Source organism: Capricornis sumatraensis, chromosome X (genome assembly GCF_032405125.1).
Source record: "Capricornis sumatraensis isolate serow.1 chromosome X, serow.2, whole genome shotgun sequence".
Classification (NCBI taxonomy): Eukaryota; Metazoa; Chordata; class Mammalia; order Artiodactyla; family Bovidae; genus Capricornis; species Capricornis sumatraensis.
In genome coordinates, this window is record NC_091092.1 from 29200767 (window position 1) to 29344945 (window position 144179).

The 144179-nt window shown below is 38.6% G+C and overlaps 1 protein-coding gene and 2 non-coding genes across 6 annotated transcripts; 1 reads left to right on the forward strand and 2 right to left on the reverse strand.

The window, feature by feature from the left end:
* Positions 1–16005: 16005 nt before the first annotated feature.
* Positions 16006–84572, forward strand: SMARCA1 (SNF2 related chromatin remodeling ATPase 1). 4 transcript variants are annotated; one of them, XM_068962170.1, is made up of 26 exons: positions 16006–16018; positions 16553–16816; positions 21448–21534; positions 23310–23476; positions 23776–23876; positions 23986–24086; positions 26960–27139; positions 32843–32998; positions 34261–34392; positions 35835–35903; positions 39461–39570; positions 40907–41133; positions 42267–42388; positions 44917–44952; positions 45872–46024; positions 47955–48087; positions 48856–49004; positions 50449–50568; positions 56205–56315; positions 56573–56686; positions 65204–65326; positions 67999–68131; positions 70760–70878; positions 71003–71215; positions 82674–82784; positions 83887–84572. In XM_068962170.1, the coding sequence occupies exons 2-26, from the start codon at positions 16634–16636 to the stop codon at positions 83956–83958; spliced, it is 3222 nt and encodes a 1073-aa protein (XP_068818271.1). In that variant the 5' UTR covers positions 16006–16018; positions 16553–16633; the 3' UTR covers positions 83959–84572. The 4 variants fall into 4 exon arrangements, with proteins under 4 accessions (XP_068818271.1, XP_068818272.1, XP_068818273.1 ...); XM_068962171.1 differs by lacking the exon at positions 16006–16018 and having other exon boundaries at positions 16538–16816; positions 82674–82815; positions 83818–84572; XM_068962172.1 differs by lacking the exon at positions 16006–16018 and having other exon boundaries at positions 16538–16816; positions 82674–82815.
* LOC138072103 (small nucleolar RNA SNORD112) lies at positions 21264–21334 on the reverse strand. The gene has a single exon (XR_011144251.1). It is a non-coding gene; the product is annotated as a small nucleolar RNA SNORD112 (small nucleolar RNA).
* TRNAG-UCC (transfer RNA glycine (anticodon UCC)) lies at positions 63790–63862 on the reverse strand. Its single transcript has one exon. It is a non-coding gene; the product is annotated as a tRNA-Gly (tRNA).
* Positions 84573–144179: the final 59607 nt, after the last annotated feature.

Here is a 144179-nt window from a genome sequence, read left to right on the forward strand (position 1 = left end):
TTGCAAAGGGTCAGACACGACTGAACAGCTAACACTTTCAGAGAGATTTACCTGCACTCTTAACTTCTTCAGGTCTTTGCTCAAAAGTCACTTTCTAAGAGAGGTCTTCCTAGACAACTTTACTTGAAACTGCAGTTCAGGGGCTTTCCTGGTGGCTCAATGGTGAAGAGTCTGCCTGCCAATGCAGGAGACATGGGTTCGATCCCTGGTCTGGGAAGATTCCACATGCCAAGAAGCAACTAAGCTCCTGTGCCACAACTTTCGAGCCTGTGTTCTAGAACCTGGAAGCCGCAACTACTGAGACTTTGTACTACAACTACTGAAGCCTGCATGCCCTAGAGCCCACGCTCTACAACAGGAGAGTAGCCCCCACTCATTGCAACTGGAGAAAAACCCATGCAGCAACGAAGGCCCAGCACAGCCAAAAATACATAAATAAATACATTTTTAAAAAAAATAAAAATCATTGTGTGAAATTTTATAAAGGTTTTTTAAAAATTGCCGTTCAACAATTTCCTTTCCCACTTCCACACACACATACCCCCTATCTCTCTTCCCTGTTTATTTTTTTCTCCTGAAGATTTTTCACTATTCATTAATTTATTTTACTTATCAATTGCATTTATTGTTTACATTCCCCTATCAGAATGTGAGTTCTGGAAGGGCAGGAGTTCTTATATTCTTGCATTCCCAGCACCTAGAACCATTTCTAGAACAAAGTAGATGCTAGAAAAATATTGATTAAATGAATAAATGAATTTGTATCTTGAATGTATAAGAACCTCTACAAATCAGTGAGGAAAAAAGAAAGAAACCTTGTAGAAAAACTGACAGGGACTTCCCTGGAGAGCCAATAGTTGACACTCCACGCTTTCAGTGCAGAGGGCATGGGTTTGATCCCTGGCTGGGGAACTAAGATCACACATGCCTTGCATGGCGCATTCCTTTCCCCAGAAAAATAAGAAAAAGAAAAACTGACAAAATATATGAATAAAGGGGCTTCCCTGGTGGTTCAGTGGTAAAGAATCCACTTGCCAAGCTAGAGACTCGGGTTCGATCCTCGGTCAAAGAAGATTCCACATGCTGTGGAGCAACTAAGTCTGTGTGCCACACTTACTGAGCCTGTGATCTAGAGCCCAGGGGCTGCAACTACTGAAGCCCTTGTGCCCTAAAACCCATGCTCTGAGACAAGAGAAGCCACCTCAATGAGAAGCCTGCACACTGCCACTGGAGTGTAGCCCTAACTTGCCACAGTTAGAGAAAAGCTCATGCAGCAACGAAGACCCGACACAGCCCAAAATAAATAGATGAATAAATAACTAAGCAATTCATAGTCAAGGATATCCAAAGGACATGAAAGGACAAAAGGACGTGAAAGGATGATTCACCTCATTACTACTCAGGGAAATTAAAAATTCAAGCCATTAGCACAACATGGATGGACCTAGAGATTCTCATAGCAAGTGAGTGAGTCAGACAGAGAAAGGCAAGTATCGCATGATATCGCTTATATGTGGAATCCAGAAGAAAGCTACAAATGAAGTTACCTACGAAACCAAAATAGAGTTACAGATATAGAAAGTAAACTTATTGTTACAGGGGGGCCAGTAAGCATAAATCGGAAGATTGGGATTGATACATACACACTACTATACATAATACAGATAACTAATAAGGACCTACTGTATAGCACAGGGAACTCTACTCAATACTCTGTAATGGCTTATATTGGAAAAGAATCTAAAAAAGAGTGGATATATGTATTTGTATAACAGATTCACGTCACTGTACACCTGAAAGTAACACAATATTGTAAATCAATTATACCCCAATAATTTTTTTTTTAATTTCAAGCTATGAGATACTATTACACAATCATTGACAATAATGTAAAAATTCAGACAACACCAAGTGTTGTTGAGAATGTAGAACAGATAGAACTCTGATCACTGCTATAAGGAGTGTAGGTTGATAGAACTGCTATGAAGAGCCATTTGACATTGCATAATACCCTTCAACCCAGAAATTCTATTTCTAGCTATAGACCTGGGCAAAATTCTAACCTTTGTGCATAAGGATACATGTAAAAGAATGCTCATTGCAGCATGATTGGTAATCTCAAAAAAAAGGAAACAAATTAAATGTCCATCAGGAGCTGAATGAAAAAATGAACCTTGGTATTCATGAAACTGAATATTATTTTGGAATTAAAATGAATAACTCAAGCAACATGTATAAACAGAGTTAAATTTCAAAAATATGATCTTGGGCATAAAGAAAAAATAACAAAACACATACAGTATACCATTTATATAAAGCTTGAAAAGATTATATATTGCTTATGGCTACATGCATGTAATAGTAATAAGATATAAACATGAAAGAGCATGATCATTGTTAAATTCAAGAAAGGGAGAGGGTTGAGACTGGGGAAGGGCATAAAAGAAATATCAACTATAATCTGAAATATTTATTTTTTCAAACACAATCTGAAAGTTGATCTGGCCAGATTTGATAGAACTAAATGGAGGTGAGGTGAGGTGAAGTCGCTCAGTCGTGTCCGACTCTTTGTGACCCGTGGACTGTAGCCCACCAGGCTCCTCCATCCATGTGATTCTCCAGGCAAGAATATTGGAGTGGGTTGCCATTTCCTTCTCCAGGGGATCTTCCTGACTCAGGGATCAAACCCAGGTCTCCCGCATTGCAGGCAGACGTTTTAACCTCTGAGCCACTAGGGAAGCCCATAGAACTAAATGGAGGATACATATATTGGTTATGTTATTCCATGTACTTTTCTACATTTGAAAATGTATGCAATCAATGAAGATGAAAAATAAAGAAATAAAATGGAGTTTAGAGTTTTCATTGTCAAACACTGAAAACAGAACAAAGAAAATGAGAATTGAGAGAGTCTCTTTGGATATGTCAAGGAGTTCACTGGAGACCATGAAATAAGTAGTTTCAATAAGCGGTCAATAAGAGGGTAGCAGGCTTCCCTGGTGGCTAAGTGATAAAGAAGCTGCCTTCAATGCAGGAGCCACAGGACGCTCAGGTTTGATCCCTGGGTCGGGAAGATCCCCTGGAGAAGGAAATGGCAAACCACTCCAGTATTCTTGCCTGAAGAATCCCATGGACACAGGAGCCCGGCGGGCTACAGTCTATGGTGTTGCCAAGAGTCAGACATGACTGAAGCAACTGAACATGCAGCACGCACGAGAGGGTAGCAACAAGTTTACAGGAAATTGAGGAGAGACTGTATTCAGAGAAAATGGAGGCAAGAGACTATGTATTGAGGGAGTTTGGAAATAAAAAGGAACGAAATATAATTTTAGTATAATTAGTTTGAAGGGTTGAACAAAAATTCTTGCCAAAATGTGAAGCCTCCTTAAAGCAAAGGAGGAGTCATCGAAGAAGGGGACACAAGTTCAGTCACCGGTAAGGTAACTAGGATCCCACAAGCCTAGAGGTGGCAAAAAAAAAAAAAAGAATAAGAGGTTGTGAAGAAATGGAAATATACTGAGGTGATGACACTAAAAACTGTGGTCTCTTACAAGGGAGATGATGATTTTTTTTTAAGTAATAAGTGGATGTTTTAATAGAAATAACAAAATAATAATCCTGGTGGCTTAACACTGAATTCCTATGACAGGCATTCTTTACATGGCTTCACATACATACTTTCATTTAATTCTCAGGAAATCCCTTTAAAGTAGTAATATTATGCTACTTTGTATAATATTATATTGCATATTATGCAATTTTGTATAGTATTTTATTATGCTATAGTATAATATTATATTACTTTGTATAATATTTTATATTATAGTATAATATTACATTATACTACTTTGGATAATACTTTGGATACCTCATGTGAAGAGTTGACTCATTGGAAAAGACTCTGATGCTGGGAGGGATTGGGGGCAGGAGGAGAAGGGGATGACAGAGGATGAGATGGCTGGATGGCATCACGGACTTGATGGACGTGAATCTGAGTGAACTCCGGGAGATGGTGATGGACAGGGAGGCCTGGTGTGCTGTGATTCATGGGGTCGCAAAGAGTCGGACACGACTGAGCGACTGAACTGAACTGAACTGAATACTAAATATTGTTTCCATCTTCAAGATGAGAAAACTGAAAGTCAGAGAGGTTTAGCAACTTGCTCATTAGCTAGCTGATGGGAGAATCAGGATTCAAACTTAAGCGTTTTATTTAGAAACTTCTATGTGTCAGGCACTATGGTAACTGCTCTACCTGAATGATCACGTTTCATCTGATGGAATTTCTGAAAAATTGAAGTTGAGAGTAGAGGTTTAGGAACATGACCAAGGTAGAGGAGGGAACAGTTAGTGGTAGAGAGTGATAGTGAATCCAGAAAAGTTAATGAAGGTTTTAGAGCGACAGAAAGAGCCCAGTTGGAGGCAGATGGCATGGACTATCATAGTGGTCCAAAGCAGCATGAGTCTTTAACTGTCTCTTACAATGCTTGGCAGATGGAAAGCAGGAGTAGGGAAAATATCCCAAGATGGCGCATTAGGCTTGGGAATTAGTATAGTAGGCAGAGGTCATGGGGTGAGGGAGTCGGAAGTGGTGTTTAGGATGTATTCAAAGTTGGGTAAAAATTTGTATCTACTCAGCCTAGGGCCAGCAGAGGGGGATGAAGGCAAGCTGGACTCATTTTTTTTTTATCATTTCTCTAGGCCTACTACTGCAGCAAAGTATTGTACATCTTTTTTTTAGGATAACTTCAAGTACCCCACTTAGTTATAGGATTCTGTATGTGTTAAGCATTTCTGTAAGATGGTCAAAGTCATTATATTATCAATAAGTGCCTTCTGACTTACTTATGGTAGTTAATGATACTACTATTTATCTAGTCGCCAAGTTTGAAACCAGATTTATCCTGAACCCTGCATCTCCTTCATCTCTGATAGCTAATAATTCAAGTTTTGTCAATTCTGTAGTACATTCCTTAATATGTATAGCTCTGATCATTCTCATCTATCATCAGATGGCATTTTGCCTAACTGAATAAAGGTCTTATATCCTATACTTGTATTTACATACAAGAGGCATCCAATGCAAAGAATCAAATGGTCATTGAACAAAATTCAAAGAAATGAAACTCTGGCTTCAAGTCTCACATTCACTGTCACCATAACCATCCCCTCAACACACATACACATGAATAAATGTGTGTTCAGTGCCTGCCTTTATCCATCAAACAACTATAACTAAGTGCTTAGGACTTCTGGGCTTTCTCAAAATAAAAAAGTGAGATCTTTAAAATAGATTGTAAAATACTTTTAAAAAACTCAAAAATAATTTCAATTAAAAGGACACAAAATATAACATTCTATCAAGTTCATTAATTATTTAATTTTACATTTATTAAAAAAATTTATTGTCTTTGAAAACAATTTTTAGGTTAGATCTTCTGACTTCCCAAGAATTTCCAAGTATGCACAATGATTATGGAGAAATCACAGCCATTATAAATTAAATTAGTTATGCACAGACACATAATTTCAAGAGCAAAATTACAAAAGCCCTTTCAAAAATTTATAGCAAAAATATAAATTTTTAATGCAGGATGGGGACACATTTTAATATGTTTAATATGATGCTGGCTGAAGCCTTCACTAGAAAGAGTGTGTAGGGCCTGCAAAGGCAAAAACAAGCCTGCCTAACATAGATGAGGCTGGGGAAGAAGATTCTTGTAGGTGAGTCAGCAGCCAGAGGCTGGAAGACAGACTGAGCAGAGGCATAAATGATTCATTGATTTTTAAATCATCACTACTTGAAAAGCCTCGATTTTCTAATACACAAATCCAACATAGATATTGTGCTCCATGCAGAGCAGCATAACAAAGAGCTCATTTTTATTTATGTATCTCCATTTACACTTTCCATTCCTTATAGAATTTGGGGTGAGAAAGACTCATGTGAAGGGACGAGGCACAGCTAGTCTCTGACGCACGAGGCCCTGAAAAGTCTCCTCCAACTCTCTACAGCTCACCTTCCCTTTGCTACTCTATTCCTGCCCTGTTTGGGCTTCCCTTGTGGCTAAGCTGGTAAAGAATACGCCTGCAATGTGGGAGACCTGGGTTCAATCCCTGGGTTGGGAAGATCCCCTGGAGAAGGGAAAGGCTCAGTTCAGTTCAGTCGCTCAGTCATGTCTGAATCTTTGCAACCTCAAGGACTGCAGCACGCCAGGCCTCTCTGTCCATCACCAACTCCCAGAGTTTACCCAAACTCATCTCCATTGAGCCAGTGATGCCATCCAACCATCTCATCCTCAGTCATCCCCTTCTCCTCCCACCTTCAATCTTTCCCAGCATCAGGGTCTTTTCCAATCAGTCAGTTCTTCGTGACACGTAGCCAAAGTATTGGAGTTTCGGCTTCAGCATCCAATGAACACTCAGGACTGATCTCCTTTAGGATGGTCTGGTTGGATCTTCTTGCAGTCTGAGGGACTCTCAAAAGTCTTGTCCAACACCACAGTTCAAAAGCATCAATTCTTCGGTGCTCAGCTTTCTTTATAATCCAACTCTCACATCCATACATGACCACTGGAAAAACCATAGCCTTGGCTAGACAGACCTTTGTTGGCAAAGTAATGTCTCTGCTTTTTAATATGCTGTCTAGGTTGGTCATAACTTTCCTTCCAAGGAGTAAGCGTCTTTTAATTTCATGGCTGCAATCACCATCCGCAGTGATTTTGGAAAGGCTACCCACTCTAGTATTCTGGTCTGGAGAATTCCATGGACTATATAGTCCATGGGGTCGCAAAGAGTTGGACACGACTGAGCCACTTTCACTTCGCTTCACTTCACTTCACTTCCTGCCCTGTTTAGTTTCTTTTATCTTTCTTTCTTTCTTTTTTTTTTTTTTAATCATGCATCTCAGTTCCCGGACTGTGCGTGCAGTTCTCAGTGCATTGGATTTAACCCAGGCCATGGCAGTGAAAGCCTGGAATCCTAACCACTAGGCAACCAGGGATTTCCCATGCCTTAGTTAGTTTCTTAATTCCCTTCATTCATCCTCCTCCCCTATTTTGCTTTGCTTGACTAGGATCTCCTTTCTGCTTCACAAATCCCATAGCCAGGTCTGACATCGCCCAGCCTCCTTTCTCTCAGAAATTGGAGTTAAAAATTATCAGAAAGGATTCTATCCTGAACACATCTTTCCAGAGTTACCTCCCAAATCCACTTTTTACAAATGTTGTGCTCTACCCAGTATTTCCCTTAGGAACTGAACAAATGCAGTGGTTAGTGGCAGTCAGATGGGTGTGTTCATGATTCAGGTGCTCCTTTGATCATCCAGCTGAATACTTCTAACTTGCCATCTTGGTCTTGACCTTTTTAAAGTATTAATTTTTTTTTTTTTTTACTGGCTCTAACCTGTTTAACACATATCTGCAACAAATCAAAAGGATGCTGATGTTGAAATACAGACTGTGAAAATGATTAAAATTCTACAAATTCTTAAGGTAATACTCATCAGACTCTTAGGCTCCATTTATCTGATCAAAATTCTTACATGGCACCTAAAGATTTCTCTAGTAATTTGAAAACCCTAAAAGAAAAAAATAGAGTTATGGCTGAATTCAACTCAGTTTTTTGCTTATCAGAAATAAAAATATCTACATCTGCCAAGTAGAACCATCTTTCCAATGTCATCATTCAAAGATTAAACACAAAAATTACTAAAAGCAATAAGTAAGCTGATATTTTTTTAAAGCACAAAATTCAAGGATTCCAATCAGGTTTTGAAACTGGTTTTTTTCTATTTGTGGCATTTAATCTATACTATGATGGATCCAATAGGATGATCTCTAAAGATTACCCAAGCCCTCTTCTAACCTCAACCCTGTGACCTTTTTTAAATTAAAACCCACTATTTATTTATTAGGGTGCACTGGGTCTCAGTTGCAGCACACAGGATCTTCAAACTTCATTGTGGCACATGAGATCTAGTTTCCTGATCAGGGATTGAACCTGGGCCTGTTGCATTGGGAGCATAGAGTCTTAGCTACTGGGCCACCAGGGAAGTCCCAACCCTGTGACCTTTTTAGGCAGGAAGTGACACATGAAGATGGTTTCCATTCCAAGGCAGATGTCACAAAAGAAGGACAGAACATACTCCTTGTTTTTAGATTGTTCTATGTCTCAGTCCAAGATATAAGACATAAAGATTTGGAAAGAATCCTTGCTGGGAAAGACGTGTTATGTTACTCACTCCATCCATCCTTCCATCCTAAGATGAGAGCCCCAGAACTGAGAAGAAGGCGAGTAGGAAAAGAAAACAGAAGCTGGAGTCTTTGGTTATGACCAGGGGAAGCAGTGTTGGGTGGTTGTAGAGACTGGGGTCATTAGAAGCCTGATGGGGAGTTGGCCACCTTCAGAGATGGCAGAAGGAATGGATGACAGGGTGACTGTACATCTCAGGGAAGGCCAGTGCAGAATATATCAAGAGCCCAAGAAGTGCACGTGCCTCCTCACCACTGCTATTTTAGTCTTACATAAACTCTAGAGTTCAAAATCAACTTGAAGGTCCTGAAGGAGGGAGGGAGGCTACACTTAAATCTGACTGAGTTCAAACATGGAGTGACACACACACACACACAGAAACACACACACACACGAAACATTGAATTTACATGGATAAGTCTAGATCGTTTTCTGCTCTCAGGAAGAATAGTGCCTGTAGAAAGAAATTAAGTCCTGATATAGTCAGTGTAAACTCCATGACTGTGTCTGTCTTGTGTTGGCTGTATATCTAGCACCTAGCACAGTAGTTATTCAGTATAGGTATCTCTTGCAAAAAATAATGTGTGACTTAGAATTTTTTACATTTTGTAACATCTAAGAATATTAAACATCAAAACAAGTTGGGAAATGCTGCTCTCATCAGTCTAATTTCTTAATCACATCTTCCATCTCATGAAAGCTGCCTTTCCCCCCAACCTCCCTTGCAGCTGTACCTGCTGGAATCGTCACTACTCTTCAATGCTCACCTCAAATAGTCCTTCTTTGAGCTTTCCTCCTGTTACCTCTCAGCTGGAAAAGAATATTGCTTGTTCTGAACAACAATGTTTCTCTCTGTGTACCTCTTATAGACCATATTGGAATTTCTCAAGGTCTGCTTTGTATCATATTGTTACAGAACAAATAAGCACACAACGAAGTAACAAAGCACGAGCTCTCATCATTCTTATCTTAACTCCCCGCACCCTCTCCTCAGTGCTTTACAGGAGGTTTGTTTTATTTTTTTATTAAAAAATTGTTTAAATAATATTGTGTTGGTTTCTTCCATACATCAATGCAAATCATCCATATTATACTTTTAAAAGTAAACATTTATAAAGCATTCATACTTTCCTATAAAAGTATGTCTATTTTTTCTGCTTTTAATGTGTGTATACAATTTAATAAATTACTACCAAGTGAATGCCCATGTAACCTCTAGCCAGGTCAAGAAACCAAGCACTGCTAGCATTTTGGAAGGCACCTCCAAACCAAGTGCCTCTCTCTCTGACCACCTCTTCTTTCTCCACCTAGAATTAAACCAATGTTAGCACTGAGCCTGCATACTCTCATGAGATATAAAAGCATCTATCCATTAGGGTTTGAATCATAACAATCATTAAAAATTTTGAAGATCATTCCTGGATATTACTACTATCTTTATTTTCATGCTAATCATTTTATTTGCTTTTCTTTATAGTTGTCACTTATGAATGTAACCATAAATACTTTCACTTATTTGTGAACTTTGAGTGCTTTGTTACTTCATTGTGTGCTTATATGCATGGCATCATACAGTATGCATGCTTTTATAACTTGCTTACTTCACTCAATATTGTGTCATGCATGTAGATGTATATAGCTGCCATTTTCATTAGTATAATATTCCATCAATGAATACATCACATACATTCCCCTGTTGATGGGCATTTGCATGGTCTCCAATATTTGGCTCTCATAAACAAAAGTTGCTATGAATATTCCTGTACACAGATTTTGATGATTACATAAGAACGGTATTTTATAGGATATATTATCATAGTGAAATTTCTAGGTCCAAGGTGTCATAGGTTGGGCTATCCAGAAGCAAAAGCTGAGATGGGGTGTTGAATGCAAGATGTTTATTAGGACCAGCACCTGTGAAAGGAAGGCAGAGGAAGGAGGATTGGGCCGAGGGGGAACGTGACCTGTGACACAAGTCTGACAAAGCTTGAGCCAACCTGGTGTGGAGCTGTGGAACAAGTAGTGCCCATCAGCGTGCTCTGCATCTGGCCTGGCTCATTGACACTCTGACCTTGTTCATTCATCTTAGGAAGAGCCTGACCCTGGGGCAAAGCAACTCTCTGCAGCTAAAGTAGACCTTCAAGGAGTTGGCAGCTGGAGGCTATCTGTTGATGGCATTCCTAATATCTGCATAGAATGTCCTTCCTTGGAGGAGGATCTGGGTGGCACATCTCTTTCTCTATCATGCAAGGGTACATGTGCGTTCAGAGCTGGTAAATAATGCCAAACTGGTTTCCAAAGTGGTTGCACAAAGTACACACTCAACCCATACTACATGAGGGTTCCCATTGCTTCTCATCCTCACCAACTCTTGGTATTGTTAATCTTTAAAAATTGTTAGCCATTCTATTGGATGTATAGTAGTATCTCATTGCTGTTTTAATCTGCATTTCCCTGGTTACTATCAAGGTTAAACACCTACTTACATGTTTATTGCTTTGTTATGCCTCTTTTCCCCACTTGTCCGCTTGTGTTTGCTTTATCTTCCTCAGACAATGAGTCTTTTTCAGGTAGGGGTCAGCAAACACAGCCAGATGCCCATTTTTATATGATCCTCGACCTAAGGACCGGTAGCTCAGCTGGTAAAGAATCCGTTTGCAATGCAGGAGACCCCAGTTTGATTCCTGGGTTGGGAAGATCCTCTGGAGAAGATAGGCTACCCACTCCAGTATTCTTGGGCTTCCCTGGTGGCTGGTTGGTAAAGAATCCACCTGCAATGTGGGAGACTTGGGTTCAATCCCTGGGTTGGGAAGATCCCCTGGAGAAGGGAAAGGGGATATGTAACATATCATATTGTAACAATATGATACAATATGTAACCTCTAGTGTGTAACTCCAGTATTCTGGCCTGGAGAATTCCATGGGCTGTATAGTCCATGGGGTCACAAATGAACGACTTTAACTTACTTGACCTAAGAATGGTTTTTATGTTTTTTAATTGTTGAGAAATTATAAAAAGGAATAATATGTCATCACATGAAATTCAAATTTCAGTGTCCATAAGTAAAGATTTTTTGGACCCTCACGATTATCCTGTTGTCTATATCTGCTTTCATGCTATACCCCAGAGTTTAGTGTTTACGACAAAGACCTTTTGGCCCAGAAAGCCTGAAATATTCATAATCTAGTCCTTCACAGAAAGAGTTTGCTGAGTTCTGTTCTAGGTCGCTGGCTCTAAAGTGTGGTCCCTGGACCAGCAGCATCAGCATCACCTGGGAACTTGCCAGAAAGGCAAATTCCTAGCCACACCCCAAGCTTATCAATTCTGAAAGTCTGGGAGTGGGTCCAGCCATCTGTGTTCAACAAGCCCTCCAATTAATGCTGGCATGTGAAATTTTGAAACCACTGGTCCAGGCTCTGGGAAAGGACATAATCCATTTTCTATGCCAGTCATCATAATCCTTGACATACTGTTCCACACAGAGTGGGTAAGCTGTAAAAAGAGCCTTGAAAAGTGTTCTATAAATACATTATTATGCATATAAAATCTGTCCAAAATGGACACTAAGGACAATATTAAAAGAGGAAAAGTGGGAGAAATCACAGAGGGCAACATAACACCTGAAGGGTATGTGTGGAGCGGGGAAACCACTGGGGAGCCAGCCCCTGGGCCCCCTTCCCTCCACTTCATTTCAAGTAGACTTTTATTATATCCATTTTACAGCTGCAAATTGGAGGCTTAGAGAGGTTATTATTATTTGGTAGAATTCGAACTACAAGTCTTTTCGACTATAGAGACCAAGCTGGTAATAACCGTGCTATTCTGCCTCTAACATTCACCATTTGTTTTTTAGCAAACCCAATTCAGATTACTTAGCCTGTGTTTCGTGTTTTAGATGTGTAGAATTTCAGGTTGGGAAGTATTTAAAAAATCTGGCTATATTTTTTCCTGAGCTAGGTTTTGCGTGATAACTTTTAGAAGTAAAAATATTCTTTCACTATTTAAAAAATCTGGCTATATTTTTTCCTGAGCTAGGTTTTGCGTGATAACTTTTAGAAGTAAAACAATTCTTTTATATGCAACTTAAAATATTGTCAACAAAAACCAGTTCTTTAACCAGGTAGCATTACTGTAAACAGCATAGTAATTTATATTTCTTTTGTTATATTACACATGAAATAACCGCATTGTCTCTTCAGTGTGAAATTGTTCTGTTTTTTTACTTACCCTGTCTACTACTTCCTACTCCTTCTATTAGGGATAATTTCAACCTGCCCAGGTTTCAGCAATACTTTTTGATTCACCTGAGAAAAATGTTTTTTTTATTTTCAGTATTTTTTTTCCTGAAGTATAGTTGATTTACAATATTGTGTTAGTTTCAGGTGTACAGTAAAGTGATTTATACATATGATGTTATTTATTATATAAGTATGAATACCTTCATGGAGGAAAATTAGATTAGAAAAGCAAAAATAAGAAAAAGTCACACTTAATCCCACCATCTTGCTGTAACTACTGTTAACATTTAGCGTGGTACCTTTCAGACCTTTCTTTTGTGCAAATCTATTTATGTAAATAATTTCTTTCTCTCTTTTCGAAAAAATGGGTCACTTTGTTTTCCTGCTCGCCTTTTTTCACTCAGCAATACATTAGAAGCATATTCCCATGTCATCAGATATATATTTACATAATCATTCAAAATAACCATTTAGTATTCCATTTATGAATATACTATATGATATTTTGCCAAACGCTTCTTCTCAGACATCTAAGTTGTTAGATTTCCCCCTGTCCCTGAATTCCAACTGTCCTGAGTCCATTACTGTTCCAAGAATTTAATTTGGATACAAGAAGAATGTGAAATTATTCTTTAACTTCCACCTTAAAACAACTTCTATGTGTAGCTAAAGAAATTATCTGGGTTGATATAATACCAAAGTCTTAAAAGTGACAGTTTCTTCTAATAAACAGAGAGTGAACACCATGAAGACAATTGCCAGAAATATTTTTCAGTTATTTCTCAACATAATTTCTACTGTCAACAAGGAAGCCTTGTGAAAAACAGAGAACTTAGTAAAGGTGAAGTGGAAAAATGAGGTTTGGAGCCAGACAGTCTGGCTTTGAATCTGGTTTCTGTCAATCACTATCTGGGGGACCTTAGAGGAGCTGTTTAGCCTCTTTGTTTTCTGATATGTAAAACCGGGATAAAATACTTATTTCATAAATTACCAGGAGGATTAGCAATATCACACATAAAGAGCCTAACACAGTGCCTGATACAAGAGTATACAATAGACATACTAGCTATTTTACCTTTTCCTTAATGTACCAAAGAAACTGGATATTTTTAAAAAATGTCGCTAGCTTAAATGTCTTTGATAAGAATCGTGAAGTAGCTTGCTGATAAGAACAGAATGATCACTAGAGTGGTAAGCAAGATACTGTTACCAGAAGTGTTTGTTCCAGCTTCTGAAGAACACTGAGCAATGTGATCACAATGTGGTTCTTGGCATACTGGGGTTTCAGCGATGAATTTCAGATATAGGATAGAGAAGGAGCACCAAGCCCTTGACCTTGCCTTTATGAACTTTATGAAAGTATTTAAAAGCACCACTGGACACGCTTTGGTTATGTGAAAATGACTATTGGATAACTTCTACCATGTTCACAGTTGGCCAAAAAGGACATATTGTCCTGTCCTATGGACTAGGATTCATTTTGAGGTTCTCAAAGATGACTCCATGGTTCTCTATAAAAACTTTCCTTGCTCTACAGCCTCCACAGGGAAGAACAATTCAAGACCATTTCAAACGAAAAGACATAATAGGAGAAAGTAGAAACAGATAGGGCAAGGTGCTGAGTAGGATCAGAAACAAGGTGACTCGAGAACAAAGTCTACAGATAATGAATTTTAGGCAGATTTGCAAATAAGGATAGTACATGCTCTGTAAATAGCAGTTGTTGCCACAAGCCAAAGGGCAATATTTACATGAATCCGGTGGCAAGGTCTGTGGACCAAGCCTTGACCTTTCCAGCCAAACTTATACTTGGTAGCGCTTTCAGCCACGTCATCTTGCAAAGGAAGGATCACATAATACATACATGGAAAATTGCCAGATACAAATATACTTTGTTCCCCCAAATTAATTTCTAAATTCTTTTTTCTCGGAACTGGGAATACATGTTCCTACAGAAAAGGTGTTATGAAAGTATGTGAGTTTCCCACATCGCCTCACAAAAGTGCATTTAGACTAGTTTAACTGAAATACCATACACTGGAAATGAGAAAATCAATCTAATAAAGTACCCTTGCAAGCAGGAACACATCAATACACAAGGAATATTTCTTGACTTTTTTTGTGGATGCACCAGGCAATGAAAAGGGGAATTCTATCCTCCCATAGCTGCAATTTGGTGATAAAGAACTCTTCCATTGCCCTTGTCTGGAAGGGTCCTTCTCAAGTCAGGTGGATGCACGTACTATAGCATTATTCTCTTTCAGTGCTTCTTGAACTTTCCCACCAGACAACTCTTAGTGACTGAAGAGACTGAACAGCTAGTGGGGAAGCGGTAGGATATTCAATTAGAAGTTTCAAGCTATCATTTGGAGACACTTCAAATTCTGCAGTTCATTCTTTAATACATTTGCACATTTTAATTTTAAAAAGTCGTAGTTAGAATGACCTGTCAAGTAAATTAATTCCATCCCACTTTTAGATTGCAGTTGATGCTTCAAAAATAGGAATGATTTTTTAATATTGAGACTCCATATACCTGTTGGATAGTACACATGTGTACTTCAGGGTGAGAAATGTAGGCACTGGGGGCAAAATCTAAAGTAAATGAGAAGAACATAATGAAAGTAAAATCAGAGAAAAGCTAGCACCACCAGCCTCTCCTTTCTTTTCAGTGGCTCACTCCTTCCATCTTCTGTGTTTTGCTCTTTGCTCTTTCCTTTTCTCTGTTCAAACCCAGTCCCAGGACAGGATCTCACACTCATTCACACTAAGGTGTAATAGCCGAAATGTCACATGATCTTTGGACATTAACGAGTCACAGCTTTAAAACAAAAAATGAATTTAGGGTACTATCCTAAGGAAAAAGGGATGTATTTAAGGGACAATTGTGTGCTTACCCTCTTTTTGCGGAAATCACACTTGACTTCAGGTTCGTAATTTAGGAAGGTGTGTTGAGGGAAATTAATCATGACTTCTTTCCACTTTGGAAAATACTTGCTTCTTTTTGGAAATTTTAGGTTTGTGATTGTTGCTTGGTATACTGTGTTCTATATGTTTTGCTATCTTTTTTTTCCTTAATGACTGAATTTTAAGACTAAGATGTAAATCTTCCTATTATTGATCAAAATAAATGCGTGGGGAGAAACAGAAACAATAACATTTAATAACGATATTTGCATACCCTTTACAAAATTCCTTTGTATCCACAATCATGCATATGATTGGTGTTGACTTACTACTCAATAACAACAGGGGTATGAATAAAACAAAAAAACCACAATAACTCAATCTAATTATTAATATTAGGCACCTAACATGAATTGCCCCAGGTTCTGTGTGGACCTTGACCTTGCCCCCCAGGACTTTTAAAATTCAGGGGTGAACGCAAAAGAAGGGCTTCTGTACACTGGCCATCTGAGAGATAGCAGAGTTGAAAACAGACCGAGTCATGCTTTGCCTTGAAAGTGAACGTCTGCAGCTGCAATCAAGAGATTCAAGGAATGCTTCTTTTGCAGAATTTACGAAGGTGGGAAAGGCACCACCAGTCCCTCTTTGGGGACCTCGGAAAGGGCAGTCCCCTGAGGGGTTCTGGGCTTGCAAGTGGTGAGACAGACCTTCTACAGTACAGTTATAAGCAGAGGAAAAGTTCTTTGTGCAAGAAGGGGAGAGCGCCCCGAGGTACAAAGAGCAGATTTAAGGGGAAGAGAAGAGGATTCCTTCTGCACACATCTGCGAGGGGAGCTCGGACTGACTGTTGGGGGCGTGTGGGGAACGAGATTTTCAGGGGGCTGCAGGCTGTGGGTTCCCGCCTCCACCCCTGTCCGCGCCCCACGCTCAGGCAACAGTTGGTTGTGCGAGGCCGCCCGGGCTCCGAGTGGGGAGGGGGAGTCTCGCGATCGTTGGGGGGGGGGTGTGGAGGAAGGGGGGAGGGTGACGGGGGGGGGAGGCCATGACGTAGGGTGGGTGGACGGAAGTGGGGCAGGGTTGAGGGTTATTTAAAGAAGGGGGGCCCGAGCGAAGGGGTTGGAAGCGAGTGATTCCCCACCCCTGCTCCATCCAGCTCGTTCCAGTGCAGACACTGCCGCCGCCCCGGAGCCCTCGTCCCCTTGCTCGTCCCCCTCCTCGTTCCCGCTCCAACGCCATGGAGCCGGACACCGCCGCAGTGGCAGGCACCGTGGCAGCCTCTGATGCTACCGCCGCGATCGTGCTCGTAGAGGACGATCAGCCGGGGCCGTCCACCTCTAAGGAGGAGGGAGCGGCCGCCGCGGCCACCGCGGCCACCGAAGCCACCGTGGCCACGGAGAAGGGCGAGAAGAAGAAGGAGGTAAATAGGAAGGGGGTGTGTATGCGGTGGACAAATCCTGCCCCGGGCCCCTCCGAGGGGCCCAAACCTTGACCTTTGGGCGCCGACAGGTACCGCAGAGCTCGGCGGGGCTGGGGGCGGCGGGCGCGCGGGGTGGGGGCGGCGGAACAGTCTCGGCTTAGCTCCCCTCCCCCTTCCCTTCTCGCCGCCGGGAGGGCGGGGGCGGGGCGCGGGTGCGGCGCGGGGTGACTGGTTCCCGTTATCCCGGGGCTGGGGGGCTGGGGAGCCCCCCGACAGCCCCCGGCCCCCTTCGCGTTCCCGGAACTGGGGTAACGGGGTGGGGGATGGGGCCGTGCAGGAAAAAGCCTCCGCCTCTCCCTCTCCTCTCGCTCTCTCTCCCCCCCTTCCCGTCGGCCTCTGCCTGGGAAATCTGGGCCCTTCAATCCCACACTCGCGCAAAAGGGGGTTTGCTGGAGGCTTATTTTTTTAAAATTTGAATTTCCAGGTGCCGGTGGTGGGGAGGCGGAGGACGAGAGGAGAGACTTTTACATCTTTGATTGGCAGTGTCGGCCCCTTGGGTGGCAGGGGAAAAAAAGAAAAAAAATCATCTCTTGTTCGTTTGGTCCCCGCCTGCTGAGTGAGGCGGGGGTGTCAGCCCGAGAAAATGAGCTCTCGGCGTTGTACCCCCCGCCCCCTTCCAATCCAAACCCCAAACTGAGGCACCGTGGACGCTGACTTAGGAAAATTTCCAACGTGTGCACCCTCACCCTCTCCTGCCCCGCCCCCGACGGTATAGTGTTTCACTCCAGGGCCACCCAAATGGTCCCCCAATCCGGCCCCAAGCCTTCCAGGCTTCCGCCTCTCTTTCCTAGTGGGCGCTGCTGGCTCCTGGACACACGCAGGTTTTTAAAAAAAAAAATTTTTTTTTTTAAACCCAGCGTCGCCAGGACGAACTGCTGCTACTGTACATAAGGGGACCGCTCTGACACCTATTGAAGCCAGATCCAGAAAAATATGTATTATCTCCATAAGGCATATGTCGTATGGGCCGAGACGTGCAAATAAAAACTAGGAAACTCGCTGAAAAATTAAGATAAAGAACAGGATGGGGCATAAGGATTTTTCATGTATAATAAAATTGTTTATGGCTGGATTTTTTTTCCATTTACGAGTAGACATATCGCAATTTTTTTAAAAAAGGTAGGTAATTATAATTATGCTTTAGCGATCTCCAGTGGCTTTGTCTGAATCATTATATGATACCATACGACCAAATGAAAAGCTTTTGAGAGAAATTGACACCTTTCGCCCTGAATTAGAGTAATTTTAAATTCAGCAGTTGCTTAAGTGACATATTTTACTATTACAAGGTTGACTAAACAGAAAGACAGTTGTAGTGCTAAGTGAAAACCATAGAAAACACGCATTTTAAGATCTATGTGGTACTTGGATCGGTAAGACAATATCAGTGATTAAAGCTGGGCCAAATACCAAGCATCAATATAAATCAATGTTGGGAAATTCAGCAGTGTGTCTAGGTGTCTTATTCCCTAGACTGGACGAATGTAAGTGCTCACCCGTCTTTTGTATGGCAATCAAGGTTGTCGAATTTCCAGGGTGTATTAAATTTTTTGGATTGTGAAGAGATTGGGAATCAATAGAAAACTTGTATAATCACTGAGTTGAGGCATAGATATTGCTATAACTCTGTGGCCTCATCAGAAATTTCCCTAATAGTACCTCATCTCTCCGTTCAGCACAGGGAAATGAGATGCTGCCTGGAACTTACTTCCTGGATATCTGAAGTTTACTACTTTAGTCACTGCTTCTTTTTTATTTTTAATTTTTCCTTGAAAATCTGAAAAGCTAAAACATCTGCTTAAGTGCTTTCATTTGTACCATTCCTTCAAATAAAGTAATCTGGTACCTCCCCCCACTCTAAATATTTACACGCTGCCTTGACACTTTAACTGGTGTCCTAAAAGTGCAGACTAAATGCCTTTTTCTTACGTGTGTCAGTTATTGTATTCTGACAGTGATACAAAGGCATTTAAGACCTAGGAGGTTGTTGCCCCTCAATTAAGTAACCATCTCCCAGACACTTCAATATTGTGTTGATTTTTTTTTCATAATTTTTCAATCTCCTCCCTCAGTTGTCAGACTGGTGTCTAGTCGCTCAGTGGTGTCCAACTCTTTGCGACCCCATGGACTTCAGCATGCCAGACTTCCCTGTCTTTCACCATCTCCCAGAGTTTGCTCAAACTCATGTCCATTGAGTTGGTGATGCCATCCAACCATCTCATCCTCTGTTATGATAAAGGACATAGATGTAACAAAACATTTCAAATAAAACAAATGTAACATACAAAATTACAAGTGATCCAAAAGGGAGAGGGAAATCACCTGAACAATCTGGGCTATTCCTGCAGTGGAACTGAAGTTTCAGTCCTGGGCTTTGGCCATTCCTCTTGCTGTTGCCAGGGTGTCTTCTTCAAATGGTGGTTCCCAAGTCATTTGCGGCTGCTTTTACTCTCTGTAGAATGGGAAGCCAGATTATCAATCATGCTGGAATTGTGTATATATTAAATAAAAGAAAATAGGCTCTGAATGAGAGGATTTTCGTGATGCATAAAGTATATGAGAGTGGATTGTCTTCTGACATTTAGCTAAGAAGGGTATTTTTGCTTACCTTCTGGTTCTTCTTTTTTTTTTTAACCTTCTGGTTCTTGAACTTCTTTTTTCTAAGTGTCAGTTGGATAACCCAGTACCATGACAATTGGAGTTGGTATTTTTGGTAATGAAAATGTCAAGAAAAAGGTCATGGTCTTTAAACAGGACATCTTGGTGACCTTGTGCTGCATTCTTATAGCATCTAGACTACCAGATGAGAAAACCCATAAGGAATTCATTAGAATATCTTAGTCACCTTTTATATTTTCTGGGATGAGAGGTATATTTGCAAAAACATACACATACAAAAATGTGAAGGTTTTAAAGGTAGGTATTTTAAGATCTGTTGTGAAAGATAGTGCCAATTAAGTAATTACCTACTGCTTTAAATGGCAATGCTCGCAATTAGGAATTTTAATTATCATAGAATTAAAATTTTATGATATTCTACAAGGTAAGGAAAAAAGTAACAAGTGTTTTTCTAATATTAAAGCTTTAGTTTTCTGTAAGTGAAATTTGCATTCCGCATTATTAGATATATACTTGTGTATTTGAGGAGAGGTAATTTTTGAAACTTGTAGATTCATTTAGCTTTTCAAGGAATGATAAAGGATTTTCTTATCCAATTTTTTTTTTTTTTTACTTTTTGCTTTGAAAATAAAAGAGAGTTTCTAGCATATGTGACAGTTTGAAAGTGTGGTATTGAGGGCATTTTAGTAGTTTCTATTCTCATCCATCCAGAATTACATTCAAAACATCCCGCATATATACATATGAGATGCTGTAAATCAAGACGGCTGTTATTTGGGCTAAGAATAACTGGACGGTATCTAATCAGTGCTCCAAAGGAGAACCCTGATCAGGGTCAAATTCCATAATCTTAGTTTGGATTTCCTCAAAATAGAAATTTTAATAAATGTTGGAAAACATTTATTAACTATCGGAGCCAGATTTTTCTTGTTTAAGATCACATTCTTCTATTGATTTATGACCCAAGCTTTCAGGAACATGCTGTTCCTGAAAAAAAAAAAAAAAAGTAATGCTCAAATGGACATAATTTCTTTAGTTTTCACAGATTTGTATTTTGACTTTGCAGTCTGTGTTAAAACTTGAATGGTCTCCACTTTGGTACTAATGGGTAGATTTATATTTGTATTATTTTATTTCTTGATTTCTTACAGGGATGGAGGTATATTCTACATATCTGTTTATAAGTACAAGCTTGTCTTTAAAAAGGATAGAGTGACATGACATAACCCCCTAGATAATTTCAGCATTTTAAAGTAGCTGATTTATGTTGCTATTCACTAAATTACAGTGTTTTAAATATCAAAGGTTAATAGCCATGAGAAACTGCTTTACAAGATACTCATATATATACTTTTAAAAGGTTTTCTGTCCAGTTGGAGAAAATTAACATAAACCAGAAGTTTGAAACTACTGTTTCATTGTTTCAAGTATAAATGATTACACTGCAGTACATAAAAGTTTTAATGTTCTAATTAAAATATAAAAACAATATTGAAAAATTACATCTTTTCAGGAGCAGAAACCACAGTCTTTTCTCATGAAAGTTTGGCTTGTTTCCATTACATAAAGAAGTACCTCTGAGAATTAATATTTACTTTCCTTGAATTCTTTGGTTTATGGTTGAAAATATCCTAGATTTTGAATCTCCTCTTGAGTGGTTATGCACTTCTTTCACTTTACACAATAGGTGCAAAGGCTCATTTCCCACCTTTTGGTTTTTAATTAGTATTATTTCTCTGGCTTTACGATTCTTTGGATTTTTTTTTTAATTGGACCTCAGGTGCACAGAACTGGATTAATCATAAGCCCTGTTCATGACATGCTCTCATCATTGGTCCATGCATGGCCCGTGTGGATTTATTTATTTAGTATTTAATTACTTTTTATTTTCTTCAAATGAGAATGCTGACCTTGCTTTGCAATTTGATGATTTATTTTCTTTGAAATTCTAGAAAAACGTTTCTCCATTTCAACTCAAACTTGCTGTTAAAACTTCTAAATCTGAAAAGGAAATGGATCCAGAATATGAAGAGAAAATGGTAAATATGTTCTTGGGTAGAAGAGTGAATACAGTAGTTGATTTTTATAGAGGAGATGTGAAAAATTAGAAAATACATGTCTGTATATGATGAATACAGAATCATAGGCTTTAGAATTGAAAAGTAATTTAAATATAGAATCCATCATAATAGATTTTTGTTGGATAAATGAATCTCCTAATTTTCAGATGAGGAAATAGAGTATTGGAGAAATGATACGGAATAGTTGAGACCAGAAGCCACATCTCTTCATTTTTGTTTAGCCCTCTTTACCCCATAATAGGATATTTTATGCTAGAAATATTTTATCCACAAAGTGAAAATATAAGTGGCAATATCAGTATGGCTGAGAGAAAGCAGGTCACAAAACCAGCCTGGTATTTCTTTTCCTCTCTCTCTCTTTGCTTTGGATATGTGAATGAATGCTTCATATTATGAAACATGTAATATATGTTTTTGAGGGAAGGCTATTTGCCCAGTGTATGAAAATATTACACATTTAAGCAACAGAACTTTAGATACACCTACCTAGCGCTTTGCTGTACATTTCATTATTTAAGTTTTACTCACCAAAACCCATATTTTAGCTTTAATTTTAACTGGACTTTCATGCCTTGGGATCTTTCAAAACCAGTGAACTTGGTTAACTGAAAAGAGAAATAAATGGGTAGTTGGAACTGAATATTTTTTTTTTTTTTGTCAAGGGGTTGTTTTTGAAAGTAAGTAGAGATAAAGTACATTTTTTGGTCATTTGTAGTGATTTTACAGAACTCAGTGCCTTAACGCTTAAGGCCACATCTAACATGGACAAGTTAATGTTTTAACAACTCTAGAAACAACATTCCAGTGAGGATAACATAAAATGGAAAGATTTTGGCCTCCTTCCAGCTACTGGTCTGAATGTATTTGTCTAATTCTTATATTTATGGTAATGAATTCTTGGAAGATTTTTATGTTATTAATTATGCATCCTTCATTGGTAATCAAATATTGTCTACCCTGTGGTTAGAAAGTGACTGGGAATTAAAAAATCACCTTTGTTTTTTTCTTTTATCTAGAATGATAGTATTTTGATCTTTTAAGATGTTTTTAGTGAAAAAATTTTATTGCATTTATTTTTATAAGCTATATGACCTTTTAAAATTTATTTAGAATTTATAACATACACTTCTGAATTGCTAATGTGTATTAACTGTTTCACTTATATGTGTGTGTTAGTGTGTATTTTTTCTCTAAATCCTCACTTTCGGGAGAAACTTTATATACTCTTAACATAAACCACAATTCCGCAGATCACTATACTTGAACAGAGAAATGTATTGTACCAAAGCATTGAAAATATTTTGAGAGAAGATGACACTGTATTCTGAGTTTTAAATTATTTCTAGATGAAAATTCTTGGCTTTCCAAACCATTCAGAATTTGCCTTTTGCCCCAATACTTTTAGCAGAATACTTATTGAGGCATTTATTAAGCCTATCAGATCACTTGGCTTCTATTCAAACAATCTGAAAATACCATTTCCAAATTCTCCTTATTAGCTGTGGGAGCTTGGGCAAGTTACTTATCCTCTGTGTGCCTCAGTTTTATTTTTATCATCAGTAAAATGGGGATAATACTAGTTCCTACCTCATAGATTTATTAAAAGAATTAAATGAGTTAGTATGTTTAAAGTACTTAGAGTGTAGTACAAATTAAGTGCAATGTGTGTATTTGTTAAATTTTGAAAGAACAGAAAAGGAAATCATTACTTTTTCTTTTGTCTTGTAAATTAGAAAGCAGATCGAGCAAAGAGATTTGAATTTTTACTGAAGCAGACAGAGCTTTTTGCACATTTCATTCAACCTTCAGCGCAGAAATCTCCAACATCTCCTCTGAACATGAAATTGGGACGCCCTCGAATAAAGAAAGATGACAAGCAGAGCTTAATTTCTGTTGGAGAGTATGTTGACATCTCTCTAACTTTCTTCCCTCCTTTCCTCCTGCCCTTCATACTTGCCTTCCTTCATGTATTTAGTGTGATTTTATATCTAAAAAGCAAGGTTATCACCTGTATAAATATGTTTTAGAGACAATATTTTTTTTCTCAATAGAAGTCAACCAATAAAAATGTCAGCTGGTTTTATCAACTTTTATGCAAGACTCTAGATAACTTTTTTTCATAAAAGATATTAATATACTGACTTAATTGACAACTTCGCATTTGAATTGAATATGAAGATATTTCTTTTTCTGTTTCAGCTACCGTCACAGGCGCACAGAACAAGAAGAAGATGAAGAGCTCCTCTCAGAGAGTCGGAAAACATCTAATGTATGTGTTAGATTTGAAGTGTCACCTTCTTGTAAGTACCTCACCATGTTGGTGTTTTTTGTTTTCAGTTTAGTTTTAGAAAAATTTTACTTGGTTGTACTAATGAAAGTATGTGAGCCTTGATTTTTTTTTTTTTTCAGATGTGAAAGGAGGACCACTGAGAGATTATCAGATTCGAGGACTGAACTGGTTGATCTCTTTGTATGAAAATGGAGTCAATGGTATTTTGGCTGATGAAATGGTAAGGAGTTGGTAGCTAAAAACACATTCTCACTTATCAATAATTTTATGTAAATTTGAAATACCTGAGCTGAAATTCCCACCCGCCCCGGAGTTTGGAGGCTAGATGTTTTATTTAGCTGTAACATACAAGGTATTTGTAAAGTCTAGAATTGTTTAACCTCTGGAACATATGCTTTTACAGGCCCCTAAATTTGTTATTGAAATTTCCTCAAATGGTATTAAAAAAAAAAACTCCTTGTACTTTTGTTGATATTTGCACTTTGGCTTCCAAGGAGCTCAGAGCTATAGTGAACGCCAAAATGGAACATCTGTGTAACTTTAAATGGTCTGTCCATTGTGTCCTTTGTGCCTTTTCCTATTCTTTACCTTTTACTTTCCTTGGCCCTCTTTATTTCTCTTTGACCATTAATTTATGTTCCATGTTTTCATTGTAGGCTACCTGAAATCCTTTTGGGACTGAGGTGGGGCTAAAAGCCAAATGCTAAATGAATGAATGCATGCATGAGTGAATGTAAATGCCTCTGTGTGTGATCAAACAAACTGTGAATAGATGGAATAAAGAACAAGAAAGTGAGGAGCAGTATTGAGTCTTGATAGTAGAGTGCCAGCTGGGTCAGGAAATGAGCTGAGGATTGATGGGAGGTATAGTTGTCCCTCCATATACGGGGGAGATTGGTTCAGGGACTCCCCGTGGATACCAAAATCTGTGGAAGCTCAAGTCCTCATGTAGAATGGCATAGCACAGTTGGGCCCTCTGCGAATTTTGATCTGCGGTAGGTTGAATACCTGGATGTGAAAGCTGTGGATTCTGAGGGCGCACTGTGTTAAAAAAAAAAAAAAATGACCAAAGAGAAAAAGTAAGGCCATGTAAGATGCTAATTCAGCAAGTCAGAGGAGTATATGAAGACTTGGTTTGACATTTTAAGACCAAATGTATATGGTAGGGGTTAAGAAAAGGCAGTGATACTCCAAAAATGACTCCGGAGCCATATTTGCAATCACTTGTCCATATGGGCCACATGACTAATTATGCTCCATAGCTTGTAGTGTAGTAGTTCGTTCCATAAGTACTCATCCCTGGCTAAGCAACTGGTAGGTGTGTAGCAGGTCCTTGAAAACTGCAGTCAGCTCAGGCAGGAAGGAGTTTAGTTAATTGTTTGCAACCCCATGGATTGTAGCCCCCCAGGCTCCTCTGTCCATGGGATTTCCCAAGCAAGTATACCTGAGGGGGGTGCCATTTCCTTCTCCAGGACAACGGAAAGACTAGGATTATTTGCCCCAAGCTCCTCTTGGCTGCAGCCTGTCTAAACAGGAATTAACTAAAGATATTTCATGTTGAATTTATGCTGATACCAGTTATGTTTTAATTATTAAAAAGGAGAAAGTTTAATGATGCTAGAAAATCTGGGAAAAAAATCAGGAAAAAATTTAAAGTAAGTTTTTTTTATTACCTGGAAACAACAATACGTAACAGTTTGCATATTTCTTTTTAGTCTTTTTCCTCTGGTTTTATTTATTTTTCATTTTTGAGGTCATATTGTATATTTGATTTGGTATTCTGATTTCTTCACATTCATACATGTTTTCCACATAATTAAAACATTTTGGTAAAAATAATTGTTAATTACTGCATAATAATTAATTATAGGGAGGTAACATAACTTTATTCATTTCGTATGGATTGGTTGATGTATAATATATATATAGTATACATAATATATGTATATAGTATATATTGGTTGATATATATGTATCTACTTGATGTCTAATAATACTATTATGAGAACCCTTGTAATTCAGTTTTCTGCACCCCTCAGATTATTTCCATAGTATTTCTAGAAGTGGAATTACTTGGTTAAGGAGTATAAACATTTTAAGTTTTTTTTTTCATTTTAAGATTTTAATGCATAGCATCCATAAAATCCATCTAAGTGAAATGTCAGGCAGGATAAAGCCTATAAAAATAGCTTTTAGCTTAGGTTTATAAAAGAAATATATACCTTGACTAGCGACAAAGTCAGAAAGTGTTTTAAAAGGTCATGTGACACAGGACATAGTTCCTTTTCCCGTAGGTTAGGTAGTGGATTCATGGGTGTTCAGTATATTATTATTGTTTTTTTAAAGTCACCTGGACTAGGTTCCTTTCTGGCTGCAAAGTTCTTTTATGTTTTGTTCTCTTATGATTCCTTAGGTCTTCAAGGGTATGAGATGTGAGTATAGAGCTATAGACCTCTTGAGATGCAGAGTCTGAATATTTCAAACCTGGGCTGTAATAATGTTGAGGGCAATGGGAAAGAAAGAGTGGTATCTAAGCAGGCTGACTGGGCTTCCCTGGTGGCTTAGTCTGTAAAGAATTAGCCGGCAGTGCAGGAGACCTAGGAGATGCGGGTTTGATCCTTGGGTTGGAAAGATCCCCTGGAGAAGGAAATGGCAACCCACCCCAGTATTCTTGCCTGGGAAATCCCATGGACAGAGGAGCCTGGAGGGCTACGTGTGTCCAACATTTTGTGACTAAACCACCACCACTAACACCAAGCAGGCTGATAAAGGAAATGTGTCTTTGTGAAATACACACAGTTCCTAATTTTGCAAACTAGTAGAAAAAATGATAGGGGTTGCTCACTCCTTTAGGAGTAAAAGTCTAAATAGAAAAATGCTTTGTTGAGCAACTTTCTAACTGCAAGTTCTTGGCTTCTTTTTGTGTGCAGCCTAAGTATTGAATTGGAATGGTTATTCACTTAAAAAAAATTCTTTTAACTTTTCCCAATGTGAGATACTTGGCAGATATCTTTTGTAATGTTGCTACTAACAAATGTTTCATTAAATAAAACATGATTATGGATTTTTTTTTTCTCTGTGATGATAATGCAGGGTCTTGGTAAGACTTTACAAACGATTGCTTTGCTTGGTTACCTGAAACATTACCGAAACATTCCTGGACCTCACATGGTTTTAGTTCCAAAGTCGACTTTACACAACTGGATGAACGAGTTTAAGCGATGGGTCCCATCTCTTCGTGTTATTTGTTTCGTTGGAGACAAGGATGCGAGAGTAAGTGAGAAACAGGTTTTAAAAGGCAATCAAGAATAACAACATTTCTGGGGTTAAATTTTGTTGCTATAAAAGACATTTGAGTTGACTACTGTTACTGAATAACACTTAAGTTGTGCTTACTCTGTGTTAGATTCTTTTGTAAGTGCTTTTCTAAAATACCACATTTATTTCTTGTTATTGACTTTTGTGTTTATCTCTGTCAATGTATTTATACATTTTTAAAAAATTGGAATATAGTTGCTTCACAGTGTTGTGTTTCTGCTGTACAGCAGAGTGAATCGGTTATATGTATACATATACCCCCTCTCTTTGTTTAAAATTTCCTTCCCATTTAGGTCACCACACAGCACTGAGTAGAGTTCCCTGTGCTATATAGTAGGTTCTCATCTGTTATCTATTTTGTACATAGAGGTGTATATATGTCAATCCCAATATCCCAACTCACCCCACCCCCACTTCCCTCCTTGGTATCCATATGTTTGTTCTCTACATTTCTGTCTCAATTTCTGCTTTCAGATAAGTTCATCTGTACCAGGTAAGTGCTTTTAATATATTAATTGAGCTAATTCTCACAACACTCTTCTGAGGTAGATGTATTACCTATTCATAACAGAAAATCCATTATTATGCTTACTTGCATTTACTTTAAACTAGCTCATTAATCTAAGCACTTTTGAGTTGCACTGAGTGACTTTTTGTTTTAAAAAATCTTATTTTATTGACCATCTATCTTAGTGATTCTATCATTTGTGCTCTTTTGATGCCAAAAGTGTATAAATTTGCATTTCAGTTTGTTTATTTTTTTTACTTTTGACTTTGACTTGTTTACATGCACACATGCACATGCAGACACACATGAATGGAACCTTTTTCCTTGTACAGAGAACCTTGTGTTTTGTGTTTATGCATAGACACAGCTTTCAATTTTGATCTTTGAATAGAAGAATAGGTGTCTGCATACATTCTTAGATAATATTAGAAATTAAGGGTTCTTGTTTAAATTAACTATTCGTCAGTCTAGTAGGCTACAGTTATTTTAGGACTGTTGAATTAATCTAAAAATAATGAATTATGCAAAAATATCAAAATGAATAATCAGCTTAGAAAGCATATTATTAAACTTGGTCTTTATTTGCCTCCAGAGAACATAGTTTGGAGTAAAGATTTATTCTATTTTACATATTTAGATAGGTTATCAAAAGATATTCTCAAAAGAGTGGTAACATAATGAATTATGTAATTTTATTCTTATCATTTTGCTTGAAGAAAAATTACTTAAATTTATTTAAATTTAACTTATAAATAATTTAAATATTGAAATACTGAGCTCATAAATTTAGAATTACAGGCTTGATTCTTCCCTATGCCTCATATTTCCCAGTAGCAAATTAGTCACTTAGAACTCTTTCTGATTGCTGCTATTATTTAAATGTAATACCATTCCTTATAAAAATTTTGTATTTCCAAATTGCTGATTTGTTTTGCTGTAATTTTCTTGAAGATCATAGATATTGAGAAATATCTGGGCTGTGTTTTCATTATGTCTTCAATCAGTTCAGTTGCTCAGTTGTATCTGACTATTTGTGACCCCATGGACTGCAGCACACCAGGCTTTCCTGTCCATCACCAACATGTATGCCAGTGGTTTTCGATTTTACTATATGAAATCCATGGGCTCCATGAAGTGTCTGTGGGAGTTTTCAAGAAAGAGTGGATTTAATTGGCTACTGCCCTCTTTTTTTTTCTTTTTTTTAAAATATGAATTTATTTATTTTAATTGGAAGCTAATTACTTTACAGTATTGTAGTGGTTTTGCCATACATTGACACGAATCCGTCATGGGTGTACATGTGTTGTTCCCCATCCTGAACCCCCCTCCCACCTCCCTCCCCATCCCATCCTTCTGGGTCATTCCAGTGTACCAGCCCTAAGCACCCTCTCTCATGCATTGAAACTGGACTGGTGATTCGTTTCATATATGATAATATACATGTTTCAGTGCCATTCTCCCAAATCATCCCACCCTCACCCTCTCTCACAGAGTCCAAAAGGCTGTTCTGTACATCTGTGTCTCTTTTGCTGTCTCGCATACAGGATTATCATTACCATCTTTCTAAATTCCATATATATGTGTTAGTATACTGTATTGGTGTTTTTCTTTCTGGCTTACTTCACTCTGTATAATAGGCTCCAGTTCCATCCACCTCATTAGAACTGATTCAAATGTATTCTTTTTCATGGCTGAGTAATATTCCATTGTGTATATGTACCACAGCTTTCTTATCTGTTCATCTGCTGATGGACATCTAGGTTGCTTCCGTGTCCTGGCTATTATAAACAGTGCTGCGATGAACATTGGGGTACATGTGTCTCTTTCAGTTCTGGTTTCCTCAGTGTGTATGCCCAGCAGTGGGATTGCTGGGTCGTATGGCAATTCTATTTCTAGTTTTTTAAGGAATCTCCACACCGTTCCCCATAGTGGCTCTACTAGTTTGCATTCCCACCAACAGTGTAAGAGGGGTCCCTTTTCTCCACACCCTCTCCAGCATTTATTGCTTGTAGACTTTTGGATCGCAGCCATTCTGACTGGCGTGTAATGGTACCTCATTGTGGTTTTGATTTGCATTTCTCTGATAATGAGTGATGTTGAGCATCTTTTCATGTGTTTGTTAGCCATCTGTATGTCTTCTTCGGAGAAATGTCTGTTTAGTTCTTTGGCCCATGTTTTGATTGGGTCATTTGTTTTTCTGGAATTGAGCTGTAGGAGTTGCTTGTATATTTTTGACATTAATTCTTTGTCAGTTGCTTCATTTGCTATTATTTTCTCCGATTCTGAAGGCTGTCTTTTCACCTTGCTTATAGTTTCCTGTGTTGTGCAAAAGCTTTTAATTTTAATTAGGTCCCATTTGTTTATTTTTGCTTTTATTTCCAATACTCTGGGAGCTGGGTCATAGAGGATCCTGCTGTGATTTATGTCGGAGAGTGTGCCCTATCTCTTTATCACTCCTGGACTTCCCAGGTGGCGCTAGTGGTAAAGAATGCAGCATGATGCAAGAGATTAAGAGACAGAAATTTGATCCCTGGGTTGGGAAGACCCCCTGGAGTAGGGCATGAGAGTCTACTCCAGTATTCTTGCTTGGAGAATCCCACAGACAGAGGAGCCTAGCAGGCTACAGCCCATAGCGTTGCATAGAGTTGGAAATGACCAAAGAGACTTAGCACGCCCTACCTCTAACCCATGGGAGGTTGAAATTCTTCTAGAGACTTCAAAAACTTCTTAATCATGAAAACTAACCTTCAAAGTTGGTGTTTTGCAAGTTACCACTCGTTAATGTGTTGGGATTCAGCTTTGTGAGTGGTGACAACAATTTTTTGAAACACTGAGATAGGATAGAATAGAAAATAGGAGTGAGAATATGTAATATGTATTGTTTCTTTCTAAAAACATGTCCTCAAACACATATGTATACTGAATTACAACCTAAAACACAATTTTACTGTGGGCCATGGTCAAAGAGTTTGAGAACCAGTAATTGTTAATTACATAAATAATTAATGTGCCATATGCAACACTTAAAGTTTGATGTCGTTATGTATAGAGAAAATCTGGAACATTGCTTATAGACAGATTTGAACGTTTGTACTGCATGGGGTAGATATATTGGATCTTTTTACTTTTCTGGCCTCCTATAAACATTTTATGAGGTCAATTTGGTAACAAAATATTTGATGTAGCCTACAGTAAGTATTTAATTGAGGTAGGAAATTATTTGAGAAAACCATGATCCTATTTGAAGCTAATGTAGTTCTGAAGTGGTATGATTCCTAAATGTGATTCTTTTCTTTAAAAACGTTTTATTTATTTGGTTGCACTGGGTCTTAGCTGTGGCAAGCAGGCTCTTAGGCGCAGGCATGTGGGATCTTTAGTAGCAGGCATATGGAATCTAGTTCCTTGACCAGGGATTGAACCTGGACCTTCTGTGGTGGGAGCTTAGAGTCTTAGCCACTGGACCACCAGGAAAGTCCTCCAAACATAGTTTTTGATGCCTTCCTGTTCTACTCTAGAGGCATCAAAGGTCATGGACATGGAAACAGATCTGGTTTTAGTTCTAGTTTTGCTACTGACTGTGATGTTGAATGAATCTCAAAGGGCCTTAATTTTTGTCACCTATGAGAACTTTTGGATTATGTGATATTGAATGTTCTGTCGATATTTAACTCTGAAACTATCAAATAGTTACACAAGTTACAAAGCAGAGCTAATTTAAATTAAAATATGTGTATGTTCTGTGAAACTGTAGGAGGAACCATTAAACTGAGTATTTCACAGACTCTAATAAGGATAAAGTATTTGCAGGACCAGATGGGGTCTGGTGCTCTGGTTCTTTTTATTTTGCCTCTAACTCCCTAATGTCTTAATTAACTTTTTGACTATGACCACTTCCCAGGGTGAGGCTGAGATCTACAGAAGACTTTTTTCCTGTCCTCTCCCTCAGTCCAGGCAGTCCTTTTATACATAGTGGGCACTCGTTGAATATTTGTTAAGAGTGTCCCTGGTGTGTTTGGTGCACGACTGAATTTATGAAATAACGACTTTGAGATGAACAGTCAGTTATGTTTGAGCACTGTCATTTCAGATTTACAGTACTAATCAGCCCCTTCTCAGTGTAGATTTTGCTGCTCCTTGTTAGCCTTTTTGGTTTTGTTTTAACCCATAATAGAGATGATCTAGATTCAGTTAATACACATTAGAAGTGCTTTCAGTCACATTGCACATTGACCACATGAAGATTTAAAAATAGTTTTAAGCAGTCTCACTTTTTTTAAAAAAAATAGATTCTTGTAGTAGATAGAGCAAGCTTCCTTTATAAAATCACATTTGTAGCCTCATAACATCAGGATTTTCACAAAAACACTAATGGGCTTTCATGACCCTTTAACAGAGTTTATGACTCATCCCTGCTAGAAAGTGAAAGAAACATAGGAGAGATCTCAGAAGGTTGGAATCACTCATGTATATTGAGCTTTTTTCATTTATCAAATGGAGAAGGCGATGGCACCCCACTCCAGTACTGTTGCCTGGAAAATCCCATGGACGGAGGAGCCTGGTAGGCTGCAGTCCACGAGGTCGGAAGATTCTGAAATGACTGAGCGACTTCACTTTCACTTTTCACTTTCATGCATTGGAGAAGGAAATGGCAACCCACTCCAGTGTTCTTGCCTGGAGAATCCCAGGGACAGCGGAGCCTGGTGGGCTGCCGTCTATGGGGTCGCACAGAGTTGGACACGGCTGAAGTGACTTAGCAGCAGCAGCAGCAGAAGCAGCAGCATTTATCAAAATGATATCATGTTGGTTAGTGCTTGGATCTTGGTAAGAGTATGGTATTCAGAAAGTAGTTCCTTTTGCCCATGTCCTTTTGTTCCCTTGTGGTATGAAGAATAATTGTCATCTTTTGGTGATATAAACTTCTCCAGTTCACTGAATATACTGTACTTGTTTAATGGAAACCTTTGCTTCTCTTTCGTTAATGGAAGTATTAGCATGTCATCCAGATAATTGATCATAAAGTACCTTTGGGCTTTAGCATTCCTATCTCTAAAATGAATGAGACCAAATGATTCTAGAATAGTCTCTTGATGCTTTAATTCTGTGACATCTTGTCAGCATATTCTAATATAAGGAACTTTGTTTTGCATCAGGCTGCTTTTATTCGTGATGAAATGATGCCAGGAGAGTGGGATGTTTGTGTTACTTCTTATGAGATGGTAATTAAAGAAAAATCTGTATTCAAAAAGTTTCACTGGCGATACCTTGTCATTGATGAGGCTCACAGAATAAAGAATGAAAAATCTAAGGTAAGCTAGTTCTGAATATCTGTATTAAAGTTTCTTTTAACTACCACATCTATTGGTTTACTTCTCTGTATTCAGAATTTAAAAAGTGATAGATAGTGATTTTATTCACAGAATGTGAATGAAAATCAGTTTTAAAAATGATTTTGGAGTTTAAATAATCGATTACAAGATAAATGAAAATTGAACCCAGTTTTTAAGGTAAAGAAAATTCATTTACTATACCTGTTGCAGTCTAAATAACTCTGTTATGCTGCAGTGTTTTAATATTTTTGCAATATTTGGTGTACAAATGTCATTTGCTTTGGTTTATTTTTTATTGAGGAGCTACCTTATGCATATTCATATGGATTAGAAAAAAAACTCATTTTCTAGAATCACTTGACTTGTGTGAATTAGAGTGTGGTGTTAACACCGAAAAATACCAATATTTCTTGCCATTACACTCCATCAGCAGTAGAAAAAGCATCAGTTATGATGATGAACCTCTCTTTGGGTCATTGGTCTGCTTTGGGAGAACCAGAGACAGAACTGAAGCAAAATCACCAGGTGGTGCTTTTTGTAGTTAATACTCGATAAGAGGATACATGTTAGAGAATAATTGTTAATTTAAGAGCAATATAAAATGAGCCTTTTATTGATAAGATTACTGTGATTTCTTGGAGAAGGAAGTGGCAACCCACTCCAGTACTCTTGCCTAGAAAATTCCATGGATGGAGGAGCCTGATGGGCTACAGTCCATGGGGTCACAAAGATTCGGACACGACTGAGCAACTTCACGACTGAGCGACTGTGATTTCTACTTTTTGTGCTTTAATTTTTGTGGTTTTATATTTAGAAAGTTAACATAAGATATTCGGGGAAGACGGGCTCAGGTGTGGTGCTTAAAAATTGTGACCAGGCCAAGTTAGAAGTTGGTGAGATGTGGTGGATGAACATGATTGGCATGGCGAAGGTGATTCTATGCTGTAAAGTGACCAGCCTGGATTCCATAGAGTTCTGACTGTTTCTGTGGACCGAAAATAGAAGAAAATAAAATTTTTAAAGTGGGGGAAGGGTCTCAGATGTGACTGTGATCTGCATTCTTGTAAGTGTAGAAATCCCTATAATATTTTGTTTAGCTGTGCTTCACTGTGGCAATGTCACGTGAACTAGGATTAATAGTTATTTCAACTTTTATTCAAAAGATGTTTTGCGTCGGATGAAGAACTGAATGTTGAACATTCTAATAAATAAAACAATGTTAACATAACTTATTTTTCTAGCTCTCAGAGATTGTTCGTGACTTCAAGTCAACTAACCGCTTGCTCCTGACTGGAACACCTTTGCAGAATAACCTGCATGAACTCTGGGCACTACTCAACTTTTTATTGCCTGATGTCTTTAATTCTGCAGAAGTAAGTTTAAGTCGTGCATTTGAAGTATACTTTTCTTATGTTCACAGACATCTGTTTTCAAAACACAAAATGTATGCCTGCGTGCTAAGTCGCTTCAGTTGTGTCCGAAACACAAAATGTATGCCTGCGTGCTAAGTCGCTTCAGTTGTGTCCGAAACACAAAATGTATGCCTGCGTGCTAAGTCGCTTCAGTTGTGTCCGACTCTTTGTGACCTTTTGGACCATAGCCCACCAGGCTCCTCGGTCCATGGGATTCTCTAGGCAAGAATAATGGAGTGGGTTGCCATAGATGGAAATTGATAGTTCTTTTTTTTATTTGTGATTCTTTGTGGTTTAGCTCTTGAATAGAAATTTTTTCAAATGGGGATATTTAGAAATGTTTTTTTGCTTTGAGATTATCCTGTTAAAGTTTGCCTGTATCACATTGCTACCACAACTTATGACATGAGGTAGGCTGAGTTCAGAATAATGCTTTCTACATTTTCTTTTAATTAAATTGGAAGGGTTTCTGCATACTAGTTTAGCAAGTAGAGTCATTGAAATAATCTTGAATTATTGCAGGTATTAACATTTGGTGAGTACTAAAGAGCTTATAATATGTGATTTGAAAAGTAACATATTTTATAAATATGATTTATACTGTTTTTATCATTGACACAAGGTTATGCCAGTGCAGCCAACAGAATTGAATGATTTAAGGACTTTGGAGCTTGATTTTCCTTGTTACTAATATTAATTGATAATAAAAGTATCAAGTTCAGCTACTTATTTGTATACCTTACCTTGCTTTTGTTCATTTTTATTGTTTGATTAACATTTTCATTAGCATGTCTTCCATTTTATATTCTTATTCCTACTCCTCTTAACTGGTTATAATTCTGCTGTGGTATGCTGCTGCTGCTACTGCTAAGTCGCTTCAGTCGTGTCCAACTCTGTGCGACCCCATAGATGGCAGCCCACCAGGCTCCCCTGTCCCTGGGATTCTCCAGGCAAGAACACTGGAGTGGGTTGCCATTTCCTTCTCCAATGCATGAAAGTGAAAAGTGAAAGTGAAGTCGCTCAGTCGTGTCTGACTCCTAGGGACCCCATGGACTGCAGCCCACCAGGCTTCTCCATCCATGGGATTTTCCAGGCAAGAGTACTGGAGTGGGCCGCCATTGCCTTCTCCACTATGGTATGGGGAAGCCTAATAAAAGCCTTTTTTAAAAAAAAAAAAAAGAAAAACTGCTGATGGAGTACCTGTATAATGGTGTTCAAATTTTGTTAACTGCTCCAGTATTTATTTTCAGAAGTAAATAATATTGGCCATAACAGTTAACATATTTTTGACAGTGCTTTTAAAATGAATTATTGCTATATGAGTTATATAAGAATTTATAGAATGTTACATTTATTAAAAAAAAAAACTATGCACTTACTGCAGAATTTTCACCCCTCCACAGGACTTTGATTCTTGGTTTGACACTAAAAATTGTCTTGGTGATCAAAAACTTGTGGAAAGACTTCACGCAGTAAGTAATAGCAGACAGGAAAATTTAGTAATTACCTGTGTGTAACCGAGCTGGAAAACATACTGAATCTGTTGGAACATGTGGATGTGCCTCTGAGCTCAGTCTCAGTGTTTTTCTCTCTCAACCTTTCTGACAGCCTCTTTGGGAGGCGTGCTCCCACTGTATCCTCAGCCTCTCTGTGGAACAGCTCTTTTGCTTTGGCACTGTCCCATAGACAGTGTTGACCTCTCCCGTAGAGGCTGTTCACTCTCCCCTACTCCATGGATCCTTGAGATCGCATTCTTTGAATACCAGTTTTCCCTTCTTGTATCCTTTCACTCATGTTACTCCTTTTGTACTTGTCCTGTTATTTCGCAAGGACATCCAGTGCCTGGACCTCTGCTTTACCCCCATCCCTCAGCCTATTTCTGTTGTTACATTTTCTGTATCCAGCAAGGAGCAGGTTCTCTATCACTTGAACCACTTTTTTGGGGGCCAATATCTCAAACTCTCTTGCTCTCTTGATCTGCCATTTCTGCCCTAAAAGCCCTAAACCAATTATGTAACTGTGTCTCTATCGTCTGGGTTTGAATTCAGCTTCTACCACTAGCAGTTGACCTGCTCTGTACTCAGGCTGCTCAATACTGACTGATAAAGAAGATGACACCCACTGTACAGGTTGGAACCACTACATTTTCATGTTTGCTGACATGATTTGATTTCCTTTAATACCTTTCCCTTAATACCTTCCCCTTCTGGGATTTGACGATGTTGGTGATCCTTCTTCGTAGCTTTCTTTAGCATTCTCTCTCACTTCCTGTAAGAGCTATTTCAGACTTTCCCCAGTCTTCCCGAGACCTCTAACGCATGTGTTCCCTGTCCTCCTTTCTCAGCAAGTAACGTCATTCCTTTCTCAAAGAGGAAATAAAAGTCATTAGGCAGGAACTCTTGAAGGATATCCATCTTCCAAGAATATCTGCATCTGTATTACCTTCTGTTTGAGTGGAAGAGGTTTTCTTTCTCTTGGTGGTGGTGGTTCAGTCACAAGTTGTGTCTAACTCTTTACAACCCCATGGACTGCTGCATGCCAGACTCTTCTGCCCTCCACCATCTCCCAGAATTTGCTCAGATTCATGAGCAGTGGCTAATTCTTCCAACATGAACCCTGGATCTCATCTTTTCCTGTTTCCTTAGGGACTTTTCTCCTTAATTTTTCCTTTTTATTGGCTGAATTTTCTACCTCTCTCTCCATGTTGGCTCTTCTCCCTCAACATGTAAACATGCTCAAGTATCTCCCTCATTAAACCCTAACCCACACGTAGACTCTCCTCCCTACATCCACAGAACAGTACTCCCTCAACACTCTGTTCCTCTCGAGCTATGATTCTGGTTTATTCCCTTGATGGCTAAGCTATTTGAAAGTTTAGTTTCTCCCCTCTTCATCCACCACCAAATCGTCTATTCACTCTTCTTTTTTATTGGCTGTGACGCCTGTGGCATGTGGGAATCTTAGTTCCCCGGCTGACCGGGCATCGAAACTGCACCCCCTAAATTGGAAATGTCGAGTCTTAACAACTGGACTATCAGAGAAGTCAGTATTCACTCTTTTTAAAAATGTACAACTAAATTTTGATTGACTCAGTGGAGTTTTGTGAGATGGTATAGATGTGTTTTGCCTTTTTTTTTTTTTTTGGTCTGCTGTTTTTACTGAGAATCTCAGTCTTTGTTTATAAATTAAAAAAAAAAAAACAACATGTATTGCTCATCTCTCCTTCTCTCCCCCTCCCCCAGAAAAATGTACACTTAATGTGGCAGGGATCCTGTCTGTTTTCCACCACATTGTGCCCCGTGTGCCTGGTCCAGAGTAACTGCTCATTAAATTTATTTATTGACTTGAAGCCCCACCAGTTATCATGTGTTATGTAAATATTTATTTAGAGTTAAACAGAACAAGTCAGAAACCAGTGAGCTTATGTAATAGGGAACTTATTGTAAGAATGCAGAGGCGTAGAAGACAAATCTTGGAAGAATCCTGTCATACAAGTTGCAGCACAGCTGGGCCTCTCATAGCAGGAACCTGGTCAGCTCTGAGGAATGGCTACTCTGTCTCTGATGGGTCCTATTCATTTCTGAATCCACTGACCATTAAAATACAACTGAAACTTAACCTCACAAGTATTTGTGATTTTTCGTTATACCTTTTGGTCAGTGCCCTGACTTCTCTGTAATACTTAGTACCTCTAACCATGCCTGCTTGAAGTGCTTTCCTCCTTAGTGTCTGGGGATGGGATACATTTTGTCTTATCTCTGGCGGCTCTTTTCTGTCTCCATCATGGGCTTTTCTTTCTTTGTTCCTGAAAGTTTAGTGTTGCAGGGCTTTGTCTTTGATTTCCTTTTTCAAATGTGCTCTCCTGGAGGATCACTCCCATAGTTTCAGCTATACCTCTATACTTATAACTCCCAAATTTCTCTCTCCTTATCTCTCTCCTAAGCTCAAGACTTACATATCCCACTGCCATGTGCGTGTTCTGCCTGAATGTCTCACAGACAGTTTAAACTCTTAAAAATGCAACTTAGACAAATTTAAGAGGCCCAAACAGGAAACCAGAAGTCTTCTTTGACACTTCCCTTTTCCTTACCTCCCATGGATCTCTAGTAATAATAGCTACAGTTTACTGATGTCCGTTGTGGTTAAACTCTACTTATGTGCTACCACAGATTGTCACAGCAGCCTTGGAAATAGGTATCTTTTTCCCCATTTGAAATGCTTAGCATAGGTATAGACCATAAATCTATATGTTTTGGATAAACGAATGAGGAAACAGGCTTGGAAAAGTTAAAGAACTTGCCCAGTTTACAACTGCTAATCAGGGACTGAGCTAAATGTAAATCAGCCTGATGTGGGTTTGATTACTGTTTCTACCGTTTACTAGCAGAGTGACTTTGGTGATGTTACTAAAATTGAAATAAATGTCTTTCCATCAAAGACTTATTGTAAGGATTTAATACTGTATCTAAAGTTCATGGTACATTGTCTGGCACATTCAGGTGCCCTACAGATGTTTTTTTCTTGTAGTAGAATCGGCCTTGTAGGTATACATGGATAATTTCATGTTTTTTTCTTTTTGTTCTGATCTTCTTTTTCATTGAACCATTTTCTTCTCATTCATATATTTAAAGCCATTTTTAAATGGCTTGAATTTTTATTTCATTTTTAGAGACACTCTGACTCATACTCTGATTTCAGATTTCCTCTCAGGTTTACAAATATTATATGACAGCAGATTATTTTAAAAAGGTTTTTTTTTTGGTACTTTTTCAATAGTCAGTAATCTTGTTGTCTTAATTTTTATTGTCTTTTGTGCCATCAAATCATGGATGTCTAATTTAGGCCCCCTATTCTGATTTGCTAATGGGCCATTACTTGGTTCTTTTTTACCAAGAAAAGTAGCAACTGGTGTTGGTAGTGTTTTTCAGATTATACAGTGAGAAGTAAATTTCACCTCAGAGTGTTATCAATGAAATAAATGGTTTATAATATTGAATGTTTTATAAACATAAAAACTCTCACTTTTTAGGTTTTAAAACCATTTTTGTTACGTCGAATAAAAACTGATGTGGAGAAGAGTCTGCCTCCTAAAAAGGAAATCAAGATTTACTTGGGACTGAGTAAAATGCAGCGGGAATGGTGAGTTATTTTATTTCTGCTAGAATTTATGTATAAAGATTTATTAAAAATTAGCTTTGTAGTGTTTCAGTTGTGACTTTAGTTCAGAAAGTACATTTTAGGTTTAAGTGCCAAGTTAAGTAGTTCAAATATTTTAATATAAAGTTGATGAGTATTTTATTTAACCTTTAGGATAGAGTATGGGGAGTCTGTAGACCTGTGTTTGAGTCCATGCTTTGCCTCTTAATGACTGTTTAGCTTGGACAAATTATGTAACCTCAATTTCCCTTCTGTAAAATGGCGATAATAATACTTAAAAGAAGGATGTCAGAGTTAAAGGGGATAATATCACTGGCACAGTTGTTAGTTATTCTTGCTTTTTCCATCAATGAAAATAGTAATAACCATAATAATGAGTGAAAATATCAGTGATTGTAGATATTATAAAAATAGAAGCTGGATTGGTTTGATAAATACAAGCAAAACAGGAAATTGACAAGAGGAGTCACACAGAATCATAAATTTGATATAAATTGAACATGTTAATAATGTAATAATGCTATAAGAGAAGCAAAATGTTGCTTATATAAATGAAATTAGGTAACTTATACTATATAGACAGTTCTTTATTATTGAAGCCAGTATAGGGTAGTGATAAAGAGCATATTTCTCTAGACTCAGAAGTAAGATCAAACCCTTGCTTTGTCCCTTTCTGTGGCTCTGAAAAAATTGTTTCACTTCTTTTAGCTGCCTGAATTTCCATCAGTAAAGTGGTGGTGACCCTAGTACATATCTCAGAGTTGTGAAGATTTAACAAGATGATTCATATGCCTGGCACTTGCACTCAGTACAAGTTGGGTATTGTTAGAATTAAATATTACTACTCCCCAGGTGCATACATACATGTGTTTTTTTTCCTGGGGGAAGGTCTGGAAAAAGGCAGTAAAAATGTTTATAGTGTCAGAAAAAATGACCTATGAAGACAGGTATAAGAAATTGCAACTGCTTTTAGCTCAAACAAGTAAAAGCTGGATGCCAACTTTGAGCAAATATTGTAGTTATTAAATAATTATTGTACACAGTTGTCTGAATTGTTATCAACTGATGGCAATTTTTAGCAATGGATAAAGCAGGAGGAAATCGGTTTATAGGCAGCACACAAGTTAAAATACTCAAATCCTCGCTAGTTTTTTGTTTTTTTCTCATCAGATTTAGTCTCCAATCAGATCTTTTTGTGTTTCTTTAAATAAGAATCTAAGCAGATTATCAAAAGGACATTTTTCTTTCCAAAGGGACATTTCTTGATGGTGTTAAGCCTGTATAATAGTTGATGATTAATTATAGTTTAATTTTTTAGGTATACAAAAATCCTGATGAAAGATATTGATGTTTTAAACTCTGCTGGCAAAATGGACAAGATGCGACTCTTAAACATTCTGATGCAGCTTCGAAAGTGTTGTAATCATCCTTACCTGTTTGATGGTGCTGAACCTGGTCCCCCCTACACCACTGATGAGCACATTGTTAGCAACAGTGGTAAAATGGTAGTCCTTGATAAACTATTGGCCAAACTCAAAGAACAGGGTAAGTTACAGATCTTCAAAGTAATGTGAAATAACTTAATATTGTATATGAATAACATTTTGCTTAGTCATTCATCATTCATTCATTCACTTATTCAGCACACATTGTTGAGTACTTACTCTTTGGTTAGGAGTTGTCCTGTGGGCTGTATATGTTGTTGTTTAGTTGATAAGTTGTGACTGACTCTTTTGCGCCCCTGTGGACTGTAGCCCATCAGGCTTCTCTGTCCATGGGATTTCCCAGGCAGGAAGACTGGAATGGGTTGCCATTTCCTCCTTCAGGGGATCTTCCCAACCCAGGAATAGAATCCCTGTCTCCTGCGGCTCCTGCATTGGCAGGTGAATTCTTTACCACTGTGCCACCTGGGAAGCCCCTATGGGCTGGGTATACAAAGATGCATAAGACAACAGTCCTTGCCTTGTAGATGCTCACAGTGCAGTGAGGAGGCATAATTGCAAGTCATTTTGATAAGTGCTCTGATATGCCAAGATATTAGGGGTTGAGGGAGTCTTCACAAAGATGACATTTGGGGTGAGCACTGCAGAATGTGTAGGAGTAAACAGTGGAAAAAAAGGAGGGCAAGGGTTTTTCATCTCTGCAATGAAGCAGAGGTGTGAAAGAAGGGACTGTGGAGCATATGGTATCTGGATAGAGTGGCAGTGGATGAGTCTAGGAAGATGAATTGGGGCTATTACAAAAGGCCATTTAAACTATACTTTATGGGTTTCGGGCTATTTTGAAGCTGGTGTGGGTGATTGCACAAGATTTGGCCGTGGAGAATGATACAATCAGACTCGTATGTTAGGAAGAGAAGCTTGAAAGCAATGTGGGGTGTACCTCCTGAGCCTGAGAGACCAGAAACATCCTCAGGACAAAGTAAAGGCAGACTTTAAATCATCTCAATATGTATGGGGGATTTTGAAGATCTTAAAAATGTATAACTCAACAAATATATACTTCTGTACAGTATCCATTGAAGAGATGTGTGTAGGGGGCTTAGTATTCGTTAGTGGTATGAGTGTTCATGTGTTAAATATTTATATCGCATATGATGCTTGCTTTTATTTTTGTAACTTTCAAGTTAGTTTTACATAAGTTGAATAACTTGCCTTTTTTTTGGTGAAATGTTTTAGGTTCAAGGGTTCTCATTTTTAGCCAGATGACACGCTTGCTGGACATTTTGGAGGATTATTGTATGTGGCGTGGTTACGAGTATTGTCGACTGGATGGACAAACCCCCCATGAAGAACGAGAGGTGAGGAAGAGAAAATAAAACAAGACTTGAAAAATCAGAGTTCAGTTACGCCATGTTTTTCATCATTAGGTAGTTTTGAATTTTGGCCTTTTCTTTAGCTAGTTGCATTGAATTGCTCACTACCATCTTTTGGTCCTTGAGATCTTCAGCTGGACTTTCATTACACTGGCTCTTTACAAATCACTCTTTCCAAGGTTTTCAAAGACATCCTCGCTTATCAAAAGGACACTGCACCATCACATCCTTACCTCCTCTAACCACTGCTATCCCTGGCCTTTTGACTTGCTGTTTCTCAGCTTCCTCTTTGACCCTTGATTCTACGTCATTTTCTTTGTCTGATTTGCCTCCTACATTAGACCCTCGCCATTCATGGAGTTGAACAGTTGAGACTTTTTCAGTTTATGAGCAACTGTAAGGACTCATGAGACAATAATTTGTAAAGGAAATGATCTCAATAGACACTTTGTAAAACTGAAATTGAATGACATAGGTACAGGTGCTTATCATTCAGTTGGATCTTGGAAGACTAAAAGGTTGGTGTGCAGGAATGAGTCACTTAGCTAATGAGGAAGCCTGTCTAGCACCCAGTATCTTTTAACTTGGAAATTCTTAAAGATTTTAAGATTATTTCTCATGAATATCAGGGGTCTAATGTATATAAAACCCTTTAAAGCACTTTTTCTGAGGGAGGGCTTTGCTAATTTATCTTCTTTTTTCTGTGATCCTTCAGGGCTCTGTCTTTGGCCTCTGTTTTAAGTCTATACTCATGCTGTGGGCAGAGACCGTGATTTCATGGTATAGTGGAAAATGCATTGAACTTGGTTTCTGAAGACTTGAATTTAACATCAACTCCACCATTATGTGTGCAAGCTATTTAATCCTCTGAGCCTCAGTATCTTTAACTGTATATATTATAAGGGTACTATTAATGCCTAGGCTTTTGTTTTCCTGACAGTGTTGTGAGGATCACTGGATAGAATAGGTATGAACATAGTTTTTGTACCGTGCAGTGTAGTATAGATCACAGGTCATGAAAGTGCACACAGGCCTTTTCACTTCTCAGCTCTTGGACCCCTTCTCAGGCCACAGAGACTCTCAGCCTATGTCCTTGTCCTTCCATCGCTGCAGTGGGCACTCTGTCCTTTGTGTGCCTCCTATAGCAGAAGCATAGGCCCTTTTCACATTAAGCATTTCCCTGCTACCCACTATGGGGAAACAGTTGTGGTAATATTTATAAATAAGGATATTTCAAAGCTTACACTGTTCCCTGCTCTATAGTCTGACTCTCTTGGAAATGGTAACTCAAAACTTTATTGGGCTTTTGCTGATTTATTCCTATCCACATGAAGCATAGGCCATATAGTAGCATTCAAGATGGCCCTTCTTCCTGGAATGAAGATGATATTAAAGCAGAAGAGTAGGTGCTTTCTGATCTCAAATAGCCAATTTGCATTTCTGACTAATCTCTCTGCTCATGAATAATATGGACTTTACCTAATTATGCCCCAATTATCTGGTCTCTTAAAATGCTAAATAACTTCAGAGAGTTGGAATCACATGTTTTGACTTTAGATGCAGCACAGTGAGAGCTGTTCATTTTATTTTGGAAACATCCTGTCTCCCCATCATGTCATCGTTCAGATAAGCATTTCATCTATTTTCCCAATAAGAAGTGGAAATCCACCTTGGATTCCTTACTCAAATTGTTCACGAGCTGTTCATAAGCAGTTCTTTCTCAATAGCACTCAGATTTGCCATAGGTATAGCTAAATTCAGCTAGCTTCTGTAACCTTGACTTATCTTAACTTTAACCTCACTTTTATAGGGAAAGGAGCTAACATTTATCAAGCAACAGCTACAAGCTAGGCAACTTTATAGTTCCAGTTGAATTCTCCTAGCAGCCCAGTGAAGTAATTTGCTCCACTTGAAACTGTGTCCCAGAGAGGTTAAATGCTTGCTGAGAACCACATGTGTAATAAATGGTAGAGTTATGACTCACACCCAGGTTTTTGCTATTTCCTCTACACCAAATTGCCTCTCACTACACCATGCTGCTTTCTGTACTGCCCCTCTACATGCTGTATGGACTGCAGCAGAGTCGCCTTCTCTGCCTGCAGCTTTTGACCATGCCATTCCATTCCTTAAAAATAGAACTTCCTGTATTTCATGATTATAAAAGTGATATATGATTGCCAAGGAAATTTGGAAAATAAAAGTAGTTCTGGCTGATCTTTCTATGCATATATAATATATAAGTAATTAATTTTATACTGTATATGCTACATATAAAGTTCAGTATCCTGATACATTTTACTCACCATTGTGTTGTATTTCCCCATATTAGTAAAAAAAAAATCAGCGTAAAAATAATTTCAGTGTACTGTTTCATCCTGTGGACATACAGTAAATAATTTATCCCCCTGTTGTTGATCATTTAGGTTGTTTCCAATTTTTCACTATTATAAATAATGCTTAAGTAAAAGTCCTTCTACATAAATCTTTGTGCCCATCTCTGATTATTTCCTTAGGATAAATTCCTAGAAGTGGAATTACTGGGTCAAAGGGTATGAACACATTTAAGACTCTTGATGCATGTTGCCAAATTGCTTTCCAGAAAGGTTGTACCAATTTACACTCCCAGCAGCAATGTATGAGAGTGCCCGTCTCATCGCCCCCTCGTCAACATTGAGTATTATCATTCTTTTAATCTTCAAAAAATGGTATTATGTTTTTTTATTTGCATTTACTTGATGACTAGTGAGACTGAACATTATTCTTGTGTTTATTAGCCATTTGTATTTGTTCTTCTGTGTACTGTCCTTTTTTTTTTTTTTCCTCATTTTTCTATTGGGGTCTTAGTGTTTTTTTTTCTAATTAATTGAGATCTTTATATAGTAAGGATATTAATGTCCTATTAATTTTTAAGACTCTTTACTAAATATCCATGGATTACCTTCCTGATTTTCCTCATTACTTCCCTGTTTGCTCCTTTTCACCGTATGGTAGTAAATCTACCTACCTCCCCTTCATCTGTTGCTCTCATTCCCATCTCTAAAACTTTTTTTTTTTCTCTCTTGGTTGGTCTTCTAAACTATATCTTCTTTATTAATCCTTCATAAATTAATGGGAATGAAGTTGAGATATCTGACATTTTACCCCCTAAATAAATTTTAGCTCTCAATTAAAACATTTTCACTATTTTTATTTTAAAACAATTTATCACTTGCTTAGTTAAATTTGTCTTTGTGATTGTTTGTCTTTACTGGTATAAGTGTCTAAAGATTAGTTACGTTATTTAATATACTTTTTTACTGTATACACAGTGCAGTTTATGGATAGATGCTTAAATATTTTTGAAGGTGGAAGAATATTACAAAGTGGGGGTTTGAGCATGCATGTTAAAATGTTTATTTCTTAAGAACTCTGGTAATATAATTTTATTTTTCTCCCTTTTTCTTCCATCTCCTATCAATTAAAAAAAAGGAAGCAATAGAGGCCTTTAATATTCCTAATAGTAGCAAATTCATCTTCATGCTGAGTACCAGGGCTGGAGGTCTCGGAATTAACTTGGCAAGTGCTGATGTGGTTATACTGTATGACTCAGACTGGAATCCACAGGTGGATCTGCAAGCTATGGTTAGTTATCTTTAATGATAACAGAAATTTATCTTAGTTAAGAAAACTATTGCTATTTATACAGCATGAAGGTAATTTATGATGAAAGGGTAATAGCAATCTTTGGGAGGTTTGATAGATGTTAAAATAGATTTTTTTTGGAAAAAAACAAGTTGCTATGCTAATTGCAAAAACGAAATGAAAACAGATAGATGCCAAATCCAACTGTAGCATTTCTGTGTTGATTTTGGCTTTTATCATGAAACACAAATGTAATTTTTCCCCATTCCTAAATATTGAAGAGGGTACTTTCATGTTTGAATGATAAGGGATTAAAAATTAGTCTCTTAAGTATTATTCTGCTCAACAACTAAATATATTAAAATCCTTAGCACTAAAATTGGGAGAGATAGGATTTTAACTTCTGTAATAAAACAACTGGAGCAAGAAGGTGAAAATGTAACAAAGGAATATATTCCAGGAAAACATTTGCTACCTAGAGACACTATCAGAAACTATTCCACCCTAAAAAATTCAAAGAGCTTCTCTTACTTTTAATCGTGGTATCATTTATTGAACTAGAGCTACAACTTCAGTCACTGTGACTCAAATTTTAAGGTGAATTTAATTTCAGAAGTAAAAAGATACAAAATAGCTATGCATTCAAAATCCCCAGAATTTTGGGGACAATTGACTGTCTTTGGAAACAAAATCATATGCCAATGAGGCAGAGCTTAGAAGTCCTCCCTTTTCTTTTGTAATAGAGAATTGAAAATACTTACATTAGGACATTTTAAAATCCACATGCTTTGGCATGCTGCTGCTGGTGCTAAGTTGCTTCAGTTGGACTCTGATTCTGTGACCCTGGACTGTAGCCCACCAGGCTCCTCTGTCCATGGGATACTCCAGGCAAGAATAATGGAATGGCTTGCTATGCTCTCCTCTAGGGGATCTTCCCAACCTAGGGATCTAATCTGCGTCTCTTATGTCTACTGCATTGGCAGGCAGGTTCTTTACCACTAGCACCAATTACTACTACTTTAGCGTGTTTGATCTGACTCGGTAGGAGTAAGTCCCGCTAAATTAGTGTTAGTGAACTGGAAAACCTGTTGACAACACTTCATTTCCTTAAAAGTGTTAGAGTATAGCTGATCTTTCACAATTTACTGATTTGAGTTTGAAATGTAAATGTGTGTAGGGGTATTGCATTCTCTTTCAGCGTGCTGTGTTGAAACTGTTACTGGTGCTGGTGTTTTTATATTTAGTACAGGGATGTTTGAAACTTGTTTCTTTGCTTTTTTTTTTTTTTTTCCTTTTGCTCAGCTACCCTTCTCCCTTCACATATTTGCTGAGAGCTTCTGGGGTTTTTAAAAATACTCCCCCTAGCTGTTTATCTGTTATCTGAACTTGCCACCTGTCAACTTTACCAACTGTAAACCACAGGACTAAATTCTAGACCATACAGTAAGGGTATTAATCTCCCATTAATGTTTATGACCCTTTACTGCAGATCGCTGAATTGCCTCAGTAAGCAGAAAGAACTGCTTGCTGATGAGAGAAAGCTGACTTTTGCCACCATGGCAACCCTTGTTAACTACTTTGCCCCTCACTTAAAAAACTCCTTGCTAGGGTGGAAGATATTTTTATTTAATGGCTTAAAGTTACTCAGTAACTCAGTCCAGAAGCTTTCAGCTCTTTTTAGACCTTATCAAGGGCTTTTGTCTTTTGTCCTTCTGGAAATTTCCATTAATAATACAGTAGAATATTTGTGGATTTCTTTGTTCCCAGGGTTCTCTAGATAGTCTTAATATTTATTATCCTTCTTTCAAAAGTGGCCAGTCTAGAGAGATCAGGAACTAATTTTATTTTCAGAATTTTATAGCATAAGCTAGCTACACCATACATTTTATCCAGAATACCCAGTGTCTTATATTAGGATTTTTTCTACTAGGATCGGGCACATCGTATTGGTCAGAAGAAGCCAGTACGTGTGTTTCGTCTCATCACCGACAACACTGTTGAAGAAAGGATTGTTGAAAGAGCTGAGATAAAACTGAGACTGGATTCAATTGTCATACAACAAGGTATTTATATGTATAAACTTACTTAGATGTTTCTTTGGAAAAACACATGCAGTTTTCTTCAAAGGGGATTAGTTTTAATGATAGTTGACCAAAATCTGCAATCTTAGAGAAGAAAGTCAAATTAAAAAAAAAATCCCCATTTTGAAACCTAGTGTTCAGTATATGGGGTAGGTAGTTTAACCTCACTAGCTTATAGTTGAATGTCAGTGGCATGTCTTTTGAAGTACTTGATATTATGTAGCAGATAAAAGTTTGGCTTAAAAATTTTAAATATGTATTAGAGGGTGCCTTTTCATTCAGAGAAATTTGATCTGAGAAACGAAGTTTGAAGATGAAAAAATGTTTTTGTCCTCCTGTGTTTTAAGTGAATTTTATAAAAGGAAATTCATATTGAAATGGAAGGTATGGTAGAAGAAAAACTTGCAGGGTTATTCATTTAAAAAACTACTTCAAAGTTCACTAATTTTCTGCTGTAAAGCTTTACTTATGGTTAAATGTGTGCTTAGTCACTCAGTTGTGTCCGACTCTTGTGACCCCATAGACTGTAGCCTGCCGGCTTCCTCTGTCCTTGGGATTCTCCAGGCAAGAATGCTAGAGTGGGTTGCCATTTCCTTCTCCAGGAGATCTTTCTGACCCAGGAATTGAACCCAGGTCTCCTGCATTGCAGGCAGACTCATGGTTAAATGTAGTAGTGTCTGATTAGAACTATTATGCTATGCTTTCTCTGAAATATAATTGAATATATACAATTTTTATTTTTATTATTAGGAAGACTCATTGACCAACAGTCTAACAAGATGGCAAAAGAGGAAATGTTGCAAATGATACGTCATGGAGCCACCCATGTTTTTGCTTCTAAAGAAAGTGAGCTGACAGATGAAGACATTACAACTCTTCTGGAAAGAGGGGAAAAGAAGGTAGGTTAAAATGGCTTTTTTTCCTGATCAATTGCTTTAAAATCAACACACTTCAGCATAATTATTGTATTGCATTGTTTCAAATAATACATGTTCTCTGTAAGAATTTGTAGATTTATATCTAGGGATAATTTAGTATTTTTTATTTTTTCAGTTTAATTTTTGGTGAGAAAGACTAAGGGCCAGAGTTTAAAATCAAGTGACCTTATACCTCATACTTATAATATTGGTATTTACTGTACTTAAAAGCCAAGTAAATTTTTTGTTTAATCACTTGTATCAGGACTGCATTTTACGACCTTTCTTTTTGCATGGGATTAGAAATTATCTTGGAGAAGGAAATGGCAACCCACTCCAGTATTGTTGCCTAGAGAATTCCGTGGTCAGAGGATCCTGGTGGGCTGCTGTCCATAGGGTCGCAGAGTCGGACACGACTGAAACAGCAACCCTATGGACAGCAGCCCACCAGGATCCTCTGTCCACGGAATTCTCTAGGCAAGAATACTGGAGTGGGTCGCCATATCCTTCTCCATTCTTTTCCTGACTTATTTCATTTAGCATAATAGCCTCAAGGTCCATCCAACCTGTCTCAAATGGCAGGATTTCCTTCTCTTTAATGGCTGAATAATATTCCATTGTATCCATATACACCACATTTTCTTTATCCATTCATCCATTGATGGACGCTTAGGTTGTATTCCTGTCTTGGCTATTGTAAATAGTGCTGCAACAAACTTGGGGGTGAAGGTATCTTTTCGAATTAATGAGTTCATTTCCTTCAAATAAATACCCTGAAGTGGAATTTAGAATTGCTGGATCATATGGTAGCTCTATTTTTAATTTTTAGAGCAACCTTCATACTGTTTTCCATGGTGGCTGTACCTTACCAGTAGTGCACAAGGGTTCCTCTTTTTTCACATCCTCACCAACACTTGCTATTTCTTGTCTTTTTGATAATAGCCATTCTAACAGGTGTGAGATGATATCTCACTGTGGCTTTGACTTGCATTTCCCCGACAGTTAGTGATATTGAGCACCTTTTCAGGTATCTGAGGTTATATGTTGGGTTTTGAGCAATCTTGTATTACTGTGTTTCATATTAGTGTGCAGATGTGTTGTTTAGTCCAAGTTTGCCTTTGTTTTAGCATTACCATGTGTCCCATTAAAATCATGCAGCAGAAATTATAATAGGGCTACATTTTTAATGATGAAAGATTTTAGAGAAAGCCTTAGTGAGAGCACTTAAGAAGAACCATTGAAATATTTAAAATACTTGGGCTAAATTAAATTTATATTCAAGTTTGATGTTAGCATTGCATTATTACCTTATAAATGAACAGATTGTATATTTCATATCAATAATTGCCTTTAAAAGACAGAGAATTCACAGATTTTTATAAGTAATTCAGTGATAATTTTCTAATTTCATTGCATTCAACTTTAGACCGCAGAGATGAATGAACGCTTGCAGAAAATGGGAGAGTCTTCTCTGAGAAATTTTAGAATGGACATTGAACAAAGTTTGTACAAGTTTGAAGGAGAAGATTATAGAGAAAAACAGAAGGTAACTTTTTACTGTCAACCGTTAGATTCTCAGATTAGCATTTCTTCCTATAGCAATTAAATATTTAACAAAACATGGGCATTTACCTGTTACAGTACTCTACTATAGAGTGAAAGTGATGTAGGTCAAAATCATCTTATCCACGGGATACCTTTAATATATTTTGCTGGTTGTTTATTGTTATTATTATTACCACTATCATCATTATCATTTTTGTTGTTGCTGCTATTACTGTACCACTACTTTGGTTTTTGAGAAGTAGTATAGGATTGTGGTTGAGTTGCTGGATTCTGAAGCTAAAATCATAACTCTGTTACTAATTATGTGACTTTAAAATCTTTTTTAGTTGAAGTATAGTTGATTTAGTGTTGTGTTAGTTTTAGGTATACAGCAAAGCAATTCAGTTATATGTACACATATATTTTTTTCCAGATTCCTTTCCCTTATAGGTCATTACAAAATATTGAGTATAGTTCCCTGTGCTGTACAGTAGGCCCTTGTTGGTTATCTATTTTATATATAGAAGTGTGTATATGTGAATCCTAAACTCCTGATTTATCCCTCCTCCCCTTTCCCCTTGGTAACCATAATCAAGTGACTTTAGATAATCAGTGTTTTCACCAATCAAATGGAAGTTGTCATAATTACATTTTAGAGCAATTAGAACAAAATGTGCAGTATTTAGTAATAATTACATTAGTAATAATATTACTGTTGACATATATGTTAAATGCTGGAAGGACTTTGTTACAGGTGGTCTCATAAAATAATGCCTTGTAATATACTTCATGGGCCACAAAGTTCCCTTGAAAAAAATGGAAATTTTGTTTATTTTCTCTGTTTAAACTGAAATTATGGCTGTAATTTTTGAAACTTTTAATTTTGAAATAGCTTTAGACTTTATTGCAAAAAAATAGTATGGAGTTCACATATATCCTTTACTCAGCTTTCATTGTAATGTTAACAATTTACCTAATCATATTACAGTGATCAAGTGTAGAAAGTTAACCTTTTCCCCCAGTACCCTAGTATCCTTTCCCTGTTCCAGGGTTTACAATCCAAGATCCCACTTTTCAGTTTCTAAAACCAGTTTTATTTTTAAGAGCAGTTTTAGGTTCATAGCAAAAAGCAGTAGTAAATACAAAGAGTTCCCATATTCTATCTGCGCCACCCCCCAACAGCTTCCCACACTATCAACATCTCATATCTGTTGAACCTACATTGACATATCATTATCATACAAAGGCCATCATTTACATTAGGGTTCACTTTTGGAATTGTACAGTCTGTGGGTTTCGATAAATTTATAAATGATTGATATCCACCATTATAATATCATCCAGGATAGTTTCATTGCCCTAAAACTCCTCCGTGTGCTGCCTAGTAATCCCACCCTCCTCTCAGCCCCTGACAACAATTGATCTTTGTACTATTGCCATAGTTTTTCCCTTTTCAGAATATTACATTGTTGGAATCATACAGTATGTAGCCTTTCCTGCTTGGCTTCTTTGACTTAGTAATATGCATTTAAAGTTGCTTGGTATGTTTTCATGACTTGATGGCTCATTTCTTTGTAGTGCTAAGATCCATTTCTGATGTACTACAGTTTATGCATTTATCTACTGAAGGACATCTTGATTGCTTCCAAGTTTTGGTATTATGAATAAAAGCTGCCATAAACATTCATGTGCAGGTTTTTGTGGTGATATAGATTTTCAACTCTTTTGGGTAAATCCCAAGGAGCACGATTATTGGATTGTATTGTGGTGGTGGTCTAGTTGCTAAGTCAAATCTGACTCTTGCGACCCCATGGACTGTAGCCCACCAGGCTTTTCTGCCCATGGGATTTCCCAGGCAAGAATACTGGAGCGGGTTGCCATTTCCTTTTCCAGGGGATCTTCTTGACCCAGGGATAGAACCCAGGTCTCCTGCATTGCAGGTAGTTTCTTTACCAAGTGAGCCACCAGGGAAGCCCTGATTGTATGGTAAGAATGTTTAATTTTGTAAGAAACTGACAACCTGTCTTCCAAAATGGCCATACTGTTTACATTCTCATGGGCAGTGAATGGGGCTTCCCCGGTGGCACAGTGGTAAAGAATCTGCCTGCCAGTGCAGGAGATGTGGGTTCGATAGCTGGGACATGACTGAGCAAGCATGCAGTGTAGTAGTATGTCTTTGTTTTAATTTGTATTTCACTGATGGATGATGTGGAGCATATTTTCACTTGCTTATTTGCCATCTGTATATTTCATTAGGGAGGTGTCTATTCAAATCTTTTGCCCATTTAAAAATCCGATCAATTGTTTTCTTATTATTGAGTTTTAAGAGTTCTTTGTATATTTTGGATAACAGTCTTTTATCAGCTGTCTTTTTTTTTTAAATAAGACAAGATTTGTTTCTTCTGAGAGTTTACATGAAACATTGGTTTCTCTCAGTCTGTGGCTTGTTTTCTCATTGTCTTCACATTGCATTTCATTGCTGTGTCTCCTTGGTCTCTTCTAATCTGTGATAGTTCTCAGTCTTTCTTTGTTTTTCATGAGATTGACACTTTTGAACAGTATTTTTCTGCTGTCTTGTAGTTTGTCTTTCAGTTTGGGTTTTTGTGTTTTTTTTTCATGATTTGATTGAGATTATGCATTTTTGGCAAGAATGCCTTGGAAGGGATGTTACGTTTCTCAGTACTTCATACCAGGGAACATGATGTCACTATGTTGTGTTACTGGGAACTTTAATCTTAGTCACTTTGTTGAGGTGGCGCCTGCTGGATTTTTCCACTGTAGCGTTACCGAATTTCTCTTCGTAATTGATAGATATCTTGGTGGCGGGAGCTACTCCTCAAACTTTTCCACACTGATTTTGGCATCTCTTGGTGGAGTTTGCTTACAATAGTTATTGTGGTGTTCACCTAACGGTAATTTTGTATTTCCTTTATTCCATCTATATTTATTAATTGGGATTTTTCTGTAAGGAAAAGTTGTCCCTTCTCCTCATTTATTTATATACTCATTTATTTATATCAGCATGGACTTAAGAGTATTTATTTTTTTAGTTATAATACAATTCTGTCATTTTTATTTTGTTACTGAAATTGCTCTATAAAGCTGCTATATTTTTAAACTGACAGAATGAATTTTTTATAATAAAAAAACTTATTCTTGGATATTGATTTTATTGAAAAATGAGAGGTGAGTCATTTTAATTTGCATTGCAACTAATACAGTAATAGCGCTTTGTTGCTACCATTATTCCTGGTTAGTTTTTAGTATCTTGACCAAAATCTATCTAGTTATTCCATCTCTAATCTTAATTGAGACCATTTATGGTTTGCTCTGATGAGATGGAGGTGATAGCCTGCATGCACAGTGTAGAAACTGCCTTCCTAATATGCTTTTTAGATCTCATTATGTGACTTTTTAAAAATTAATTTTGCAGTTATTCCTGTGGGCTTATTGGTTTTAAGAGTGTTTTTTGAAGTAGAAAATATTAAACAGTGAAGAGTCTAACCATCACTGGTGCATCTTATCTACATTCTTAGGGGAAAATTAGGCTTAATAAAATATTTGTCCTTTCTAATATAACATATTTTCCTGTGCTTCTGAGAAAATAATGATGTGCAGATACAAAAAATTTTAATAACAATTATGATGACATACTTTTATAATTGAATGATTAAATCAGAATTTTTCTGAATATTCTGAGTTGAGATTATAATGTGTTTCGTCATTTTTTAGATAGGTTCTTAAAATAGGTTCATACTACCCTTTGAAAAGAATTGAAAACCTGCAAAAATGTTCATACATATCATGGAAATTGCACAGTAAGGGAGATTTTCATATAAGATTTGTTGAACTAGTTGCATTAGTTCATAACCATACTTGATGAATTAAGTCACAGTGGCTGACATTGATTCTGAATAAATTGACCTAAATAAGTTTGTATTAATGTACTCTTATCTAAAACTAATTTAGCATATTTGTTTTGTTTTTGAAAGTACAGGAATTGCCCTTTAATACTTGTTTCAAATTTGAATACCTAAACTTTCACACAAGTAAAGGTTAAATGGCCAGATACATTACTTTAAGAAAGGCATTATTATTGATTTATTTTAACCCCAATTGAGACAAATAAAATATTGGTTATTGAAAAATGTCTTTTCCATTACTGTCATCTCACATTAGCCCATCTGAGGGGAAAAACAAAACACAGCTCATTTCACTGTTGTGAGTATTTCTCATTTTACATAAACTCACATTATACTATCCATCTCTTACGAACTTACAGAGTTAAAAGAGACATTTAGTCTAACAAAGAAGTGTTTTTTTCTGTCTCACAGACGTTTCCATATGTGGATACTGCCATTTTATTTGACTTTAGCCTTTACTTCTTTAGACACTGAGAATATGTAGATTTCTAACCATTCTAGTCATCTTAGTTTATTATCCACTCTTAAAATGTACCTTAAAATGTATTATCTTTTATTTTAAAATTATTATTTTTAAGCCAATTTTAAGCTAAACTAAAAAAATTATTTTTAAGCTAATAAATATATTAGCTTAAAAAATACTTAAAATGTATTATCCACTCTTAAAACTCAGCCTGTAGATGTGGTCAAATAGAGTGGGACCATTAATTGTAGATTAGTGGCCAGTTTTATGTAAAGGCACTAGGCTAGTTACTGTGAAATCAAGAAAAATATCTGAGCTAGAAAACCATACCTCAGACTCCAGAACTTCATTTTGTCACATTTGTATATTAACTTTTAAATAACTTTTTCTAGCTGATATCAGGATTAAGTTTTGTAATGCTACCAAATCATTGTCTAACAAATGCTACTAAATCACCCCACTTTGGATGTTTAATAGCTTACATTTAGCTCTTGACAGTCTACCTAATGCTTTCAGATATATGGTCACATGTAATCCTCAGGTAGGTATTATTATTATTCCCATTTTACAGATGGAAAAAATAATTTCTTCAAAGTTATACAGTTGATAAAGTGGCAGAACCTGTTTCAAATTCAAGTCTTTCTGATTCCACTGGCTTGTCCCACAACTACCTTACCAAGAGGTCTTATTTTAAAATTTCTCTTGATTTGAAGGGATATATGGCTGTCATGTTGATATTCAGTATTTTATGCTTTTCAACTGTTTTCTAATTCATACACTTAACAGAGTTACCAGAACCAATGTTAGTCTTCCTCCAGTATTAAGTCACTATTTATTTTGACATAAAATATTAACCAGATCGTACAAATTCTTCTCAATTACTAATAAGGAAGAGCTAAGCTTAAAACATACTTAAAAAAAAAAAAAAAAAAAACCATCTTTGCACCTAAACTTGCTATATAGAATGAGGTTTCGGAATTTGGGATGTATAGCTGTGACTTAAAAACACTTTTTGTTTTGAATATAGTTGATTTACAATATCGTGTTAGTTTCAAGTGTACAGCATAGTAATTTAGTTATTTTTTCAGATTCTTTTGGGGTGCATGTGTCTCTTCCAGTGAGAGTTTTACAAAGCAAGTTTTGATTCTTCCTAATGCTTTGATTTCCTCACACTTCTACAGCCTTGATGTACTGGATATTCATAAAACAATTTGGAGTAATTAAACTCTGCATTCTTGTTTTTGTGTACAGCTTGGAATGGTGGAATGGATTGAACCTCCCAAACGAGAACGCAAAGCAAACTATGCTGTGGATGCCTACTTCAGAGAGGCTTTACGTGTTAGTGAGCCGAAGGTTCCAAAGGTAAAGCAGTATGAGGCCAGGTTTCATGTCCTGTAGCAGAATTCTCTTGTAGCATGGTCTCTGATTCAGATTTACTTATATTAGTGCTAAATCTTAGTCTCTAAAATATAACAATACAGAAAAGTACTCGATATGCCCTAGCCTTATGAATGGATTCCATTGTATTTATTTTTCTATATATAAAAGAAATAATAAAAGATAAGTTCACTTCATGAACTGAAAACAAATATGTGTGTAATGCATTTTTTCCCCCACAGGCTCCACGACCTCCAAAACAGCCAAATGTTCAGGATTTTCAATTTTTCCCACCACGTTTATTTGAGCTCCTTGAAAAGGAAATTCTTTATTATAGGAAGACAATAGGCTATAAGGTAATTTTTCAGTTTTTTAGATTAGCATAATATAATCTTTTAAGCTAATGTAATGTATTAAGCTAGACTAGAAAGTGTTTCATTTTAATGTGAGAGAACCTAAGAGTAAATAAAAATAGTGGTGTTTTTAAAACCAAAGAGAAGGTTTTTACTAGAAGTAAAGTATCAAACTACCCAGTCACCAGTGATATCATCACTAAGTGAGATTAATGGAGAATTATCTAATATTTTAAAAATATTTAAAAATATTAAAAATTCATTTTATTTTAATAATGCTAGTGTTCAAGTGCTCAAAGAATATGTAGAATAAGTAATAGGTATATATTTAGATATAAGTGAATGTATGGTAGATGATAAGAAATCTTTGATTATTTTCCTCAAAATGACCAAGAAATAGTATTTTTATGTTGATTGCTCATAGACTGATAGAAGCCCGGTTGGTGGTTAGTAGATTCTGTTCACTTAGGTGTTAAAATAATGATAAATATGATAGTGAATTGTGGAATTTTAAAATGATCTTTTAGAATTCAAATTTCATATTTATATAGGTAGATAGGAACCTATTTACAGTGAGTGAAATTTAAAGTTTGTGATCCTAAAGCTATCACACTGAGAGATTAAGCATTCCAGGCTATTTCTATATGTTGAAATTGGCTTCCTAGTGAATGGGAAGAGATGACCAAAGGTATAATAACCAATAGAATGAACAAAATGATGCAGATATTAACACTAATATAATTTTATGAAGATTTTTGTTTTATGAATTGGAAGCTGTGTTTTAAAATGTATTGTGAATCTTTACCATAAATGGAACTATGACCAATCATTTTGATTAGTAGCTGTCATGTGCCCAGAAGAGCTCCGTATATATATAAGATATTTATAAGTTAGTTCATGTTTTGGAACTGAATGACTCTCTGGAATGTTTCTACTATTTGTTCAGAGTTAGAGCACTATCTTTTGAAATAGAACAAAAAAGTTTTGTTTGCTGTTTGTGTATCAAAGTTTAGATATATTTAAATAGGGATAAGAAACTTAAGGTGAATCTAAGTGGAAATGTATATATAAATAGGAACAAGAAAGTTAGGGTGAATATAAATGTAAACATTTATAAATAAAGTGGTTAGTTATAATCTGGTTAGGGCAATGTGATTAAATTTGAATGTATTTAACCAACAGGACTGGATAAAATCCTTCTTAGGAAGTTGTAGAAGAGTAAAGTACTCGCGGTTGAACATCAGATCAGGTATAAAACCAGCTTCAAAGAAAGGAAAACAGCGATACGTTTGAAGAAACAGGCAAATTATAGGTTCAAAATGTAAAATAAAAATAGTAAAATTAATAAAGTAGTGAATAATATTTCATGAGGTAAGCATAATATACATGACCCCACTAGGGATTATTAAACATTTTAGATGATTATTTTCTGTTACTTTTATTGACTGTTATTAGTAAGACTTGAGAGGAGAATCAAATTGAAATGTTAGACCTCAGTTAGTAATCAACCAAATATCTGTGTAGAACATCTTATAATTGAATAATACTTTACCACTTCATTTGATTTCTAAGAAATGCTATGAGATAGGTGTTGTTATCACCTCTATATAATAGGTGAGGAAACAAGTTTTGGAGAGGTTAAATGACTTGTTCAAGGTCAGGTGGCTAACAGAGTTGCCAAACGTGCTGGTCTCAAACACAGGTTCTAAGCATTCAAATGCTATGCTCTTACCACTCAGACATTCGGGGCTATTTCTGCATGTGACATAACTCTGCTTCTTTCTGCAGCCCTAAATAAGGACTGTGTTTGCAGTGGTTTGACATGTTGTTTGGGAGGTGAGCCAAGTGGTAGTCAAGTAGCAGCAATAAAAAAATCACCTCTGTTAATATAATTGTTTATACTCCTTCTTTGGAGATACTGAAGTTCTGTTCCCTGTGATAATATAGTGCCCACCACATTCTCACCACAGCTCTGGTTTTAATGTAAACAGTGCCTGTCATTACAGGCAATTCTGGTTAGGGGTTGGGGGTCTTACATGAACAGTTGGGCAGTGGCCAGCTGGAAGGAGATGGAGGAGAGAGGAAACTTTAGAAGAGAGAGGAATGAAAGTACAACTTTTAAAGGGTGATAGGGAGGAAGATGCGAGAAGAGAGGAAAAGGATGAGTGATGAGAGGGAAGATGGCATGGAATCCATGCTATGGCACCTTCCTGTGATCTGTTCCTCATCTCCTGGAGAGAAGTGACAAGACAGGGAGTGTGAGTGAAAGGAGGGCTGTTTTTCATTTAAGACATATTCATTGAGTGCTCCCCTGTGCCAGATTCTATGCCAGACTCTGAGGATAAACTGGTGAATAAGACAAGGGGGTTCCTCACACATGGTACTTATATTTTAATGGGAGACACAGACATTACGCTGAAAGCACAGAGTAGTGACCTTATTTGGTTTCAGTGCTTATAAAGGGTGCTACGAAGGAGCATAACGTGGGTATCTAATGTGGACTGGGAGGTCAGAGAGGTGGTCTCTAAGGATCAGTATTTAAGCTGAGATCAGAGAGATGCATAGGAATTAGCCAAGTGAAGTGTGGAAGAGAAGCGCTAGGTTGGGGAGCCACAGGTACAGAGGTGTTGTAGGAAGGAAGAGTGCCCCTTTAGAAACTGAAAGAAGGCCAGTGTTGCTGGGGAGTGGTGAGAAGGAAAATGACGAGTGGATTGAGTTGGATCATGTGGAGCATTGAACATTAATTATAGGTCATATTAATTCGGTGGAACTTTAGAGCAAAAGAAAGCCTTTTAAGGCAGAGGGGTAGGTGGGTGATGGAATAATAACAGCAGATGCTTATTTAGTCCTTATTTGTGTTGCTTACTCTCCTCAGTTGTTTAAAATGATTAGCTCATCCTTCTCAGAAGAGCCCTGGAAGTACATACCTATTTTACAGATGGGGAAACTGAGGCATAGAGAGGTTGAGTAATTTGCCCTGAGTAATTTGCTCAAGGTCAAACCACTTATAAGAGGTAGAGTATGATCAGCTTTACATTTTTAAAAACCACTCTGGCTGCAACACAGAGAATGGTGAGTTTCTCCAGGGAAACCAGCCAGGAAGCTGCCACAATGTGAAGATGAAAAGATGGAGGTGGCTGGGAGTGTGGTGGTGGGTGGAGGTGGAAGGAGAATGATCCCCTGGCATTCCACTCCTAGTCCCAAACTCTCCTCAGCCCCATCCCGGATTACCTTTGTGTTGTTTTAAGACTTCCCTTGGTCCTCCATATGCATACTTAGCTGAGGATTAACAAGACAAAGAAGAAAATATTCTGGATGTTGGTTCTTTCTGAACCTTGTCTCTTCCATTCTTTACCAGGGGCTACAGACCTGAGCTAAGGTGGGTGCTTTAATTGGGTGGATCTTGTGTTTGAGTACAGTTGTCCCTCAGTATCTGCGGGGCATCGGTTCCAGAAGCCCCCACAGGTACCACAATCCGTGGATGCTCAAGTCTCTTATATAAAATGGTGTAGGATTTGCATGTAAGCTATGCAAATGTGACCATATATTTTATTTACATCATGTCTGTATTACTTACAATACCTAATCCAATGTAATTGCTATGTAAATAGGTATAAATACAATGTGAATGCTATGTAAATAGTTACCTGCATGCAGCCAAAGCCAATTCACATTTTGCTCTTTGGAACTTTCTGGAATTTTTTTTCCCGAATATTTTTTGATCTGAGGTTGCTTGAATCCACGGATGCAGAACCCACAGATACAGAGGGCCGACTGTATGGACAGATGAGCATGGCATGTTAATCATCTGCAAAAGCTTCCTGTTAAGGACGATGTGGTATTGATAAGTGTTGGGCATATCTTCTCAAGGACATATAGCATTGATTTTTTTCCCCCTACTAAACCTCCAGAAAACTCAACCCGAGCCACAAAAGTGAATGGAGCAATAGTTTGTTCTCAGATAAACGGGACCATTGTAGTGGAGTTTCCTGATATTCTGTACATAGTTAAGCTCTCAAAAAGGGACTCCTCTCTCCTAAATGATTGTTAGCCCAGGGATTAGAGGTTCTGTGTGAAGCTGGGGGCACTGTGGTGCATGGTTCCATTTTGCCCATTTTGAGTCCCCACAGTCATGTTCTGTAGTGACTTGGGGTGGAGCTAGTGAGGGACTCAGTAGATTTGAAGCAGTTGATAAATTGCATTTTTCTCCAGGGCCTGCTTATTTGCATTTTTATTTCCTATTGTGTTTTATCCGCTCCATACTCAGCATGACAAAGTCACAGTAGTATTGTTGATAATAAGATCTGGAATTGAAGAGTTTTGTTTTATTTGAAGCTGAGAGGAGTAGTTGTTTTACTCTCACCACTTGGCGGAGAGCTGTGTATTATGTGCCCGTTTTCCCTGCTGTCTAAGTTTTGACCTTGTTGCAAGTTAGTCATACTCAGAAGCTTCATTGCTCTTGTGACTTAAAGGAGTTACCCTAATACTTTTAATTACTTCTTCACTGAAATCTTTCTGTCGGAAGAAGGTGACTGAATTGAAATTTCAATTGCAGAATTTTAAAAATCCAGAGTATCCAGAAGTCCCAGGGAGTCTAAAGACCTGCAGAAAGAGTTTTGCCGTAGTAGAAGCTGAAGAAGGCTGTAGAACATTCTAACATATATCTTCAGTAAAAAAAATTCTTTAGAAGTGGATATAAACATTTGACAAATGCAGGAAGTTCTGTGATCTTTGTGAGTTTTGGTAATGTGTCATTGTGGGCCACCTGTTTTGCTGTGGTAGAACTAAAATACGTGAGTTGATTTCAGGTTACTACTTTCATTTTGTGTGTTGTCACATTTAATTCTGTACTCCATGTTTCTATGAAGTGCTTGCTGAAACTCCTAAGAAACATGACCCTCCAAAAAGTTCTTCACTTTTCCGTGGAACATAGCTCTTAATCACAAATTCCTTACAATCTGACTAGAAATCTAAATAATAATTGAGCTGTTTTCTTGAAAGATAACTTCTTGTATGTTAAGAACTTCTTGTATGCTGGAGACCATCAGTGAGATATATACAATGTGAGTACTTGAGATACTATCTAGGTATCTGTTTAGTCTTTTGGCCTATAATTTGTCTATTTAATTCTTTCATAGCACTTTGAGATCGAGGGAAGCTTAATGCTCATAAAACCTCATGAGGTGAAAAATGAATACCTTTTAAAAACAATAAATATTAAGAAGTAGATTATTTGTAGGAGATACAGGAACCTAGGAATTTTGAGTCATTTCTAATTAAAAAATTCTAGCGGCTATTTTTGAGTAATTTTTAGAATTAAAATAGTAAATGTAAAATTAAATCTCATTCTCAAGTTTTGCTATATTAAAAATATGAGCAGTGGATTCTAAAATCTAATGGATATAATGTAATATTCTGATTTTGCCTTTATTAGAATTCAAGGGATGAATTTTTAGTATTGGGAATATCTACATAGGAATAAGCAGGTTATTTTGTATGGGTATATTATCCATTTTCTATCATAAAAATGAGGTATTTGTGAAATTTTTTGTTAAAGTAAGGGTTTTTGGGTATGCCAAGTTTGAAGCTATTTGGTAGAGCAATATCTTAAGATTAAATAGGTTTTCCGCAATTAAAATTAAAATTTGAGGCCAAAGTAACTTCACCAGCAATTTAAGGGGTCTGTTAAACTTTTAAAGCTGTGTCTGTAATTTTTTCAACATTTTATTATGAAAAAATTTCAAATATAGAAAAATGTTGAAATGATAATACAGTGAACACCACATATATTCTCCAATTTATGTCTTACTGTATTTGCTTTATCACCTATTTAGCCATTTCTCCAGCTTTCTATCAAATGAATATCCTTATTTTTTTATGCATTTCTAAGTTGCAGATATAAAGTACTTCAATATGCATATCATTAGTCAGAATTCAATATTTATTTGATTTTTAAGGTAAAATTTATATACATTGAAATATATAAATCTTCTGTATCATTTGATGAATTTTGACAAATGTTATGCCCAGATAACTGAAGTCCCTACAAAAATATAGAACATTACTGTCCCCTAGAAAGTGCATCTTTCCAGTCAACTCCCAAACCCACTCCCTAGACAAACTCGCTGTTCTGATATTATTTTCCTCTTCAGATCAGGTTTTTTGTTCTAGAGTTTCACAGAAATGGAATCGTATAATATTTGTAAGGCTTTAATGTTTTTGAGATTCATACATGTTGTCTCATTATCAATGGTTCATTCCTTTTTATTGCCGAGTACTATTCCATTGTAAGGAAATAGCAGTTTGCTTATTTAGTCTTTTGTTGTCAGACATCTGGACTGTTTTCTGGATTTTGGCTTTTGTAAGTAAAGCTGTTGTAAGCATTCTCCTAAAAGTCTTTGTAATAGTTCAGAGTGAAATTGCTGGTGTGCTGGTAATCTAACAGTGGAATTTAGCTATTGAAAAAAGTTATGTTAAACCATGCATATCGCTGAACTACACTTCATTTTTAATTTACAGCTTCCTTTTCATTTCCACTTGCTATCATCCTAGGCCAGGTAATCATACCTCATTTCTAGATTAGTTTAGCTGGTTCTCTTGCCTCTAGTTGCTTCCCTACTTAAGTCCATCCAGCACAAGGTTTACAGGTGATATAACACTACTCCCTTGTAATCTCCAGTGGCTTGCTGTTGCCTACTGTGTGGTTTGAGAAGGCCTTCTAATTCTGTCTCCACCTGGCCTTGTTTCTTATCGCTTCTCAACATAAACTCCATATATGCTCCTTCTGGTTTTTACCGTCACTGTTTTTGCTTTACTGCTCCAGCCTAGAATATCCTTTCTCTCTTTTCCATCCCCCCAGATCTTTAGAATTCTTAGAGTACAGCTCAGAGTTCCACAACTAGGTTGTGAGCTCCTTGTAGGCAAGGACCATGTTGGCTACTTTTTATATTCCAGTGAACACCTGTCATAGTGCTATGGATAAAATAGATATTTAGTCAGTACTTACTAATTTGATTGTCTCGTACTGATGATTACAAATGAATCTGTTTTTTCAGTATTTCTTTAAAAAATTTTCTTTTGGCCACACCATGCATGTGGGATCTTGGTTCCCTGACCAGGGATCAAACTTGTGCCCTCTGCATTGGAAGCACAGAGTCTTAACCACTGGACCATCAGGGAAGTCCTTCAGTATTTCTTTTTAATGCCCAGTTAGTAGGTTTCATATTTAAACAACTACTGGATATAATAGTTTTTTAAAACATTTAAGTTACAACCCTGTGGTTGAAATGCTATGAAATATGCATAATGATTAGAGAGATATACCCTAATATGCATTTAAAATTATATCACAGTAAAACCGTGAGTATCTGATAGCCCTGAAGGATGAGTCATTTATGTTAGGTGTGCATTCCAAACAGTGGAAGGCTTCCCATCAATCCTGTTCTTGCCATATTTAATGAAATGCTATAAAGAATGTACTATATATGTTATATACCTGCCCTCCTAAATCAATGTGCTGCATTGTCACTGCAGATGCACTTAAAAATGATGTGAGGCTTTGCGCTGAGTAACTTAGTTTATCACTCCATACAGTGAATGCTGCTCCATACTGCTGAACTATACGAGTTGTCTGTGTTCATGGGGCCACACTGAGGCCCCTGGGGCTAGTTTTGACATACAGATGACTGGCTGACTGCTTGCTTCCTTGTAGAGCTGAGCTTCTGTCCTCAGTCTTTTGAACTTGAGCTCTCTTCTTCTCAGTTGTCAGTGTATTGCAGTTCTCTATACTATGCAGAGATGTATAGTATACACTACACTTTCTGTTGGTCACGGCTGCTGTAGTCTTTTTCCCTTGACTGCAGGTACCATCGCAGCTGTTTGTGTGCTTTGCTTATCCCTTCCCTCTTATATATATATATAGTCTCTTTCTTTCTCTCTCTCTCTCTCTCTTTTTTTTTTTTTTTGCTTCTTCTTTATTCTGTCAGTTCTTTCAGTCTTTGCATTTTATGTGAAGATGGTCTCTCTTTCCATACCCTGGCAGGCAGTAAAAGCACTCTTTTCTTTTTGCACGCTGAACTGATCAGAGCATTGGATGCAATCTTCAGGTGCCTTGCCACTTCTATACCCTGGTCTATATTGCCAGGTGAATATGGACTCTTTCCGTACTACCAAACTTTTGTTTCTGGGCTTGAGGTTTTATTGTATAATGTTGGTGCTGGGGATAATGATATTATTACCATGTATTAACGATATCATAGGGATTTTTTTCATTCCACAGTATGATTAAATCTAGAATATAATGTGGCATTTAGCAATGGGTTTTTAACTATACAATACCACATGGCACATTTAAGAACAATTTTTACTTTGGTAATATCGTGGTAGTAGAAATGTGGAGAGGATCGTGTGTCATGGTATGATAATTTACTGTTGAAATAACTCTACATATTGATACAAGTATGTATACCCTTAATTAATTTCTCTCAACAGTTTACTCATAACACGTCTCTCGATCTTTAGGTCCCAAGGAATCCTGATATCCCAAATCCAGCTGTTGCTCAAAGAGAGGAACAAAAAAAGATTGATGGAGCTGAACCTCTTACACCAGAAGAGACTGAAGAAAAAGAAAAACTTCTCACACAAGTAAAATATTTTAAGTGATTGAAATACTTCTAGTCAACCAGTAGAAGAAAAGAAAATATAGATCACACTTATTTTTTATTGTATGGGCCTGGTACCCTGATCAGACACACCAGCAAAGCACAGGGCCATAGTGTAGACATACATTTAGATCAACGATCCCTATTTTTTAATCCCTTATATAAAACAGTATTGGAAATACTAAAAGATACATAAATGAAAAATATGTGTCAATTATTAGAAATAAGACATGCATTTTATCAATTATACTAAAGTCACTTAACCGGCATATGAATCCTGATAGACAATAATTACTAGCATATCTTAAAAGATTTATTTTATTGATTATGAGTTCTCCTCTGAAATTATACTCTACCAATCTTTTATTTATGAAATGACTTCATAATTCTCAAAATGCCTCATATCTTTTCTTGAAAAGAATTTTAATACAGTGGTGAGAAATTTCTGAAACTTTTAAGATACTCATTGTATAGTTAAAAGTTAATAGTTATTAAATGTTTAAATAATATTTATATTTACTAATAATTAAATATAAACATTTTCATTTGAACAATATATTAATGCTTTCTGGTTATTGTTGCTCTAATGAGTTTTATGAGTGACATACTTCCAAAATAATCTGTAGAAGATAAAAAGAATTACAGTGCAAAAGGTACTTGCAAAATAATAAATAAAAATGTTTTCTACCTTAGTATAGAAAATAGCCAGCAAGATTTATTATTCAACAAATTTTTTTGAGCAATATGCAAAGCACAGTGCTAGGAAATTTTCAATATTAATTATTGAAAGTTCATTTTTATATTTATATCTTATTTATTATATAGGTCTTTTCTTTGTTATAACATGTAATTTTATTGAATGGATTTTTACAAATTACATTCATAAGTTTTTGAGCCAAATGCCTGGAAGTCATAAAGTTCAGCTGGAAAATGTAATTGCAACTGGCTAAATATTAGGACTTCAGTTCAGTTCAGTTCAGTTGCTCAGTCATGTCCGACTCTTTGTGACCCCATGAACCACAGCATGCCAGGTCTCCCTGTCCATCACCAATTCCCAGAGTTTACTCAAACTCATGTCCATCAAGTCAGTGATGCCATCCAGCCATCTCATCCTCTGTCATCCCCCTCTCCTCCTGCCCCCAATCCCTCCCAGCATCAGAGTCTTTTCCAATGAGTCAACTCTTCGCATGACATGGCCAAAGTATTGAAGTTTCAGCTTCAGCATCAGTCCTTCCAATGAACACCCAGGACTGATCTCCTTTAGAATGGACTGGTTGGATCTCTTTGCAGTCCAAGGGACTCTCAAGAGTCTTCTCCAACACCACAGTTCAAAAGCATCAATTCTTCGGTGCTCAGCTTTCTTCACAGTCCAACTCTCACATCCATACATGACTACTGGAAAAACCATAGGCTTGACTACACGGACCTTTGTTGGCAAAGTAATCTCTGCTTTTGAATGTGCTATCTAGATTGGTCTAGATTGGTCCCTTCCAAGGAGTAAGCGTCTTTTAATTTCATGGCTGCAGTCACAATCTGCAGTGATTTTGGAGCCCAAAAGAATAAAGTCTGACACTGTTTCCACTGTTTCTCCATCATATTAGGACTTACCATAGAATAAAATAAAATATTTAAATATTCATGTTTTATTTTCAAAATTTATTTCCTGAACACAAAAATAAAGTTATGATCTTAGAATGTTCCTTCGCTTGCAGTATATTGTAAATGTACAACATATTGTGAATATACAGTCTCAGTTGAGAAATTGCTTTTGTTTGTAATTAGAAACAAAATCAAGTTTTTGCCTCTCTTAGTACTTGAAGTCATCTTTAGTCATTTTTCTCTACGGCTCTAAATAAGTAAGCTTTCCAAAAATCACAGGAGTACAAAGGAACAAAATGTGGCAGAAAACTTTATCAACTAGAGGTTAGGGATAGAGTTTTGCTATGCTGAGGGTATCACATTTATGTGGGTTGGGACATGAGGAATGGAAGACAGAAATTTAGTCTTGTGACTTCAGAGACATGCTAATAAATACCAAAGAGACTGAAAACATTGATTGGTCAAACTGTTCCCTTTTAGAAAAGAAATTGAGTGGGCCCAGTAACACCGTTTATAGAAATCTTATTTATGAATATAATTTTGAACAGAAATTATTTATTCACAGTAGTTTGGAATGATGTAAAGAGTTATAAAAAATTTTCTTCAGTCTTTTTTTCTTCATGTATTTTTTTAATTTAAAGCATCCACATTTTTTTTCTTAATTTACATGGGAACACGTCTGTGAAAAAAATGAAGTACTGGAATATCCAGGACTTCAGCATTTATATTAGCATTTTTATTTTATGCATTTGTATTTTAATGTAGTAGGCATCTATAAAATATGGAGTTAAAAACTATATAATATCTTAGAACTATAAATCAGTTTTTAGTACTTAGAGGGAAATATATTCTCTTTATGATAGAAAAGCAGTTATTTTTGCAATAACATTAACTCAACTTTTGATTCCAACATAAAAAAAACCTAGGATTTTATAAGAAGAAAAATTTTAAGTCTTTTGAACTGTTTTTAATGTATTGTTGTATAGAACTAAATAGAACAATATTTGGATTTGTTAATTTAACCTCTATTGATGATGCTTGCTTTTTTGTTCACAGGGATTCACAAACTGGACTAAGCGAGATTTCAATCAGTTCATTAAAGCTAATGAGAAATATGGAAGAGATGACATTGATAATATAGCTCGAGAGGTGGAGGGCAAATCCCCTGAGGAGGTCATGGAATATTCAGGTTTGTATATATAACTTCAAAAATGGTGTTTTACTTGTAACCTTATGCATTTCTTTGTGTCAGTTTAATTATACCTTTGTTCAGAGACCTTTAGACTTTTATGAATAAACTGTAGGTGAAAGTATAAAATATAATTGTATTTCTATGAAAAGATTATAAGACGTACAAAAACAAATTGCTGTTGTCCCTGCTAGTTAGCTAATAGAGCCAAGTATAGCACTGATAAAACAAGGGTAGCTAGTGGATGATCATCTTCTGGGCAAGTCAAGTCTAAGACTTCAGTTTCAGTGGATGGAATTAGTGTTTTTCTAGGTTGTCCTTGAAGTAGAGAATTCCTATCAGGTTCTTTTAGATCCTTAGACACTCTCAGGGTTTCCGTTTGCTCCAGGGAGGTTGTATGAATTCCATTAACTCCAGGCAAGCTGGAGTAGATCTGAAAAGACTGCTTGAATAAATCTGTTGACAGGTCCTGGAATCAACTCCCTCTCTTACTCAGCTGTGTCTTTGGTCTTGACCAGAACTAAATTATGTGCCAAAGCATATGGAGTAAATACTGATTTCCATGTCCCAGTGCAGCCAACCTAAGGCTTCTGAAAAGAAATCTTATTAAAATAGACAAGTATGTGTAGTAAGTTTTCTTTATGTAGAACACAGGAAGTTTCTAAAGTCCAAATAGGTTGAGCTCTCAAATTTAGCCACTTCACTTTCACTTTTCACTTTCATGCATTGGAGAAGGAAATGGCAACCCACTCTAGTGTTCTTGCCTGGAGAATCCCAGGGACGGAGGAGCCTGGTGGGCTGCAGTCCATGGGGTAGCTAAGAGTCGGACTTGACTGAGCGACTTCACTTTCACTTTTCACTTTCATGCATTGGAGAAGAAAATGGCAACCCACTCTAGTATTCTTGCCTGGAGAATCCCAGGGACGGAGGAGCCTGGTACACTGCCATCTATGGGGTCACACAGAGTTGAACACGACTGAAGTGACTTAGCAGCAGCAGCAGTAGCTGTATAGAACCTAGAACATTTCTCCCCATAGAAATGTTACAAAGTAGGTTTAGGTTTCTGTGCTAGCCCCTCAAAGCCTACTTAGCCTAACAAGTGAAATTCTATATTTTTGCTGTGAAAAATAGTAGGGAGGAAACATTGAAATACAAATAAATATGCCAAAGATTAATACAGACTAAGAACAACTTTTAATTTATTTATAGTGCTAGTGCTTGAATAAGTATGTTTAATTAGGGAGCACTTTATTTTTCTTTTGGAGATGTGAAAGAGCCTTCTGGTGATTGCCAGGGACTTTAGAGATGGATTATATTGAGTTGTTATTTCATGTAGTATAACATCAAGTCTATGAATGTTCTTTACTTTGATACCAGCATAACATTATTACTGCTGCTACCATTTGCTGCATAAGTTTAAGGCATTTGGAGACTTAAAAAGGGGTAAAATAGAGGAGAGAGTTAAATTTTAGCAGCAAGAGTTGAATGAAAATAGTGTAAAAAGATATGTGCTGAGAAAGTTTCTGAAGTAGAATTTTCTTCAAAAGATAAGAAGGGGAATAAGCATCAACGTGTATGAAGTTGCAAGAAAAAAAAAGTTGATTAAAGAAGATACTATGTCAGATATTCCTTCAAATTGACACCAGGCCAGGTAGGATGATTAACTCAGGACAGCTTAATTGGGGCTGTGCTAGAGAATATAATGTTCAAATAAAAGCATAGCTTAAATCAATATCTGTAGTGTCTTTTGAAATTCTAGTCATCTGAGATGGATAATTAAAAACTTTATAATAGGGACTTCCCTGGTGGTCCAGTGGCTAGGACTCCATTCTCCCAGTGCAGGGGGCCTGGGTTCAATCCCTGGTCAGGGAACTGGATCCCATATGCTGTAACTAAGATAGAGTGTCCCACTTACTGCAACTAAGACCTAGTGCAGCCAAATAAAAAAAAAAAAATAAATAAATAGAAAAAATGCTTCATAATATTTCATTGCGACCCCATGGACTGTAGCCTATCAGGTTCCTCTGTCCATGGGATTTTCCAGGCAAGAGTATTGGAGTAGGGTGCCATTGCCTTCTCCAGGGGTTCTTCCCAACCCAGGGATCGAACCTGGGTCTCCTGCATTGCAGACAGACACTTTACCGTCTGAGCCACCAGGGAAGCCCTATATATATGCATATATATGTATATGTTGGAGAAGGCGATGGCATCCCACTCCAGTACTCTTGCCTGGAAATCCCACGGACGGAAAAGCCTAGTAGGCTACAGTCTGTGGGGTCGTGAAGAGTCGGACACGACTGAGTGACCTCACTTTCACTTTTCATTTTCATGCATTGGAGAAGGAAATGGCAACCCACTCCAGTGTTCTTGCCTGGAGAATCCCAGGGACGGCGGAGCCTGGTGGGCTGTCGTCTATGGGGTCGCACAGAGTCGGACACGACTGAAGCGACTTAGCAGCAGCATATGTATGTGTATATACATGTCTATATCTACTGATGACTCTGAATCTTAAGTATAAACAGTATAAGTTCACTATATCCTTTCCTGCTAATTCTTCATTCTGTAGTTCCTTGGATTCATTTATGTAAGATGACAGAAGTGTGAAATAGTAACTCTTGATTTTTTCAGCTGTATTTTGGGAGCGTTGCAATGAATTACAGGACATTGAGAAAATTATGGCTCAAATTGAACGTGGAGAAGCAAGAATTCAACGAAGGATCAGTATCAAGAAAGCCCTGGATGCTAAAGTACTATATTTCCTAATTGTCAAATTACCAATAGATTGTTTCAATTGATGATTAAATGGTGATTAGCTTTGACTTATTATTACCGCACATTTAGTTAGAAGCACTATTTTGTTTAAATCTATAGATTGCAAGATACAAGGCTCCATTTCATCAGTTACGTATTCAGTATGGAACTAGCAAAGGAAAGAACTATACTGAAGAAGAAGATAGATTCCTGATATGTATGTTACACAAAATGGGCTTTGATAGAGAAAACGTGTATGAAGAATTGAGACAGTGTGTTCGGAATGCTCCTCAGTTTAGATTTGACTGGTTTATCAAGTCTAGAACTGCCATGGTATGTATTCTTTTCTTGCTTATTTCCTCCTACTTTTTATTTTGAAAAATTTCAAACGTCACATATCCTTCACTTAGATTCTGTAATTGTTAACATTTGCCACATTGGCTTTCTCCTCTTACTAGTATATGCATATGTGCATATATATGTGTGTGTACTTACATACATAGAATCTATCTATACATATAGAATCTATATATTATACTCAGAAATTCAGAAACACAGCTATATTCAGAAATCTAGATCTGTATTTTCTATTTATTCATATACAGATCTATGTTTCTAAACCATTTGAAAGTAGGTCACAGACATCATGTGAGATTTTATTTTAGCTTGATGTAATTTCCTGTTACTTTCTGACATGAATTGTGTTCCTGTTAAATCCTAATGCCGCTTAGCAGTGTTCTTGCTCGTATGGAAATAAATGCTGGTATGGAAAGAGTCGTGTTCAACTCTTTGTGACCCGACCCCATGGACTATACAGTCCATGGAATTCTCTAGGCCAGAATACTGGAGTGGGTAGCCTATCCCTTCTCCAGCAGATCTTCCCGACCCAGGAATCGAACCAGGGTCTCCTGCATTGCAGGTGGATTCTTTACCAACTGAGCTATCAAAGAAGCCAGAAATAAATGCAACATGTTTTTAATACTGGCACTGTCAGTCTTTTGTTAGTTGAGTTAATTAATACAAAAATAGATTCATATAGCCTAAAAGAGTTGGACACGACTGAGCGACTGAACAACAACAATAAAACATTAAAAGTAGCCAGAAACCAACAATCCAAACATTGGACATTTTTCTTTAGTTTCTATCATAAATGTTTTTTGGCCAAAAGTTTATAGAGATGTGAAGCTATGCTTGATATTTTGTCTGACCCATTTTATATTCTCAGTTCAAATTGAATAAAAAGAAAAGAAAAGTTTGACTTGCTATATTGAAAGTGCTAATTTTGGTGGATGCTTTATAAATTAGATATTTTGTGTTAAAACTTAACACAAATTTAGAGTGTTCCTGGATTGTTATTAGACTGTGTCTATCAAGTTTATGGAATACGTAATACTGAGAGAGGTAGCAAAAAGTTTGGATCAAGCTTGGATCAAGCCAGAATACAAAAGGAACTAGAGAAATTGTAGTGATGAATCAGTTGAATCTCCCTTGCTACATGACAGTAATAGGGATGAATGTAAAGTGCTGTACTTGTATAAAAGAATAGGAAGAGGGAGAAATGTTAATAATACACAGTAGAAAGAACTGAGGAGAGAATAAAAAAGATGAGGATTAATCTGTAGCATGAAGGAATGATGTTGGAGGGAAGAGTTGTTTGACAGGTTCTTTGGATCATTGAAATAAATAGACTATTGAAGAACAGTGTAGAATAGCTTTTCTATTAGCTTTGAAAATTAGATTCTATTTTGACAGTCTGAAGACTTTGTCAGTGAGCTTGTTGGCCTTTTAAGGTGCCTTCTAGCTTGATGCATCTATGACCATGTTTAGAAGAGAACTCCTTTCAGAAGCCAGGCATTTAAAATTTTTAGCCATTTGAGGTTTTATGCATATAGTTATCTAATTTACAGCAGCATTAACAGCTTGTAAAAGACAAATACCCACCTGCATTTGTTGATGAATTGTGTTTTAAATCATACATGCCCTTTTATGTGATGGAACATTTGCAGAGTTTTATATATTATTTCAGTGATATTTTACTGCTTTTTAAAGGTTGAGTTTAATGCTGTTTTCTGTTTCTAGAAACATTAAGCTAAAGCAGTAGGGTGAAACAGATTCAGAAGTGCAGGGGAAATCTTATATTACTTGTAATATGAACATGACTGTAGAACTATGTAACCTTATTTCATTTTCTAGGAAAAAACCAAGTGTATTGTTAATGACCACTAGATGTCTCTGAACTCCCTTGTAAAGAATCTTTTCCTCCATCTTTCTACAAAACATTTACGTCTTTCTTTACCAAGAGGTTTAAATCTTTAATGTATGTTTTTCAAAGAGTAGATATTAACTATATATGTGACTGAAAAATGAAACTCTTATTTTGCCAGTTAAAAACGAAGACAATTCTGTCCTTCATTATGTTCTGGAAGGTGGAATTTATGATTTCTAAAGAATCTTTAAAAACATATAGTAGCTTATTTCATAGTAAATATTTTAATCCAGAGTTTTTGTTAAATTTTCCATTATATCATTTTCTTCCTAGTTAATGGGTAATTTTTATGTTTCTGGATTTAGACTATTTAGACCATCTTTTTAGAATATTTCATGATAATATAAATCATTAGGGAATTAAAAAATGGATTAATGTTATTTCTAGATGATCTCTTTTCCCCTCATTTTAAATGATTGGTCTTGTATAGTGGATCATTCACAATCTAGGAAGTGAAACTTCCCCCTTGAAGGAGGCAGTTGTGATTTCCATAATTAAAATAATTTGCTTCATTGAAAAACCTCAAAATACAGAGGATATAACTTGATTCATTATGTGAGTATGTCACTGTGTTCAAATTAACATTTTATTAATGATTAAACCTTAAACTTAGCTTACTAAAGAAGCTGTCTTTAAAAACAATCTTGCTTAAAGATGACTTTCCCAGAGACACCAATAAATAGTGTGAAATACTTAGAAAAAAATAGAAACTTTGGTAGTTATATTTTATTCAGAGATCTCAAACTACTGAATTCACGGCTTCTGACTTAACTAACAGTCTTAAAATGCTTAAAGGCATGAACCTTCACTTCTGAATATGCCACATTTTGAAAGCCTTCAGCTAAAGGTTGAAAATTTCTTTGAGGCTCTTTTCCATTTAAAAATGCTGGCTATACAAAAGAGAAAATGAGTTTTAGTTCCATTTCTGTGTGCTAAAAAGATTGTGATTTCTTTCTCTGAAAAATTGTGTGGTCTTTAAGTAAGTAATCAGTCTCTATTGAACTACATAAACAAGTAGGAAGGATATGATCAATTTAGAGTTTTAAGCTCAGAGCATATGAATTGCCCTACCATTTTCCTTCTAAGAAAAAAATGTATTATAGTGAGGTCTTAGTCTTAGGACATTTAAAACTATCAGAATTAAAAGTATCTTTGCCGGATGACTATAAGAAGAAAAGATACTACTTTGTATAGTACCTTTTATACTATAAGGTTGCCAATCCCTTCATCAACAGTAGCTCATTAATTCCTTTTACTGAATGAATTTCAGGGCACTGTCTTCATTCATTTAGTGACAGACTGACATGACTGGGATATTTGAATAGAATCTGAGAAGTCTAAAAGATCTAGCACATTAGTCAGTTTACTGGAAAGGACATATTGAAAGTATCCAGAGCTTAATCAGTAAGTCCTTGCTCCTGCTTAAGTTCTTTGAGGTACTCAAAGAATAAAAAGCAGAATTTGGCTCTCTGAAATAAAGAACATTTCTTGATATAGCGACTATACTTTCTTGGCAAGGTTGCTCTGACTCTTCATTTTAGCCAAAAAATATTCTTAATTTTTAGACTCTAGGGAGTTTTTTATTTCCTCTCTTAGACTCTCAAGAAGCTCTGTATGCATATCCTGTGGCCATGGACCTTAGAGTTGAATGAAAGTATTAATAATTCGTGATTACAATTGCCTTGCCTTTTGTGGTAGTTCAAATGAATTTTTTAGGTAGTATTTCAGAGAATTACACACTGTTGTACAATGTAATAAAAATTTCATGTTATTGCTGTTTGTTTTCAAATCACAGCTTTATTACTAATGAAAGTGTTCCTTATTTAAAATTAAGAACATGACATTCTTCATTAGAGTTGTAGGAGAGAAAAGACTTTTTAGAAAATATTGCTATAGCTTTTTATGAGCTTCTTTCCCTTATTGTAGGTTTATCTGTGATAGTAAACATTAACTAAGTTATTAGTTAAGCACAGGATATTTGATAAATTATCTGTCCAGTCAGAGAAGAATTTTCTTTATAGATACTTTAGAAAAACAGAAGTCAAGTTAAAAAATTTCCAAGCTATTCTGTAGTCACAATGACACTTTTGTTTGTTGCTTATGCAGTGTAGCCTAGGAAATTTTATAAGGAAGGCCACTCATGATTTTTCATTTTATGTACGAGTACTTAATTGTGTGATAACAGCTAATATTGGTATCTTAGAGCATTACTTTCTTAATGAAATGTGAGGATATGAATTAATATATTATTCAAAAAATTGGTAAAATATAAAATCATTGATGAGTTCTTGACTATAGAATTGTTAAAATATATTTATGCTTATGAGTTTAGTCCAGTCGCTCAGTCGTGTCTGACTCTTTGCGACCCCATGAATCGCAGCACGCCAGGCTTCCCTGTCCATCACCAACTCCGAGAGTTCACTCAAACTTATGTCCATCGAGTCGGTGATGCCATCCAGCCATCTCATCCTCTGTCGTCCCCTTTTCCTCCTGCCCCCAATCCCTCCCAGCATCAGAGTCTTTTCTAATGAGTCAACTCTTCACATGAGGTGGCCAAAGTACTGGAGTTTCAGCTTAGCATCATTCCTTCCAAAGAACACCCAGGGCTGATCTCCTTTGGAATGGACTGGTTGGATCTCCTTGCAGTCCAAGGGACTCTCAGGAGTCTTCTCCAACACCACAGTTCGAAAGCATCAATTCTTAAGCACTCAGCTTTCTTCACAGTCCAACTCTTTTATACTTATAGCTATATATTATTTCCCCATGTGCTTGAAAGACTAAAATGTCCTCTTCAGCCTTAATTTTCCAATAGATCCTATATAGAGGTGTGTACAGAAGGAGTTGTGCTTAACTTTGCCTTAAGGGTTAGATCAGAGGAATGGCTTCACAGAGGAGGTCCTTCTTGGAAATGAGCCTTGAAAGACCGGGAAGGAATTGGCCCTGGGACTATGGAAATGGCATGTGCAAAGGTAGAAACAAGCTCAGCATATTCACAAACAGCAAGTAGGTTGGTGTGCTGGGGTGTGAGTAAGAGAGGCCCGAAAGATGAGGAAAGAGCTGGCAGCCAAATGACCAGGGGCCCTGTTGAACTTTGATCGCTATTCCATAGGAAATGGGGAGTCATTGAAAGATTTTAAGAGGGCGGTGACATGGTCAGATTCACTGTATAGAAATACTACTCTGTGGAAATGGGCAAACGTCTACCTCAACTCCCATATAGGCTGATAATTCCCAAATTTCTATCTCTGTCTCTTCTCTGTTCCTCCTGTTTTCACCCCCACCTTGGCTAATATATCACCATCTGCCCCAGAGTCATTTTTTATTACTGCTGTCTTAACCTTCAAGAGCAAATGGTTACATCTAAAGGTACCAGCATAACACCTCGCACAAAGTGGGCATTCAGTGAATAAATGAGCATGGAACTTTGGTTCTTCAGTGGGCTTCTGTCTCATAGACCCTATCATTGGATCACATTTGGATAGAATGTGAAGAAATGTAGCAATGGGTTTGAGTTCTTTTTTCCTCTTCCTTTCTTTTCTTTTTGTCCACCTTTCTCTAATGATGGACTTTAGTTGGCTATAACCCCTGAAGCTTTGGTTTGAATAGACAGTTGTAAACATCATGTGTTTTATTAGTAACTGTAGTGTTTGATTTAAGACTGAATTGTTCTAACAATCTGAAATATGATACATGCACTAACAGGAGTTTGTTTTACATATTTATGCTTATGTGCTATCCTGGCAACCCACTTCAGTATTCTTGCCTGGGAAATCCCATGGGCAGAGGAGTCTGCTGGGCTACAGTCCATAGGGTTGCAAAGAGTTAGGCATGACTTAGCGACTAAATAGCAGCATCAGCTATCCTGTGAGGAAGTGACGTGACATTGTACAAATAACGATGTTTAAGTAGGAGCAGTTAGGTAAAACTGTCATAACATTTGATACTTGCTTAAGAAATATAAGATATTTTTATATTATTATTATTAGAATATATAACTCCCATCTAATGGCCAGTGTGATTGGACCCTGAGATTTTAGTATAGAATGCCATTGCTTTTTGTTAGTATGAGAGGGGTTCCAAGGTGACAAAGAACCTGGGAAATATACCACAGAATATATAGTTGAAGGTGTTGATTCTGAAGGTAAAGTACAGGGACTTTACAAAACAGCAAAGGAAACAAAACCTCCCAGTTTTGTTTTACTAAGAACTATAGAGGAAAATTCTGACTTTGTAGAACTACCTACAAATTTTGAGGCACCAATGTGGAGTGCAATTTATTTACTTTTTTTGCTCCTGCTCATTCACCTGCTTTTGACTTTGAACCAATAGTGGGCACCGACCTTCTGTCATTTAGACTTAGGCAGCCTTAGTGTCTAGGATTTTAGTACATAGGAAATGTAATGTGGAGTCTCTTTAATCTCTTTCAATAAGTCACTTCAAGTCTACTGATGCTTTCTGTGCCTTTTGAATTGATGCTTTGAAGCTGAGTATTGGGGCAAAGGATGTTTGAACTTGGTGCCTGGCGTGATTGATATTCACCACACAGTACAGGGCAGAGCCACTTACTGCAAACATCCCATCATTTATTAAATAAAGGTAGAGATCCATGTCCTAGTACTCAAAAGTTGGGACTTGGGTGATTTTGCATTGAACAGAATCATAAACCATTAAAAAGACATGGAAAACCAAGGCAGACAGTTTGCTTAAAGTCAATCTAAAGTCTAGTTTAAACCAGGGGCAAACTACAGCCCTTTACCTGTTTTGGTACAGCCTGCAAGCCAGGAATGATTTTTACATTTTCAAATGGTTGAAAGAAAATCAAAAGAAGGCTATTTTGTGACATGTGAAAATTATGCAAAGTTCAGATTTTAGTGTCTGTACAGTTTTGTTGGAACCCAGCCATACGCCTTCATGCTGCAGTGGCAAAGCCGAGTAGTTGTGACAGAGACCGTGTGGTCTGCGGAGCCGACAGTATTTACTGTTTGGCTCTTCACAGAAAAGATGTGCTGACCCCTGATTTAAAGAATGTGTAAGAAAACTGGAAGGAAATAAATAATATAACCAAGGTAGACATAAGCATTATACAGTCCTTTAGGAAACATGTTAAATGAATGATGGGTAAAGGGGAGCCTATTGAGCCTAAAGGAGAGATGTTTGGCAGGTCTGGTGGTGATTGAGATGGAGGCATGAGAGCTGCTTTGTAATATTTGAAAGATTGTCGTACAGAAGAGGGAATCAGCTTGTTCAATCTGACTGCAAAGGTTAGACCTAGAACCAATTGTTGGAAACGATAAGGTAGCACATTGTAGCTTTGCACAAGGGAATATTTTAAACTTATTCAGAGGTGGGCTAGGCAATCTTGTGAGGTAATGAGTACCCCATCATTGGAAGAATTCAGACAGGCTGGACAGCTAATTAGCAAGGACCTAGTAGAAGAGATTCAGCATCAACTTGAGTGATTTTTAAAGGTCTTGTTCAATCTTGAGAGTCTGTAATTTTATGAGCTCCCCCTATTGAGACTCTGTATCAGGGGAAGATTTTGGAGTACATAGTATATCTTTGATTACATGACTCCTCCTGCTTAAAAATAATCAGTGAGATACTTTTGTCAACTGAATTAAGTAAAATTGCTTAGTTCTTTGTTTTTAGCTTCTAGGTTCTTTGTATTTTGATTCAAACTTAGTCTTCTCCATCACTCTTACCCTGCACAGCATTTTCCAAGTTGGTTTCTACCAAACATTGTTCCAGGATTTGCATATATACAATATGCAAAACAAGGTTTTGAATCCTGCCCTTGACCCTTGCAATCTACATTAGACTGCTAAGAGCTCTGTGAAGTCCTGCCATGACAAAATTTGTTTAACCTTTTAAAAACCTAGCATTTCCTGAGCATGTGTGAACACAAAGTACTTTTTTTTTTTTCCCTTTGGCCACAGCTATTAACACTGCATAACAGTTTTCCATTTGTCATTTTCCTACTTTCTTCTGTTGTCTTTCTTGTTTTTGTGTCTCCTGTCTTCCTCTTGTGTGCTGTTTTTCTCCCTTCAATTTCATTCCTAAATCCAGCATAGGGAAATCGTGAAAGAAGGAGATAATTAGACCACAGAACTGTGGAAACAGTTTGAGACCATGTGAACCACTCCCTGTAACCCCAAGGAAAACAGGAAGATAAAAAAGTACAAGAATCTAGGGGGAACATGTTTGTGAAAGAAGAAATTATATAAGATAAAATTGCTTTAGACATCATAAAATTTCTCAGAATCATTTCATTGTCATTTAGTTATTCAAAAAATGAATCACTGTTTTATTGGTAATCTGGCCTCTTTATAGAAATTTCTGGTGTTAGCTAGTGTTCTGTTTATGATACCATCTGCTTAGTTAGGCAGTCTTTAAGTGTGTGAATAAAAGATGGGGTTGGTATCTTTAGAGGAAGTGGCATTACCTACGCTAGGAAGGTAACATCCAGACTCACTCATTTCTTGATGCCTTTCTCCAGAGAGTTAGATTATTTTTCTGTCTGTAGTTAGTGACAGGTTAAAAGGAATGAAGGTAAGAACTTATTATAGAGTCTATTTATAATCATCTTGCGATATTCTACTTCCCTGCATATGAAACTGTCTCAAAAGTATTAGTTTTTTCCTGAATCACCCATAAGAACCATGAATATGTATCTAAAGATATCTGCAGTCACAGGCAACTATTACTTATTGAGAATAATAATAGCCAGAGGGTATAGCTTAATGATTCAAGAATCAGCTTCACATAAAGACTCTATCTAGTCTCCCTAGAAACCAACAATCGAATCTCATCAGGGTCAACTTAGCCCTTTCTATAATAGATAAATTGAATAACATGCTGTTTAATTTGTATGTGTGGTATTGAATGAAGCTATGAAGAGTGTTTGGTCTGCATATTAAAGATACTGCTATTGTTTTGGTAAGTAAGGAAAATTCCAATGTTATTTTTCCTAAATTATTTAACCTTGAGTAATTGAGGATGGTTATTTTTAATAGTTAAACAATAATTTGTTAATGAAGAATTTTTTTCCTGGCTAGACTGTCTTTGGTTTTCTGCCTTCTTTTGGGCTTGAATTTTACAGAGTAGAAGATGCTTGGATAGTTGATAATATTTCTATATGCCATTTTTCTAGCTTTTATTTGGAAAGATACAACTGTATTTAAAAAATTTGCCACTTCTTAAAAATGTTACAGATTGCAATATTCATTACAAAAAAATTTAGAAAATACATGCTAGTATAAAGAAGAAAATAAAAGTTCCCATTGATTCTATATTCAGAAATAGATGCTGTTAACCACCAGTAACTCTGCACATAGTTCTCTCCCAGCTATTTCTGTTGTGTATGTGTATATATACTAAGATGTATTTATATGTATATCATAATTTCCAAATGAGTAAAAATTTAGTTCCCAGTATTTCTCTGCTAAAAAGCACACTGCTGTAAATATTGTTTTGTAAATCTTTGTGTACATCTATTTCCTTACGTTAAGCATCTAGAAGTGGAATTGTTCATTCAAAGAATATGAAATTTTTAGGATACATCATTGATGTTCCCAATTTTCTTTCTAGAAAGATAGTATTTTAGTCTGCTTGGGCTGCCATAACACAGTACCCACATGAGGTGACAATTTCTCATGGCTTAGGCTCCAGGTGGGTTGGTTTCTGGTGAGGCCTTTCTCGCTGGCTTGTAGATGCTATCTTCTTCCTGTGTCCTTACACGGAAGGACTCAATCGTTATGACTTTGGTTAACCTTAATTACCTCCTTTTAAAGGCCCTCTCTCCAAACACAGTCACGTTGTGGGGGTGTTAAAGCTTCAATTTACAGATTTGGGGAGGACACAGTGTTTTCACAGTGACATCCCATCATCAGTGAATGAGAGCTTCCATTTCACCATCTTATTGCCAACACTGGATGCACATATCACACACATGTGAACATGTCTTTGCTAATTTGATAAATATATCATTGTTTTACTTTGCATGTCTTTGATTGAGTGAAAAAAAGTTTTTAATATTTGGACACTTAAAATTATTTTGTTTTCTATTCTTGTACTTTGACCACTTTTTGGTTGGAGTTCTCAATTGTTAATAAATCCACATTTTTATTTGAGCATTTAGCTATTTTATATCTTATCAAATATTTTTGCTTATGCAAAAAGAAACCATTTTAAATGTTATTTATCCTTTGATATTAAGCCATTATTTACCTTTCAAATACAGCAAAATATACCAGGTTAATATATGAGTGTCCATATTAATGAATCATATATTTAACGTTCACCATACGTTCATAAAAGCTGTTTATAGTTTGGATGCATTGATTTGCTGGCAGTGAAATATAGGTAGCGGCAAGGTTAATGTGGAATCTTTCCAGCTATTGTTTGCTTTGAATTAACAACTGCAGCAGTGTTTCCTCAGAACTCTGATCCCACGAGGTATGCTTTGAGAAGAGACTTCTGCTGATTGAATGGCTGATTGAATTGCTTGCTTTCTCCATCTCCTACCCTAGTGGTTGACAGTGCTTATTAGAACTTTAAAGGCTCTGAGCATCCCTATAGAAAAGAAATCTGACTTTTGTAAGCTGAGTACTTCCAAATCGTACTTTGACAAGAGGACATCCCCTTATTTTTTTAATGTGACTTTTGTTAACTTTTTGTTTTGAAATATTTATAGATTCACAGGAAGCTGTGAAGAGATGTCCAGGGAGGGCCCATGCACCCTTCACCAAGTTTTCCCAGATGGCAACATCTTCCATAAACACAGGACAGTGTCACCATCAGAAAATGGACATTAATACAATCCAAAGAGCTTATTCAGATTTCGTTGGTTATAGATGAACTCTTGTGTGTGGGTGTGTGTGCACATGGTTGTGTGTGTGGATGAGTGTGTATGTGTGTGCTAAGTTGCTTCAGTCGTGTCTGACTCTTTGTGACCCCATGGACTGTAGCCTGCCAGGCTCCTCTATTCATGGGATTCTCCAGGCCAGAATACTGAAGTGGGTTGCTGTGCCCTCATGAGTGTGTAGTTCAGTACAATTTGATCACACATAGGTACATGTAACTAGCACTACCAGAAGACTTACTCGTGCTGGCTCTATAAAGTCACACCCCCTCACCCCCTTTTTCTAGTCCTTGGCAATTTCTAAACTTCTGTCATTTAATAATTTGTTATATAAATGGAACACTGTGCTATGTAACCTTTTGAGACTGGCTTTTTTTCACTCAGATAGGGTTCATTTAGGTTTCTGCATATACCAATAGCTCTTTCCTTTTTACTGCTGAGCAGTATTTCATGATATGGATGTACCACAGTTTACCCACTCTCCCACTGAATGATATTTATCCACTTATCATATATTTAGTGGAATATAGCCTGTTTGAATATTGTTCTGAAGAATACCAATTTAGAAAATTCTCTATCACAGAAGTGATAGAATCGAACAATTACCGCTTTTTCAAGGTTGTACCTGGGTTGCAGAAATTAAAAGTCTTCTTTATTTGGTTCAGGAATTCCAGAGACGCTGTAATACTCTGATTTCATTGATTGAGAAAGAAAATATGGAAATTGAGGAAAGAGAGAGAGCAGAAAAGAAGAAACGGGCAACTAAAACTCCAATGGTAAAATTTTCAGCATTTTCCTAACTTTTAGGTAGATCCCATTTTTTTTACATAATTAAAATGCCTATATTATGTTTAATGCTATAGTGATACCTATTATAAAGACTGGTTTTTATGAAATGCTGATTTGTTTTTGACAGAAAAAGAATTACACTACAACCACGTGTTTCCTATTTGTTTGTAGCATATACGGTTAGGAACTCCCTAGTAACAGGGCCCAGTATTTTTAAAAATTTCTCATTACTTTTAAGCAGAAATGTAATGCAAGTAAAATCCTCTGAACTGAGACTGGAGTTGTCATGGGGAGTAGAAGAGGGGTGGGGTGGGGTGGGGCTGAGGTTGAAACTGAGAGTTCTGATTTGATCAAAGAAGTTTTCTGATCTTTGTGGAACTATGAATACAAATAAGAACTTTGAGGAGACAGCAAAGCTTTACTTGATTTACTTGGTAATAAGTTAACTGTTAATAGTAAGATGATTTTAACTCAGTCAGGTTGCCTTGTATAGTTACAATTTCAAGTACTCTTTAACATATTATTTGAGTGTGGTTAAGTAAACTACCATATTTCATCAAGTCTGAGATGCCTTCCATTGTAAGACAAAGCATTATTTTATGTGCTACTAAGAAAAACTGCTGCCAAGTAACTCTGATTTGTCATCAATTCTAGAATGCATCCTGATTTCAGAGATGCTAAAGTGGGAAACAAGTGTGCATCATAGAATATATGAAATATGGTCTTTTAGCATCTATCATAACATTTCAAAAGTAATACACTCATAATTAACATTTTTCCCAGAAAATTTTAAGTATTAAGTAGTTCTTTAAGCATACATTTTTAGTACCATGTGTGAGTAGAAACTTGATGACTATTTTTGATGGGTATTTTATGTCTTTTCTTAACAAGAAAACATGTTTGGAGGTTATTTTACATTGGGTTATATAGTTTGTTGGGCTATATAGAACATTAACTGTGAGTATAACATTTAAGTGAATATTCATGTTAAAATTTTTTTTTGATGCATTTACATCCTAGATTTAACATTGTTGGGCCATTTAAAAATGTGCATATTGGAGCAGAACATTAAATCTGTTTCCATTTTAGTCACAGAAAAGAAAAGCAGAGTCAGCTACTGAGAGCTCTGGAAAGAAGGATGTCAAGAAGGTGAAATCCTAAAGCCTAGAAATAAAGTTTTAAATGGGAAACTGCTATTTTCTTGTTCCCATCTTCAAATGCTAATTGCCAGTTCCAGTGTATTCATGGTACTCTAAGAAAAATCAATTTGGTTTTGATTTCTTGCATATTTTATATATTTTACAATGCTTTCTACCTGAAATGTGTAGCTTTAGATTTTATGCATTCTAGTATTTTTGTGTACTGTATTTTGTGTATTTCATGTCTTCATCTAAATCCTCTCAGTCCTTGTTCTTTTGAAGCTTGTGCTGAGGTTTTAGCTTTTCTATGTTTTATATGCCGCTGCTTTGAAAGAGAACCTAGATTCTATAGCTGTATTATTGTTGTTTCATACTTTAAATTTATATGGCTGTGGAAAATTGAATTAAAATGATTTGAGGAGAAAGACTTTTTCACTTCTTTGTTGCTTTCTTTTCTATTGAGTATGGGCTTGTACGTGTTACTGCATACTGTGATTAGCATAATAATTGTTTCTTTGAGGTCATCTAAATATTTTTTTCCTAAAGGAATAAAGGGTGAGAACAGAAAATTATTAAAAAAACTAATATTTGATACTGTGCTTGCTGTCAGTATGCATTACATTTAAATTATTCTCTAAATATTCAAGTGGGAAAGTATAATAAAGAAATGTCTATAAGAAATTTAATTATTTCCTGTGTTTTGTGCAGTAGAAAATAGTTGTGTTTACTGAATTGTATTGTTCACAACTATGTATTTGGTTGAAAGTTAAAGCTTTGCTTGCTGACTTGTGCCTGATCTTTTATCACATAGAGCCAGTTCAGGGGAGTCTGGGTATAACACGTAGATTTATTAACAACTCAGTTGCGAGTATGAAATAAGCAGCATGCATGCAGAAGAAAGGGGGAGGTCTTCCATAGGAATGCAAGTATGCTCAGTTCACAAGACAGAGTATCCGAGGTTTTATATACCAAGAGCTTCTATCTTTCCCACACCACAGACCCCCACACAGGCCAGTGGGATGTGAGATGGGAGGAGATCTGCTCCACACAGTCACTCCAGGCTCCAGTCCGACTGAGACTCCCATGTTTCGTATCTGCACCATCTAGAACGTGTGGGTTATTCAGCTGCCACCATAGGAGAACAGGAGTCTGGAGAATCACATAGAGGCTCTTTATTGCCTCAGTCCAGAAGAGACAGATGTCACACCCATTTATATTTCGTTGTCCAAAACTAGTCACATGGTCTTGTGTATGTGCCAGAGGACTGGCAAATGTAGGAGAACAAATGGAATGCCTTACATTACTGCCTCCGCCACAGGGGCTGTCACACGAACCTGTTAGTGTGTGATTAATCAGAGTCAAGATCAAGTTATGAGGGAACAGGGAAAATGGATCAGAGCCTAGTGTGAAATGCATAGCAGTTAAGTAAAGCTGGTCATGTGGGATGGTGGTGTTTGTTATTAAAACAAAATTTGGACGACTGAAGAGTTGCTCTCTCCCTGACCCAAGATCTTTTTGCATTTTCTCTCCGACTCTGTTTAGTGTACCACTGGCAAAGCTTGGTGCAAGTCAGCATCTTTCACATCCTCATTGTCATTGGGGTTCTGCAACATAGGAATAGGTCTTCTAGAATGACAACCCATTGTCTGCTGGACTCTTCCAAGTCTTTTTTCATTGTCCAGATTTCATATTTCTTACTGCCGTGCTCCTGATTGGATTCTTTTTACTGTTTCCACTATTAGGAGACTTGTACTCTGTTGGAGGTTTGGATGAAACTGGGTTGCTATTAAGAGATGGGTTTACAATGATGTTAGGTCAAGGAACCCAGAGATATCCAAATCTATCCTTGGCTTAACCACCCTTGCTATAAGGTTCACAAAAGAGGCAAAGGTAAGCAAAGTCATACTTCACTAGCTGGTGCTTTGCTCCAAACTACAATCCAGAGCTCTTAAATCCAAAATAAAATCTCAGAATTTTCCACTCCAGTGAAATTAAAAGTTCCAGTCATCTGAGATGGAGAAAATTATACATTAGAGGGTCTTATTAATACCCACAAGTTCTGTGCACTGAAAAATATCCCAATTAGGGTCTTGGACTCTGATCAATCAGTTCAGCATTTCTTGGGGAGAAATGAAGGTTCATGGTGGGAGCAGGTACAATTAGGATCTTTGAACTTCTTTCATGGACATGTAACAATCTTTACTTCTTGTTCTTTTTCTGTTAACCCAAAGGGGGTAATGACTAAGCTGTAATGACTTAGCCATTAACCCTAAGGGGGTAATGGCTATCTACTTTAGGAGAGAAAATCTGCAGGTAAGTTCTTCCACGCTTTTTCATGGGACCATTTTCCTGGCCATATGGCTCTTTCTTGGACCCAAGAGATGGGAAATTCAGCTCTCCTAGATTATGTGCAGCATCACTGGTGAATGTAGCCTGCCAAGGAGGTCCACACAGTGAACAAGCAGATGATAGCACAGTCCAAACCATATGATGTTGGGAATGCAGAATGCCCCAAGTCTCCATAGGAAGCTCCTCTGATTGTCAATTTTCCACAGAGAAATTAAACTGTCATAGAAAAGTTAAAAGTCCCAACAAATAAATCCTGTTTCACACCAGAGGCCTGGGCTGATGGGGTAGTAACCCTGGACCTGACTGCCGTGTTTGATTGGAAGAACAGGATAGTCAGTTACCGTGTCAGCTGCTCAGAGACCAGAAGCAGTGGAAGAGTGCTGTATCCATGAATGCAATTTGACAGAGGCACAGTGCTCCAGGCCACCAGTAAAAGTGGTCTAATAGATGGTACTGGAATCGGACCTAACCTGATTGCTTGTTTAGAGAATGTGCAAGGAGGGAACCAGGGACTCTGGTTTTCCAGTAACCCCCAGGCTTCCGCAGAGGCCTTTGTAAAGCATCTATCTTGATCTGTTGGATACTTTAAAATCACAAGAAGATAGAGAGCTCACCAGTCTCTCATTTGCATCATAGTCGCTTGTCTCTCAGTCGTTATCACACGATTCCTTCTGGCTCCCCAGCGTACACGTGCTTATGCTGTCTGGAAAACCCGGGTTCTTGTCAGATTACACATTCTCCCATGAAGTATGTCCCCAAATTAGGTCCATTATATGAGACCTAGTTAAGAGAAGTTACTGAACTAGAATCTTTGCAGCTTAGTTGCTGGGTGTTTGGCTTGAAAACCTAACTGGTGAAACTATAATATCTATTGTCACCCAAATAAAGTGCTATTATTTCCCAATTATTGGCAAAGCTCTCCACTGTGGTCAATTATGGTGCCGTAGCCAGCGCACCTTGTTCAGATTCCTGGGCTGGTGTCAGTGATGAGATTAGGGTCCTCATGCTTTTTCTCCAGGTGTTTTTTTGAAATCCTCCAGTTGCCATCAAATCTCAAACAAAGTTGTTCCCCAGAGTTTACCCATGGCACGAAGCTCCAGTCGGCCACAGTTGTGGCTGTGTTGATAAGCTCCGTACTGACTGCTTTCATTTCCCTGTCTCACTTCCTCACTCCTGTCTGACTGTTTCCTGGGGCCAACTCATAAAGAAACTGCTTGCGTTAGAATCTTCGTCTCAGGGTCTGCTTCCGAGGAAATCCAAATTAAAACCCCTTGTATGCGTAGCTCTTCTTTGGTTCAGTCACTCAGTTGTGTCTGACTCTTTGCGACCCCATGGACTTCAGCACGCCAGGCTTCCCTGTCCATCACCAGCTCCCCAAACCTACTCAAACTCATGTCCATCAAGTTGGTGATGCCATCGAACCATCTCATCCTCTGTTGTCCCCTTCTCCTCCCACCTTCGATCTTTCCCAGCATCAGGATCTTTTCAAATGAGTCAATTCTTCGCATCATGTGGCTAAAGTATTGGAGTTTCAGCTTCAGCATCAGTCCTTCCAATTCAGGACTGATTTCCTTTAGGATGGACAGGTTTGATCTCCTTGCAGGCCAAGGGACTCTCAAGAATCTTCTCTAACACCACAGTTCAAAAGCATCAATTCTTCATTGCTCAGATTTCTTTATGGTTCAACTCTCACATCCATACATGACTACTGGAAAAACCATAGCTTTGACTAGATGGACCTTTGTTGGTAAAGTAATGTTTCTGCTTTTTAATATGCTGTCTAGGTTGGTCCTTTTCTTCCAAGGAGCAAGCGTCTTTTAATTTCATGGCTGCAGTCACCATCTGCAGTGATTTTGGAGCTCCCCAAAATAAAGTTTCCATTGTTTTCCCATCTATTTGCCATGAAGTGAATGGGACCAGATGCCATGATCCTAGTTTTCTGAATGTTGAGGTTTAAGCCAACTTTTTTCTCTCCTCTTTCACTTTCATCAAGAGGCTCTTTAGTTCTTCACTTTCTGCCGCAAGGGTGGCGTCATCTGTGTATCTGAGGTTATTGATATTTCTCCCTGTTTTTCTTAGCCCTTAGTTATTTCACAAGAAGGTGTTGGGTGTTTAAGAAGATTAATGATCAATATTATATCATTGATTCCTAGAAGATCTAACCCTCTGTGGACAGTTAGTGTGTGACTTGACTGGCCCAGGATATTTTGCACTGGTACAAAGTATTGGATTCTCATTTCTCTCCATTAATGAATGAGACTTTTTCATCTCACCAATAGCTATGGTCCTGGGAATTACCAGGAAGAGGTTAAAAGCTTCCCAAATTTTTGGTAAGGCCAGAGCTGGTATCCAGGCTGTTGTCTCTCAAGCATTTACCATGCTGGTTGGTGCCCCTTCCCTGTAGCAGTGGTTCATTGAGGTAACTGGACTAAGTGTTGGCCTGTCTCACTGTACTGTTCCATATAGCCATTACAGAAACTTGGTCATAACAGGCTTTTTTCCCCATCTGTTGGTCTGTCTAGTGACCTGATTATTTTGTCCCTTTCCCAATACATTGCTTTCCCACTGGGAGAACTTTCATGTAGGCCACTCTAAGTCAGACTCAAGCTATATCTTTCTTTTGACTTTCAACCTTGCTTTCCCTATTGCCCCCAAGACATGCTTAGTTAATTTCTGATCTTTCTGTGATCTGATACTAGCTGTGTCCATGTGTTGGACTATCAAATTATGTGGCCTATTTTTAGGGTCTCCATATACCTATGGGAGGGTGATGGTGAGTACTGTTCCTGTCAACTGTCTACCTTCCATCATTAATACAGTTTTGAACTAATATCCCCTTCAGTGGTAGACACTAAAGCCTATTTGCTATATCTGAGACAGAAAATATCTTTGAATGAGGTCTCATCTTGGCTAAAGTATTTGGTGTGTGACAGTCATCATCAGTTAGGATTGATACCTTATTTGTCTCTGTTGTAGAATCAACTGTAAGTCTCTAAACGCCATTTAGTTTTTGTACTGGCCATATAAGAGCATTACCAAAATATAATTTACCCATTTTCTTTTAATATTGGCATGGTATTCCATCTTCTATTTCCCAGTATTTATTGGATAGGTGGCTTTTTACATTAATGATAGCTGATTACAGTTAAGTCTGGGTGTATCCTTGTAGGTGTGTCCTTTTTTCCTTTCATATATATCCATCCTGGTTTCTGAGATCTCAAGGTTTCTTCTTTCTCTTAATTTCCTCTTTCCTAGTTTGCCTCCCATCACTCCTACAGCTCAAATTATCTCCTGGACAAGAGATTTTAGTTCATTTAAAATATCCTTTAATCATGCTACCTGGTAAAGGGCCTTCCACTATGTCCAGGCCACCTCAATTCTCAAAGTCAGGGCAAGAGGCTACCTTCCCCAGGCAATAAAGACCTGGATTCTTTTGTACTAGTGATCTCTACCTCCCTGCAATGATTGCATCCCACAGTGGAAATCTCTGAAATCCACAGCCATGACTGGAGCTTGGCCAATGCTCACTGAAGATACCTGATCGGAAAAACCATTGCAGGGCATATACTGTCTCCTGATTAAACCTTGCAAACCACTAACGGTTATTTTTTGTTACTCTATCCTTTTATCTTTCTATAAATTCATAGATTATAATTTAGAGGATGCCCAAATCAGTCAACATGAGAACATAGCATGGAGAAGGGACTCAGAAAACTTCAGAGAAGGCACATGATACCACCAGAATTTCATTTCTTCATCATTTTCTCTTTACCCCCGGACCTGTCATCTAGTTGGCCATATGATTATTTGGATCTAACCATCTAATAGGCCCAAAATGTCACACACTTCTTGTAGGGAGACCTAGGTTGTGTTAGAGACATTCCTGCTCCCGAACTTTGCAGTCAGGGACAAGGCTAGCTCCTAAAATGATTATTTGCACCAATACCAACACCTCCCTATTACACATGGGAGATTATAGCTTGGGTTTACAGAAGCAGTACTGCTTCTGTAGTTTGAGGACAACTTCAATCTCTTTTGTGGGACCTTGCCCTATGAATGTCAGTTTCTAGGACATATTTCTGCTGTCTGCTGAGACCATGTTAGCCTTAGGGATGGAGGTAAGGTCCAGGTGTTATTAACAGATGGAATTACGGTAGTAGTAGGCTAGGGAACTCAGGAATACTTGTCTTGCCTTGGCCCTACCGCTCTTGCTGTTCTACAAAGGATACATATGCTTAAAAGCGTGTCAAAAGAATGCAAAGCAACATTTTGTTAACTGCGACATTGGCTCCAAACCCTAGTTCAGCACTCTATTGAGCTGGTCTTGATCACAAGGCAGCTTAGGGTAGAGGCAGCCTGCAACTCAGAAGTAAAGCAGGGTGAATGGCTTAGCATTTCCTGTAAGCCAAAATCAAACTTCAGAATTTGCCACTCCAATGAGAAAAAAGCTCACAGCTACCAGCTCCAGATGGAATGAATCCAGAAACAGTCTTTCCATCCATATGGGATTGTTTATATTCCTAATTCTCCACCCACTAGAAACTGGTTCAACAGGTGTTCAGGAATCTTACCCATCAGTTGTACATGAACTGTGAACTTCAGATGTTCAAGCTGGTTTGAGAAAAGGAAGAGGAACCAGAGATCAAATTGCCAACATTCTCTGGACCATCGAAAAAGCTAGAGAGTTCCAGAAAAACATCTATTTCTGCTTTATTGACTATGCCAAAGCCTATGACTGTGTGGATCACAACAAACTGTGGAAAATTCTTCAAGAGATGGGAATATCAGACCACCTGACCTGCCTCTTGAGAAACCTATATGCAGGTCAGGAAGCAACAGTTAGAACTGGACATGGAACAACAGACTGGGTCCAAATAGGAAAAGGAGTACATCAAGGCTGTATATTGTCACCCTGCTTATTTAACTTCTATGCAGAGTACATCACGAGAAACGCTGGGCTGGATGAAGCACAAGCTGAAATCAAGATTGCTGGGAGAAATATCAATAACCTCAGATATGCAGATGACACCACCCTTATGGCAGAAAGTGAAGAAAAACTAAAGAGCCTCTTGAAAGTGAAAGAGGAGAGTGAAAAAGTTGGCTCAAAGCTCAACATTCAGAAAACGAAGATCATGGCATCTGGTCCCATTACTTCATGGGAAATAGATGGGGAAACAGTGGAAACAGTGTCAGACTTTATTTTTTTGGGCTCCAAAATCACTGCAGATGGTGACTGCAGCCATAAAATTAAAAGACACTTACTCCTCAGAAGGAAAGTTATGACCAACCTAGACAGCATATTAAAAAGCAGAGACATTACTTTGTCAACAAAGGTCCATCTAGTTAAGGCTGTGGTTTTTCCAGTAGTCATGTATGGATGTGAGAGTTGAACTATAAAGAAAGCTGAGTGCTGAAGAATTGATGCTTTTGAACTGTGGTGTTGGAGAAGACTCTTGAGAGTCCCTTGGCCTACAAGAAGAGCCAACCAGTCCATCCTAAAGGAAATTGGTCCTGGGTGTTCATTGGAAGGATTGATGTTGAAGCTGAAACTCCAATATTTTGGCCACCTAATACAGAGAGCTGACTCCTTTGAAAAGACCCTGATGTTGGAAAAGATTGAGGGCAGGAGGAGAAGGGGACGACAGAGGATGAGACGGTTAGATGGCATCACCGACTCAATGGACATGAGTTTGGGTAAACTCTGGAAGTTGGTGATGGACAGGGAGGCCTGGTGTGTGCTGCGGTTCATGGGGTCACAAAGAGTCGGACATGACTGAGCGACTGAACTGAACTGAACTGAACCTATAAGTTGAGCACTCTGCCATGACTTGTGTAAGAGGATAGGAAGAGGATCAGAGAGGAGCCTTGAAGCCCTTCCCCTGGAGGCCAATATGGACACTGCTTGCACTGCTTAGGTATCCAGTTTCTGTAGCCAGGTCTGTTTCTATAGCCTGTGATTGATTTAATGTTGATATAGGGCTGGAACACTGATGACCACAAAATGTCACGAGAAGTACCATTACAGAATGCCAACCTGACAACTTCTCGGAGAATCATATCACCTAAATGGGATTTCTTATTTACCATATTTTGTGATTATTGGTGAGACAGTTTGTCAGTGAACTTGAGTCCTTGAGAACAATGGCCCATTATGTGAGAGTGTCACAGTATTTTGAGTCTTCTCTTCTGGGAGATGGCAACTGTTGCCAGTCATGATAGTAGGAGAAAAAGTGTTGCTTCCATATGCTATTATAAATGCACATTTACTGGTAAAATTTAAATATGGACACACTGTGTTTTTAAAAGATTCACTTTTATGGTTAAAAAAGCAAGATCAACTGTGTGTGAATAACGTGCGTGCTGTAATTTTCTTCGTGTGGAGATCTTCCACAATGCTAGGCACTGGAGCATGGGAAGATACACTACTACTACATGGCAAGATACATAGCAAGATACCTGAGCTTCTTGGACCTGTTGACTAGTGGCTGTACCTCCCAGGGTGCAGGGGTTTAGTACATTAAGGAGAATATTCAGAATTAGCTTCAGGCTTTGAGGGTAACTGAGCTTGGTTTAGCTTTACTTTAGTTAGGCTCTGCATCAGTTAGCTTTTCCTACCAGCCACTCTTAAAATGTAGTGGCTTAAAATAACCATTCCTTGAACTCACAATTCTGTCGGTTGGCAGTTTGGGTTGGGCTCAGATGGGTGGTTCTTTTGGTCTTGGCTCTGTTCACGCACATATCTATGGTCAGCTACTGGCTAAATAGCTCGAGTTGTGGGAATTGACTGATTGTAAGCTTGGGCAAGGGGGCTAGCTTCATCATCCAGTAGGTTAGCTGGGGCTTTTCACATGGCAGCTTGGCAGGGATCCAAAAGAAGAGCAGGAGTTTAGAAGGCTTTCTTGAGGCCCAGTCTTGGATTCCACACTAGATTCTACTGGTCAAAGCATATCACAAGGCCAGACCAAACTTACAGGATAGTGAAATTGACTCCACTTCTTGATGAGAGGTGCTGCAAAGTTACATGGCCAAAGGTCTAAATACAAGATGTGGGGGGACAAGAATCTACCACGAACTTCTGTTGAGGTGTCCTGATTTATAGTTAGTGTGCGAATAACAGTCCTCTAGGAGTATCCCAAATTATAACATGGAATCCCCTTGTACACAACTCAATGGAAAGTCCAGAGTCTATCACTTAGAACCTTCCTTCCTGATGTGTCTGTGAAGGGCATCAAGATATTTTGCACCTGCCTTTTTACTCTGCCGCTTGAACTAGTAGTCTTTTTGAGCCCCTAGTTTGGATCCCTTATCTATTTGCCTACAAGGACATTTGGACTCCCCATTTCTGAGTACAAGGATGTATATATGTCACCATTATGCTAAAAGAGAAAGAGACTGATAATTGCTTCCCTATATATGTCTTAAGGGGCTTCCACCATGGCTCAGTGGGTAAAGAATCTGCCTGCAATGCAGGAGACACAGGAGATGTTGGTTCAGTCCTTGGGTTGGGTAGATCCCCTGGAGGAGGAAATGGCAAGCCACTCTTGCCTGAAGTATCCCCTGGACAGAAGACTGGTGGGCTACAGTCCAAAGGGTCACAAAGAGTCAGACACGACTTAGCGATGGAGCACACACAGCACATACATCTCTTACTTCTTGCTTAGTAATAAGGCTATATTTTCAGCTGTTCACATCACCAGTTGTCTAAAAGGCTTCATTAGCCTGTTTCCTTTGTGGCTGGGTATAGCTGCATACTAAAGTTTGGCCAGTGAAATGTAAACAGAAGTGACATCGCAACTCCTGGAAAGTGTCCTTAAAGAAGAAGTTTTCTTCCTCTTTTCCTCTTTCCTGCTGGTTAGAATGTGCTTATTATGGCTGAAGTTTGAGTAACCACCTTGAGTAATGTGGAGGCATGTCAAGGATAGTGTAGCATCTGGATACAAGGAGCCTGGGTCCCCGATTGACCATGGAACTACCTGACTAGCCATTGGGTGCTCCCACTTCCAGACTGTATCTTGAGAGAGAAATAGTTTTCCATCTGTTTAAGCCACTCTTTTTGATTTTTGTTGTCATTGGTATCTGGACTGTCATAGGTATCTATATCCTAACTAATACCCCAACATAGATTTTTTTTTAATTGGGCAAATTCTTATTGAAACAAATTCCCTTAAGCCAACTAAAGTCCTTGATTGATTTTCTAAACTGTACTGATTTTTTTTTCCATTTGTATTTTTATTCTACTGAAAGTATCAATATTTTCTTTGGGATTCATTAGTTTCATTTTAATTTCACAGTAAGGATTTGCTTTATCAATAAACTTTTTCATAGTAAAATTTGCTTTGTAAATTATAGTCTGTGGATGTTATTTTTTTTATCAAAGTCTGTTTCCTTGGGTCAAAGTTTATGTGTCTAAAAATTTTGAGAACCTGTGATTTTTATTTGTAAAATTATAGTAAATAATAAATTTTATCTTGTGCAGTTTTACAAGTTGCTATGTTTTTCTATGGTAGTTATTTCCACCAAGTCTAAACTTTTCAGGTCAGTTTTCAGTTTCCAGTGTTATAAATGACATGTATTTTTTTTCAGTTTTTTGTTTCTAATACATCTTAGCATGTGCTGTCTTAGACACTGACCATTTTATTTTGTGTTGATTAGTTCTACCAGTTATATTTATTATTAAGACTTGGAAATTGATAATTTCTTGGTGATCCCACAAGGAAATTGTGTGCAACTCCCCTCAGATGTCCCAGAATTTCCCCATTCTTAAGGATGGATCTCTGCTATTGCACATCCAAGGCTTGTGAATACAATCTTCCCACTCGTGATTTGTTCCTGGCACTCTCCTTTGGTGCAAATCCTCCTAAATCAAAGTTGCAATTACCGTTACTTAAAGTGGGAAAAAATGTTATGCATCCCTGAGCCCCTACATTGACAGCCATTTTGTTAAAATACCACCAAAATTTCATTAAAACGGACTCACATGGTTTATAAGTAACATTACTTATCATAGTACAACACGTAAACAGGCAGTTTCTCCTAATATAATTATGACTAGTTATTTGTTCTTCTTAAACTTTTTGTAGATAGTTTACACTCAATATGAGACTCTGTTACCTCTACAAAATCATAAATATAATACTGAAACTTTCTGTCTTTCCACCTTCCATGCAAAACGCACACACACACACACACACACACATAAACAAGCAATAAAGACAAATCAATTAAAAGAATGCACGTTAGGGGCAAGGCAATGCCCTTCAGCTAAAGCCCACCAGAAACACATCTGTAGTTGATCAGGTTGGGTTTACTACTTGCTACAGAGAGGCTGAATGCACACCCTGGGAAGCCATGGGGTCTTTCAGCGAGAGGATAGTAGAAAGAACCTACTTATTAAAGGATTTGGGCTTTGGTTAAGTAGGGGAAGGGTCTGAGGAAGCAGAGGTTCTTTCTAGATTGATGCTGTCAGGAATCAGAGATGATTCTATGACTGGGTATCTCATTGAAATCTTTCTTATAGGGAGGGCAGGCTAGAGAAAGGATACAGCTCTAATCAGGGGTCCCCAACTGCCGGGATCTAATGCCTGATAATCTGAGGTGGAATTGATGTAATAATAGTAGAAATAAAGTGCACAGTAAATATAATGTGCTTGAATCATCCCGAAACCACCCTACAACCCTGGTCCATGGAAAAATCATCTTGCATGAAACGAGTCCCTGGTGCCAAAAAGACTGGGGACCACTACGTCTAAATGGTAAAGAAATAGCACTTCCTCATTTAGCCAAGAGGGAGTGATGTTTGGTAGTTTGTTTGAAGCACAGTGACTTTGACCTTGTGCTTAAGACAAAATTATGAAGTGTCCTTTCTTTGTCTCACATTCAAACAATACTTGTTTGAAGTTTTATGTGAACTTATTAAAATGTCCAGTGGAAGAAGAACATGGCCTAACTGTGAGCACCAGGCCATCAGCTTTCAGATTTCAGAGGCTGCCTTTTTTTTTTTTTTCCCCTCCTTTCTCAGTCACTGCGCTTGAGGTTATCATGGCTATAAACTGGTAAAGCAGGAGTACTCTGAGAAGAAACCCTAATGCAACATGTGCCACCTCTATCTGTGGGAAGATTAGCACACCTCTCCCGGGCTCAGCTGATTTCAAGGCATCAAATCCCTATTTATACATTCTAAGAAGAAAAAAAGTTGAAATAGAGGGATTAAACTCTTAGTAAAATTGAATTCCTCTCACCTGAATGGTCCATATTCTGGGTGGATGAAAGAACAAAATTCAGAACAAAAGTGCTCTAGGGGTCAAAAATGGCAGGGTCAGAATAGAGGCCTTCGGAGCAAATGTCCTGCACTATCTGGGAATGCCCCAAGGCCCCACAGGGTTTCCCAAGGTCTCTGGGCCTGTGCCTGTCCCTTGGCACTAGACCAAGATTTGCATAAGCCCTTTTGAGGTTGGAAACCTCCACCTTTGTTACCCTAAGTTGTTTGTTTCAGAACAGGATTTCCATGCTACTTTTGCTGCCACTGAATTTGGCAAGGTTTGTGATTCCTTCATTGCCCCAGAGGCCATGGCTGGTGCTGGACTGTGCGTTGCCACGTGTGATAACTGAACTGATATGTCCGGGGCAGAATGTCCCCACTCCATCACTTCCAGGGGTCCTGAGTGAGATCCCCACCCAGGCCACTCCTGAGGAAAGGTCAAAAATGGTGTGAAATCCGAACATGACCTCTTTAAAATGTTAACTAACTCTTCTTCAGGATGCCAGAAAAGCCGGGCTGAAATTGGTTCCTGGATTTTCCACCCCACAGACTCAGTCTTTCAGTTCCTCTTTGATTCTATTGGACAAGGTCTGGCCCACAGTGCTCTTTGTACTCTCATTGTGATTTGATCTTAGAAGCTTTGTTGCTCTGTCACTGGACCTTGGCCAGAGTCCCCTCTCTCTATCCTGACAAATGTCATTACCTACACATTCATTTAAAATGTGTTTATTTATTATTTATTCATTGGTACACTCATTTATTCATTCTTCATTTAATTGGGCTTTGGGTTAACCTCCTGGGAGAAGGGGTTGTGGCCATGACCCTATCTCAACAGAAAGCCTTTCAAGGTTTGCAGCTGTAGGCACTTTGTCTCTGATGGTCTGCATGTATTTCTTTCTTTTATTTTCTTTGTCTTTCTAATGGACTCTGGGTCTCACGCATCCTGTTAATTGCCTTCACCTGCTCTTACACTCAAATTCATTTAAACAGCCCTCCCCCTCCTCAGGCATTCCAGTAACTCTGACCACCTCACCACAAAAAGCCATCAGGAATCCAGGTAGTTTTGCTTTCCATCTTTCTCCAGGGCTCCATGATGTCTGACAGTGATGTCCCTATCACTGTCATTCTCCGTATCTGCTTCTTTCTGTGATTTGGCCTTAATGGATGGCCAACTGATTTTAGGTCTTAGAAGCCCGTGCTGTGCAGAGCATTCTGTGTTTGTTATTGGTTTGTCTTGCTGTGACTCTTCATAGATTCTTCTCTTCAGGGCCTTTTCGGGAAGCTTCAGCTGTCATTTCTAACTGTTTCAGCCTTCACATTTCTGAGTGGGAGACTAGTAGGTATACAGATCCTCTTCTACATCAGCTCCCATTGTAGGTAAGTGTTTTGATTGACCTGATTGCACCCAGGTCGGGGGCACACCCTGTGGCTAGAGGACAAGGTCATGTGATAGTAAAAACTTGGCAGCATGAGCAGCAGACAGTAAAGGCAGGCTGTGGGTAACAGGCATGTCCCTCTGGTTGGTTTCTGCCTGGCTGGTCCACCGATGTTTTGTAAGGCTCGGAGAACCGCACTCTGAAAAGGACACTCAGGGACAGCCTCTAGTGGACTGACAAAGTTTATTATCCAATTGTGTAGTTTTATAATTTTCAGGGAATAGAGCATAAGGCTGACTTGCACGTAGCCATTCCAGATAAACATTAAAACATTCAAGCATAAAATACAGTTCCTACCGCCCAAGCCATAACATAGCTTTGGCGAAACTCTAAAGGGAGTCTTATCATGAAACAACAGTCCTTGCTCTCAGAAACAGGTGGTCAGAAGGAAGCCTTCGAACACCTCAAGGCCGGGCGTATTGACCCTTCGTCATCCGTTCCCAGCCTTGGGCGCTCAGTGAACGCTCATAACCCTCTGTTATGCTCGTCCCAGCTTCCAACCTTTGTCATGAGTGGAGCAAATATATTTTCAGTATTTGCTTAAAGCCTTCCAGCTCCTCCACACCTTTCTCCTACATGCGGGACCCAAGTTTCTCTGTGTAGAAGGGTCTCCCTATCACACCTCAGCCACAAACACCTGCTCCCCCAACTTCCAGGAGAAAGACAACCCAATTTCATCTAGAAGTAAAGGCTTCCCCAGTGGCTCAGTGGTAAAGACTCTGCCTGCAATGCAAGAGACAATGCAAGAGATGCGAGCTCGATTCCTGGGCCAGGAAGATCCCCTAGAGGAGGGCATGGCAACCCACTCCAGTATTCTTGCCTGGAAAATCCATGGACAGAGGAGCCTGGCAGGCTACAGTCCATGGGGTCGCAAAGAGTCAGACACGACTGAAGTGACTCAGCACACACACATACAATATAAAAAGAACACATTAAAAGCTGCTCGTCAGACTCAGTGTTTAGAACTCCTAGGTGACATCTTCAAATCTTCAATTCCTGGGCCTGTCTGTGGCTCCTGGTTCAGAGTATATTCTGCATCCAGCAGCTGCTTGGGAGTGGTGGGTTTTACACTGGAACTGGTAGGCATACATGTACTGCAAAGAAGTGACTTCCTTGATGAGCAAATCTGACCCGCTGGAGGTCTGCCTCTGGGAGGCTTACCCCTGAGATGCCCTGAGGGCAGCAGCAGTGCATTTGCAGGTAACCCTGGCACTCTTGGCCAAGCCAGTTTGAGGGCTGGGCTCTCAAACTGGAACTTGGATTGGAATCACCTGCAGGGCTTATAAACCATAGACAGCTGAGCTTCACCCTCAGAGTTCCTGCTTTCATGGGAATGTGCATTCTAATAAGTTCCCAGGTGATGTTGATGCTGCTGGTCTGGGAATCACACTTTGAAACCCGCTGTTTTAGGGTACTTGAATCAGGCCTCTGGTAGTCAAGTAGAAGTGGGTTTTGTTTTTCCAAATAGTAAAAATTAAAAAAAAAAAAAAAGAGTGGGGTTTTGGTGGTAGTCTCAATCCAGGAGAATTTCTTTAGGTCTTCTGTTACTTGTGTGCCTGGGAACCTCTATATTTGTCATTCCCAAACAGAGGTCTCCCTGTGTCCCATCCCTCCTGGCACCTGGTTGTTGTGATGTCCACATGTAGTTCTGTGATGAATTGCTGACACTTGTGTATTTCATGATCCTTTTCTTATCACCTTTCCCATTCTCCATTCCTTCCAGGAAAGGACCAACAGCTACTTGTGTTTCCTAACTCCAATTGCTAATACTAGGAATTGGATTGGCTGGCCAGGTTATCTTTTTGTGTCAGGCCAAAAAGGGTTGCTGGCTGGCCTAGGGATTTTCAGCCTTTGGATTGTGAGTCCGTTCTGAGTCCTGTTGACTGTGGCCAGTTCAGAGCAGAGTAATATCGTGTAGAACATGGCTGCGTGGGCAGCAGGGGCTAAGGATAGGGCAGTTGCACAACAGGCCTGGGGCCTGGCAGGCACTGATGAACATTTTGAATACAAAGTATTGACTGGCAAAGTTGATTTTCAGATGGTACACACCATCCTGGTTATTTTGATCAATATGGTAATATTTAATATAATCAGTTCAGTCAGTCAGTTCAGTTGCCCAGTCGTGTTTGACTCTGAGACCCCATGGACTGCAGCACGCCAGGCCTCCCTGTTGTCCATCACCAATTCCCAGAGTATACTCAAACTCATGTTCATTGAGTTGGTGATGCCATCCAAAAATCTCATCCTCTATCATCTCCTGCCTTCGATCTTTTCTAGCAACAGGGTCATTTCCAATGAGTCATTTCTTCACATCAGGTGGCCAAAGTATTGGAGTTTCCGCTTCAGCATCGGTACGTCCAATGAATATTCAGGACTGATTTCCTTTAGGATGGACTGGTTTGATCTTCTTACAGTCCAAGGGTCTTTCAAGAGTCTTCTCCAACACTACAGTTCAAAAGCATCAATTCTTCGATGCTCAGCTTTCTTTATAGTCCAACTCTCACATCCATACATAACTACTGGAAAAACCATAGCCTTGACTAGACGGACCTTTGTTGACAAAGTAATGTCTCTGGTTTTTAATATTCTGTCTAGGTTATTCATAACTTTTCTTCCAAGGAGCAAGAATCTTTTAATTTCATGGCTGTACTCACCATCTGCAGTGATTTTGGAGCCCTCAAAAATAAAGTCTGACACTGTTTCCACTGTTCCCCCATCTATTTCCCATGAAGTGATGGGACCAGATGCCATGATCTTCGTTTTCTGAATGTTGAGCTTTGAGCCAACTTTTTCACTCTCCTCTTTCACTTTCATTAAGAGGCTCTTTAGTTTTTCTTCACTTTCTGCCATAAGGGTGGTGTCATCTGCACATCGGAGGTTATTGATATTTCTCCCAGCAATCTTGATTCCAGCTTGCACTTCATCCAGCCCAGCGTTTCTCGTGATGTACTCTGCATTTAAGTTAAGTAAGCAGACGATGACAATATACAGCCTTGACGTACTCCTTTTCCTATTTGGAACCAGTCTGTTGTTCCATGTCCAGTTCTAACTGTTGCTTCCTGACCTGCATATAGGTTTCTCAAGAGGTAGGTCAGGTGGTCTGGTATTCTCAACTCTTTCAGAATTTACCACAGTTTGTTGTGATCTACATAGTCAAAGGCTTTGGCATAGTCAATAAAGCAGAAATAGATATTTTTCTGGAATTCTCTTGCTTTTTTGATGATCCAGCGGATGTTGGCAATTTGATCTCTGGTTCCGCTGCCTTTTCTAAAACCAGCTTGAACATCTGGAAGTTCACAGTTCACGTACTGCAGAAGCCTGGCTTGGAGAATTTTGAGCATTACTTTACTAGGATGTGAGATGAGTGCAATTGTGCGGTAGTTTGAGCATTCTTTGGCATTGCCTTTCTTTGGGATTGGAATGAAAACTGACCTTTCCAGTGCTGTGGCCACTGCTGAGTCCAAATTTGCTGACATATTGAGTGCAGCACTTTCACAGCATCATCTTTCAGGATTTGAAATAGCTCCACTGGAATTCCATCACCTCCACTAGCTTTGTTTGTAGTGATGCCTTCTAAAGCCCACTTGACCTCACATTTACCAAATGATTATTTACAGAAGGATCCACTCTGGATTTCTTCTAAATAGCCATTCATATATTGTATTGAAATGAGTTTTAATTTGTAAAAGGTCAGTCTGTGTGACACTTCACATCATAACCAACAAATACTTACTGAATGATTGAATGACTGAATGAATGAATGCAAAACTACTGTAGCATGAAATTGAAAATGCCATTTTGTAAATACCTACAGGATAAAAGATTTTTATACAAATTTAACAACAGTAAGTTGTAATCATAAGTGCAACAGGCAAAATATTAAATAGAAACCGTCATGACTTGTCAAAATACCAATGATTGGCACTTAGAGTTCATTATTTTGAAGCTAAATATAAAACTGCTTCCTGAATATTCAGTCTGAAAAAAACATTCTGCTGGTTTGTGGTGATCTTGGAAGTTAGTTTAAACTTCACATGCAGCTATGTATTAAAGAAAATACCTTTTTATGGCATGTGTACAATTCAGCAACTGATGCATTCTCCATTTCTTGAGCTACAGTGGAATTTGCCAGTGTCAAGAGTATCCAGAGACTTTTTTTGCAAACAGAAAGGACCACAGGAGAGATAACAGGAAGTTGTAAGGAAACATAAAGGAAGGAGTATTATGTTCCAAGCCTTTAAAATATAGAAAGGGGAGGGAGAAGTCATTTTGAACACCTGCTATGCTGTGCAACAGTACTCTGTACATTTTTAATAATGAAAGGAAGATCAGCGCAAGATTTATTTAATGTATATCAAAACCAATGGTTTAGAAAATACATAAAGCACCTTTGAATACAAGGCAAACAAGAACTAGGACAATGCTGCTTTTCTTTCTTTGGTTAAATGAGGCTTAGTTATGGGTATCACATAAGTTTTATATAAACACAATGCTGGAAGGGAAATTCTAACTTTCCAAGGACAAATGGAGTTTAATTCACAACTAAATTGTGTCTCAGAAACTATTAATATATTATGTCTCACAAGGGTTGGGGAATGATTTCATTGTCCAGTAGGAGCTATGAAAAAATGTGGGTGATTTTAGTTCTGGTGAGATCTCAAGATGAGCAAAAGAGCTTCAAGATGGAAGGAGTTAATTTGATTATAAAATATTTCACTACTTTTTATTGGTTTCAAATGAATTTGGAGCCTCATGCTAACATTTTTGGAATTGTAAAATGAATGAGTTCTATTAATAGTGGGGAATGTCATCCTTAAGGGGACCTTAATGATTATGCAGCCCAATCCCTGAGCTTTATAAATGGGAAAACTTATGCTCAGAGAGTTAGTGATTTGCCTAATGTCACAGAGTGAGTCAGGAGAGAACTGGGACAAAAATTGAGGTCAACTCTTAGTCCAGTGTTATTTCTCCCTTCCTCCCTCCCTGCCTCCTTCCTTTTCTTCCTTCCTTCCCTTCTTTCTTTCACACCTCACCAACCAGGGTTTGAACCCAGGTCACAGCAGTTAAAGCACTGAATCCTAACCACTGGACCGCCAGGGAACTCCTCCAATATTATTTCTTATCCCATACTAGATGAAACTCTGTGTTTTTTTATTTATTTATGCTCTAAATAGCTGTATTATTTTGCTAGGACTATTATAACAAAGTACCACAAACTAGATAGCTTAAAATGACAGAAATTGATTGTCTCACATTTATGGAGGCTAGAAACCTGAAGTCAAGGTGTTAGCAAGGCCATGCTTCCTTTGAGATTGTAGGTAGAATCACCGCTTGTCTCTTCCTAGCTTCTGGTAGTGGCCATCAGCCCTTGGTGTTCCTTGGCTGGCTGCTGTGTCACTCCAATCTGTGCCTTTGGCATAGATGGCATTTTCCCTGTGTATCTATCTTTGTCCAGGTTTCCTTCTTCTTATAAAGATACCAGTCATGTTGAATTAGGGACCAACCTAATGACATCATCTTTAAAAAAAAAAAAAGATTTAATGATTTACTTTATTTTTGTCTGTGCTGGGTCTTTGTTGCTGCATGGGCTTTTCTCTAGTTGTGGCAAGCTGGGGCTACTCTTCATTGTGGTGCACGGGCTTCTCATTGCAGTGGTTTCTCTTGTTGCAAAGCGTGCACTCTAGGACACTTGGGCTTCAGTAGTTGCAGCTCCCAGCCTCTAGAGCACAGACTCAGTAGTTGTGGCAAATGGGCTTTGTTGCTCTGCATCATATGGGATCTTCCTAGATTAGGCATTGAACCCGTGTCTCCTGCACTGGCAGGCAGATTCCTTACCACTAAGCCACCAGAGAAGCCCCATGACTTCATCTTAACTTGATTAAATCTGCAAAGACCCTATGTATAAATAAGGTCATGTTCACAAGTGCCAGTGCTTAGGATTTTATCATGTCTTTTTCAAGACACAATTCAACTCATAATATCAGTTTTATTGAGATATCACTCACATGTCTTATAATTCACCAATTGAAGTGTACAATCTATGGTTGTTAGTATATTTGGAGTTGTGTAATTATCACCACAATCTAATTTTAGAATTTCCATTCCCCCTAAAAGAAACTCCATACCCATTAGTAACCATTCACTACTTTCCCTCTCCCTGCCCTATCCCTAAGCATTCACTAATCTGCTTTTGTCTCTCTAAATATGCCTCCTCTGAACATTTAATAATGGAATCATAAAATATGTAGTCTGATGTTACTGTTATTTCACTTAGAAAAATGTTTTCAAGGTTGATCCATGTATCAGTACTCCATTATTTTTATAGCTGCATGATATTCCTTTGTATGATGATTTATATATATATATATATATATATATATATATATATAAATCTATCCATTCATCAGTTGATGGACACTTGAATTTTCACTTCACTTCAGGGCTATATAGATAATGCTTCTGTGAACATTTGTCTTCAAACTTTTGTGTGGAGATATGTTTTGGTTCCTCTTAGGTATATATAATTAGGAGTGGAATTGCTGGGTCATATGACAACTATATTTAGCTATTTGAGGAATTGGCAGATGGTTTTTCATAGTGGCTGTACCATTTTACATTTCCACCAGAAAGTATGAGGGTTCCAATTTCTCCATATTTTCCCCAGCATTTGTTAATGTTTATATCTTTTTTATTATATCCTAGGGGGTATGAAATGGTATCATATTGTGGTTTTAATTTGCATTTCCCTAATGGCTAATGATGTTGAGTGTTTTTTCATGTGCTAATTGGCCATTTTATATCTTCTTTGGAGAAAAGTCTATTCAGATCATTTAACCATATTTTAAATTGAGTTATTTTGACTTTTTATTGTTGAGGTATAAGGATTTTTAAATAGTCTGGATACAAATTCCTTATCAGATATTGGAAAAAGTGGAATTGCTCAGTCGTGTCCGACTCTTTGCTACTCCATGGACTGTAGCCTACCAGGCTCCTCTGACAATGGGATTTTCCAGGCAAGAGTACTGGAGTGGGCTGCCATTTCCTTCTCCAGGGCATCTTCCCCACCCAGGGATTTAACCCAGGTCTCCCACATTGTAGACAGATACTTTACCGTCTGAGCCACCAGGAAAGTATCAGATATATGACTTGCAAATATTTTCTCCTATTCTGTTGATTCTCTGTTCACTTTTTTCGTGACATCTTTAGAAGCACAAATGTTTTAAATTTTGATGAAGTCCAAATTATCTATTTTATTGTGGTTGTTGCCCAATATGTCTATCTTGTACCAGACTGTCCTGATTACCATTTTTTTTAGTAAGTTTTGAAATCAGAAAGTTTGACTCCTCCTCCTTTGTCCTTGCTTTTCAAGGTTGTTTTGGCTGTTCTGGGAAGTTTGCAATTCCCTATTATAATTCTAATACATTAATATTATAATCATTTTTTACATTTCTGTAAAGAAATCATCTGGGATTCTGATAGGAATTTTGTTGAATATGTAGATTACTTTGGGGAATATTGACATCTTAACAGTCTGAAATCTTCCAATCCATGAACATGGAATATTTTTCCATTTATTTAGATCTCTCATATCCTTCAACAACAATGCTTTGTAGTTTTTGGAGTATACTTCTTTCAAAATTTATTCCCAAATATTTTATTGTTTTTTTATGCTATTGTAAATATAACTATTTTCTTAATTTCATTCTTTGTTCATCAAGATACAGTTGAGTTTTGTATATTCATCTTGTATCCTGCAGCCTTGCTGAACTTGTTCATTATAATAGATTATAGTTATAATAGTTATAATAGATTTTTTAGTGGATTCTTTAGTGTTTCTATGTACAAGATCATGTCATCTTACATTAGAAATAGTTTTACTTCTTTCCAATCTGGATGCCCTTTATTTCTTGCTTGATCAACTGGGTTAGAGCCACCAGGACAATGTTGAATAGAATTGGTGCTGGTTAGCATCACTGTCTCATTCCTGACCTGAGAGGAAAAGCTTTCAGTCTTTCACTGTTATAATGTTAACCATGAGTTTTGAAGCTCTCCTTCCATTAGTCTCAACTGATCAATCCAACATTTTCCCCCACTATCAACCTTTGCATGCCTGTTTGCCCAACTCCCCAATTCCAGCCTTGCTCACAAAGACCTACTGGTCTAAATAGCCTGATTTTAAAAATCCTTTTCTTTACATGCCCTATTTTATTTTTGCCTTTGTGCCCACTGCTCATATAGTTACAGCAAATGCTCCATTTCCTCCACATTCTAGTTCACACACTTCCTCAAGATGAAGCCCCATTTCCCAGACTATGGCACAAGAGGAAACACATTGGACACACACACATCATGTAATTCCTCGAGACCCCATTTCCTAGGTTCCTGAAGCTAATTTATATTTTGATTCCATTAGTAACACTTTGTAAATTTTCTTTTGTTATTTGAGTTATCTTTGTCTTGGCTCCACCAACTATACTATAGCATTCTACAGAGGAAGGAACAAGAATGCTGTATTTTAATATTATCCCCAAAAGGACTAGACACAAAGACCTCTAGGGCCCAAAGGTGCTTAGTAAAAGCTGACTTTAGTCCACTTTTGTTCTCTCAGAAGGACCCCCATTTTTTTGTGAGCCATTCGAAAAATCAGAGCTGCCTGATGCCACTCATCGCTCTATGTCCCATTTCCATTTTCAAGGCATTTCTCTTCTCCTCCTTACATTGGCTGAGTTTTAGAGGGAGATAATTGGCTCCATCAATTTTTATAGCTTAATGAAAGTCTCAACCATATTTACCTGCTTCTCTTCCAGAGTAAATGCATCATAAACCAAGGCAAAGTTATTCCTACAGCCCTTGTTTAAAAAATGTATGATTTTTATATTGGCCCCATTAAAGCAATATGAGGCCAAAGTCCAGTAGCTATGACCTCAAAGATGACCTCCTTTAAAAATCAGTGTCTCTCATGAGAAATGTTCACTCTCAAGGCCAGGCCCATGCTGGGGTTTGAGTGTGTCTGATAAGGGTCCCAGATTCCTGAGCACAGTATCTGCTGTTGTTTTTTCCCTATGGCATCTGCCTGTTTTTTGTGCTTTACTGCAACTAAAGTATTGACATCTTCCTGTCTCACCCCATTAACTATGGGAAATGCCATGGAATGAAGATCCTTTGCAATAAGCATACCACCAGTAACAGAGAGTGGGGCTTAGTCTTATGGCCTTAACAGCTAAAAAGGAAGGCTGAATACCAGTTTCAGGAGAAAATAGTTTTTATTAGGTACTTGGTGAGCACATAGCCTGTGTCTGGCATGTGGGAGTGGATAGACAAGTAAACACATAGTTGCTGCTCTAAAAGAATTTATAGTCTCACTAGGGTGATAAGACTGACATATCTCAAACAGAATCGTTAAGGTAGAAGTAGTATGCGATAATTGCTAAAGTGAGGGCAGAGGAACATACCATCAGTGTCACTTGAAGTCAAGAAAGGCATTTCAGAGAAGGTGAACTTTTTCACCTTTGAAAGAGTTTGACTTGGAAGAATTTTGGTTGTCAGAGAAGAGAAAAAAGACGTTGACAATAAAAGGAGACTGACTAATAGGGTCGAAGGCCCAGGAACTCTTTGAAGATAATGTCTAGACTGAAATGTATCTTAAGAGGATAGAATCACAGAATATTAGAGCTGGAAAGGCATTGCTAATATTTCTGCTGAACCTGGAACTCCTAGTCCAGTGTCTATTTCCTGTTGTTTCCATTAGATTTTTTTTTAATCCATGAAATTTTTTCTTCAAATGGAATCTTATATAAAGAAGCCCAATATGTAAAGCAAACAAGACGGAAAATACTTTGGTTGAATTTAGGCAAGATCAAGATGAACCCACCTGAGATATGGGGACAGGTAATTATCTCCTTGTCATTAAATCTAACGAGCCCTTCTTAGTCCCCATTTTGCTTGGCTTCTCAGCAGCTTACTACATTGTTCACTACTCCCTTTTGCTAAACACTCCTTTCCTATGTCTTCTATGATACAGCTCTTCTAATTTTCCTCTTCCTGGCCTCTCCCTCTCAGTCTCATTTGGGTGCTCATTCTCCTACACCTAGATTTTTAAATGTTGGATATCTCAGGACTTGAGCCTCAACCCTTTTTACTTGGTGCTCTACATTCCCTGCCCAGGCAATGATGGTGACTCTCAAGTTTTGTTTCCAGCCCAAGCCTCTCCTCTATTACTGATTAGGCATCTCCATCTGGATATGCCACTGGTGCTGCAAAACTCAGAATTCCCAGTACTAAACACATCTCCTTCACCTCCACAGAGCCCTTGAAGTTCACACCTTGTCCTGTGTTCTGTATCTCAGTGAATGACATCATCAACCACCCAGAGTTCTGTGCCTAAATCAAGGACTCATCCTTGACACCTTTTCTCCCCTCTCCCATATTCATTCAATCACCAAGTCCTGTTCATCTTATCTTCCAAATATCTCTTGAATCTCTCCACTATTCTCCATTTCCATCACTGCACCATGGACTACCATTCCCCTCTGTCTTTTCTCTGTTGGACTACTGCAATTCGCTCATTGGTCTCCTGCCTCTACTCTTCCCCCCTTCTCCAGTCAGTTCTCTCCACTGAAGCATAAATCTGATCATGTCACTTCCCTGCTCAAAAGCCTTCAGTAGCTCTCCCATTGCCTAAAGAAAATGTCTAAATTTCTTAACACATTTTAGAAAATCTTTCATGACCAGGTCTCTGTCCGCTTACTTAACATCATTTGCTTAAACCAGACCACTCTCTCTTTTATACTAATAACCCAACCATAACAAATTTAATTCAGTTCCCGGTCCATACCCTACTCAAAGCCTCACAGCTTTAGCCTGTTGTATGGGTTCTTACAGACTGGAACTCCCATCTGTCCATATACTGCCAGACTAACTCATCCTTCTAGTCTCAGCTGAAATTTCCCCACTACCAGAAAGTCTTCCTAACTCCATTTCTACTCCCAAGTCCAGGAGAAATGTCCCTCTATCATAGTCTCACAGCTCCTTGAGGGGTAAACATTTTACAGAATGCATCACATATTATTGCAATTGCTGCTTTAGTTGTATTAATATATCTTCATAATTAACCCATAAGCTCAGTGCAGACAGAGCCCATTTTGCCTACCACAGTGTGTAACCTGCTGCCTGAAACTTAGTAAGTTCTTTAAAAATATCTGCTGAGTGAATACATAAGTGAATGAATCATACATACATCAGAGCTTATAATGTTTCAAAAGGCTTAACAAAATATAGTGACAATACAAAACTTTGCCATAATTCCTTCATTTTATATTTTTATTTAAATGTATTTCTTTATTTAAATGTATACCTTTTATGTAAAGGTATATCTCTTTAGATCTTGGAAAATCTTTACAAATGCCAAGGGTATGATTATGTATGATGATTAGATGTTTGGTCAAGATGATTATGGTTGAAAAGCTTGCCAATTATTCTTTAGGGAAGACCTTCCCTTTGATTTATAATTATGGTTACCTAAATTCTGTAAAATCCACTAGGGAAATTAAAAGAGAAAAGATAATTAAAAATAAAAGATGACACATTTTAAACTTACATAGTCAACTAAGATACAGGTTCTCTCCCATTTCAGCTATTTGTCATTCATGAACCTCAAGATATTTTGCTGAGAAGGGGCTATTATTTTTGCATTACGGGCATTCTGGCAGGAGGCTGGAACACAGGATGACACAGATGAGAAGTGAGCGAACATTAAGAGCCAGTTTCAGCAAGTGAACATTCCAACCTCATGAACTTTGAAATTCTGTGAATTTCATTTTTAATGAGAAGGGGGAGCCAGTTTCAAGGTCTGGAGAAAGAGTCCTGCCTTTTTAACCACTAGGCGGGTTAGCAGGGTTACAAGGTAGCTTTCTAGTCAGGCCTCTGTGGCCTTAGTTCCAGCTCTTTGACAACAGCTGCTGGCTCAAAGAAGATCTTCCTGGATTCCTGAGCCTGAGGTCTATAGTAAGGAAATCACACCACAGTTGACAGAGAAGTGGGCCCCACTGCCAGCCTTCTGAGAAAGGCAGAGTGAATATCCCAACTCATTCCAAATGCCATGTTTTCAAAGCTTCTACCTAATACCCAGGGTAGCCTACTGTCCTTTAAAAGACAAAGGTCAGCCTCCTATTAAACAACATATGAGCTGAACACTAGGTAGTGCTTCATGATGCCAAACTGGACTGCTTACAAATGAGAGCACCTGATTTCCTTTTCCTTAGGCACCTATCCACTCCCAAGAGATCTCTTTAGATGAGCAAAAAAATAGCACAAAAAGGAAGTTATATATCATGTGGCACCAAGGAGTCATCATATAGACCCAGAAAAAATATTGTTGGAAGCACAAGGAAAATGGCAGTAAGCAGGCCTGTTTTTTCACTGGAAAAGTCCCTGATGCTGGGAAAAATTGAGGGCAGGAGAAGAGGGCATCAGAGGATGAGATGGCTGGATGGCATCACTGATGTAATGGACATGAACTTGGGCAAACTTTGGGAAATGGTGAGAGACAGACAGGCCTGGTGTGCTGCACTCTATGGAGTCGTAAAGAGTCAGACATGGCTGGGCGACTGAACAACAATAATGAGGCCTGCTTTTTAGTAGACATTCTGAGTCTTCCAGGAACCCAAGAGCCTTATCATGCCCTCTACTGTCCATAGCCCCATTTACATTTGGTCACTCACTCCAGTATTCTTGCCTGGATAATGCCATGGATAGAGAAGCCTGGTGGGCTACAGTCCATGGGGCTGCAAAGAGTCAGACACGATTGAGTGACTGAGTACAAATACATTACAGTTTACTCGATTCTATTATTCATGATATTTGGATTTTTTCCATCCAGTTTTTAGCAATAACAAATAAAGCTGGTCTGAACCATCTCATATATATGTTTAGGTAAACATATGCATGCATTTCGGAGAAGGCGATGGCACCCCACTCCAGTACTCTTGCCTGGAAAATCCCATGGATGCAGGAGCCTGGTGGGCTGCAGTCCATGGGGTCGCCAAGAGTTGGACACGACTGAGCAACTTCACTTTCACTTTTCACTTTCATGCACTGGAGAAGGAAATGGCAACCCACTCCAGTGTTCTGGCCTGGAGAATCCCAGGGACGGGGGAGCCTGGTGGGCTGCCGTCTATGGGGTCGCACAGAGTCAGACACGACTGAAGCGACTTAGCAGCAGCAGCAGCAGCAGCAGCAGCAGCATGCATGCATTTCCATTGGGTATATACAATAGGAGTGGAATTGCTGGATCCTAGGGTATGTATGTATTCAGGTGTTTATTTCCAATTTTACTAAATATTTGCACTCCTTTTAGCAGTATGTGAGATTTTCATTTGCTCTGCATAACTCACTTGGTATTTTTCTTTTTTTCATATTAGCCATTCTGGTAAATATTTATATGGTTATATAATGGTTATTGTTATGATTTGTGTTTCTATGATAAGTAATGAAGTTGAGCACCCATTCCTAATGTTTTGAGATTAGTTCTACTCTAAATATAATTGCCATTTTACTTATATTTTAGTCTTAAGAGTTATTTCGAATTGTGCTCTTTAAAAATTTCCAGGTAGAAAGATTTTAAGGAACTATCCTTTTGTAGTTGATGTCCAATTTTATTGCATTGAGAACAATCAACATGGCCTACAGGGCATTATGTTTTTGTACAGGCTTCAGTGGTAAAGAATCCACCTGCCAATGCAGGAAACATGAGAGATGTGGGTTTGATCCCTGGGTCAGGAAGATTTACTGGAGGAAAGCATGGAAACCCACTCCTGTATTCTTGTCTGGGAAATCCCATGGACAGAGGAGACTGGCAGGCTACAGTCCATGGGGTCTCAAAAAGTTAGACATGACTGAGCAACTGAGCATGCATGCATGCATATATTGCATGCTAAAATCTTATAATATTAGAATTTTAATTTTAAATCTGAATTTCAGACAAACACTGAATCTTTTTTAGTATAAGTATGTCCCATGCAATTTATGGGGCATAGTTATGAGGGGGAAAGTTCATTGCGTATCTGAAATTCAAATTGAACTGGGTGTCCTGTAATTCATCTGACAATCTTGTACCTAAAGCATTGATGTCTCTTGGATTCTAGCTCCCATACTCATGGATCCCACCTGGATACAGACACTACTGTTCCTACTACCTGGCCTGTGGAAGGAGAAGGTGGGAGGGCCCTTCCTGACTCCACCACCTGAGTGCATGGAGCATTCTTTGTACTGCTCTTATCTGCCAGGGCAGAGTTTTACTGCCTGTGTCATGAGCTGTGGTTTCACTAATACCATCCCACCTGCTTCATGTCTTTCAAGGATTCCTCTGTATTTCAATGGTATTGGTGCTGGATTGAGAGATTGCTGCCAATATTAGGTCTTAAATCTTGAAATCACGGATCCTGTACCTTTATTACCAGATGATTCAATTTTAATTTCCCACCATGATCATTTGTTTCTGGTTGTTTGGGGTCTTCTGGATGGAAGAAACTAGGTATTTGTGTCAACCTAAAGGCCAGGCTTGAGGAGTTAGCAGAACTCCATGAAAGAGAATGGAAGGTGACATTTGGGGAGGATAGGAGCATGGCATCTAAGATATGTGGCAAAGAAAATAAAGAGATCTTGCTTCTATAGGCACTGGAATCAGTGATCTGGGTTTGAACCCTGGTCACCACTTTCTAACTTTGTGACCTTGGACTGGTTACATATCGCCTCTGGACTTCAGTTTCCTCATCTGTAAATGGAGATAGTTCATGGGGCTGCAAAGAGTCTTGAGAGCATGGGAAACTGACCTGGGACTTAGAATGGATCCTGGGGCTTAAGAAGGAAAAGACCTCTGTGTGCTCTGACAATGACAAACAATAAGCTCATAGGCTAATCTTTTTGATTGGGGGTAGGGGCTGCAGTTGTCGTTTTTGTTCAGTCGTGGTCCTCCAAGAATAATAAAATCAGGCTAGCTTTGCCTGAGGACTCTACATCAATATATTCTGCTTAATATATACTTCCTGGCAGCCATATCATTACTAAGCACGAGGAACTATATTAGTCACTTTCGGGACAAGTGACCAGTCAGGAACAACTGCCTCACTCTGGTATATGGATTCTTTTTAATTAAAAATCCAGAGGAGTTTGCATAGGAAGGGAGGCCAAGAGTGAACATGTTTGCATTCTTTTTAAGAGTTGACTTGTAATGTTGCACGGTGGTTGGTGGGGGGGCACTTAGCTTCAAGCTCAAAGTCGATGTGTTTGGGATTTATCTGCATGGTATAAAGCCTATAGTGTCAGCAATGATTGGTTTTCTTTCAGCTCTGTGTGATTCCAATCGATAATTACACCTATTGATCAAAGGCATACATTCAAAACATTAATTTACATTGAGCACCTTAGCTTCATAAAATGGCAACAACTGAATTGGCTGAAATTGATTTCCCTTTTGTTTTCAAAAGAAAAATTCTCAGTGCTGTGGATATCCTCAGTGTGGATTCAGAGCTCAAAGGTGGTTAATTATCCACCAATATCACAGGGAAGAAATTTCTGCAGACATTTTTAGGGTGCAAATTGGAATCCCAGTGGAGGTTGTTCACATGTCCTTTCGAAAGTTCATCTGCTGAGGTGGGGACCTCTTTCTGGACTTGGAGGGAGTTGGACATGAGGAATGGCTGTCATTTGGAGCCACTGACTTTTCCATTCTCTACATTCTATTGGAACCATATTTCATTGACTTCAAGATACCATTGGTGAAAAAACACGCCATTATCTACTGAATCACTAAGAAAAATAAAACACCACTAAATATATGATAGCATGCCATCCATTGGAAGACACATCCTAATAATTTCAGAACATTAAAAATGTGTTTCTTAGAATCAATGAAATACAGTAATGAATTCTTCAGAGTTTTATGTATTAGTTCTCCAACAAGATTGTCCTTCAATATAAATACTGGGTTTTCATCTTCTTTGGGGAACAGTTTTGGAGTGAGGTATGTGGCTTCCCAGGTGGCACTAGTGATAAAGAATCTGCTTGCCAATGCAGGAGACTCAAGAGACATGGGTTTAATCCCTGGGTTGGGGAGATTCCCTAGAGTAGGAAATGGCAACCCACTCAAGTATTCTTGCCTGGAAAATTCCATGGGCAGAGGAACCTAGCAGGTTACAGTCCATGGGACCACAAACAGTCAGACACGACTGATCAACTGAGCATACATAAAAACTTTGTTCAGGAAGTTGACCCTGAATATTCATTGGAAGGACTGATGTTGAAGCTGAAGCTCCAATACTTTGGCCACCTGATGAGAAGAGCTGACTCATTGGAAAATACCCTGATCCTGGGAAAGACTGAAGGCAAAAAGGGAAGCAGGTGGCAGAGGATAAGATGGTTAGCATTACTGACTCAATGGACATGAATCTGAGCATACTCTGAGAGGTAGTGAAGGACGGGAGAGCCTGGCATGCTGCAGTCCATGGGGTTGCAAAGAGCCAGACACAATTTAGTAACTGAATAACAGCAACAAAAACCTTGTTCAGATTCTGGTTCTCTTACTTAACTAGTGTGAGCTGAGGCAAGTGACCTAAATTCTCAGAGCTCTAGTTTTCTCTCTCTAAAAATAGAGATAACAATCCTTATCTCAAAGGGTCATTATGGGAATTTATTAGATCATGTAAAGAACATGATGGACATTTAAAACAATGTTTAATTTCTTCAATTAGGTAATATAGGTACATGATCAAAATTTCAAAACATACACAAGGGGCTATAGTGCAAAATAAGCCTCCTTGTTATTACTGTGCCCCCATGACTCAGTTTCCCTCCCAAGAGAATCATAGTTACCAGTTTCTTGATAATTTTTCCAGGGATGCTCACAGAGGTCGTTGAATAAATGTCAATTTCTCCCGGCCTCTTTCGAACCCCACAGCACCTAGAGAGCTAGGCTTTTCATAAGGGCCAAGGTGCTGATCACCCATTACTTCCTGGAACTCAAGATGGAAATAGATAGTACAGGAAATTGGGCTGAATAGACTAGTGCCAGACATTTCTGGGGGGAAAATGTTTGTCAGTCCATCCTCACATAATTGCTTCTTTTTTTTTTTTTTCATGAGAGCTAAGTTCAGAAAATTTTCAGTTAACAGAGGGCTTGTTATTTGGGTGCAAGTTAATATAAGTTTTACTGTAACTGCCACTTCTTCAAAAGTGCTGAGATAGGGAATGCAGACTTCACTTACCACAACTGCAAAGCTAGCTAAGCAGAGGAAACCAAACTAATAATGTGGCTGATATTGTCAACTGCTATACATACACAGATAGAGGAAAACTGTATTGACATAATAATAATAAATATGTAAAGAAAGCTCATGGTTTACCAATAAAATCATTTACCATGTTGCTGACTTTACTGGAAAATAATGTTTTATAACCAGTCTCTCTATTTGATTGATACCTAATTAAAAATTCACTAGGCTCAACTTCAAGCATCTCAAACTGTATTAAAGTCACTGCTATACCCATCGAGGCATAATATCATTTAAAACCAAAGCAAGTATAATCATTTATTTAAAGCTTAGAGATAGTTATGAAAACTTCAGTGTTGCATAAAACCTGTAGCCACATAGAGAAAAACAGATTTTATTACTCCAAGGGATAGTATAGGCTGAAAAGATAAATAAAAGAGGTTAAATAAGTGCTGATATATGGACAGAGATCTAAGGGTATAGGGCAAGCAATAAATATTCAGTTAACTCATCTATGTCTGGAAGTCTGGAGGGGTGGATGACTTAGTATTGGTTCACAGAAGAAAACAAGGAATTTTCTGGGCAGGTCATATGACTGAATGATTGGACTATGATCTTTGGCCAAGGGTGTATGCTGGAGCCGGCTCATTCTGGCTGACAAGAACCAATGTTAACTTTTCAGGAAATTTTGCAAGCCAATTTTTAAACATAGCCATTGTTGAAAATTGGACTCCCCAGGTGGCACAGTGGTAAAGAATCTGCCTGGCAATGCAGGAGACACAAGAGACTCAGGTGTGATCTCTGGGTCGGGAAGGTCTCCTGGAGTAGGAAATGGCAACCCACTCCAGTATTCTTGCCTGGAAAATTCCATGGACAGTGGAGCCTGGTGGGCTACAGTTTATGGGGTCATAAAGACTCAGACTCTACTGAGAGACTGAGCACACACACACATTGCTAAAAATTAAATTATATAAACTTATTAAAAACTGTATTGAAAACAAATGTGCAAAACTCATCATTTCCTAATTGTTTTACTATATTTTACTTCTATATGCTCTTGAGATTAATTCCATATTTGTATATGGAAATAGCTATATAATTTTGTGTTATTGCATATATCTTCCTGACTGTTTTCAGTGATGTCAAGTTGGAGGTTTGAGATTGACTGAGGTGGGAGTATATTTTATTCATGGAAATCATCAGATATTACAAATAAGGGCTTTTGCCCCCAGAGAGCTGATTGCTAAAACATTTAGCCATTAGCCATAGGTATATAAGGACTCCTTCCCCATTAGGCAGAACAGTGGTATGGTTATATTATTAGGTTGAACTATATGAAATTGCTGATACTGCATTGTTTTTGATCTATGAGAATGATAATTTCATATGGCTTAAACTAATATGAAAGGCACTCCTTCTAGATTCACTGAACCTTGACCTATGGCTCTCTGGTTTCATTAGTGGGCACTGGCTAAATTTCATCTCCCATCTTTCTGCTTTTCTAAATCCACAAAGTGCACAATCATATGTTGGAACCTTGTACCTATCTATGGTAGATATTTTTAATTGTTCCCCCAATATATTCCCTTTTCTTCATCAGCTATAGAACCCCACTTCTTTAGCTGGTCACATAGTCATCAGGATTGAGGACTATATTTTCCAGCCACTCTTGCAGTTTGGTGTGACCATGTGAGTAGGTTCTAGCCAATGCATTGTAAGCAGTGTGTGCAACTTGTGGGAAATGTCCTTAAATGGAAGGGGCAAACACTTCCCATTACTTTTCCACTTTCTGTTGGATGGAATGGAGACATCAGAGTTAAAGCCCCAGTAGCCAGCTAGGACTGTGAAATGACAGTGGAATTGGAAGCAAGACTCAAGATGGAGCAATGGAATAGAAATCTAGGCCTCTGACACAGCGGGTATCATACCAGTCTTACCTGGATGTGAGAGGAAATGAAGCACCATGCTATTTAAACCATTATTACTTCCCTTTTATTTCTTTTTTTTTTTCCAGGCAAAACTAATCTCAACCAGGAATTGCTTAATAGAGTGGTTTTGAGGATTGAGTGTGATAATACAGTTATCACAGCATTTGACCACAGAGCACTTGCTAAATACAGATGTAATATTATTAGGAGCTCACCTCAGTAACAGAGAGAATAAAACACAATGTGGGGAAAATGCTGTGGTGTGGAGAGGGATTAGCAAGGGCATCATGGTAGGCTGACACTCATATGAACTGCTGGCACATTCCTCTGGGACAAATGTCAGAGTCTGAGGGAGAGCGGGCTCCCACATCATATCTGGAATGTAGCAGCACCTTCTGGTGTAGTGTTTCTGTGTGAGATTAAGAGTGCCGATACAGAAGAGCCCTGCCACAGCGCTGACAAGGACGCTAGCGGTGCCATGGAGGTGGAGTGCTGGAGCAGAGAATAGCAGTAGGCTCTTTGGGCAGTGACCACGTGGTTGGTTCCAGAAAGAGTGTTCAGGACCTGGTCTCCAGGAATATGTGGAAAAACAGTCTAAGGTGGAAGTTGCAAAACACTCCAAGGATACTTCCTCTTCTGTTCTTCACCATAGCTAACTTGAGCCAGAAGGAAGTATGTGGATGGGGCTAGAGTTCCTCCAATTCTGCATGTGGGGACTGAGTCAGAGACAGATGAATTGGTTCCCGTTGCTTTCTGGGTGATTGTATTTTCCACTAGGTTGATGGTCTGGACAACACCTGTTGCTCATAAATCCAGGAACAGCAGACTGGAAATGAACCCTAGGAGGTCAGAATGTTTACATAGACCTGTAACCTTTGAGGTGAAGGGCTGGAAGAGTAATTTCCACACTCCTACAGTAGCCTGTGGAAGGGGCACCCGTTCCTCTCTCCACCGCCACCATGCAGTTCTGGTGTAACTGGTTCACTCAGAAATATTAAGTTAGTAGAATATTAACATGTAAAGTTTTCAAGTTTTCTGAACATTGACTCCAACCTTGCTTTGTTGAGTTCCTTTTTTAAAGTTTATTTTAATTGGAGGGGGAATTGCTTTAAATGTTATGTTGATTTTCTGCTGTACAATAATGCAAATCAGCCATAATTAAACATATATCCCTTCCTTGTTAAGTCTCCCTCCCCTCTCCACCCCCTCTAGATTATCACAGAGTGCCAGGCTGGGCTCCCTGTGTTATATAGCAACTTCTCATTCGTTAAGAAAAAAAAAAAAACATTATTTATAATATTTATTTGGTCATGCAGCATGTGGGATCATAGTTTCCCAAGCAGGGATTGAACCCATGCCCTGTGTGTTAGAAGTGTGGAGTCTTAACCACTGGACCATCATGGAAGTCCCTGTTGATTTCCTTTTTATTTCATAATCTTCTGGTCCTTGTCAGTGAGTAAAATTTAGTCTATTAAAAATTCCTATCTCTTATCTAAATCAGAGATACGCTGTTTCTACCACATTTCTGTCTAGATGGGTGGGTAGGAGAACTAGGAGCAGATGCAGGGGGTGCTATTCGTCTCCTCCTCTGTCTTCTTCCCCTTCCTGTTTGTCCTTTGGCTCCTTCGCTATTGCTTTCTACTTTAGCTGTCTGTTGGCGTGAGGTGATGCCCCTGGCCTCACCCTGCTTAGATTTGCTTCTAGCTCTTGTGGGTAGCTTCTGCTGCTGGGCTACCATCTGGGAACAGAGGCAGCATATGTGACTTCCATGGGAGGGGTGGCTAGCTCTATTGAAATGTCCTCTGTGACTAAGAACTCGCTTAGAGAGGGGCAGTTGGTCTCTCACAGTCATTCCCAGAAGCCCATGTGCCTAACCCCTTCACTAGATAGGTTGCCATGACTGACGGCCCTGAAGCTTTCTGGGTACCACTCAGGTTCCTTCTCTTCTACTCCCGGCTCCTTCGGGTGGAGTCACATAACTATTGTGGTCCTTTTCTGTGACTTTCATGCACAGTGGAGATCTGCGGGTCAGGGCATCATCTTGTTCTCCTCCAAGTTACATTACACTGCAATCCTTTCATGTCCTACTGGGATGGAGTACTCCAGCAAGTCACCTGCCTTCAGAAATCTCCAGGTGAGTAACAGGGCTAGCCTCAATATTCACCCACAACTTCTTTCTTTAGAGAATTTATATCATGCTCTCTTAAGGATTCTCACCGTGTTGCCCCCAAAGGTATGAGAGTAAGTATGCAGGGTCTACCATCACTCTTCAAGAATCCTGTCAGGTGATACCAGTCTGAAGATCCCAGTCTCCTGTTCTTACAGGTTCTCCTCAAATCTATGAAAGCTGCTCTTGGGGTCCATGCCCTACTTCACAGGGTCCATGCCCTGTTTTGGTGGTGGGAAGAGAAAAACCTTTTCTCCTTTTCCACCAAGCTGAAAATTCTAATAATTTGCTCTCTCCCTTTCTCCAGGCCTCAGGGGAGTAGACTGGAGGTGGAGAGTAATAGAGGATAGAAGATGGCAGTGTGTCCAGTAAGCTCTGGGGAAAATATCTGGCCTCATTTATTGGTGGCTCTCTTTAGATTATGAGACAATCTAGGCAATAAGGCACTTCAAGTCTGGAGCCAGAGCACCTGAGTTCAAATCCTGAATTTTCTACTTACAAACTGTGTATCGCTGGGCAGCTCATTTAAATTTTCTGTGCCTCAGTTTCCTCTTCTCTAAAATGGGGACACTGGGATGACCCAGAGAGATGATATGGGAAGGGTGGTGGGAGGGGGGTTCAGGGTTGCAAACTCATGTACACCTGTGGTGGATTCATGTCAATGTATGGCAAAACCAATACAGTATTATAAAGTAGAAAAAAATAAGATTAAAAAAATGAAAATAAAATGGGGATAATGATGAGATAATAATATAGATATCTTAGGGTCATTGTGAGGACTAATTGGATTAAGCTTTATAAACTGCTTAGTACAGTACCTGGTACATAATAAATGTCATGCAAACTTGCTATTATTATTGTTTATTACTTATCTTCAGTTTTGGACCATAGTCAGCAGTTTGGGGCACTAGGAGAAGTCCTCTTCAACATTCCGTTATGGTTGATGGATGGATTATGAAATCAACCTAGGAACAGGGAAGGACATTTGGAATCACATATGGAAACAATTCTAGCTGAACTGAAGCTGAACAAAGAAACAAATTCACTATATCTACTTGAATGTCCCATTATAAAGATCAGGAAAACAATCTTGGGTGGATCACTGGTCCCTAGTTAGTAAATCATCCCTAGTTAGTAGATCAATCAGGCTTCCCTCTAGCAGAAGAGGTACTATGTCACAGGAATATATTCATTCAAATTGGGAGCCAACATATTCTTAATAAATACTCTACATGCGCTCAAGTGAATTAGCATGCTGCATAAACTCTGGAAAGATTTTTCTAACTTTCCACTGGATAGGAAAGCTTGTTTTATTAATATATTGAACAATAGCATTCTGTAAACAACTCATACTTTTTAGATTTACTTCCTTTAAAGAATGCCATACTTAAGTGCTTGGAATTGACGCTTGAAAATGAAATACTGCTGCAAATAATGGGGAAATTGTAGATGTATTTTATACCCCTCTTTCCCAAATCAAAAGGTCTCATAAATAGTCTCTAAAAGTGTTGGTGAGGGAGTTAACATAACTGTACAAGCAATAAGCTTGACCTTTCAATGTAATTTATTTTCGATTTGCTCAATCCCTTTTTATTAAAACTAGCATATCTGAAGCAGAATTAAATCCTATTATAACAGGTGTGTGATCATATCAGGTTCTCCCTGCCAGCAACCCCCTTTATTAAAAGTTACTTTGTTTCAAGGAGGATAACCTGATCAGAGCAGTGGGATGCCTTTGGAAGATTGAGGACAGCAGGGGAAGGAGGGTTTTATTTTCCTGTGAGCAACTGCTGTTACCAGTGAAATCCAAGAATATTTATGAGCATTTCTTTTGTGTTTGAAAAGCCATGGTGGGATGTAATCTTTCTTCTATGTTTATAAAGGTTATTTCTCTCTGGGGTTACTTAGACCCAGGAAGACAGATGGGTCATCAAGCTGTATCTATATCATGACCACACATTACTTAGCCTGTGATCATTTTCATCTGCAGCATTTTCACTTTACCAGCTGAGCTACCAGGGTACTCTAGTGACCATTGGAGGGGAAAAAACCTTTGAGATACTACTTAGACACAGATCTACTTGGTAGAAACTAGCTTTCAGTATTTGGTCCATGTCAGGGAATCTAGGTCTACTAGGCCTTTCAAGATTTAGAATTTTAAAACATTGCCTCATCGATGAGTGGTTTGACCTGTTTTCTCTTGGTTTCTAGAAACGTTTTCTCTACTTAGTCATGCTGCTGCTAAGTTGCTTCAGTCATGTCCGACTCTGTGCAACCCCATAGACGGCAGCCCATCAGGTTCCTCCATCCCTGGGATTCTCCAGGCAAGAACACTGAAGTGGGTTGCCAATTCCTTCTCCAATGCACGAAAGTTTAAAGTGAAAAGGAAGTCGCTCAGTTGTGTCCGACTCTTAGCGACCCCACAGACTGCAGCCCAGCAGGCTCCTCCGTCCATGGGAGTTTCCAGGCAAGAGTGCTGTAGTGGGTTGCCAGTGCCTTCTCCGCTACTTAGTCATTGCACTGTCCAATTCCTTTTCCGCCTCTTCCAGAAAGCCAGTCCTGACACATTCCTGCCCTAGGTGACCTCTTTCTCCATCCCAAATCTGATCACCAATGGTTTATATCCATCAATTGGCCACGGTATTTGGAAGAGGGCCTGGCACCTAGTATCTACCATCTATGTTTGTTAGACTCATGAATTGCCAGCTGGGAAACTTAGTAGCTGTGTTTGACCTTTTTTGTTGTTCAGTTGCTAAGTTGTATCTGACTCTTTGTTACCCCATGGAATGCAGCACACCAGGCTTCCTTGTCCTTTATTACCTCCCGGAGTTTGCTAAAACTCATGTGTATTGCGTCTATGATACCATCCATCCATCTCATCCTCTGTTGCCCCCTTCTCCTCCTGCCTTCAATCTTTCCCACCATCAGGGTGTTTTCTAATGACTCAGCTCTTTGCAGCAGGTGGCCAAAGTATTGGAGCTTCAGCATCAGTCTTTCCAATGGACATTCAGGGCTGATTTCCCTTAGGATTGATTGGTTTGATCTCCTCGTAGAGGCCAAGGGACTCTCAAGAGTGTTCTCCAGCACCACAGTTTGAAAGTATCAATTCTTTGGTGCTCAGCCTTCTTTATGGTTCAACTCTCACGTCTGTACATGACTACTGGAAAAACCATAGCTTTGACTAGATGGACCTTTGTCACAAAGTGATGCCTCTACATTTTAATATGCTGTCTAGGTTTGTTATAGCTTTCTGAATGGATTTGTCACAACTCCGCCGTCAACCTGAGAACTCCTGGAGGGCAGAAAGCCAAGCCAGCCTGATGTTTCCTTGTAGTGAGCTTGAGGGCCTGTCTGGGCTGATTAAGGAAAAGCGGATGACCATAAGGTGGCAGTAACACACAATGAGATTGATTTGGGTGCTAATTTGACAGCTTTAAATGGTAGAGGTCCCTGATGGCTCAGAGGGTAAACAATCCACCTATAATCCAGGAGATTCAGGTTTGATCCCTGGGTCAGAGATCCCTTGGAGAAGGAAATGGCAATCCACTCCAGTATTCTTCCCTGGGAAATCCCATAAACAGAGGAGCCTGAAGGGATCTAGGTGATGTTGCTGGGAAGCCTCTGAGTCAGAGAGCTCTTAACAGCTCAGTGGCTTGTGGTCTTTTATAGTGATAAGGTTTATCTGACCTGTGACTAGCAGATGTTAGGTGTGGTTTTGCAGGGTATGCAAAGCAAGTAGGCTCTAAATAGCTAAGTATCTCCCTGTTTGGGCTATATTTGAAACAGTTGAATGTGTAAAAATTTGAGTTTTCTACCTATTGGCTTTTTTTGAAGTATACTTGATTTACAATACTGTGTTAGTTTCAGGTGTATAGCAAAGTGGTTCAGTTATATGTACATATTATTTTCCTTTATAGGCTATTACAAACTATTGAGCAGAGTTTCCTGTGTTATACAGTAGGTTCTTGTTGGTTGTGTATCTTATATATAGTAATGTTTATGTTTATCCCAAACTTCTAATTTATCCCCCCACCCCCACCATGCCTATTGGCTTTTGAACCGAAAGATCCCAGCCTGCTTATGAAAAAGTCAACATCATAGGGCTAATATATAGAGACCACCTTTGGATCATTTATACATCTTTCAGTACTTTTGGTAATGTTGAAGGCTAATACTCAATGACTGAAACCAAAAGCTGAGTCTATTGCTTGCTTAACTAAGGGAGAGCTTCACTTGTAAGGTGTAGATGCTCTAAGAGAAGCAGCGAGTTTACCTCATATAGAGTTTTGGAAAGCACAGAATTCAGGGATTGGTGGAATTCAGAAGCGAGAATACTTAGGAACTTGGCATCTTTATCTATAGTAACGTAGTAACCGGAGTGTGTCTGCTGTGGGCTGGCTGACTTTCTCAGGCATGGGTTTATCACTGATCAGTTGGCTTTCAGAAGCCTGACTATTGGTACCCCATGTCACTGACCAAAGAAATGGGTTTAACATTGGCTCTAAGGGTTCCTTGTTGCTGTGGCCAAAGAACAAATCAGTGTTTTCTTAGGAGAATGGGAAATTTTAATTCTCAATACCTAGCGCAGTGTTTTGCGAACAGGGAGCACTTGTAGAATAAATGAGCAATGTATGTGTCTCATTTAAAAACACACTGGCTTCCCTAGTGTTGAAGCCCTCCCTGGGGTTTAAATGTGAAGGAATAATAGTGCCCACCACATGTCCTCTCTCTCTCTCTCTTTTTAAAAAAATTATTATTATTTATTTAGGCTGCACTGGGGCTTAGTTATGGTATGCAGGATCTTCAGTCTTTGTGTGGTGTGTGGGATCTTTAGTTGTGGCATGCAAACTCTTAGCTGCGGCATCTAGTACCCTGACCAGGGATCTACTTCCCTGACCAGGGATCAGACCTGGGCCCCCTGCATTGGGAGCACGGAATCTTAGTCACTGGACTGCCAGGGACGTCCCCGTCCTTTTTATTTCCAAACAAAGCACATTGACATCCACCACCTCCCTCGATACTCACTTTAGCCTCTGAGACTGGGAAGGAAAGGAACATTGATATCTCTATTTGTAAAGGAGAGGTAAAGTGAAAGGTCCAAGAGCACAAAGTGTTGGATCTTTGGACTCTAGCCTCTCTTAAAGAAAGTGTAAGGCCAATAGAGCAGAGATTTCCATTTGGTGTTGGTCCTCTCACCCTCACGTGGGGTTAGGGTTGGCCAGAAGCCTGACCACTTGCTCTGGTGGCAAGCAACCTGGTTCATTCTCCTCAGTATGCCAACAAACATGTTCATGTTCTGTGTGTGTCCTGATGTTGAAATGTGCAAAGCCCTGCCCAGAAATGCCATTTAGTGCAGATGTGTGTCTGTTCAGATTGCACGTAACTATGAAATAATAACACCTTACATAAGATTGTTATGTGAGAGTTTACAAAGCACTTTCATACCTATCAGTGTCTCATTCAATCCTCACATGAAGTCTGTTATGAAGACAAGGCAGAAGTTAGTATGATTTAAACCTACATTGAAAAAAATAAAAGACAGCTTGGAAATTAGAGCAGAAGAAAAATTTAGTTTGGTTGTCTCAAATAATCACTCTTATAATTTTGGTAAGTTTTTAAAAAATATGAATATCATTTTCTAACATAATTAGAATAATACTGTATGTATAGCTTATTATCTGGTTATAGCTATATAACAGACTTCCCTGGTGGCTTAGACGGTAAAGCGTCTGTCTACAATGCGGGAGACCCGGGTTCGATCCCTGGGTCAGGAAGATCCGCTGGAGAAGGAAATGGCAATCCACTCCAGTACTATTGCCTGGAAAACCCCATGGACAGAGGAGCCTGGTAGGCTACAGTCCATGGGGCTGCAAAGAGTCGGACACGACTGAGCGACGTTCCTATAGCGATATAAGCATTTTTCCATGTTATAATAACACTTTATTACTGTCATTTTAATGGTTGTAAAATATTCTTCTGAATGGATGTACAATAATTTATTTAACAGTAATTTATTTAACAGTTCCTCTATTGTTGCTTCCATCTTTTTGTTATTATAAATTCTTTCACAATGACTCCACTCATGGGAAAAATACCCCACTACCACCATATTTCAGATTACTTCTAGTGCTATAGAAATTTATTTGCTTAGTTGTTCAATTTTAAAAATTAAAGATTTTTATACATAGAGACAAATTGTTTTCCAAAAGCCTAGCTACAATTTGTACTCCTATCATGAATGTATAACTTTCACCACATTTTGTAGGTACTATTGTCCTTATATTCAAGATGAAGACATTGATGCCTAAGATCACACAGCTAGTAAGTTTCCCAGCCGGCAATTTATGTGTCTAACAAACATATATAGTAGATACCCCTTTCCAAACACTTAAAAAATTAACTCATTTCATACCAGCAGAGAAACCTTATAGAGTAGGTACTACTATTATATCTTTTTTTTTTCTTCAGGTAAAAGAACTGAGGCACAGAGAAACTATGTTACTTGCCCAAGGTCACACAGCTAATAAGTGGCTGTTGTTTGCTTGTGCTCATTAGTGTCCGACTCTGCAATCGCATGGACTGTAGCCCACCAGGCTCCTCTGTCCATGGAATTTTCCAGGCAAGAATACTGGTGTGGGTTGCCATTTCCTACTCTGGGGAATCTTCCCGTCCCTAGGATCAAACCTGCATCTCCTGCATTTCCTGTATTGGCAGGTGGATTCTTTACCCCTGTGCCACCTGAAAAGCCCCAGTAAGTGGCAGAAGAGAGATTTAAACCCAGGAAGTCTGGCTCCATAAATATGGGATTGGCCAACATATATTCTCTTTTTTTCTCTTAACTGATTTAAAAAAAATCATTGCATAAAATACCAATTAAAAATAATATTGTTTGAATTATATAAAGATGCAACATTTATAACAACAATAGCACAAAGCAAGGGAGAAGGAATAGATCTATTCTGAGGCGGGGGAATGACACCAGATTAACTCAATTCTGTAGGAAGAAATGAAGAGTGCCAGAAATGGTAAATAGGAAGGTGAATATAAAAGATTCTGTATTTTTCTCCTGTATTCTCTTAAATTATTTAAAAATATTTATATAGCAATAATTATTACTCAATATATTTTGTGTTCATAACATGTATAGATGTACAATATATAACAGTAATGGTATAAAGGTGGGAAAGAAGGGAGCTTATTGGAGCAAAGTTGCTATATTTTACTAGATTTAAGTTATTAAAAATCTGTAAGTAGATTTTACTATGTTAAGATATATGTTGTAGGGCTTCCCAGGTGGTCTAGTGGTTAAGAATCTGCCTTACAATGCAAGGGACACTGATTTGATCCCTGGTCTGGGAAGATCCCACATGCTGCAGAGCAACTAAGTTTGTGTGCCACAACTACTGAGCCCAGTGCTCCACAACAAGAGAAGTTATCACCACGAGAAGTTGGAACACTGCAGCTAGAGAGAAGCCCCCACTCTCTGCAACTAGAGAAAGCCCATGCAGCAACAAAGACCCAGCACAGTAAAAAAATAATAAATTAATAATTAGTAATCACTTCATGGCAAATAGATGGGGAAACAGTGGAAACAGTGACAGACTTTATTTTGGGTGGGGGGGCACAAAAATCACTGCAGATGGTGACTGCAGCCATGAGATTAAAAGATTCTTGCTCCTTGGAAGAAAAGCTATGACAAAGTAAGCCAGAACAGCTTACTAAAAAGCAGAGACAATACTTTGCCAACAAAGGTCTGTCTAGTCAAAGCTATGGTTTTTCCAATATTCATGTATGGATGTGAGAGGTGGACTGTAAAGAAATCTGAGCACAGAACAATTGATGCTTTTGAACTGTGGTGCTGGGGAAGATGCTTGAGAGTCCCTTGGACTGCAAGGAGATCCAACCAGTCCATCCTAAAGGAGATCAGTCCTGAATATTCATTGGTGGGACTGATGTTGAAGCTGAAACTCCAATACTTTGGCCACCTGATGTGAAGAACTAACTCATTTGGAAAGACCCTGATGCTGGGAAAGATTGAAGGCAGGAGGAGAAGGGGACGACAGAGGATGAGATGGCTGGATGGCATCACCAACTCAATGGACATGAGTTTGAGTAAACTCCGGGAGTTGGTGATGGACAGGGAGGCCTGGCGTGCTGCAGTCCATGAGGTTGCAAAGAGTTGGACATGGCTGAGCGACTGAACTGAATAATTAAAAAAAAATGTTCTAAATCCTAGAAAAACCACTAATAAATAGCTCACAAATATAGTTAAAAATAAAATCATTAAATCAAAATGGTATATTGGAAAACATTCACTTAAGACAGAAGGCTTTAAAGGAATAACAAAAGAACAAAAGAGGTACAATATATAGAAAATAAATAGCAAAATGACAGACATCAATCCTACACGATAAGTAATCACCATTAATGTAAACACTTCATCCAAAATGCAGAGATTGTTAACTTGGATTAAGAGTGAACAAGTTCCAACTGTATACTGTCTGCAAAAGATACACTTTAGATTCAATGATACAGATAAGTTCAAAGTAAAATCATGGGAAAATTAATACCATTCAAACAGCAATTATAAAAGAGCTGGGATGGCTTTACTAATATTAGACAAATAGAGTTTAAAACAAAAAAAAATTACTAGAGATGGTGGGCTATGTTACAATGAAAATACGGTCAGTCCATCAGGAAGGCAGACAATTATAAATATATTAACAATACAGTTCCAAAATACATCTAGCAAAAACTAACAGAATTAAAGTGAGAAATAGATAATTCAACAGTAATTTTTGGAGACTTCAATACTCTACTTTTAATAATGAATAGAAGAAGTAGGCAGAAAATCAGCAAGGTTATATACGACTTGAATAATGTTATCAGCTAACTTGGCCTAAGTGACATCTGTAGAATAATTCATCCAACAACAGCAGAATAATCTTTCCGTGGTTAATATGTGCACCCCAGTCTAGTGCTTTGCAACTCACCAAGATCAGTTCAGTTCAGTTGCTCAGTTGTGTCCGACTCTTTGCGACCCCATGAATCGCAGCACGCCAGGGTTCCCTGTTCATCACCATCTCCTGGATTCCACTCAGACTCATGTCCATCGAGTCCGTGATGCCATCCAGCCATCTCATCCTCGGTCGTCCCCTTTTCCTCCTGCCCCCAATCCCTCCCAGCATCAGAGTGTTTTCCAATGAGTCAACTCTTCTCATGAGGTGGCCAAAGTACTGGAGCTTCAGCTTTAGCATCATTCCTTCCAAAGAAATCCCAGGGTTGATCTCCTTCAGAATGGACTGGTTGGATCTCCTTGCAGTCCAAGGGACTCTCAAGAGTCTTCTCCAACACCACAGTTCAAAAGCATCAATTCTTCGGCACTCAGCCTTCTTCACAGTCCAACTCTCACATCCATACATGACCACAGGGAAAACCATAGCCTTGACTAGATGGACCTTAGTTGGCATAGTAATGTCTCTGCTTTTGAATATAATATCTAGGTTGGTCATAACTTTTCTTCCAAGGAGCAACCGTCTTTTAATTTCATGGTTGCAATCACCATCTTCAGTGATTTTGGAGCCCCCAAAAATAAAGTCTGACACTGTTTCCACTGTTTCCTCATCTATTTCCCATGAAGTGATGGGACCGGATGCCATGATCTTCATTTTCTGAATGTTGAGCTTTAAGCTAACTTTTTTGCTCTCCTCTTTCACTTTCATCAAGAGGCTTTTTAGCTCCTCTTCACTTTCTGCCATAAGGGTGGTGTCATCTGCATATCTGAGGTTATTGATATTTCTCCTGGCAATCTTGATTCCAGCTTGTGCTTCTTCCAGCCCAGTGTTTCTCATGATGTACTCTGCATATAAGTTAAATAAGCAGGGTGACAATATACAGCCTTGACGTACTCCTTTTCCTATTTGGAACCAGTCTGTTGTTCCATGTCCAGTTCTAACTGTTGCTTCCTGGCCTGCATATAGATTTCTCAAGAGGCAGGTCAGGTGGTCTGGTATTCCCATCTCTCTCAGAATTTTCCACAGTTGATTGTGATGCACACAGTCAAAGGCTTTTGCATAGTCAATAAAGCAGAAATAGATGTTTTTCTGGAACTCTCTTGCTTTTTCCATGATCCAGCAGTTGTTGGCAATTTGATCTCTGGTTCCTCTGCCTTTTCTAAAACCAGCTTGAACATCAGGGAGTTCACGGTTCACGTATTGCTGAAGCTTGGCTTGGAGAATTTTGAGCATTACTTTACTAGGATGTGAGATGAGTGCAGTTGTGTGGTAGTTTGAGCATTCTTTGGCATTTCCTTTCTTTGGAATTGGAATGAAAACTGACCTTTTCCAGTCCTGCGGCCACTGCTGAGTTTTCCAAATTTGCTGGCATATTGAGTGCAGCACTTTCACAGCATCATCTTTCAGGATTTGAAACAGCTCAACTGGAATTCCATCACCTCCACTAGCTTTGTTGGTAGTGATGTTTCCTAAGGCCCACTTGACTTCACATTCCAAGATGTCTGGCTCTAGATGAGTGATCACATCATCATGATTATCTGGGTCGTGAAGATCTTTTTTGTACAGTTCTTCCATGTATTCTTGCCACCTCTTTTTAATATCTTCTGCTTCTGAGCTTGTTTTATACAGGCACCTTCTTCCCATTTGTTAGTAAATTTTTGTTTATTTATTATTTTAAAGACAGGTTATATTTAGGAATGAATACTCATTATAGTTACAAGGAAATGATGATTCTGACAGACCATTCTCCTATGCTTCCAGTTTTAGAGTTGAAAAGTTGGGAGGCTTCTTTAAATCCAGTGGAAGTCAGTTAATTACAGCTGATGCCTTGGTGTGGAGATAGACAATGGTATGGGATTCCCTTTTTTGTTTTTGATCTTAAAAGTATTGCTAACAATTTCAGAGTAATAAAACAGTAAAGGGAATAATATAAGACCCTCATGTATACATTACCTGCCTTCAGTGATAATCACTTCATGGCCACTCTTGTTTTACCTATACCGCCGTGCCTACTCTGTCCAATCTTAATACCAAATTATTTTCAAGCAAAATTCAAGGTATAATGTTATGGAAAATCTTTTTGTAAATTCACCTAGTCAGGAGCTGAAGGGGACAGAGCTAGTGTTGGGAACATACCGGGTTATCAGGAATCCCAGACCTGTCCCCTGATTATTAAGTGATGCTGGGAAAATTTTTTTTCTTTTCTCATCTTGGCCTTCATCATCTTCATCTGTGAAATGAGGAGACTTGGTCTCTAAATCAGTGGTTGTCCATCCTGACTGCACTAATCATTGGAATTGCATGACAAGCTATTAAAAATTATGGAATCTTTTGGGAGTAAGGTCTGGCTTTGGTATTTATTGATAAAAGAAAAAAAAAAAACTTTCAGGTGATCTTAATGTGAAACCAGGGCTGAGAAACAATGATCTAGAATAGTCTTTGTGATAGTTAACTTAAGTGCCAACTTGGCTAGACTGCATTACCCAATTATTTAATCAAACACTATTATAAATGTTGCTGTGAAGTATTTGGTAGGTGTGGTTAACATCTATAGTCAATTGGCTTTAAGTAAAAGAGATTATGCTTCATAATGTGTGTGCTGCTGCTGCTAAGTCACTTCAGTCGTGTCCGACTCTGTGTGACCCCATAGACAGCAGCCCATCAGGCTCCTGCAACCCTGGGATTCTCCAGGCAAGAACGCTGGAGTGGGTTGCCATTTCCTTCTCCAACGCATGAAAGTGAAAAGTGAAAGTGAAGTCGCTCAGTCATGTCCCACTCTTCACGATCACATGGACTGCAGTCCATCAGGCTCCTCCACCCATGGGATTTTCCAGGCAAGAGTACTGGAGTGGGGTGCCATTGCCTTCTCCTAATGTGTGTGGGAGCCATCTAATTAATTGAAAGCCTTAAGAGCAAAAACAAAAGTTTCCTGGAGAAGAAGAAACTCTGCTTTGAGACTGTAGCATCACCTCCTGCCTGAGCTTCTAGCCTGCTAAACTGGCCTACAGATATAAGACTTGACAGTCCTTACAATAAATATCTTTTACATATAATATAGTATATAATATATTGGTTCTGTTTCTCTGAAGAACCCTGGCTGACACAGTCTTCCTCTACATTTCTAAAGTTTTCTGGTTCCCATTATGTATCCTTGCTCCTGTCAAAGCCAGTCTTGCCTTTCTGAAATCTGTCTTTGTTAGTTTGAAGATTTACCAAGAGGTTACTCCTTGCTGAAGAGTTATGATGTGCTCGGCAGCATGCTTAACGTCTTTCCCTGACCACCCTTGGTTGTTGTGTTAACTGAACTGTCTCTGTCAATATCTGAAAGAGAGTACTTACAAAATAGTAGATAACATACATTTTATTCCTTTGATCTCATAATACCTTTTTTTAGGTTTGTATTAGTGTCTCGGATCACAGAGCCTTAGTAACTAGGAGATAATTTTTTGCCCAAATTGTTATTGTTTCTATTGCCTGTGTTCTTTTGCTCCAGATGTATTTTTCTTAGCCCTGGGAGACAGGATTATTTACAGTACATAATGCTCAATAAAAAGCACCTAAGTGTAAAGATAGCATGGAGTAAAAGTTGATTGCTATAAACTCAAATTGCACCTTTTCTCTGAAATCTCAAGGGCTCACATAGGGACTATCAGCATTGAAAGAATGAACCTAGGAGGTGAGCATTGGTGAGAAGAGGTCTACATCTAGACCCTTGCAACTCAGTCAGTGTGTAGGCTTTGGATTTGCAGGCATGATGCTTGTAAAAATGCTGAGCTATCCCAGATCTACTGAATCTGAATCCGCATTTTAACAAGGTTCTCAGGTGACTGATATACACATTAAAGTTGCGAAGTGCTGGTCTCTTCTGCATCTTTCACCTTATTTTAGCTATCCTATTTGTGGCCAACTCCTCACTTCATGGCGTGACTTTTGGGGTTAGGTCTCTGACTATAGTCTGTGTTGGGAACTTGGGAAGGACTGTGATCAGGGCTTAATCTAGGGCCAGAAAATAGAACAACAAAACTGGCCTTGGAATCATAGGTCCTGGCGTCCTGAAAACTGTTGTATTTTTCTTTAGTTTATCCTAACTGGTATTTCTGTTTGTTTTTTCTCTGTAGAACAACAATTTTAAGTAGTACCCCCATGGCCCGTTCTTTTTAGGTTGTTTTTGCTCTTTTCTCATTTGCCATGTCCCCTCACCCTTCAGCTAAGTATGGTTCTGTGACACACTCAGGTCCACTGCTGTCAGAGCAGATACTTTCAGATGGGGCCAGCGACTAAACCACTGGAGTTCTCCAACTGATGCAAAGCAAAATGCCCCCAGGTAGACCAGTTCCTTTCTTCCCCATTCCTACTCCCTGCTTCTCCTCCCTTAAGGAAAGCTATGTTCCCCTGCTTCTGGAGTGTAGCATAGTTTGTCAACTGAAGCTTGACATTTGAGGGCCTTCTGGGAAATCATTTTTAGACAAAAATCTAAGCACAATTCAACCTCACTCCTAATTGTGCCAGTTAGCCTCAGGAAAGACCAGGTCCTTCATGAAAACTTCTCTCAAGCCCTCCACTGAGCCTGATAAGTTGAACCTAGAGCATCTTACCTTCTTGTATGGGTGTTTGAGTTAGCATTGCATGAGCATCTTTCTGGAGCATATTTTTTACTTGGCAATAAGTAATTTTAAGCATTTTTTTAAAAGTATAAATCACTGTTGTGGAGTATAGTATAATATTTATATGAATTTTAAGAGTAAAACACAAGACTTCCAAGGAAATTCTACTTGTGAAAGGCACTTCAAAGTAGGTCCCTATATTCCTTCAGGAATAGGTATCTACTCTACCATTAGGGGTAGTTAAGTGGGCAAGTTTAAGAAGCACTGGGTGTGCCAAGAATTATGCTAGGTGATGGGGATACAGAGATGACTAAAACCCAGCCACTGATCTCCAGGATCTTAGAATGGGGGGCTATGAAACATTCCCAAGTAGACATTGAGCTCCTAGAGGGCAGGGACCATCCTCTAATTATTGTTGAATGAATAAAACAGTTTTCTCCTTGTATAATGATCACTTTACTTAACAAGTATTGGCTTAGTTTCTCATCATGTGGGCCAGGCCATGTGCTGAGAGCTGGAGGTTTCAGTATTAAATTGGACGTATTAAATCGGACACAGGCCTGATCCTTAGGTAGACCTTCTGGTGGGCAAGACAATCAGTGAAGCAGAGACACCCAAGAGGATACCATATCCCTGATGAGACACACCAGAAGCAAAGGTTTGTGGAAGGAATGTATTCCTCATGGAGTGACATTTACGACTGAATAATTTACTTTGCAAAATATACCGCTTAAAACAACAATAAAAATTATGTTATCAAAACCAAAGGAGATAACCTTTTGTTACTTTTACAGAAGTAAGTTTCATATAAAAAGGACGTTTTTTTAAAAATATCCTTGACAAACCCCTGAAAACTGCCCAAACTGAGCAGCCTAGTGGTGGGGAAAGGAGGAGGAGAAAAAATTCCATGTGGTTGATTAGAGAGGAGACTGCTTTCTATCCCAGCATGACTACCAAGAGATATGATCTTATCCATCAGAAGATAATTCTAGACTAGAAGGCAAAACACCTCAGTTTTGGCAAAGTGACTCAACTTTCCCAGACCTGCATTCCTATCCAGTGAAATAGCACTTAACAAGGTTTGCACTGCCTCCCTTGTGGGTTGTTAAAATGATTGAAAGAGCTAAGGTATGTGAAAAATTCTAAGAGCCTAAGGCTATGTATATATATGGCATTTCTATGCTATGTGAAAAATTATAAAATGCTAAGGCTACATATATAAGGAATTTCTATGTTATGTGAAAAATTATAAGATGCTAAGGCTGTTTACATATAAGGTGTTTCTATGACACAATTTCAGAGGAACGGGAAGGGCCTCTGGACTTCCCCAAACTCCTCTCACCTATGGGTTAAAAAATAAAACTTGAATTATACCTTTGCAATAGGGGAAATAAATATTTAACATGCACTGTGTGACAGATTTGGGGCTGGGAATTTTAACAGAACAAACTCAGTTAATCCTTATAACATCAGTGCTTGGTATGTGCTTTATTCCCCTATTTTGCAGATGAGTTTGCCTGAAGCTCAAAGTGATAAGTTTCCCCAGATTACATCCCTAGCAAGTGTTGGGAGACAAGACCTGAGTCTTAAATTCAACCACCTAATTATAAAGCCATTCCGGTTTCTAAAGTTGATATATACCGAGTTGTAATTTTCCCCAGGAGAAATGCCTCAATCTTAGTCACTGGGTGGCAAAGACCTGAGTGTGAATGAGTGTGTCAACTCCTTTTCTCAGAGCAAGTTTGTGTTCAGTCATTAAGTCATGTCTGACTCTTGGCAACCCCATGGACTGTAGCCCACCAGGTTCCTCTCTCCATAGAATTCTCCAGGCAAGAATACTGGAGTGGGTCGCCATTCCCTTCTCCAGGGGATCTTCCCATCCCAGGGATTGAACCTGGGTCTCCTGCATTGCAGGCAGATTCTTTACTGTCTGGGCCACCAGGGAAGCCCCAAGGGAAAAAAGATTGAGAATAAAATATGTAAGAAAACATTATCCTTCAGCTTTTGACATTCAAAATAGAATTCTGTACTAGGGGAGAAGTCTTGAAAGCGTCACATTGTTGAGAGAGGATTTTTCTAAATTCCTTAAATCTCCTGCTTTAGCTTATCAACAACCAGGCTTGATAAGACACAAAGTGTAAGGAAGAATGTCCTCCTCCTCTAGGTCAGTGTTGTGAGAAAGTCTGAGAAGTCACATGCATGTCCTAATTTTGCTCTCTTCACTATGCAAATGAGTCCTGAATCAATAAGGCAGGGAAAGATTGAGGGCAAGAGGAGAAAGGAACTGCAGAGGATGAGATGGTTGGATAGCATCACTGACTCAATGGACATGAGTTTGAGCAAACTCTAGGAGATAGTGTGAGACGGGGACGCCTGGTGTGCTGCAGTCCATGGGGTTGCAAAGAGTTGGACATGACTTAGCGACTGAACAGCAACAGCATACTTACGTGGGTGGAAAATGCAGCAAGACAGAGATCTACTTCCTTGGTTCTTTGTGGGCTAGACCCTGAGTTTAGAGTTGCTATACCTTCGATGGGGCTCTTTGTAGCGGAGGGGAAGCACCCAGTATACTGCCTGGGCCAGAGAGCTGGATGAAGGGTATGGAAGATAGTCAGAAGTGTCTACAGTCCAATAGGAGCTACTGCTAAGTCGCTTCAGTCGTGTCCGACTCTGTGTGACCCCATAGACGGCAGCCCACCAGGCTCCGCCGTCCCTGGGGTTCTCCAGGCAAGAACACTGGAGTGGGTTGCCCTTTCCTTCTCCAATGCATGAAAGTGAAAAGTGAAAGTGAAGTCGCTCAGTCGTGTCCGACCCTCAGCGACCCCATGGACTGTGCAGCCCACCAGGCTCCTCCGTCCATGGGATTTTCTAGGCAAGAGTACTGGAGTGGGGTGCCATTGCCTTCTCCGAATAGGAGCTACAGGGAGCATTATTCATACAGGTATCAGGGGCTCTTGCTTATAGAGCAGAGTAGATGCTGTGACTTGATCTACAAGTCACCTTGGCTTGCCAGTGAACTGATAGAAGATGTTAAAAGAAGCAAAGGGTGAAACCATTGGCACTGTCAGCATGGCACAAAGAAAAAAGTAAAAAATTTATTGTTAAAGGGACTTAAGAGTATATATAATTGTTGTTGTTCAGTCACTAAGTTGTGTCCAACTCTTTGCAACCCCATGGACTGCAGCATTCCAGGCTTCCCTGTCCTTCACTATCTCCCAGAGTTTGCTCAAACTCATGTCCATTGAGTCAGTGATACCATCCAACCATCTCATCCTCTGTTGCCCCCTTATCCTCCTGCCTTTAATCTTTCCCAGCATCAGCGTCTTTTCCAATGAGTTGGTTCTTTGCATCAGGTGGCCAAGGAATTGGAGCTTCAGCTTTAGCGTCAGTTCTTTCAGTGAATATTTAGGATTTATTTCCTTTATGATTGACTGTTTTTATCTCCTTGCAGTCCAAAGTATTCTTAAGAGTCTTCTTCAGCACCACGATTTGAATTAAGGGCAAGAATAATGTACATTTAAAAAATATTTAAATTTTATTGGAGTATAGTTGATTTATAATGTTTTAGTTTCAGTACAGCAAAATGATTGTTATACATATACATATATTCATTCTTTTTAGTTTCTTTTCTCATATAGGTTATCACAGAATATTGGGTAGTGTTCTCTTGCTATACAGTAGGTCCTTGTTGGTTCAGTTCAGTTCAGTCGCTCAGTCGTGTCTGACTCTTTGTGACCCCATGAATCACAGCACGCCAGGCCTCCCTGTCCATCACCAACTCCCGGAGTTCACTCAGACTCATGTCCATTGAGTCGGTGATGCTATCCAGCCATCTCATCCTCGGTCGTCCCCTTCTCCTCCTGCCCCTAATCCCTCCCAGCATCAGAGTCTTTTCCAATGAGTCAACTCTTCGCATGAGGTGGCCAAAGCACTGGAGTTTCAGCTTTAGCATCATTCCTTCCAAAGAACACCCAGGGCTGATCTCCTTATCTAGTTTATATACAGTAGTGTGTATTCATCCAAAGCTCTTGATTTATCCCTCCCCCTCCACATTTCCCCTTTTATACCCATATGTTTGTTTTCAGTATCTATTAGCTTCAGTTTTAGAAATAAGTTTATTTGTATCTTTAAAAAGAATTAGATTCCACATACGAGTGATACCACGATATTTGTCTTTCTCTGTCTGACTTCATTTAGTATGATAATCTCTACTGATTATCATCATGTTGCTGCAAGTGACATTATTTCATTCTTTTTATGGCTGAGTAACATTCCATTGTATATATTTGTCACAACTTCTTTATCCAAGCCTCTGTTGATGGACATTTAGAGGGTTTCCATGTCTTGGCTATTGTAAATAGTGCTACAGTGAAAGTTGAGGTGCACATGTCCTTTTGAATTATGGTTTTCTCTGGATATATGCCCAGGAGTAGGATTGCTGGATCATGTGGTAGTTCTGTTTTTAGTTTTTTAAGGACCCTCCATACTGTTCTCCATAGTAGCTGTATCATTTTACTTTCCCACCAACAGTGTAGGAAGGTTCCCTTTTCTCCATACCCTGTTCCAGAATTTATTGTTTGTAGACTTTTTGGTGGTGGCCATTCTGATTAGTGTATGTTGATACCTCATTGTAGTTTTGATTTGCATTCTCTGATAATTAGTGGTGTTGAGCATCTTTTCATGTGCCTTTTGGCCATCTGTACATCTTCTTTGAAGAAATGTCTATTTAGATCTTCTGCCCATTTTTTGATTGAAGAATAATATAAGTCGATGTAACATCTCAAGTTGTCCTCAGGTATTTCTTTTGCAACTTTCTTGGGCACCCTTGATTCAAAGGGTGTGCAATATGGACTTAATCAGAAGCTTAGGTGATTTTAGAAGTCCCTTTTCTCCAACATCCTATGGCCCTGTGATATTAAGTCTCTAGGGGAAAAAAAAAAAAAACTAAGCGTTTTATTTGTCAGATATGGGCTTTTTGTTCAGAGATGAATTGTTCTTACACCAGAGGCTGGAGTGTCCTGGTGTCTAGTGGAAGCATGCCGCTTTAAGGTCGTAACTCCCAGATCCTGTAAGTGTAATGAGCCCTATTCAGAAGATTCATCCTGTCCTATTTGGTTCCCATTCCATTTTTAGATAGTTTCAATTATTTCGAAATTCTTTCTTTTACAGAGTTAACTTCTATTTTCTTTTTCAACCTGTCAGTAGCCCAATTTTTGTTCTCTGGAGCCACCCAGACTAAGTGTCTATTAAAAATAATAACCCTAAAAAAAATAATAACCCTGCCAAGGTTTGAGGACACTACTAATAGTTTCCCACTAAGTTGTCTCCTGGCTAAACATCTCTAGTTCCCTCAACTAGTTCTCAAAGGCTCAGAATCTCAGGCCCCCTAATCATATTTTTTACTCCTTTCTGGACAAACTCTAATTTTCAAAGTTGCTTGTTACATCTGGTGCCCGCAGCTGAATGCTTCAGGTGTGGACTGCCAGGTGCGATGATGATGCAATTATCATCTCCCTTGATCTCAACACTAGTTTCCTGTTCAAGTAAAAGCCAAAACAAGTCAATTCATCTATAGCCAGTAACATAAAGGAATGAGGGCTTCCTGGGTGGCACAGTAGTCACAAATCTGCCCACAATGCAGGAGATATAGGTTCAGTCCTTGGTTGGGAAGATCTCCTGGAGAAGGAAATGGCAACCCACTCCAGTATTCTTGCTTGGAGAATCCCGTGGACAGAGGAGCCTGGTGGGCTACAGTCCATAGCGTTGCACAGAGCCAGACACAACTGAGTCTGCACACACTCACACATATGGCAACGACTTTTTAGTCAGCCTTAGACATTGGTAGCCTAGAGGTGGGAAATGATGGTGGGGGCCAAGGGACAAACGTAACTTCATTCCGTGTTTGACTTTTATATGCCAGTATACTCCTGATTTTGGAAAGAGCTATATTTTCTCAAACCATGACATGATTTGCATACAAAATCAGAAACTCACAGGTAGATTTTTTCATTTGTTCAATACACGCTCCTGACTTTCTGGGCCAGGCCTAATGAGACCCAAGTAGAAACTATGTTTAAGTTTGATTAACTTTCTTGCTCTGGGATTATTATTCTTATCCAGATTCCCCACAAATAAAAGAAGGTCTATCTATACTTTGGGCTCCATTTTATTTCTTGTATTTTTTGGTTGTGCTTGGTCTTCGTTGCTGTGAAGGCTTTTCTCTAGTTGCAGAGAGTTGGGGCTACACTCTAGTGCAGTGTGATGGCTTTTGCTCATTGCAGTGGCTTTTCTTGTTGCAGAGCATGGGCTCTAGGGGCATAGGCTTCAGTAGTTGTGGCACACAGGCTCAGGAGTTGCAGCTCATGGGCTCCGTAGTTGCGGCTCACGGAGTCTAGAGCACAGGCTCAGTAGTTGTGGCGCATGGGCTGAGTTGCTTCATTGCATGTGGGATCCTTTTGGACCAGGGATCAAACCAGTGCATTACAGGGCGGATTCTTGTCCACTGTGCCACCAGGGAAGCCCCGGGTTCTGTTTTAGTAGTGGATAGTTTTTATATTCCCTCCTCAGCTCTGTTGCTATGCAAACTGAAAAGGGCCAGAGGTATTCTTGGACAAAGCAAGTAGTATTTATGACAGTTCCGATCTGGAGTCAGTGATGAAGTACAAAGAGACGAGTAAACAAAGAACTGAGAACCCTTAGATGGCTTCCCTAAGCTGTCCGTGTGTGTCAATGATTATCCTTAAAGCCCTAGCTCTGGATTAGGATGCTTGCAGTGTGACCTATGTTCTCAGCACTATTTTATGATTGCACCTTTTTTTCTCTTTGTCTAAAATGATCTAGTCAGAGACCCCCTGCAAATGGCAGGCATTAAGTGTATCACAATGCTAATTCTGACGGAAGCCTGACTTGATTTAGTGGAAAGTGACTTCCGTGTATTGGATTTACGGTTCATTTAACGAGTGCTCTGGATGTCAATGCATTAGTGTAAAGCTGGTAGAGGTGGTGATTTTATTTCTAATGAGATGTTCAACCAGTATCCTACTGTGGAAAGCAGGACAGTGGGCACAGAATATACCTGTCTAATCAGCCCTAGGACATGAGCTATTCATACAACACAATGATGTTAGGAACACTTGACCTCTCTGGGACTCAGTCTCCGTGTCTGCAAAATGAGCCTGTTGGACAAAGATCTTTGCAGCACTGGACCCCTTAGGATCTGATTAGCCATTTTAGGAAATCCCTCATCTTGAAGACCTGTAGCTCTGCAGTGGACGTGGGTTTATGTAAGTTGTTTGTGCTGTGATCTGCAACCCCTCCCAAAGCCATGACTTCATGACCCCTTGCCTAACTACTGAATTTTTTGTGTATCTGAATATCTTACAATTGAGTGGCTGACTGTTCATTGTTTGGGACTTTTTTTCTTTTTTCAAGGGTGTTTATAAAGGGAAAAAAGAGGTAGTGCAATAAAGAGGTAGTATCTCCCTCTGGAGCAAAGGCCAGACATGCTTATTACCCATTATAAAAAGATTCTATATCTGCATCTCCATTGCATGGGGTGGGGGAGGAAGGAGAGGGTGAGATGAATGGAAGAATAGCATGGAAGTGTATACACTACCATATGTAAAATAGATAGCCAAAGGGAATTTGCTATATGAGTCAGGGAACTCAAATTGGAGCATGGTAACAACCTAGAGGGGTGGAAAAGGGTGGGAGGTGGGAGGGAGGTTCAAGGGGGATGGGACATATGTACACCTATGGCTAATTCATGTTGATGTATGGCAGAAATCAAACCAATATTGTAAAGCAATTATCCTTCAATTAAAATAAATAAATTTTGAAAAAAGATTCTATAGCTTGAGTTCCCTAAACTCAAGGTTCTCCTGTGATGCAAATTACTTCACAAGCAGGTGTCCTTTGGCCCTCTTCACGTCGTCCTGTGGGAACTGGGACTCTGGAACCGAAGCAGAAATGCCGCTATGCATGCTATTGCTATGGCTGTGAGCAATAAATTCTCCTTCATCTCTAATCCCAGAGTGTCATACTTTTCTACCCATATTCATGAAACTGTGACAGGCTAACTTACTAGCTTGTAATTAGGGTAAAATCTCAGACCTTTCACACTTCTTGACAACAACCTAGCCCACATTCATGTTCCTCTTTTCTTAATGCCATAGCACCTAGTCTCTGAGCCATCCAAGTGAAAACACAGTCTGTCTTTTAGTTAATTGTTTTATATGTTAATCTGATCTCCTCACTAGATTGTCAACACTTGAGTCCAGGCACTAGGCCAGAACTTTTTCTGTCTCCCTTATAGCAGCTGGCGTGGGAATGGGTTCGTAGTAGGAGCTCAATATGTTTTTGTGATTGACTTTGGCCTTATACATGCTAGCTGAGCATGCTTTTTACCATTGAACTTCTTGGCTTGGTGTCTTAATATAGATGAAAACTATAGACTGACTCCTCTAAAAATAGAAAAGTTCGAATGAGAAAGGGAGAAGCCGTTTGTTTTTCAGACATTTAGGATGCAAAGCACAGGCACTTCTTAATCAATTGGAGATAATTCGCCTAAGGGGCCAATTGCAAAGCTATTCTGAGCCCCATATTTCTAAAGACAGCAGGGAAAGTTTGTTGTGCTGGACTGCTAATAACAATCTTGTTCTGGCTACTTAAGGAATAGAATATAGTCTCTGGGTTTTTGTAGAATTCAAGAGCATCAGGAGGGCAACTTTGCATCAGTGGGAGCTCATTTGACATTTGGTGCAAATCCCAGAGGAGGGTTTGACTCCCTTTGAGTGCAGTTTCCAAAGCCATACATTTGCTGCTTGTATTATTTTAGGTATCCTATTATTAATGACCCGTTATACCAGAAAGAAAAATGTCCATATATGCATTTTCATTGGCCTTATCATTGTTTCCAATAGTCTGGATTATTCAATTAGTCTAACTGCAGTTTGCTCTAAGGGAATATGGAGGCATAACAGCCTTTGTGCATTTCGAACTGAAACGTGAGGACTCAGGGCTCTTTTTGTGGTTATAGCCTGGAGGGTGTACTCCCTACTCCCATAATAAATTTTGCATTCTCTGTGTCTCTCTTCTGTAGTTATCAGGACTGCAACACTCTCACTTCAGTCTTCCTGGGTACAACTGATACTACTTTATAGATGTGACATGGTTATCTTTTTCTAACTTTAACTTTGCATAGCTAGCATTATCTAACTTTAGTCGTGTAAGTTCAGACTGTTCTTTCTCACTTAGAAATAGTCCCTGCTATTTGAATTTGGGTATGCTGCCACCAAGTGGTTGCTAGTTCTTTGATTTGCCTGGTCTCAAAATTCAGAATACAGGCTGCATTGTTTTGTTGTTGTTGGTGGTGGTGTATGTGTTGAGATTGGGTTACTGTGATACCTGTGAATAGATGAAGGTACCAGCTATCAGGTAATTGGGGATAAATCTTCATTAAGTGATGGAAAGATATTGAAGGACAAAAAATGGGTCATTATTTGAGGAGGGGAGAAGAAACATGATCTGTGGTTCAAGGAATTAGATATGGGACAGGAAATTTGTGGAGTGAAGGGGACAGGGAAAAAAAACAAGACAGAAAGGAAAATAACCCAGAGTTCAGTACAGAAGTTTCATCAGCTTCTGTATTTTTCTATGGCTCCTGTACTTGTTGGGGAGTCTGATTAGCAAGATTCATGTAATATCTTGAGCAGGATTGTGTCTTCTACATCTTTGTGAATACTCGGTCCTTAATAGAGGACAAACTGAATGAAAGACCCAAACCTGATGGAGTTGAGATGGTATGTAATGGAGAAGGTGGCTACTGGCTTCAGGAGTAGGGGTAGCTCCCAACAAACAAGTCTTGACAATGTTCTGCCTCTGTCATTAAGCTGAGGGCCCCATACAATGTTCAATGGCTCCTATGATCAATCTTCCAAATTGTAACTGCTCCATGTGGAGTGGTATAATAGCATAGTGGGTAATAGCATGGGTTTTGAAGTCAAACATGTTGTTGTTTTTTAGTCGCTAAGTCGTGTCAGACTCTTTGCACCCCATGGACTGCAGCATGACAGTCTCCTCTGTCTTCCACTGTCTCCTGGAGCTTGCTCAAACTCATGTCCATCTCATCCTCTGTCACCCCCTTCTCCTCCTCCCTTCAGTCTTTCCCAGCATCAGGGTCTTTTCTAATGAGTTGGCTCTTCACATCAAGTGGCCAAAGTACTGGGGCTTCAGCTTCAGCATCAGTCCTTCCAATAAATATTCAGGACTGATTTCCTTTAGGATGAATTGGTTTGACCTCCTTGCTGTCCAAGGGACTCTCAAGAGTCTTCTCCAACACCACAGTTTGAAAGCATCAATTCTCCAGTGCTCAGGCTTCTTTATGGTCCAACTCTCACATCTGTACATGACTACTGGAAAAAACCATATCTTTGACTATACGGACCTTTGTCAGCAAAGCGATGTCTCTGCTTTTTAATATGTGCTCTAGGTTTGTCATAGCTTTTCTTCCAAAAATCTTTTAATTTCCTGGCTGCAGTCACCATCTGCAGTGATTTTGGAGTCCCCAAAAGAAAATCTGTCACTGCTCCCATTTTTCCCCTTATATTTGCCATGAAGTCAGACATACGTGGGTTCAAATTTTACCTCTGCCTTGTAGGAGGTTTTTGACATTAGGCAAATCACTTTACATCTTTGTACCTTGGGTTCCTAACATATAAAAGAGGGTAATATTAACTACTTTACATGGTTGTCATGAAGGTTAAATTACAAGACACATGTAGTGTCCTTAACACAGTGCTTACTATATAGGAAGCACATGCTCACTGGTAGCTATAATAAATATATTTCTTCCTGGAATGAAAACTTTTGGAAATGATGGCCCAGGATAGCATCTGTCTTGCTCACCACTATGTCCCTGCCTCCAGCTCCTAGGGCCTGTGCAGACTCTCTGGGTAGGCTAGCTCCTCCCCACTGCATCCTGAACAATTGGGAGCTTGTAAACTAAGTAGGATGTCATTTTGAGTCAACGTTGCTCTAATTTCTTTAGACATTTGTGAAGAACAATTGGATTTCCTTCAGTTTTAATTTCCCTCCCTTCCTAGATGAATTTTCCAAATGTCTACTTCCTATTTCCTCCATCAAGGCCAGAGTTGAAGGAAGCTGGCCTTCAATTTCCAACTAGGCTGAGAGAGCCATATGGGCTCAAGAGTAAAACTGTATTGG

What these genes read in the sequence shown, in the direction of transcription:
- SMARCA1 (XM_068962170.1), top strand. Translation starts at nt 16,634, where the DNA reads ATGGAGCCGGACACCGCCGCAGTGGCAGGCACCGTGGCAGCCTCTGAT. An exon ending in TTGTGGAAAGACTTCACGCA is followed by an intron (nt 35,904 to 39,460) that starts GTAAGTAATAGC and finishes CTCACTTTTTAG; the next exon opens with GTTTTAAAACCATTTTTGTT. An exon ending in ATTATAGAGAAAAACAGAAG is followed by an intron (nt 50,569 to 56,204) that starts GTAACTTTTTAC and finishes TTTTGTGTACAG; the next exon opens with CTTGGAATGGTGGAATGGAT.